This window comes from Capra hircus, chromosome 18, assembly GCF_001704415.2.
Source record: "Capra hircus breed San Clemente chromosome 18, ASM170441v1, whole genome shotgun sequence".
Classification (NCBI taxonomy): domain Eukaryota; kingdom Metazoa; phylum Chordata; class Mammalia; order Artiodactyla; family Bovidae; genus Capra; species Capra hircus.
Window position 1 is genome coordinate 18,104,062 of NC_030825.1, and position 144,179 is coordinate 18,248,240.

Below are 144,179 nucleotides of genomic sequence, written 5' to 3' on the forward strand. Positions count from 1 at the left end.
TGATCAGAGCCCTACACACTTAAGCGTCTCAAGTGTAGCCACACTATAAGCAGAGCATTTGTGGTCTTACAGCGAATCTTAGGCATCCTGGTGATCACATCCTGAGAAAAATGGCGGAACAATAGCATTTCCAGGTAGAAGGAAAACATTCAGGCTTTTGAAAAATTGCACACGTGGATGGAACCCTCACATGACTCACAACCTGTGTGTAACTGTTCAGAGCCAGGGAACAGAAGAGGAAATAAAGCAGGAGAAGTCACTGGGCTGAGGAGAGATTTGTGCGTGCAGCAGGCCTAGACATCCTTAGATGTGAGTGTGGGGGTGGGGCTTGGAAAGTGGCAGAGCCCCTGAGTGTCAGAGGACAGCAGAGACTATGTTGAGGAATGGAGAAGGAGGCCAGAGAAAGGCAACCAGGGAGGGGGCGACCCCGGGTCTGGAATCTTTCCAACACAGCCCTGGGCTTTCTGTGAAGTGACCCCGCTGGGGAACAGCAGGTCCAGGTTGTAGGGCTGCACCTGAGTGAGGGAGTGTGGACCGGTCTTATCCCACCTGGCAAGCAGAGCTGGGGAGACGGTGGGTGCGAGCTGGGGAGATGGGACTTGCAGCAGCATGCCGCGAGTTGGTCCAGGCCTTTGGGTCTGTGCCCACAAAACCCACACGACAAACTGAGTGAAGGAAGGAGCCGCAATTTTGCAAGCGATTCCCCATCTCGCTCACACAAAAAGCAGTTTATGCAAGACGTCACCTAAATGCAAACCCTTTCTGGAATTTGCCTCCACAGAGGCAGGATATAGGGTGGCGTTTCTCAAACACACACAAAGCGAGTGCAAGACTCATTTAGTGGGGCGGAGGGGGAGGTGTGCAGAGTTCGATGCCAGGGCTGCCTGCTGAGACGTGATCCTGTAGTTCCGTGCGGGCCCTCTGCACTTGCATTCTTAAGGCCCCGGATGACTCCGATGCAGCGGTCCGCAAACCACTCTTGGGAAACACCGATGAGAGTGTGGTTGATTTTCATGCTGAGACCCTGACAACTTCCACTGTCGCAAAGTTAGTTCAGTAGCTGTGCAGCTCACCCTGAGAGTCTTTCCTCTGCACTCCGGACCCCCAGAGAAGAATGTTTCTAACACAGAGACGGAGAAGGCAACGGCACCCTACTCCATACTCCAGTACTCTTGCGGAGGAAATCCCATGCGCAGAGGAGCCTGGTAGGCTGCGGTCCGTGGGGTCGCTAAGAGTCGGACACGACCGAGCGACTTCCCTTTCACTTTTCACTTTCATGCATTGGAGAAGGAAATGGCAACCCACTCCAGTGTTCTTGCCTAGAGAATTCCAGGGACGGGGGAGCCTGGTGGGCTGCCATCTATGGGGTCACACAGAGTCGGATACAACTGAAGCGACGCAGCAGCAGCAGCAGCAGCAACAACAACAACAAAAAGAGAAACACATACCAATCTAGGGGCTTGACATCAGGACCCTATGATTTACTTACTTTCTTCCCATTAAGCTAGGGATTGATTGGTAGGCTATTTCTTGGCAGGTCCCCTAGAGAAGCGCTCACACCAGACCTTACGTCGTTCCCCCAGCAGATGGCACTAACTCATTTTAAATACCGTTTGTAAAAGGAGACTGAACGCTCAACACAGATGGAGAGGCAGAGTAAAGGAAAGACCGAGACAGAGGACAGTCACAAGAAGAAACATCACAGAGAGCTTAGACCTTCCTGGGTGTAATTTGTAGCCTTGACTAACTGACACATTTGTTTAAACAAACAAACAAAAAAATCACCTGCTGCTTCCCAAACCTGGGAGCTGGCTGCGGGGTTCAGTTCAGTTCAGTCGCTCAGTCGTGTCCGACTCTTTGCGACCCCATGAATTGCAGCACGCCAGGCCTCGCTGTCCATCACCAACTCCCGGAGTTCACCCAAACTCTTGTTAGCTGGGAGTTAGGACCTAGGACGGTCACATAACCTACTATGACCACAAGATGGCGGTGCTGCGCCAGGAGGACCAGAGGCATAGGAACAGTTAAATCTTAAAAGGCAGTAAAGAGACTGGAGAATATGTCGTGAAAATAAGATCGTGGAGGGCAAAGAGAGGAAGAGACATGTTGGTTAGATTGCAGCTTGTCTCTCAAGTTCTCTATTATGATAATCATCACTACAGCTGCTGCTACCAGCGGCTGCCGTTTACTGAGGGGTTACCGCGTACCAGGCTGTGATAGGCAGTCTGAATGTATACAGTTTCGAGTTCATCAAGCCTTATGAGGGAAGTTTCACGATGTCTCCACTTCTGAGAGGAAGCATTATGTAGGGAACCAGAAGCCGAGACCTCTTGTATTTTCTCAAAAGAGACGAAGACACTGATCTGATTCTGGCCACATCAACAATAGTGAATGGCATGGCTTCTATACATGAAAAGCTGTAGAAAGTTCCTTCTTTCATTGAGCAAATAGCTGAGTACCTACTCGTGCCATGCCCTGTTCAAGGTGCTAAGGAAAGAGAACTGAAGGAACTGAAGGAAAAACCCTGCTTCTAGTGCAAAAACAGACCTTGATAAACCACTAGGTCCCGGGAGAGGTGCCTCAGGGGCAAAAAGTGCCTGCAGGGGCATTTTAGAGGATGTTGGTGCTGAGCTGGACCTGGGTCCCACCGCCCCACAGAACCAGTCCTTCAATTTTCAGGAATTCCATGAGTCAATCCTTTTTTTTTTTAATTTATTTTTTAATTGAAGGATAGTTGATTTACAGAATTTTATTTCCTGTCAAACATCAACATGAATCAGCCATAGGGATATAAATATCCCCTCTCTCTTGAACTTCCCTCCCATTTCCCTCCCCATACCACCTCTCTAGGTTGATACAGAGCCCCTGTTTGAGTTCCCTGAGTCATACAGCAAATTCCCATTGGCTATGTGTTTTACATATGGTATTGTAAGTTTCCATGTTACTCTCCGCATACATGTCACCCTCTCCTAAAACACCCATTATTAGTGTTAAATTATATAAACTTACAATTAAGTTATATTTTAAAGTTACCATTAAGTCCTATTTAAAACTCATTCCTTCCTAATTATTTTACATGTAACAGTTATCTATTGATAAACACACTTCTTCCCTAAAGGACCAGATAGTAAATATTTCAGACTCTACGAGGCATACAGGGCCTATCATAACTACTGAACTCTGCCACTGGAGCATGAACACAAGCCATTAAGTATGTCATATGAAGGGGCATGACTGTCTTGAAATAAAATGTTATCAGACACAGGCGATGGAAACTTCCCTGGTAGCTCAGTGGTGAGAGTCTGCCTGCCAATGCAGGAGACACGGGTCCGATCCTTCATCCAGGAAGATCCCACCTGCAGCTAACCACCTGAGCCACAACTATTGAGCCTGTTCTCCAGAGCCCGGAAGCCACTACTGAGTCCACATGCTGCAACTGCTGACTTCCAAGTACCCTAGAGACCCTGCTCCGCAACAAGAGAAGCCACAGCACTGAGAAGCCAGCACACCGCAGCTAGGGAGCAGCCTCCACTTGCAGCAACTAGAGAACAGCCTGAGCAGCCACAGAGACCTAGCACAGCCAGGAAAAAGTACAGGCAAGGAGCTGGGTTTTGTCGCCCCCGCCATACTCAGCGGTATGAACTGAGGTCTGTGCTCAGCTATTTCTGTCTGCACGGTGGAAGCGCTATGTACTTGTGTGCTAATCCCAGCTGCATCTCTTCTAAGCACCACCTTCAGGGATGTCACTGGCAGCTTGCAGTCAGCCACACTGAGAGTATTTACACCTCAAAATTGGCAAACACTACAGATCCAGGCTTTCTTTCTCCCTAGAGAGCTGGCTGTTAAACACTTACCAGCACACCAGAGGCCAATCTGGTCTGAGAAGGCCTCTCTGGGGACATGACCTCTTGCACAGGAACCTGAAACGGGACTTAAGTCTTTCCTGCGGCTGCCTATCCCACCCCCCAGGGGTAACATACAGGGCGTAACTTGGAAGTAGATCTCAGCAAAACAGTCTACATTTCGCAGAGGCCAGAAAGAATAAAACACACACTTGTTTAAAATACAGAGATTCCATTACTCAACTATAAAAAAGAACACATTTGAATCAGTTCTGGTGGATGAACCTAGAGCCTATTATACAGACTGAAGTAAGTCAGAAAGAAAATGCAAATACTGTATATTAATACATATACATGGAATCTAGAAAGAAAGTACTGATAATTCTATTTGCGGGGCAGCAAGGAGGCACAGACATAAAGAACAGGTGAGGGAGGGAGAGGGTGGGATAGCCTGAGGGAGTAGTACTGAGCGTATACATTACCATATGTAAGATAGATGGCCAGTGGGAATTTGCGGTTTGATGCAGGGAACCCAGAGGTGTTCTCTGTGACAACCTAGAGGGATGGGATGGGGAGGGAGGTGGGAAGGAGGTTTAAAGGGGAAATGACATATATACCTATGGCTGCTACATGTTAGTGTATGGCAGAAACTCCCACACATTGTAAAGTTCAGTTCAGTTCAGCTGCTCAGTCATGTCTGACTCTTTGCCACCCTATGGACTGCAGCACACCAGGCCTCCCTGTCCATCACCAACTCCTGGAGTTTACTCAAACTCATGTCCATTGAGTTGGTGATGTCATCGAACCATCTCATCCTCTGTTGTCCCCTTCTCCTCCCACCTTCTATCCCTCCCAGCATCAGGGTCTTTTCAAATGAGTCAGTTCTTTGCATCAGGTGACCAAAATACTGGAGTTCCAGATTAAGCATCAGTGCTTCCAATGAACACCCAGGGCTGATCTCCTTTAGGATGGACTGGTTGGATCTCCTTGCAGTCCAAGGGACTCTCAAGAGTCTTCTCCAACACCACAGTTCAAAACCATCAATTCTTTAGCGCTCAGCTTTCTTTATAGTCCACCTCTCACATCCATACATGACTACTGGAAAAACCATAGCCTTGACTAGATGGACCTTTGCTGACAAAGTAACATCTCTGCTTTTGAATATGCTATCTAGGTTGGTCACAACTTTCCTTCCAAGGAGTAAGCATCTTTTAATTTCATGGCTGTAATCACCATCTGCAGTGATTTTGGAGCCCCCAAAAAGAAAGTCTGCCAGTTTCCACTGTTTCCCCATCTATTTGCCATGAAGTGATGGGACTGGATGCCATGATCTTCATTTTCTGAATGTTGAGCTTTAAGCCAACTTTTTCACTTTCATCAAGAGGCTCTCTAGTTCCTCTTCACTTTCTGCCATAAGGGTGGTGTCATCTGCATATCTGAGATTATTGATATTGATTTCTCCCAGAAATCTTGATTCTAGCTTGTGCTTCCTCCAGCCCAGTGTTTCTCATGATGTACTCTGCATATAAGTTAAATAAGCAGGGTGACAATATATAGCATTGACGTACTCCTTTTCCTATTTGGAACTAGTCTATTGTTCCATGTCCAGTTCTACCTGTTGCTTCTTGACCTACACACAGATTTTTCAGGAGGCAGGTCAGCTGGTCTGGTATTCCATTTCTTTAAGAATTTTCCACAGTTTGTTGTGATCTACACAGAAAAAGGCTTTGGCGTAGTCAATCATGCAGAAGTAGATGTTTTTCTGGAACTCTCTTGCTTTTGCGAAGATCCAGCAGATGTTGGCAATTTGATATCTGGTTCCTCTGCCTTTTCTAAATCCAGCTTGAACATTTGGAAGTTCACAGTTCACGTACTGTTGAAGTGTGGCTTGGAGAATTTTGAGCATCACTTTGCTAGCACGTGCTGCTGCTGCCGCTGCTGCTGCTAAGTCACTTCAATCGTGTCTGACTCTGTGCGACCCCATAGACGGCAGCCCACCAGGCTCTCCCATTCCTGGGATTCTTCAGGCAAGAACACCGGAGTGGGTTGCCATTTCCTTCTCCAATGCATGAAAGGGAAAAGTGAAAGTGAAGTCGCTCAGTCATGTCTGACTCTTAGCGACCCCATAAACTGCAGCCTACCAGGTTCCTCCATCCATGGGATTTTCCAGGCAAGAGTACTGGAGTGGGGTGCCATTGCTTTCTCCGTGCTAGCATGTGAGATGAGTGCAATTGTGTGGTAGTTTAAGCATTCTTTGGCATTGCCTTTCTTTGGGATTGTAAAGTTATTATCCTCCAATTAAAAATTATATTTAAACAAATGAAATATAGAGATTCCAATATCAATAACCCCATCAAGGCACACTCTATGGAGCAGCCTCGCCTGTCTGTCTTCAAGTGTGTAGGACACACAGCCAAGAAGCCATACATCATGGCCCAAGGCCTGGCCTCATTTATTCCACAGGCTGGGGAGACTGTGCCTGCCTCAAATGGGACCTGCAAGGTTTGACCTCGGAGGTCACATTCAGTGTCTCACAAGTAGGGTGGATGGCAGAGAGGAACTCGGGAGTCCTCCCTGGGGAAGTCAGTTTCCATCCAACTCTTAAAACCTGAGTTCAACCTCAAATTGCTTTGGAAAATGCAGTATTTGAAACAAACCTGAGACCTATTTCTAAGGGAGTAGTTTGATGCATAGAATTGAGGGTTTTCATAAACTCCTAGGCAAGGGGTAAAGCAGTTGGACCCACCCTGCAAATTTCAGTGGCGCTTTTGAGATGGAGGTCACTGCTGGGTGAATTACTCCATGTTTATGATGTCCAGTTCAATATTCACACACTGAATTACTTCAGTTAGATCTCAGACTACTCCCCCTTCCAATAAAATCCATCCCTTCAAAAGTGGCAACTCACACAGACCTGACTGTCCACAGTGTGAAGGCAGTACCCACCCCAGTTCAGTTCAGTTACTCAGTCGTGTCCGACTCTTGCGACCCCGTGAATCGCAGCACACCAGGCCTCCCTGTCCATCACCAACTCCCGGAGTTCACTCAGACTCACTTCCATCGAGTCAGTGATGCCATCCAGCCATCTCATCCTCTGTCGTCCCCTTCTCCTCCTGCCCCAATCCCTCCCAGCTTCAGAGTCTTTTCCAATGAGTCAACTCTTCACATGAGGTGGCCAAAGTACTGAAGTTTCAGCTTTAGCATCATTTCTTCCAAAGATATCCCAGGGCTGATCTCCTTCAGAATGGACTGGTTGGATCTCCTTGCAGTCCAAGGGACTCTCAAGAGTCTTCTCCAACACCACAGTTCAAATGCATCAATTCTTTGGCGCTCAGCCTTCTTCACAGTACAACTCTCACATCCATACATGACTACTGGAAAATAGAACCCACCCCCCCCAAAAAAAAACTGAATCCCTTTCTAAGAACTCAGCCTCCTACCTAATCAGACTGGTGGGTTTTCTTTTTTATGACATTTACACTTATAGACACCTTGGAATACTTCCTGAGCAGAACGGCATCTTCCTTATGCCTCTTGAAGGATATCTTCGTTCAAGCCCTCTTCGGGTATAGTGAGGTTCACCCTGTTTCCGAATCCTTTCTCTGGCCTCCAGAATATGTCCCACGTAGAGTCCCAAGGCTCTTCCTCAACAGTCTAGGTCAGGAGCTTTGGAACAGATTTCCTCCTTCCTCTTTGGAGCTTTTCCACGTCCATAATCCCCTTTATCAGAGCAGAGGTTTCACTGGAGAATGACAAGTGGGTTATGTTTCCTCAGAAACCTCCACTGGCCCTGACAAGTGGCTGCAGGTCCCAGCGGCATGTTGGACTAACATAAGGAGCTATGAAAAAGACCATGTGCCTGGTGGTGGTGTCACTGACTAGGACCATGTGGAAACTTCCTGGGACAGCCCCCTCCCCATTTCCTCTGCTTTAGCTCCTCTATGAAGTACTCAGATAACAGTATCTGATGCAGACTTTGAGTTTTTCAGATGCTAAAACCACTGCCAAGTGAAAAAAATTCACTGCTTGATGCTCATGAGCACATAGCCCCCAGACCTTCTGGTGCCTAAGGACTGATGATGTAATCTTCCCTATCACCCAATCAGAGAATTGTACATGAACTGATCGCACACCCTGTGACCTGCCCCTACCTTACATGGCTTTTTAAATTGCTTTGCTGAAACACTTCCAGGAGTTTGGGGTTTTGTGGGAGCACAAGCCACCCATTCTCCTTGCATGGCCCTGCAATGAACTTTTTTCCGCTCCAAACTCCTGTATTTTGGTTTGTTTGGCCTCACTGTGCATCAGGCACAGGAACTTGGGTTCGGGAGCACCATCTGCAGATCCTAGTGGCTTGGGTGAGCACATGCTTGAGGCATCTGAAAAGCCTCGATCCATGAATGAATTCAGTGTGCAGCCAGAACCGAGAAATGCTGCTGTAGGCCACGCATCCCTTCCTCAGAAAGACGAGGGACAATTGGCCTCAGCAAGTCAGGAAAGGAGCAGGGACCAGGCCCCAGGAGAAGAGGCCTAGAGAGGCAATGGTCCTCTGCCAGCCTGTCAGCCCGCCTCCAACAAGGTCTGGTCTTGATTGCCCACACCCACAGGTGGGCACAAGTATATGAACGATCACTGTGGCACTAACACACCCACAGAGAATTAGAAAGGATGGGATCTATGAAAAAGCATGCCAACCCTTGAGTATGAACAAAGGAAAATCAGAATGATGTTCAAATGGCCAAGTTTCATTATCACCAATACGTCATTTGGCTGTAGGTTTCTAAGTAGGAAAGTTCTTGAATGTATTGTATTAATACAAATATTGCCAGCTCGGACCATTCTAGCTTTCCTACCTTGGCATAACAAGCGACTGAAACTCTACAAGCAGTAATTCCTGAAGAAAACTTATTATATCAGTTACCTAATATAGCATCATGTAATCATCTCTCTGGATTATACAGAAAAGTAGTGTTTTTAATTGTCTCCTTGGCAGCTGTGAGGGATCAAGACACACTATTCTATAGTCAACAGCTTTGGCCCAGTTTAAGAGATGAACAACTCTTGGTTGGATTAGAGACTGGCAGAACTGAGCTTTAATTAGGATCAGAGCTTGATGGTGCCAAGTTATTTCAAGAAACTACACAAAATCATGATGCCAGGAGGGAACCCAGAGACCACTGGCACATCTCCCAAGAAAAGTCTGTTTTCTAAAACAAGCACAATGATGACAGAGATTTGATGAAGACACAGGTGTGCCTGGTACTGCATTTTCCTAAAGCAATGTTCCTCTATTCCAGTCTTCCCATAACCCAAAACCCTTCCCCAAAGAAATCAAGGAAAAACAACCATAAAAATTTAATTTTAATGATACAGAAATAGTATATAGTACATTTCTTTCCACAGCAGCACTTCAATCATCTCTAAAAAATTTAACAAAATTAAGGCTAAATCAGAGCAATCTGATAATAAAGGGATATTTTATGTGGTTTTACTTTTAAAGAATGTCTTCATAAATATAGAATGTTCATCAGGCAAAAAAAAAAAAAATGAACAAGATACCAAATATGGGAAATGCAATATAAAATGTGCTCCTTTATACCAACTTCCTAACAACGATGACTCCCCCGGGAAGTTCCAAACAGGATTTTTTTTCTTTTAATGAATGTTTATGACAGGATACTAATACTTTCTGGAGTACTACAGGCCATTTTAAAAAATGAAACCAAGAACAGTTGAGTCTCCCACACAATCTCTTGAAAAAATAAAAAGTGGAAGTGGACAGGGTTTTAAAGTGCAAGAGAATTACATCTGAGTCTGTGGAGCTCCAAAGGAGGATGCCTCTGGACCTGGCCTTTCCCCACAACCTGTGTTATAAGAAGACTTTCAAATACAGTAAACAAAAATGGCATCACTGATAAGACAGTCAGGAAAGCAAATGACCTGCTCCAAATACTGACATTTATTGTGAGCAGGAAGAAGGAATGTCTTTCTTTTCCCTCTTTTCATTATCCTTGGCCATATGTGCTGGTTAGCTTTTTACCACCACTTTCAAACTCAAGAGAGACCCTTCGGCTGTTTCAGGATTTAGACTAAGATGAAGAGTCTTTTGTTTCCCCTCTTTTTTCTCCAATAAAGCTTCTGAAAGGAAACTAGACAATGCAACGCTGACTTGCTGCAAGAAGCCTGGCTCTATGAAGTCCCAGTCTCCGAGCAGTGACACAGCCTGGGAGGCAGAGGAGAACCCACCTTTACAGCCCCCAGCGGGTACCACACCTGCTCTCAGGATGGCCTTCCATCCTCCACCCTCTCTCTCTTGCATCTTAGTATTCATATGAATATTTCCATCTTAATATGCTCTCCTCCTTCTCCACCCTCACTTGCCTTGGGGAATTCAAGTATTATTTTCATTGAAGAATTGTGGGTGTGTTAACATCACCATCCCCCTAGAAAAGGCAGTCTTATTCTTCACTATGAACCTACAGTCCCCCTACTTGAATAAGGACATTTTACTTAATGACAAAAAAATCTTCCCATATTAGGGTTAAAATTTTCATCATAAAGTAGCAGCTAGTTAAGTCTACTTTTTTTTCTTTAACTTTGCATAACAATTAAATTTTTCCATTTCTTTGGTTTCCAGAGCCTCAATTTCCCCTACAGAAATTAAATGAAGGGTAAATGTCCAGGTAAGTAACATCCTCTTCAGTCTCAAGAGGGTTCCTAAGATGGCTAAAACCTCTAGAAAACAGTGGGCTGAGGCATTGATACTAAAATGCATTTCTTATATGAATTCACATGTAAAAACAGAGAAACAATATGACAAATATACAATTACCCACATGTATGTGGAGTAATTAATACAACAACATTCTATGACCACACAACCACATAAAGAAAAGGTATTTTCGAGATCTTTCAGTTCAGTGTTTTCCAAATCTGGCTGATGATCACTCTCAGGGTCACCTGTGGTGGGGCGGGTGGGGGTGGATGGACATTTTGGGTCTAGGAAATAGGGTCTACCGTTTGTGAAGTCAGATCCAGCAGGCATGGCCGAGGACCCAGAAATTTGTCTTTCTTTTCTGTAAGATTCAATAGTTCCACCCCCTTGCCATACAGAGGAAGACACTGAGGCCCAGAGAAGTCAAGACGTTGCCCAAGACTAATAAAGCAAGAAACAGAGAAAGGGCTGGACCAGTTCTTGTCCCCTCGTCCACCACTTCTGTCACATCTCACTGCCTCCCAGAGCCCCCCAGCCCGGCGCCCTTACACTTAGGCTAAGAAGCCTTTAGGAGACATTCTGTTGTTGGAAGTAGGTGGTTATCTGCTTGAGGACAGGTGCCATGTCTCATGTTCCTTTTGACACAATCTTAGGTAACAAGCGTCTAAGAAATACTTGTTGGCAGGCAGTCCCTCAGCTAAGGCCTAATTCTGTCTTCTCTCACACCTCTGTCTATAATCATCGACACATCTAGGTCGATGTGTCGACCTAGCTGGACCTAGCAAGGTCATCTAGCTGGATATCGAGATCCATCAGAAGACAACAGTAACATCTCTGAATTTATGAAGGTGCCATGTTCACACAACAGGAATTTGAATGACAATGCATAAGATAATTTCATCTTTCCCTGTTCCTGAATTATGTGAATTAGGTGAAAAGAAAAAAAAAAGTGAATCCATGGGATAGAAAGAAGCTATTTACCTACAACTTTTGGCAAATATGAATTACAAAAATCCTAAACTATTCTAAGGAAATTATCCTTAGCAATTGTAACAATTTTACGTTATTGAGTTTTGTTTCTGTCTCTCTTGGTTTGCAATGTGTATTTCCAGTTTTACAAAACATTCTTTTGTGGTTGGAGTCAAACTCCTTCATAAAGCTGATAGCAATGCGCTGAACACATTATGAAATGGGTGCCCTCCCTCCCCTCCTCCCATATATATAAATTCTCACACACAAACACACACGTGTGTATTCAATGGAGGTGGGGGAACATGACTTGTTTTATAAACAAGATGATTTTACTATATTGCCATCTTGATTGTACATAGGATATGGAAGAAAGGATAACAGAAACATTTAAAAGACCAATAGAAAAATATGAAAGAAAATTTAAGGCTAAAAATTAAGTCGACAGGCACGAGTCACTGGTGCCACACAGCCCAGCCCTGCCTGTGCCCGCCTGACACACAGGGCTCTGCAGGAGCAGCAACAAGAAAGGACTGCTGATGGGGTGTGGGGGGCGGTGCTGGAGAGGGGACACCAGGGCCTGGAAGGACCCTTACCTCTAGAGGAACCATCATAGTGGGCCCTGCATCCCTTTACTGGGTGCTCCCTCCCCAGCTAATATTAAAAGAACAGGAAGCTCTGCTTGAAGAAACTGTCCTAGAAATGGTTTATGGAAGAGGTCCCTACCACTAGAAAGTGCCTCCACACTCTACCCACGGGAAATAAGCGTACAACCCCACAAGTCCTCTTCAAGTCTTCAGCCACAAGGAGCTGAGCAGGACTAACCTTCAACTTGTGTTTTAATTTTTACAGGAAAGGAACTGTCTTCTCTTAATTTTAACTGTTAAATCCAGTCTTACCTAGATATAGAGTCCTAATCATTTCTCTAGAGAGCCTTTTAAAATCACACTGATAAGCTCCTACATCCATGTATTCATCCAGCACGTACTGATTAAGGGGTACTTGTGGACTTGTGGAAAGTCAGGGCTAGAGGGAACCTTAGGCATCTTGCCCCCCAGGCTCCTCATTAACCCCAGGGTGATGGGGTGGGGCTGGTCCCAATCTCTCTGGACCTAGTATCCAGATCACCAGTCACCCAGGTACTGAGCAAAACTTCATGCAAAAGTTATGTACTTTTTTCATAATGAAAAAAGTATGACAAAATTTTCTGTACATTATGATTCATAACAATGAATCCTAGCTAATAAATACTCGGAAAATGGAATGACAAAACCAAAGGGTAAATGCGACTTTAAAAAGAAATAATTGCAGGGTTTGCAAAGATTCTTTCCCTTCTTTGGGACATTCAGTGTTTTATGGAGTCATATGCTAGACACACATGACAACCTCTGCCTTTCCATGCAATTAGGAAGTCATTCCACAGAGACACCATCGCCACACAACACGTCCCACAGCACTGACACGGACAACCTATGCTGCTAGTGTACAACAGATACACACTACAGGTATTAGCTACGAAAACATCCATTTTCTACTTATTGAATCAGGAGGAAGGCAAAGCTGCTGCTAACATTTCAATAAAATATCTGGTTCGTAACTGTCATTATCTCAAGGGATATCAGACTGAACTTAATGCAGGGACTGATCTAAGTTCTAGACGGTCTTATCTAAGATAGTAGAGGTTGAGACAGCCAATACATCTCTTCAGAGAAATTTCAATGAGTGATTCTATATGACCAATTCATTTTCCTATTAACCTTATATTTGTATAGGAATATATTTATCACCCGAACTCTTTAATAAAATTTACTGTACCCCACTCATAATAGAGTCTTTAAAAAAGAAAAGAAAGCTGTTAGCTGACAGTTCCTACTATGAATGGAGAGCTTCAATTGCTGTATATGTGAATACCCCAGGAAAACTACATCAAAAATGGACATTTCATGACAAAAATCACTCATTTATCTCAAAACCAGAACAAATAGAAAACACCATTGAGGAAATTTAAATACTTTTGTGACCACTACCACAGAAACACAGAAACTCAGATTGTAGACATGCAGGAATCGGCACTAGAAAGGGAAGAATTAACAAATCAAACTCAAAACAACTTTAATCACTGGATTGAAAGTAGACTCAATAAAACCAAAGTATATCCTCCTCAAGGCAACAATTAGCTACAAAGGAAAAATGATTTCATAATCTTGGTCCATAAAGAAGACACATTTATTTACATTCTCAATGGACTAAAAGAGGTTTTAAACTGTCACAATTAAAATTTTATGCTTCCAAAAATATCTTATGATCAATGCACTTAACTTAAAGCTTCAGGTATTAATAACTTCATTTAGACTTCTTAAAAAACCAACACAAACATACTTTCTAGAGTGCAAAATGCTTATTAAATACTTTAGTAACACAAAAGCAATTTATTTTTAAACGCAGGAATCCTGCGTTGAAGGATCATCACCACAAAGACATCCATTGCCGGCAATGGACGCTGAACAGAACTGCCAGCTCAAGTGAGACGCAACATGGAGACTGTGTGTCTGATTTCTGCGCCCATCCAGATGACCCTGTTTATTTGTACAGACTCATGGTTGGACTCTGGTACATGCACATGTATGCATCACAGAGAAGTCTTCGTGCACAGCCTTGGATTCTTCTGGAGTCCAAGGAATGCAGATCATCGAGAGACATTTTCAAGTACTCTCCTACTTCTGGGCATGGGGTAACTTGAGGAATGTTGAAGCCATTCTGACCACCTATAGAGAAAAGGAAGAGCCACATTGAGGGCAGTGAAGTTACAAACACTTTCGCTGCCCTGCCCCACCAAAGTAACTTTAAAATTCTGTAATTTAGTTAACGCTAATTTCCAGGATCAGAAAAACCTCATTTTACTTCTTATTTCTAGAAGTCCTCTGTTTAATTCTTGACAGTCTCACTTCTTGGTTTCTGAAAGGATTCTGGGACCAACAGTGAATATAATTGGTCAAAAGATATATATCCTGAGCAAAGTCCAAAATCTACTTCCCAGGTTTCTCGGTGCATTCAGTCAAGGAATAATGTCACCTACACATGTGCACACACATTCAACTCTTCACATTCCCAAACCCCTTCCTGGACACAAGCACCCCTGTTTGCTTTACCATAAGCCTGGCCAGTTTAGAGCAGATCTAGTAGCTTAAAGTAGATCTAGTAAAATGAATACTATTTTATTCCCCTAAGTTTAAAAAACATATTTGTGTAACTCTATCAAGGTTCTGTTTCACGTTTCACTAGACAGCATGAGGATATAAGGCATGGTTTTAGGGACCCCAGGAAAGGTTCTTCTGCTTTAGCCTCCCAATGGCTTTTCTAAAAATATCTGGAACCCCTGTGCTTTTGAATTTCATGCTTAAATGCAAATTTTAACTGGGCTAGGGACATATTTACAGATGGAGCTGTGCTATATCAAATGTCTGAATGCTGAGAAAATGTTGACAACCCATGAGGCAGAGCTTGGGCATCTGATCAAGAGGCGGCCACAAGGGGATGTCCTAGGTCACTAGGGGACCACACCAAAAGACTTGGGTCCTGGAGTGTGAGAGTGGCTAAAGGAAAAACGGGGTATGGAAGAACTGGAGGGATATGGAAGTCATATTCCCACAACTTTGCCTAGGGCTGATCCTAATCTGTAAACTCCATACAGGCAGGAGTACAGCTGTTTTGACAACTGCTTCATTTTTGAAACCTACTAGAGCCCTGGGCACTTCACATGCACTCATTAGGTATTTGTTAAATAATGACTAAACATCCTAGAAAGCAGCCTAGAAGGTGCAGTATATTCCCCAGTTCAGGAAGAAAGACATTAGACATAGAATAAGCTTATTTTTCCAAAGAAGACATTTACTTCTATTCTTAGCTTTGTCATTTAGAAGACACATGGTTTAGTATATAAAAGAACATAAGCACTGAATTTAGAAAGACTGAATTACATACATGCTCTGAGACCTTAGGCACCTTAAATCTCAGCTTTAGTAAGACAAAAACAGGAACCACTCCCATTTTGCAAGGATTTAGGTAAATGATCTAAAGTCCCTTCCAGAGAGCTTGGCACAGAAGTACTTAAGAAATGATGACTACAGTACAGAAAATGAGAGGAGCTCAAAAGTCAAGGACAACAAAGTAGAAATAAAAACTCTCAGCCTTAAAGGAAAAAAATCTGATTCTTTTTTTTTTTTTTAAAGACTCTATGCATGTCAAACTATCACAACAATACTATTCCTTAGTTTCGTAGCAAGGCTGCTAATGCATCACCAAGATAATCCTGAACGCTGTTTTGTTACTCAGAACAGGCTAGCCCACTACAACTATCCCACTACAAATTCAAATATAGCCACATGTGGAAGGAAGGTCTGTAAAGTACCATCCCGATCAGCCATGCTGTCGAAGAATAGCCAGGCAGAGTCGTCTTTCCCGTACTTCACAAAAGCGACATAGTGGCTTGTTTCTATGCAGAGGACAGCGAATAACTCCATCTTCTGGCAGGGGATGCAGCCGTGTCTCCAGTCCCAGTCAGGCAGATCTTTGGGAAGTGACACTGGGTTGTATTTATGATTCAGCCTCTTGGGATGAAGGTGGACCTATAGCAGAACATGAAAAGAAAGCCATTAAGGAGCCAGACTCAATGTTTGAAGGGAATGGACTTCACTTACTCTAAGGGAATATGTCCCTATAAATGGCACCTGAGTACCCCATGGAAATCCATCAAATAAACAGAAGAAGCATACCCCTTAATTATGAATTTTTTTAAGTTAATTATGATTTTGAAAACTTTTCAAAACCTGAAATCTGGTTCAACTACAAATGATTTATTATTTATTAAGAGAATATCCATTAAGTGAAGTCAAACTTACTTGAGCATTGCAGGTTTTACAAAACTGTTTGATTTTGCCAGCTGAGATGTCAGGGTCATCATAGCATTCTCTACACTCATACATCGCAAGCCCTCCACATATCCGGCACTGCCTGGGGGCTGAAAAGGGTGGGGTGTGGGTGAGTTAAGGGGTCTTTTACAATGCATTCTTTTATTTTAAAAGATTAAAAAGAAAAATTAAGTTTTAAAAAGGATAATGCTCATGGACTCAATAAATTCTATCCCTCCCCATAAAGTATAAATTGGATTTCCTAGGATTCAGAATATTTTTAAAGACATTTTCTCTGACCAAATGACATAAAAAAAAAAAACACTCTAGAGTGTTCCCCTGACTATAAAACTTCTACTGATGAATGTGCTAAGACACAAGAGAACATACAGCAGAAAACTGAAAGCATCTACAATTTCAGTTAGCAAGAGATAACCACTCTTGTAATTTCTCTTATAACTTTATATCTGCATACTTAACATAACTCAGTGTGTGTGTGCGTGTGTGTGTGTGTGTGTAGCTCCTCTTGTAGACAATATCAACATACTTTTTCACTTAACATTACATCATGACCACTTTCATATAAAACTGGTCTTCAAAAACATGAATTTGAATAGCAGTACTTATGCTGTACAGATACACTGTAATTCACTTAACTACTCTCCTTTAGTTAACATATAGAGTGCTTCTAATTTCTTATTCATAAATATATTTGCATATGAAATCTTGATTTACATGTCTGATTTTTTTCAGAACAAATTTCTAGTGTAATATTTCCAAGCTCTTCAGACAGCAAACTGTCTTTAAGAAAACTTGTATCCTGTTAGACTCATTCCGGAGAAGACAATGGCACCCCACTCCAGTACTCTTGCCTGGAAAATCCCATGGATGGAGGAGCCTGATAGGCTGCAGTCCAAGGAGTCACTAAGAGTCAGACACAGCTAAGCGACTTCACTTTCACTTTTCACCTTCATGCATTGGAAAAGGAAATGGAAACCCACTCCAGTGTTCTTGCCTGGAAAATCCCAGGGACAGGAGAGCCTGGTGAGCTGCCGTCTATAGGGTCGCACAGAGTCGGACACGACTGAAGCAACTTAGCAGCAGTTAGCGGACTCATATTCACAATTAATGTGAATGACCTGATAGACTATTGTTGAAAAACAAACTAAAAAATCTTATACTTACTGTCTTCAAGTAAATCTGTTATATTTAGTTCCAGAGAAGGAAAAATTTTTTTAAATAGTTTAAAGTCTTTTCCAAATCGAGGCATCTGAATAATCAGACATGATGGTGCCTTAAAAAAAAAAGGATATATATAATTTTAGAATCAAAACACTGATAAATTTCCCTGAAATTCCCCCAAAATAGTCATGGTTGTCAAACCAAGAAGTGGTTCCACCATAACATGGATGGCCTGTAAAATGGGATCTGCATGTGAACACAGAGTATGAAGGCAGAGCACCAAAGAGCCACAAGCCTCAAGTAGTCCAAGATGTATGGACACGTGGACACACAGGTCCGGCAGTTCAACCACCTGGGGCCTCAAAGAATATGATGACTGTGCAGAGTAACATTCTACTTTGGGTTTATATTTTTCAAAAGGTTTCAGAAAAATTGTTTTTGCAAGTATAATTAAGAAATTCATCACTGAAGGACACTATTCCTTATATTTCAACAAATAAATAATGGTAGCTATTAAGGTTTTATCAGAACAACCCTTTAAAAATGGATACAATGAAAATGAGCCACAGTGTGTGCTACTAAGATCATGAAGATAGTCAGTAAAAGAAAAGTAAATTATATTACTTATTCATTTACAATAAGTGAGTTTTGTCTTTCATTGACAGAGGAAAAGTAAACCTTCCTTTGGATGATATGCTTGAGCAAACTACTAAATTGGATAAAATGTGAAATTGGGTGAAATGACAACAGAAACCCTCACAATCTTTTTTGCTCTAAGCTACTTAAATGTTTTCAAGTTACAACTCAGACTGATATTTTCTTTGGCACCAAAAATCTAAAAAGTTCAATCTTAGTATTGTCTACTAAGTTCAATTTAAAGTATTTTCTACAAGGACAAAGTTGAAGCATGGCATAATTTTTAAATTTGTGTTAACAGTTTGTGTTTATAACTGTTCTCAGTGTGTTAAAAGTAATAGTTATTGAAGTAATGGTTTTCTTAAGAAGCCTAAGGACTTGAATATAAAATATAGTAAGTAATTATCACATACCTCAGCAAATTTCAGGTTACTGTTGATAAAAGACCATTCTAATAACTGCTGAATTGTAGGAACTCCAACTTTCTCATTTTTTTCCATAAAAATTTGATAGAAGTAACAATCTTGTACTTTTTGACCTGCTGATCTAAAAATATCCAGGAAAAAGCCAGATAATTTTCTTATGAAATGCATCAGAAAGTGAAGTGGTTCTAGGGGCATTTGAGAACACAAAAACTATTGAGAACGGAAATCTGCAACTCTGGCAGTCAGAACAACAGGGATAAAGACAATCATTTAGATAAAATAATTAAATGTACTTGTGCATAAGAACTTACAAATTATTTATTTTAGTTTTCATACTGAAAGTTTCCTTAGTGATTAGGAGAAAAATAATGTAATAACATCTGCAATCAAAAAGCGCTTGTGAATAATGATAACCAGAAGCTAATATCATTGGTTCAACTTTACTGTTCAAAGCTAGAAAACAGTAAATTGCATTTAATGCCTTTAACAGGAAAGTCAGTTCATACATGGCTGAATGGGACAAACCCTTAGAGACCTTCCAGATGGTCTAAAGACCTTCTAGACCTTTAGAAATTTTTAATTTCTAAAATGAAGGCCCTGAGATCAGGTGAAGGATCATCCTTCCCAGCAAGTCAAAAGCAGAGCCAGGTGTAAAACCCAGGTAAAACAACTGCTCACTATTCTCTGCACTATTAGATGGTCACTCATTTATTCAACAAGCACCAAGTTAGGACCCACTGTATGCAAATCTCAGTGTTACCCTTACATATTTTCCCTTCTAAATATTTTTACTAGAATGCATGAAAATTCAAGACTAACTGTACCAAAAGAATCAATAATCTTTAAATTTACTACTTACCCTTTTTAGCAGAATTTCTGGGCATAGAATCAGGCAGTTTATAATCAGATTTATAAGTAGATTTCAAGATTTTTAGGGAAAAATATTAACATACACACTAATCTCAGAAACCCTGTTTCCCAAAGCAAATTATACCCTGAAATAAAGACAACTTATTTGGTAACAAAGTAGAAATTCTTGAGAATCCACGACAAAAAAAAAAAAGATAACCAAAAAATCTGAAGGTTATGCTGTACCAATATTTTAATCTATTATTGATGACAATAAAATGCCAGCATTTTTCTGTGAGAGTCAAAAAGCATTAAAAAGAATCAACAGGTAACAGAAAAAATAAGACTGGAAACAAAGAAAGCAGAAGCAGTAGAGGTGAGCAGTTACAAAACTCAGAAATATTAATAGTAGTAAATGAGAGGGATGGTGGTTGGAGGGAGCACAGAGAGGCAAACATGAGATGGGAATCAAAAATGAGGATGTAATACCAACAGCTTTGTGATATTTGGACAGAAAACAAGAGGGGGAGGGGAGCGGCAACCACTCACACCTCATAACTGAAGTTCTAGAAGATTAATAATATCCTAGGGTGATTAGCTCATCACTGAGAAACACATATATAAGAATTAGAACAAAATTGATGGTATTGTACAAAACCACACACCTTACATTTCTGTTTATCACCACCCCCCAAAAAAATACTAAGAGCAGAAGGATACAAATGTTGTATTAACTTTAAAAGAAAACAGATGTCTAGGGAGGAGATAAAAGTATTCACAGGTTTGTAGGTCTATCTTTGTAACACAGACCATAGTGGGTAGTTGACTCAAATTTTTTACAGATTCTGGATTATCTAGTAATATGGAATATAACATATTCATGTAATAAGAATTCCCAGTTCGGAAGTTGCTGTATAATACAGGGAGCTCAACCTGATGTTCTGTGATGACCAAGAGGGGTGGGTGGTGGTGGAGGGAGTGGGAGGGAGGCTCAAGAAGAAGAGGATATATGTATACATATAGCTGATTATATAGGACGTCCCCCTGGAGGAGGACATGGCAACCCACTCCTGTATTCTTGCGTGGAGAATCCCATGGACAGAGGAGCCTGGTGGGCTACAGTCCATAGGATCACAAAGAGTCAGACATGACTGAGCAACTTAGGGCACACATGCAGTTGACTCATGCTGTATGGCAGAAACCAACACAACACTATAAAGCAATTATACTTCAATCAAACATTTAAAAAATAAAAGAAGAATCCCCAGTTCTATGGTTCTATAGTAAGAGGTACTCAATAGTACAACCTGAAGACTCCCTTATATCTGCTTCCTGATGCTGATTTTTTCCTTTATTTTTCCTGGAGGGCTTCACCTCTATCCACTAGATTCTCCCCTTGGTGGCTATAACTTCAGTTTCACTCTAGCACCCCCCACACAATTAGTTATTGCTACTGTTTTTAAGTATGAAAGCTTGATATACCTACATTTACCAATTTCTTGCTTGACTTCCTTGTTTCTTGCATAACATTCCCTTTTTCTAAATTTGGTTTTATGTTACTAAAGTACACCTTGTAATAAATCTCTGACTGGTAATTTAGTCCTGTTTCTTTCTGCTCAGGAATTTTGTGCATCTTTTTTCTTAGAATTTAAGTGTGTCAAAAGTTCTGTAAAATCTTCAGTTATTATCTCTCAAACTGTTGCTGCTTCCCTAATCTCTAGTGATTCCTCTGAGAACTACAATTGGAATTTGTCTTTCATGTCTCTTTTCTTTGTTTTTATCCTTTACTTTTTATAACTCTGTCCCTTTGGGCTACATTCTAGGTAAGTTCTTCAGATCTATCTTCTAAATGAGCAGTTCTCTCTTTAGTTGTGCATACTGCCTTCAGCGAGGTATCCTCTCCCAGCCATATCTATATGGCTATACTGTTATTGTATTTAGTTCTTTCTATTCAGTTTCTAATTGTGTACCGGTATCACACTGCTTTAATGTCTGTTGTGCTATCTTTATAGCTTATAATAGAATTGTTTTTAAAAAACACTACAATGTTTTCACATCTTATAGAGATTTCTAAAATTGTTTTACAGCATTCCATGGGGGGGAAAAGTTAAGATCTTGATTATGTACAAATTATTTTAGAAAAATTAACATGTTAAACTTATTTAATCTTTCTACTTAAATATAATCTTTCTCATTAATTAATCAAATCACTTTTTAGCTATGGACAACTTTTTAAAAAATCTATCTCAATAAAATTGATTTCTTAGAATTTTATACTTTCATGAAGCATGGAATTATCCCTTCTTCATATTTGCTAGTGATAAACAAATACAATTGATTTCTCCATGATTTTATTCTACATGGCCAAATTACAAATTTTTGTATTAATACTACAATTTCTTCAATTCTCTAGGATTTTCTAGGTATACATATGTGCATGCTAAGTCACTTCAGTCATGTCCTACTCCTGTGACCTTATGGACTCTAGTCTGCCAGGCTCCTCTGTCCATGAGATTCTCCAGGCAAGAATACTGGAGTGGGTTGCCATGTCCCCCTCCAGGGAATCTTCCCAACCCAGGGATCAAATCTGCATCTCTTATATCTTCTGCATTGGCAGGCAAGTTCTTTACCACTAGTACCACCTGGGAAGCCCAGGTATACATATAGTTATCACCATATTTGAAGAGATGATAAATATATTCTGTCTTATTTCATTAGCCAGAACTTCCAAAACATTATCAAATTATAACTGCAATATTATCCATCAACCCTTCCTTCCTTTCTTTTTACTCATTAATTCAACATTGGCATCAAAGAAAATCACTTGAGACACTGAGATGAGTAAGAATCCTTGTCTGTGTTAGCTTTTAAGGAAGTGCAACCTCAAAAATGACAGAATGATCTCAGCTGTTTCCAAGGCAAACTATTTAACATCATCATTTTAATCCAAGTCTATGCCCTAAGCAGTAATGCCAAAGAAGCTGAAGTCAAACAGTTCTATGAAGACCTACAAGACCTTCTAGAACTAACGCCAAAAAAAGATGTCCTTTTCATCATAGGCAATTGGAATGCAAAAGGAGAAAGTCAAGAGATAGCTTAGAGTTAACAGGCGAGTTTGGCATTAGGGTACAAGATGAAGCAGGGCAAAGAGTTTTGCCCTAACAGAGTTTTGTCAAGAGAACACACTAGTTATAGCAAACACCCTTTGCCAACAACACAAGAGACGACTCTACACATGGACATCACCAGATGGTCAATACTGAAATCAGACTGATTAAATTCTTTGCAGCCGAAGATGGAGAAGCTCTATGCTGTCAGCAAAAACAAGACCTGGAGCTGACTATGGCTCCGATCACCAGCTCCTTATTGCAAAATTCAGGCTTAAACTGAAGAAAAGTAGGGAAAACCACTAGGCCATTCAAGTATGACCTAAGTCAAATCCATTATGACTATATAGTGGAGGTGATGATTCAAGGGATTAGATCTGGTAAACAGAGTGCCTGAAGACCTGTGGACAGAAGTTCGTAACACTGTACAAGAAGCGGTGACCAAAACCATCCTAAAGAACTATACAGAAAGGTCTTAATGACCTGGACAACCAAGATGGTGTGATGACTCACCTATAGCCAGACATCTGGAGTGTGGAATCATGTGGGTCTTAGGTAGTGTTTGTACAATCAAAGCTAATAGAGGTGATGGATTCCAGCTGAGCTATTTCAAATCCCAAAGGATGATGCTGTTAAAGCGCTGCACTCAATATGCCAGCAAATCTGGAAAATTCAGCAGTGGCCACAGGACTGGAAAAGGTCAGTTTTCATTCCGGTCCCTGCCAGGAGCCAGCATGGGAGATCCCACCCATGACAAGGTCATGCGGAAAGGCCTGATGGGCAAGGGGAGTCAGGCTTCAGGGGTTCCCCTGGGTTTTCCTGAGCATCTACCCTGAAACCAAAATCTGTCTATTAACTGTCTGCTATACTATACTCTTCTGAAAAGAGTTAATTTTCTGGAAAGAAAATTCTTTTTCTGGAAAAGAGTTAATTCAGAGCTCCAGTTAACAGTCTCCTGCATATAAAAAGAATGTCTCGGCTTAAAACCCCTTTGATGGCTTTCTAATCTATCTGACCTGTCTGCTTTAAACTTGTGGATTGTTTACAGCCCCCAACCATGAGAGGCATGAAGCTTAAAACACCTTAAAGATATAGAGCCTTTTGGAGCTAAGAATTAGTTTTGTGAAGAGTTTGTTGAGTTAATGTTTGCCACCAGGCCTCCATATCCTTTATCTTTTAGGCACCTGGGAGGATATTAATCAATGTAAATGGATGCAGAAATAGGAATATAGTAGTTTTGATGTTAGCAATACTAGACTTTTGAGTTAATTAATTTTCTCTTTGTTATAAATCACTGTACTCCTTTTACTTGTTATAAATTGTTGTATTCTTGCTATGTAATAATGTAACTTTATTTAGTGCTTTCTGAGAGTGGCACCAGACTTTGGGAAGAACAACAAAAATAAGTCTTCTGGTTGACAAACCCTTATCAGAAAAGGGCCGTAAAATGTTAATTGGCCTTTTGGCCAGAAGATGATGTAAATCACCTAAAACTTGTGTATACAACTAGGTATGCAGAGAGAAAGCCTGGTCTCAATAAGAGTGAGGGCTGTTGATGCTGCATAATTTTATATTATCCATTGATCTCTATGTACAAAAAAAGGTATAAAACGCCTTTCCAAACAGTAGAGGTGGGGCCAGTCATTGGAAAGACTGGTTTACCCCATGTCTTCTTTTCTTACTCTATTTTCTGGCTGAATTCCCATCTGGGGCGTGGAGGCTAGCCATGTCTACTTACTTGCCCCAGCTTCTAAGATCTGTGAGAGAGGGAGCCCAAGGCGGGGCACCCTCCGATATTCAAACGGGCGCCAGTGGCCTAACGTAGATGGTGCAAATCTCTTGTCCTGAGATTTTATTGGTTCTCCATGTAAACCAAATTATTCAGTCTCGTTTCTCCACTAAATTTTCCTACTACACTATTTCTTCCTAATCTCTCTTTATATTTCTAATTAAATAAGTAAGTTTTCCTCACCTACGCCATCTCCTCTTTGAATTCCCTGGATGCACCAGGGCAGGACCCCAGCAAGTCCCAAAGAAAGGCAATGCCAAAAAACATTCAAACTACTGTACAATTGCACTCATTTCACATCTGGTAAGGTTATACTCAAAATCCTTCAAGCAGTTTCAACAGTATGTGAACCAAGAACTTCAACATGTACAAGCTGGATTTAGAAAAGGCAGAAGAATCAGAGATCAAAATGCCAACATTTGTCGGCTCATAGAGAAAGCAAGGGAATTCCAGAAAAACATTTGTGTTTGCTTCATTGACCATGCCAAAGCTTGTGACTATGTGGATCACAACAAACTGAAAAATTCTCAAACAGATGGATATTCCAGACCACTTCACCCATCTCCTGAGAAACTTGTATGCAGGTCAAGAAGCAATAGTTAGAACTGAATATGGAACAACTGACTGGTTCAAAATAGAGAAAGGAGTACGACAAGGCTGTATATTGTCCCCTACTTATTTAACTTATATGCAGAGTACATTATATGAAATACTGAGCTGGATGAATCACAAGTTGGAATCAAGATTATCAGGAGAAGTATCAACAACCTCAGTTCAGTTCAGTCGCTCAGTAGTGTCCGATTCTGCAACCCCAGGGACTGGAGCATGCCAGGCCTCCCTGTCCATCACCAGCTCCTGGAGCTTACTCAAATTCATGTCCATTGAGTAGGTGATGCCATCCAACCATCTCATCCTCTGTTGCCCCCTTTTCCTCCTGCCTCCAATCTTTCCCAGCATCAAGGTATTCTTAAATGAATCAGTTCTCTTCATCAGGTGGCCAAAGTATTGGAGTTTCAGCTTCAGCATCAATCCTTCCAAAGAACAGTCAAGACTGATTTCCTTTAGGATGGACTGGTTGGATCTCCTTGCAGTCCAAGGGACTCTCAAGAGACTTCTCCAACACCACAGTTCAAAAGCATCAATCAACAACCTCAGATATGCAGGTAATACCAATCTATTGACAGAAAGTAATGAGTAACTAAAGACTCTTTTGATGAAGGTAAAACAGGAGAGTGAAAAGGCTGGCTTAAAACTCAATATTCAAAAAACTAAGATCATGGCATCTAATCCCATCACTTCATAGCAAACCGAGGGGAAAATGTGGAAGCTGTTACAGATTTTCTTTTCTTGGGCTCTAAAACCACTGAAGATGGTGACTGCAACCATGAAATTAAAAGATACTTGTTCCCTGAAGGAAAGCTATGACAAACCTAGACAGTGTAATGAAAAGCAGAGACATCACTTTGCTGACAGTGGTCCAAACAAAGTTATGGTTTTTCCAATAGTCATGTACAGATGTGAAATCTGGACCACAAAGAAAGCTGAGTGCTGAGGAATTGATGCTTTTGAGATGATTTTGAACTGTGGTGCTGAGAAGACTGCTAAAGAGTCCCCTGACAGCAAAGAGATCAAAACAGTCAATTCTAAAGGAAATCAACCCTGAATATTCACTGGAAGGACTGATGCTGAAGCTGAAACTCCAATATTTTGACCACCTGATGAGAAGAGCCGAGTCACTGGAAAAGACCCTGAGGCTGGGAAAGACTGAGGCAAAAGGAGAAGGGGGCAGCAGAGAGACGGTTAGACAGCACCACCAACTCAAAGGACGTGAATTTGAACATACTCCAGGAGATAGTGGGGGACAGGGAAGCCTAGTGTGCTGCAGTTATGGGGTTGCAGAGTCAGACATGACTTAGCAACTGAACAAGAACAACAAAATAGCATATTAGCAAGATTCTTCAACAAAATAACCCACACTAAAATGTAAAAAGGTCCAGCATTCAACCTGGAAAATTCATCCACTTAGAATATCTCATGAAGAACTTCACTGCATGAAATTCAACACTTTCATTCAAGATGACAGGGAAAAGACCAAGCTATAAAACTGGAAATAAAAGAGCTAATTTAAAGCTAAATTAATTGAGTGGTGTAGCCAGAAACAGTGCTCCCATCATGTCTGACTGAATTCAAATAAGATTCTCTTTAAAGGATTCATCAATTTAAATTACAAATATATTTATATACAGTATTATAAGAAAATGACTTACAATAGTATTTATTACTGGGGTTAAAATTAAAAGCATAAATTTATATTGGATTTGATCTTTCAGTTAAGTATGATACTATGGAGAAGACTGATTTAAATTAATTTGCAGTATAGCAACCTAAATATTAGGATCATTAAACAAACACAATATTAAGTAATCACTAAGAAAATCAATTCTACTGAATAATGGCAGTGGAAATGAGGATTGTCTTTTTTTCCAATGATTATGTAACAACTTAAAATTACCTGATTTTTAACAATGGTTCTACTCTTAAAATATGATGAAACAGGATATTCAGGAATTCTTCAGGATCTAGGAGAAGATAAAAAATCAAATAAATCACAGACAAAACTTTAAACCATTCTATTTTTATTTAAAACAGTCATATTCCTATATAGAATTCAATTTCATACTCAAATATTATTTCAATGAAAAGAATAGTTCTCAAGTTTTCCTAACAAAAAAAAATACAAAGGATATTTAAATGTTATGAGAAAGTATTATGTGCCAAGTTTGTTATAACTTTATTGCATTTTAAATAATAATTCATATATAGGGAAATAATTTTAATTTGGGGGGGAAGAACTTAACCTTAAGTATGACCTTATTTTTTCTGTTATTTAAATAATTATCAAGACTGTAAATATTAAAGTTGGTTACAATATACTGTTAACACATTCAAAGTCAGGAGTTGAACCTCTGAGGAAATTCATTAGCTAATGAAGAGAATAATCATTGTCTCTGACCATAATCTTAAATCCTAATCAGTCATTTGTAACTCACCTAATAACAAGGAAAGCAAAGTGGGAATTGTGGGAAATTCAGCGCAACTCTTCACCACAGTAAAGAAAACACCTCCGAGTATCATTGCTGGATGGGAATTCTCCTTATGTATTCATAATATACTAAAACCAGTCAGCTTGTTAAAGGGGTTCATTATTTCACATATCACTCATTTTAAAAGAGAGAAAGTATTTATAAAAAGGGAAGAAAATTGTACATCACAAAGGAAAAATTATATTTTAAAATAAAACCCCCCAAACTACACAGATATAACATTTCAGCCAATAATTTAGCATTTATGCCTTCAAGTTATTTTTAAAGCAAATCCTATAAATCAAAAGTCACCTTTTTCTTCAGAGGTAAATCCTGATGCAGCCTCAACTTTTTCAAGTATCTTCCTCAGTTTCATAATCTTTGTTGCACATACATATCCATATCTGTTAGTAAAAAACTATTAATTCTAGCATACATATTAAATTAATATAATATTTTACTGAAGTATATAGTTGGTTTACAATGAGCATAACACATTTTAATAATCATGTTATTTCTTACATAAATCTAGTGTCATAAATCAATATGCTTATAAGTATTTTTTAAAATACAATTATAAGCTTCTTCTTGAGGTTTAAAAATTTTGAAATAACTATTATACAGTAATAAAAGAAAAAAATAATTTTAATTTATGATGACTGTTTTCTCTATGTCCTTAAGGAATTAAAACATTTACTTTACAAAATAGAATATACAATTTTGAGAGAAAGTCCTTTTAATACTAAAGGATGAAATAGCTACCAAGGGAAATGGAAAAGGGCAGTCATAAGAAAGTGAAATTCTAAAATCTGCAGTCAAACCAATTATCATAATTACATTTTCTCTCATCTTTGTCTGAATACAGGAAACTCAATCTTTGACAAAATTTTAATTCTAAAAATGGCTTCAGAAGACACCTTAGAGGCCACTATGGGCTTAATAAAGGCAAGTCACTACCAGATAATCTTATAACCATTTTTCCTATCTACTATTTACTCACTCATTAGCTCTTTGCAGCCAACATATATTGAACACCTACCACTTACACAGTAATCTAACCTTTTGGTCACCAGGAATACAAAAATGAGTAAGGTAAAAAAAACAGGGTATCTGCCTGTGAGAAGCTTGAAATGGAGAAGGCACAGATTCAGTCTCATGTAAAACTAGTCAGCTATAACCTAGATATGACTGCTGTAGACAAAAAGAATCTTGATCAAAACAGGGCATTTGACAAGTTTCTTGCTGTGGACAGGGTGACAAAGTCTGATTAACCATGATTCTTAACAGGGTGGACAACAATATTCGAAGAATGTTTATTAATGGATTTATGGTGTTTTAGTGAGCGACTGAATTGAACTGAACTGAGAAGGAAATAAGGAAGTGGTCACATGCCTTAGTTTTGGATTTAATTTGTCTTGTTCTAGTATCAATCACTGGGGGGAGGAATAGATAGTATTTTAAAAATTTGTATTTATACAAATATAATATAAAATAATTGATGTAAAAATCAAGACTCATAATTATCTTAAGTGAAAACTATAGTTTTTTCATCACTAATAGAATTTAAGGTAAAGAAAAGATACAAGTGGAAAAATTATTCACCTATAAATATACTTTCCTAGTCATGTTATATAATAGGTCTTTCTGAATGCTCATTATATTTCAGTGTTCTGCATTTTGCAATCTTATATCAAGATATTTATTAATTTCCATCGTTAAGAAAAATATGTCACAAAATTTAAGTTTAGTTTAATATGGACTTTACATAGCTTTCTCTCTGTGTTCCTGAAAGAACGGATTTATTTTGTGATCTACAGCCCTGACTCTTCATAGTTTAAATTTTATAATGTGACATCATCCCACATTCCTCCTACCACTTTCAAAAGCTCTTACCAGATGTCTTGTACTTCTACCACTACAAATTGCTCTCTGTGGCCAAAGAAAGACATATTTTAAATTCTTAAACTAGGAAATGACCAAAATCATCACCTTTTTAAGGGAGGTGGAGGGAGACCCAAATATCTTCCTTTAACCAAGAAATATGTCAGTAAAATATATCTCATCTATTTCTAATACAAAACTATTAAATATTCACTACTACATAAATAAAAAATTTCCCTTGCTGCTATTCATTCAGATAAAATTAAGTTTAAGAAGCCAGATCATACCAAGTAGGCTAATAAGCATGATTGTGCTCAGTCATTCAGTTGTGTCTGACTCTGTGCAATCCCATGGACTATAGCCCACCAGGCTCCTCTATCAGTGGAGATTCTCCAGACAAGAATACTAGAGTGGGTTGCCATGCCCTCCTTCAGGGGACCTTCCCAACCCAGAGATCAAACCCATGTCTCCTGCATTGCAGTTGGATTCTTTACCGTCTGAGCCACCAGGAAAGCCCAGGAATGCTGGAGTGGGAAGCCTATCCCTTCAGGGGATTTTCCCAACCCAGGAATTGAACCAGGGTCTCCTACATTGCAGATGGATTCTTCACCAGCTGAGCTATCAGGGAACATTTCAGGAATTGTGTTGGAGAAGGTAGAAGTCCCAAGTACCTTATATCAGCTTTTCTGAGTGTATGCTACCAAATCGTTTCAACATTTCATGGCATGCCCTATGTGCCACACTTTGGTCAAATGCTAAAGTAGTACAAGGGCCAAAAGTTTTTTTAAAAGTTAATACTTCACCAAGAGAAGTAATTCTCTCCCATTTCTCATTAAATGAAAGCAGAGAATAAGTTAATTACTGTACCAAGAAGCAGCCAATAAGACACCATCTAAAGGGAAAAATAACTACATATCTTCTACTTACATTCTCAGAGGATTAACGATTTCTGTCCTCAGGAGTTCTTGAGTTTCACTATAGTATTCTACGTCATTCTTTTCTTTAGGTCTAAGTAACACAGTATCCAGAACGGAACTAAAAGCAAATAAGCTGAAAAATAAAAAAGAATACTTTCCCTCATGCTGGAAGTACACTCGTTTTTGAGAAACACATACTAAAAAGAATATGAAGAGAAAAATCACGAGAGAGAACACACAACATACAAATCAGTGTTTTTTCATTAATACAGGCAACCAAAACCCCTGTCAGGTTTCCTATGGCTCACTCATTAGGGCCTAGAAATCCTCCCATGTAAGGAGAATACTAATATCAAGAAGGTAAACTACAGTGCTTCCCTGGTGGTCCAGTAGTTCAGAATCCACCTTGCGGTGCAGGGGATGCCAGTCTGACCCGTGGTCTAGGAGGATCCCATATGCGGTGGAATAACTAAGCCACTCTGCCACAACTCTTGAGCCTGTACTCTAGAGCCCTCAAGTCAATGCTACTGAGCACACACACTGCAACTACAGAAGCCTGTGCATCTAGAGTCTGCACTCCACAACAAGAGAAGCCACCACAATGAGAAACCCGTGCACTGCAATGAGCCCCTGCTTGTCCCTAGAGAAAGCCTGCATGCAGCAACAAAGACCCACTACAGCCAAAATATAAAATAAATAAGTAAATCTTTAATAAAGAAATACTGCTGCTTAGTTTATTTTAAAAAAAGAGAGAGAGAAGAAGAAGGTAAACTGTTGATTGACAGTGTTAAAGGATAAAAATATACCTATTGGGAAAAAGTTCTTTGCAAAAACTGAAAGCAAGCCTACAGATCTGAGTTAACAAATAGACAACAGAGAAGAAAGTCTGGAAACTAACCTCCCAAGGTAAAAACATTGCCAATACGCAACCCATTCTAGATATTATACTTCTTTCTCATCACACCCTCTTGCAGAGACCTAAATTACTTTAAATGTCATAATCAATTGGGACTAACAGCAGTTACATGCTAACATCAAAGAAAAAAGAAAATTTGGCTAACACAGTTTTATCAGAAAATCTGAAGAATATTACATCAATTCTTGCTTTTGCCAACACTTCAGAGAGACTGAAAATATTCTGCCCCCAAAATGACCCTCCACTTATTCTTCTTCCTGCCTTTGAAATTTTAACATCTTATTAACTTCCTACTTCTTACAACATGGCTGTACCAAGCTGGCAGGTTATGCTCAATTTAACTAACACTATACTTGGTTCAATCTTCAGAGCATAAAAATTTTTGCCATGTTAAAATGTTCAACTTTGGAATAAACTATATATACAAGGGCAACTGCTTCTACTGAAAATAATTCTTTAAAGCAGATTTATGATTGCCTCTACCTAGTAAAACAAACACCCAAATCAGTCAGTGACTTATGGCAAGTCCTATCATTTGATTTGTGCACAAAGATCCTGTACTTATTCTCTTCAGTCCTTTGTTTTCCCACATATACTCAGAATATCTGTTCCACCTGTAACACCACCATTTCCTCTTATCCATCATTCAGTGCATGACTTCTTGTACTCATTTTTTGGATACAGGCACAGAAGACAATACTCAGTAGTTTCCCAGGAGCATATCAGTTCAGTTCAGTTCAGTTCCGTTCAGTCGCTCAGTCATGTCCGACTCTTTGCGACCCCATGAATCGCAGCACGCCAGGCCTCCCTGTCCATCACCATCTCCCGGAGTTCACTCAAACTCACGTCCATCGAGTCGGTGATGCCATCCAGCCATCTCATCCTCTGTCGTCCCCTTTTCCTCCTGCCCCCAATCCCTCCCAGCATCAGGGTCTTGTCCAATGACTCAACTCTTCGCATGAGGTGGCCAAAGTACTGGAGTTTCGGCTTTAGCATCATTCCTTCCAAAGAACACACAGGGCTGATCTCCTTCTCCCTTTCTTTCCTGAACCCAAGCCCCCAGTTTCTCATTCAGAGCCAGTTGGCAGTTCCTCCATCTCTCTCCCTCCTTCTACCTCCCTCTCTCAAACACACACATACCTGCCCCCATGGCATTATATTCCTAGCGCATTAATTTTAAACTTACCAGAATAAGGTGGAGTCTAAGTAACAAGAATTGTAATGACCCTGGATACCTTTCTTCTTTCCAATCATTATCTCTAAACCTTCTTTTTCCATTTTTGGTGGAGTATTTTCTTCTACTACCTCACTTAAGTACCCTCCAAATGCTGCAAAGATAAAAATGAAAACAACTCTTTTAAGCTAATCTAGTATATATTCCCATACATATTTCCTCACTTAAAAATATCTTTTTGTATTTTGACACACAATTTATTACCCAATTTAAAACTAAGTTAAAGGTAGGTTTTAGTTAATTGTTATTCAGCCTGGCTTATAAAAAATGCTAACATTCATTTTCAACCTTACTTCTTCCACAATTTAAAAAACACTTTAGAGTATCGAGCAATGTAAAAAAGCATCTTTGCCAAGCAAACTATTTTGTTTCCCAAATATTTTGTCTGAAGATGTTTCATTTTTCAAGTTGGAAAAGAAAACAAAAAGTTTTAAAGCACTATTTCTACTGTAAGAAAACATGTTTTTCATAAAAATAATTTTCCTATTTTTACCTGTTTAACCCTCAAGATGCTTCACCATGACGATACAAAACTGGAAAGGGTCAGTATCAGGAAACTGCCACCTACTATTAAGTGATGAGAGGATCAGCTCTTCATCAAGCAATTAAAACTACTTCTTCTAATAATGCTGACTTCTTGATAAGATATGATTATTGAGGTACTTAGACAATACACTGAGAAGAAAGTCATTCTTGATAAGATATGCTGACTAATGTACTTGAACAATACAAAGAGATGAAAATCAGTGCCATACAAAAAAGGCCACATTTCCATCTCTACCCTCCTGAGTTGTTGAAAATTAAATGTTGTTGGAAATTAAATGTCTGTAAGAAACAGAAAGGGAAAAATAAATCCCACTATTTCTCAATTTTTAAGGTCTCAAGCACAGTTTCCTGGCTATTACTTTTTCTTAAATGGCCCCTCTTAGAATAAATGTAACTTTCTTATGGACCAAATAATCATTTTTTCCCCTGATTTAAAAGCCTGATGAACACTGGCAAGAAAGAAAGAAACACTGTTACTACTATCTACTGCAAAATGACATGAGATTAGAACTAGAGTCATTTCAGATTGGTAAATAAATGAAAGGCAGGCAAATACCTAAAGAATTACAGCGTTCGATCTGATTGGAAACTGGCTGCAGGGACGCAAACCTCGAGTCGGGTCTGCAGCTCTTCAGTTTAACAAACAGCGCCTTCTTAAGGGCACAGGTGAAATAGCGAGTGCCCCTGAATGTTCCATCTGTACAACCCGCACATTCATCTTCCTGAAAAAAAAAGAAGCTTAGACATGCATTATTCTGCATCTTGCAAAGACATATACAAAGAACTAAGACCTGTTTACCTTAGGGTTAACTAAGTTAACCTTTTCTTAGAACTCCCTTGTCACACCTGTCCTGAGAACTTCATCAGAAAAAGGGGGTTGACTAATTAGTGTTTCAGCCCACGACTAACAATTTGAGAAATTAATGCCTTATTCCAGCATAAAATCCTCAATGTATTTCCTTTTTGAATACATGCTTAAACCTTCCCTGGTTCACTGACTTTTCTGCACCATTTCCAAAAGCATTAAAACTAGTAGGGAGAGAAGGGCAAACAAAGCTATTTATTTTAACCACTCAAAAAGAAAAATTAGCATTCCCTAGACTGCAAACCAACAAATTAAAAAATAAGAAACATTTAAAATAAAACCTAAGTGTACTCAAATTCTCTTTCCTGATTATGAAATGTCAAGCAATATTCTAATTTCCAAAATCTTTCCCACAATGAAAGATTTCAAAATGTCACTTAAAATGGTGATTAATCTTAAAGTCAATGATATAAACATTGGAACTGATTGTAGAAGGAAGGTTAAGAAAAAAAAGAAAAAGAAAAACTGATAAAAATTTGCTTTCCTTACCGTATTCTGTTTAATATAATGAGCCTAAACACATCAGCCTAAACATCTATTTTCATTCCTTGAACATACATCAAACTAACATCATGAACAAGAGGATCATATGCTTAACTGGTGGCAAAGGAAGTCAGGCAATTCGTAATAAAATTTTTCTCTAGTGATGGCTTTTTGACAAATAAAATATTTCACCAAAAAAATATAATAAGGAAAATTCTGTACAAAACCCCAGATGGAAAAGAAATATAATTTTTAGGTCAAATTAATTACCAGTTCCAGTCCAGCTAGTACTTCATTGAGGCCTGGTGGCTGACCAATCCAGCGGATTACCCCATAGAAAGGAGGATTCTCCTTGACCTCAGCCAGCGAGCCCACTTCCAGGCCATGCGAGTTACCAGAAGATACGGCCAAGGGTGGACTCTCCTGCACAGGGGCATTGTTCAGCTCACCCATCACAGATTGAACTGACAGAGAGAGTGGACTGTGGCTAATACTTCCATTGGTGTTAGGCATCTTTGTCAGACTAAATGGTAAAGAATGAAATCTGTTCTCGCTGGAGAGTGAGTTCATGGAAGGAGGTTGCAGTGGTGGTGAAGCGTGTCCAAAGTCTGGAGGAATCTCTGTAAGCGATTTTGCAGGGTCTTCAGCAACTATAAAAAATTATTCTTAATTAGATAAATGTATTCAAGAATAATGTACATACATAAGTCCAACTGCCCACCAGACCTCTTCTAGTATGATTCTCATAAGCACTGCAAACTTACTGTCTCCAAGTCAGCACTCTTGATTCTCCTTCCCCACTTCCAAATTTTTCTGCCTCAGTGAATGGCTCCCAATTACTCAAACCAAAAGAATATAGCATTGATTGGAACTGTATAAGTTACATTCTTTGTCCAAAATACAATCAAGTTACAAAAACTAATATAAAAAAGACAGCAAAAAATTTAAGAATGACACTTCTAATGTATCAAAGAATAAATAATAAAGTAAGTTTTTAAAATAAAGGAAAAAAAGGAAGAGAAAAAATGAACACTGGTGGAATACAACTAAAGTAATACTTATAAATGAAATGTATAAACTTGGTAGTTTATTTCAGCAAAAAGGTAAGGTAATTTTAATAAACTCAGCATAGAACTTAAGAAGTTAGAAAAACAACAGAATAACCTCCCAAAAAGTAGTCAAGGAGAAAGAATAAACACAAAAACAGGAATCGGTGAATTAAAAGACCAAATTCAAAAGCTGCTTCATTAAAACAACTAACATAATTGCCAAGCAGGCACTGCCAATCAGTGTTGAAAGAACAAACGTCTTAATAAACAGTGCTGAGATAATCAATTATCTATATTTTTTTTAATTAAATTGAAACTCCTCTGTCATACTCTACAAAAAAACCATTTCCAAATGGCTTAAAGACATCAAATGCAAAACTACAAATTTTGGAAGAGAATAAAGAATGGTCTTTGTGACTTTAGGGTAGAGAAAAATATCTTAAACGTGAGTATACAAAATCATAAAGGAAAAGTCTGACAAGTATGACCACAATAATATTGAGAGCTACTTGTTCACTAAAAAGCATTGTAGCAAGAATAAAAATAAGAGCCACAAATAAGGAGAAAATATTTGTAATCCTTATTTCTGACAAAGGATTAGTATTTGAAAAGGGTCTATAAATCAAGTTTTTAAGAAAGACCAGAAAAAAATTTCTCTTTCCAAAAGAGACTCATAAAGGCAACTCATAGAAAAAGAAACATAAATCACCAACAAATCAATGAAAAGATTTTTGTCCTCATTAGGAAAGACAATAAAAGAAAGTCAAAACCAACATGAGATATCACTTCAAAAGGCAAAGATCTTAGAATATTAACTGTTGGTGAGAATGACAAGTAAATGATACCCTTACACAAAGCTGATGTGAGTGTGAACTGGCATAACTACGCTGGGAAACACTTTGGCACTATTTAGTAAAGGAGAGATGTGCATATTCCATGCACATATAGTAGGAACATGTTCCTACTCCGATGTTCCACTCCTAGGAACATACTCTAGACATGGATAAGAATGTTAACAGCAGAGTTGTCAATAATAGCAAGAAAATAAAATCAATCCAAAAGTCCATCAATGGCTGAATAGACAATTACATTGTGGTATATTTAAATATTTCACAGCAATGAAATGGAATGGAATGATATACAACAATGAAAATTAATAAATCATAATCATATACTATAATTTGGATGACTCTTAAGAACATAATGTTGAGGAAGACAATAACATGATATCCATGCAGTCTGATTCCTTGCATATAAAACTCAAAACCATGCAAAACTAACAGTATGCTATTTAGATAGACAAACTCATAAAGAGATCATGAAAACCAAGAGAATGATAAATACTAAATTAAAGATGATGGTAGCTCAGAGGAGAGTGCAGGGGGTGACACTAGGAAGAGATGCCAAGGGGACTTCAAAGGGAATGATAATGTGTTCTTTTTCTTAAAGTGAGTAGTGACTACAAGGGTATTTACTATACTTAACACTTTAACTCATTTAAGATTCTTTACTCATGATAGTTGATCTATTTTAAAGTTATTCTTTTCTTTTCCAAACTCTCAACCCTCCAAGCCCAACACTCAGTTCCATAAAGCAAAGTCTTGTTTCTGTCTCCAAAATATATCCCCAATGTGTCCAACACTCTTACCCTCTACCATCATCTCCATAATCGAGGCCACCATCATCCCTCACACTGCAGCCAGTGACACCTGGTCTCTCTGCCCTCTACTTGCCAATCTAATTACCACACAACAACTAGTGAGATCTTTTTAAAATTTAAAGATCTTACGTGATCTTGTGTCATTCCCCTGTTTAAAACCTTCAATGGCTTTCCAGTATTCTTTCAATAAATAGCTTCTCACCAGTACTTATTAGGTTCTAGATGATCTGGCTCCTACCTGCCTCTCCAGATTCGTTTCATACACCTCTTCTTGCTTACGCTGCTGCAGTCACTCTGGCCTGCCCCTACTTCCTGTTCCGCAGATATAAAAATTTCTCACTTCAGGTTCTTTGCTATTTCCTCTGCCTAGAATGCTCTTCTCAAGCTCTTTCTCTGGTAGGTTCATTCATACCATCCAGATCTCACATAAGTATCATTTCCTCAAAGAACCTTTTCCAAACCACCCTCTGGGAGCCGGCTTCCTACCAGCTGCTATCACCTTGTGTGTCTCCTTCATGGCACATGTCACAGTTGATTATTATCTTATGTGTCTATACATTTATTGTCTATCATACCAACTAGAATATAAGCTGCCTATAGCCGGGAACTTTGTTAGTCTTTTCCATGGCTGGATTCACAGCCACTAAGAAAATACTCAGTATTTGCTTTTTTTTTTTTTTTTTAATAAATGAATCAAATGTTGCAGAGAATAGCTTTTAAACTATATAAAGAAAACAATGATAGAAACAATGTTCTTTTACAACTAAATTATTTCTATTTTCTAATTTAAGGATGCATCATATGCTTTTATTATGCTCATCAAGATTGAAATTCTACATCTGTTTCTGGAACACAGAAAGCACTCAAATAAATATTTGTTGAACAGATGCACAACAACAACAACAACAACAAAAGAATAAACCAGAAGAAAGTGATGTCCTGGAACCAAGGGAAAGTAGGGTTTTTTAAAAGCAATGTTTAAGGATATCAAGAGAGCAAGAAGTCTTTAAACAATTCAATTGATTCTAGAGATCTTCTACCTTAAACAGATGAATGAAGTGAAAAAAACAAGCTGCTGATACATTTTCTAAATATTGCAATAACCTTTATAGCAGTGTCATTCAAACTGTCTACAATATTTTAATTCAGCACTATCAATAAAGAAAGTTTTATGGTCTACTCATTTTGTTCCCAAAAACTACATATATTGATGAAAAGCTATTTTTTTCTCTGGTAAGTTAAAAGGACAGAATCATTATAAAAAAAAAACACTAAAATTACAGATTACCTTCATCAATGTACCATGAATTTTTTGATTTGGATTGTGGTTGTGAGTCAACAGAAGACCCATTTAAGGTATAAAATAATTCAGATCTGTTTCTAGTTCCAGGGTCTGAGGTAGATCCTATGGAACAAGAAAAATTTCTTTTAAAAATAAAGCCAATATGATGTGAAAGTTTTTCCATAAAAGAAATTAATATGCATATGGTATCACAATTATAGAACCAACAGATGTATGCAAACATAATATATTTTATTTGCGTCTTCAGCTTTGAAAAATTTGGTAACCATTTTTGCAACATCAAAAAGATTGTTCAGTGCAAGAGACAATATAAGAGTAGACAATATAAAAGAAAAGCCTACCTTTAAAAAAAAACTATTTAAAAAAAAATCACCTCATGTACTATGGCTTTTTTCCAAATGTCAAAAATCATCATTCCCCAGTTTCATCTGACAAATTTCTTCGTTCACAAATTTAACCTCTTACTCTAAAACACCTGCCCTCAAAAGTTCTTCAAATGTATATAAATCAATTTTACTTATTAAGTTTAAAAGATTTAAAGTTTAACTATTTTGGAATTGTTAGTCAACAAATTCCTTGCTGGGTTTCTTCATGTCTCTGGAAAAGTGAAGCAGTATTATTTCTTATGCACTAGACTTATTAAATGTAAGAAAACATTAGCGTAGCTATATTACAGATAGAGCAAGACATTCCCCTGTCCTAGTACTAAGAGGACATGCTATAGTTGAGAGCAGTGGTGTCTTTAGAACCCATATACATCTGATTTCTTTTTCAATTTAAAGCAGATAACTCTATACTTCATTCCTGTAACTAAAATCTGCTGCAACAAAAGTAGCACATGTGTCTTAAAATCTTTAGGCTATTTATATTTAAGTGAGAGCAGCAAGTTGAACTACCTATCTAGATTCATAGGTTAACATAAAAAATACTACAGCCTATGTATTTTATTTAATTCAAAGTCTCTCAGGGTCCAATGCCACATAAAATATTTCTTAGAGTACAATTTCTTTTTAATGAACTGAAACCAAGGGAAAAATAATCTTTTCCTAATCTATATCTGGGTTTAGAACAGTTCTTGCCACCTTTTAAATGAGCTGTTTGGCTTATATAACTATCACCTAATAAGTCTATGACCTATGTGGAAGCGAAACAAAAAACCACTAAGAACTCTACATGTACTGTGAGGGAGTTTCTGGGAGAAAGACAAAAATTTTGCTTAGCAGTTTGGAATTTAACTTGTGCCACTTCTATTAGCAAAGTTCACATAATCTCTAGTATACTTTATCCTATGTAACATTACCCATGAAAGATTATTTTGTACAGTGCAACTATAAACTATATATAGGGGCTTCCCTGGTGGCTCAAACAGTAAAGAATCCACCTGCAATGCAGGAGACCGGGGTTTGATCCCTGGGTCAGAAAGATCCCCTGGAGAAGGGAATGTACTCTTGCCTGAAGAATTCCATGCACAGAGAAGCCTGGAGGGCTACAGTCCATAAGGGTTGCAAAGAGTCAGACACGACTAAGTGACTGAGTCACACATAAGCTGTATATACAAATGTTGCAAGTAGGGGATTCCAAAAATCAGCTTATATGGACCAGAAAAAGACACAGGTCCTCACAGGAAAATTTTCATTAATTAAAAAAGGTTGGGAAGTCTTGGCTTAAGCAACATCATCTATAAACTTGTTTAGTAAACTACTAAAAATATCTGAAAGAAGAAAATATACATATACATTAAGGAGTAATACTTTTCAACATTTTTTAATCTATGGCAAATCAAAAATCATATAAATAAGAAATGTATTTTATTAACCCGTACCTGTAGCCTTTGGTTTATTATGACTGAATGAACCTTTGTCCCCAACACCTCTTGACATAAATGCAAGTTTGGGAGGCCTCCTTTCCTGTGTTACACTCTCTGAAACAGTAAACATATTTTTTTAAAAAGATAAAAGGAAATTCTTATAAAAGAGAAACAATCAAGCAAATAATGACAGTAATAACAACAATCCCTTTCCAACAAAAAAGTAGCATTTTCATAGTAGTCTTACAAATTCATTAAGGCTATAGAAAGTAGAAAGCCTCTTGATGAAAGTGAAAGAGAAGAATGAAAAGCTGGCTTAAAGCTTAACATTCAAAAAACTAAGATCATGGCATCCGGTCTCATCACTTCATAACAAACAGATGGGGAAACAATGGATACAGTGACAGACTTTATTTCCTTGGGCTCCAAAATCACTGCATATGGTGACTGAAGCCATGAAATTAAAAGATACTTGCTCCTTGGAAGAAAAGCTATGACAAACCTAGACAGTGTAGTAAAAAGCAGAGACATCACTTTGCCAACAAAGGTCCATATGGTCAAAGCTATAGGTTCTTCTAGTTGTCATGTACGGATGTGAGAGTTTGACCATAAAGAAGGCTGCTGCTGCTGCTGCTAAGTCACTTCAGTCGTGTCTGACTCTGTGCGACCCCATAGACGGCAGCCCATCAAGCTCCCCCATCCCTGGGATTTTCCAGGCAAGAATACTGGAATGGGTTGCCATTTCCTTCTCCAAAAGAAGGCTGAGTGCTGAAGAATTGATGCCTTCGAACTGTGGTGTTGGAGAGGACTCTTGAGAGTCTCTTGGACAGCAAGGAGATCCAACCAGTCCATCCTAAAGGAAATCAACTCTGAATATTCACTGGAAGGTTTGATGCTGAAGCTCCAATACTTTGGCCACCTGATGTGAGGAGCTGACTCACTGAAAAAGACTCTGATGCTGGAAGAGTGAACACCAGAGGAGAAGGGGGCAACAAGAGGATGAGATGGTTGGATGGCATCACCCACTCAGTGGACGTGAGTCTGAGCAAACTCTGAAGGATAGTGAAGCACAAGGAAGCCTGGCATGGTGCAGTCCACGAGGTCACAAAGAGTCGGACACAACTGAGCAAATGAACAAACAACGAATTCTGATTTGTCACATTTATATTAATGATCCAAAATAAAAGCCATTTACTTTATATAAATTTTAAGAGATTATCATCTCAGGAAAAGGTAAGTATGAAAAGGTAAAGTGAGGAATAAATTTGGCAGACAATTTTGAGAGATTAATATAATCTTGATTAAAAGATATTAGAAGAGATAAAACAATATGTTCACCAAATGGCATGTATAAAATGTTCATAGGAGCCTTATTCATAATGACCTAAAACTGGAACAATGCATTCTGTAGAAGAATAGATAAACTAGTCTGTTCACACAGTGGGATGTTACACAGCAATAAAAAAGAATACACAACAACATGGACATTGCGTTGAGAAAAGAAATGAAGCCAAAAGTACCCATTTTATATATGTATGTATGTGTGCGTGTGTGTGTGTGTGTGTGTGTGTGTGTATACATGCATGTATACACACATACACACAGCAGGACTGCATTCAGAATGATAAAATTAGTAGCCTGCCTATCACTCTTGTTGATTTATCAGAAAAAGAAAAACTCCCTTGGGGGAAACTTGGGTTGAAAATCATAACAAATAACTAGTGAACAATAACAACCAAAGCACAAGAAATGTCTGCAAATTTGAATGACCCACTAAATTGAGAAAAACTGCTTAACTGATGTACTGCTTAACATCAGCAGCCACAAGAGCATAATTTAAACCCAAATGAGAATTTAATATAGACAGAAAAGTCTACTGAAGAAAATTTAAGTTTACTTGGGTAGAATGAAGAACTATAAAACCCAATTACCAAACATATTAACAAATACCATACACAGCAACTATACAAAAATTTTCTTAAGGTAAGATTACTTATCAAAATATTTTCCTTATACTTTAAATAATTTTTTACAAAAAATGTTCTTGAAATCCTGGAAGGTCCATAAAATAACATCAGAGTTGCATGCTATGATCTAGTGCTTCAAAATAACCTTGCGGGCTCTATTTGTCTCATATGAGAAGAGTCCTGCCTGTGCAGACAATATTCAGGATGATTCAGACTGACAATTTCTACAGAAGGCCACTTAGCAATAACTATCAAATGTAAAGTACATATACCCTCAGATCCAGGCAAGTTTACTTCCAGGAAGTTCTCTTTTTTGAAGATTTTATGAATATTTTTATGTAAATCTAAATATAACATATCCCATTTAAATACTCAGATAAGCATATTGGCAGCACACAAGCACTACAGATGACATGATACTGAGAGACAAAACACGAAAGAACAGAATTAGTATCCGCAACAATCTGAAAATGTTGGAAGACTGGATAGCTGGATAGCTCTAATAAGATGAAGTCAAACAGGGACAAATGTAAAGACCTGTCATCTATCCCCCAAAGTAAACAAACAAGTATAGAATCAGAAGCAGAAGTAAATGTGAAAAAAACTGGGGATTTAAGCTAAGCATAAGTTCAGGAGTCATTAACTCATTAGTTTATAAGACATTCATTCAGTTAAGAAATACTACCAACTCCAGGCAAGGAAGGCACTATGGTTACGTCTGAAAATATAATTCAAACTATGACAGGGCTGTCCCCGAATCTTTCTGCATAAGTCCTGTTCTACTGCAACGATTAGTCCACATACAGATGATGATATTTTGTTCACCTCTAGCTGTCCAAGTGTGACAGAGGGTATCTTCAATTTAGGCTGGAGAACAGAAGATGTAGGTGTCAAAGACATTCATCTTTGAATATCTGAGGGTTGTTATAAGGAAAGAGAGCTGGATTTGTCCTAACTTCATCCCCAGTTAGAACTAGAATTCACCAGGGAAATTGTAGGAAGACAGATGTAGCATGTATCATACAAGGAGTGACTTTTTCACACTGAGACCTGTCTAAAATGAAAAACTCTAATTCCCTCCAGGACAAAGTGACTCTTCTATCAAATGAACACATAGCTTCCTAAGATGATATGGATGATGAGTTGTCTTATAGCTATAGTGGATACATGAAATCTGATACATATATGTGATATACATATGATATTATTCACTGAAGCACTATTTATACAAGCAAAAGACTGAAAACAGCATTAATGCCCATCAGGAGGGGACTGGTTAAAAAATTATGATACATTTATAAAATGAAATACAATGCAATAATTTAAGCAAAATATTAAGCATGCAATTGATACACTAATATGAACTCATCCCTAAATTCTACTGTTAGCTCTTTTTTTTTAAGGTGCAATTTGATCTTCTGGAAAGATAAGTAGATGGACTTTTTTCTATTTCTCCTGATAAGTACAACTAAAAACTCTGGATGTAACATATAAAACAAAACTGAGAAGACTCTGAAAGGCGAGGAAGAGAAGGCAGATCAGCTAAGCAGCACAGGACCTAAGAAATGAAACGAGATTTCCTTGGGTTTTCTTATTGTCTCATACATCTCAGACTTAGAGCTGAAGAAGCCAGCAACCTGGAAATGCCAACAGGCACAGACCAAAAAAAAAAAACAAAAAACCAACAAAGATGTACTCCCATTAGTCAAAGAATAAGAAAAGACAAATCCTAGTAAGACAGAAACTTATAGACAGTAATCACTGCACTGCAGCCAAATACAGTGGCCCCACCCACTCCAACAAAGGCCAAGTGAGGAATCTGGACTTCTGCCTCTACCTGACTATAAGAAGACATGTGTAACCTGAAACAGCAAAAACAAAGATTATAATATGATCTGCTACTGCTACTGCTGCTAAGTCACTTCAGTCGTGTCCGACTCTGTGTGACCCCAGAGACGGCAGCCCACCAGGCTCCTCCGTCCCTGGGATTCTCCAGACAAGAACACTGGAGTGGGATGCCATTTCCTTCTCCAATGCATGAAAGTGAAAAGTGAAAGTAAAGTCGCTCAGTCATGCCCAACTCTTAGCGACCCCATGGGCTGCAGCCTACCAGGCTCCTCCATCCATGGGATTTTCCAGGCAAGAGTACTGGAGTGGGGTGCCACTGCCTTCTCCAAAATATGATCTAGGCACTCAGAATATAATACCCAACTGTCCAAGTTTCGACTAAAAATCATTCAACATATCAAGAAACAGGAAGATGCCAAGAAGAATTTGAAAAGAGTGTCGATAAAACCCAACACTGAGATGACAGATGATCATCTGACAAAGATCTGTAAAGCAATCATGATATAAATGCTTCAATAAGAAATTACAAACACACTTGGGGAAAAAAATGAAAAACAGAAACCTTTTTATATAAAGACAAAGAGAAAGGAATATTACCATACCACTAAGCAAAGTCATCAAACCACAAAGGAAGAGAGCAAGAGAAGAAGAAGGGAACAGGGAAGAAATTAAAATAACAGCCAGAAACATCAGACCTCACAGAAATCAAAATCTTTTGCTTTGTGAAAGACTCTACTAAGAGGATGAAGAGATAAGCTACAGACTGGGGAAAAATATAGTTGCAAACCACATATCCAACAAAGAACTAGTATCTAGAATATATAAAGTAGTCTCAAAATTCAACAGTGAAAAACCAAAAATCCAATGAAAACATGGACAAGAGATGAAAACACAATTCACTAAAGATACATAGATGGCAACTGATACAGGAAAGTAGATAATCAACAATCATAAGCCATTCAATTAAAACCACAGTGAGATATGATTATACACATCTCAGAATAGCTAAAATAAAAAACAGTGACAACACCAAACACTCATGAAAAACTGGATACCTCACAGATTGTTGGATGTGAAATGGTACAGGCACGCTGGGAAAAAAAAAACATGCAAATACCACACGACCAGTAGTTGCATACCTGGACACCATACAAGAGAAATGAAGACTTTATGTTTATTGTGTTCCCTCTACACAAGTATTTATAAGCATTATTTATAACTGCTAATAACTGGAAACAAATCAGATGTTCTTCAATAGGAAAACTATTAAACAAACAGTGGCATAGCCATAACATGGAATATAATTCAGCAATAAAAAGGAGTAAGTCAGTGATACCCACAACATGGCTGAATCTCTAGAAAATTATGCTGAGTGAAAAAAGCCAATCTCAAAAGGTTAATACTGTACAACTCTATTTATGTAATATTCTTGGAATTGACAGAACTGTAGAAATGAAGAACAAATTAGCAGATGCCAGAATTAAGGAGAGGATGGAGACAAGAGAGACAGAGTGACAATAAAAAAGCGGCATAAAGGATCCTTGTGGTAATGAGAATGCTCTGTATCTCGACTACATCAGTGTCAACACCCTGGTTGTGATCTCTAATTCTATAAAATGTTACCTTTGGGGAAAACTGTGTAAGGGGTACACAAGATCCTTCCGTATTATGTCTTAAAACTGCATGTAAATCTATAATAATCTGAAATGAAAATCTATAATAATCTGAAATATTTTCAAATCATATATCTGACAAAGGGCTTATATTCTGATGTATAAGAATTCTCAAAACCCCAAAATTAAATAAATAAGAAATTGGTCAAAGATTTGCACAGGTATTCTACCAAGGAAGATAAACAAATGACAAACAAGTACATGAAAAGAAGTTCAACATCACTTGTCATCAGGAAAATGCAAATTAAAGCTACAATTAGTGCCACTACACAACTATTAGAATAGCTAAAATTTATAAAACTGGCCATACCAAGTGCTGGCAAGGACATACCAAAGCTGGAATTCTCATACACTGCTGCTAGGCATATAAAATAGTACGACCACTTCGGAAAGAAGGTTTGGCAGGTTGCTGTTGTTTCGTTTTATTTTAAAAGTTAAACAATCACCTAGTATAGTATCAGCCATTCCACATCTGGATATTTACCCAAGAAAAATGTATGCCTATGTCCATACAAAGACTTACGTGTGAATTTTCATAGCAGCATTATTTTCAATAGCCACAAACTATAAACAAGCCAAATATCCATCAACAAGTGAATGAAGAAACAAATTGGTATATCCTTATGCTATTAGGGAAAACATATCATCTTTCCTTTTGCTCTCACTCTCACAACAATTTTGACACTTTTTGCCACCAAATGTATGAGGAGTTTCTCCACACTAAGGTGTGACACCAGCTGGGTGTTCTACAATTCAATTTGGTTCTGACACGATCCACCTGCTGCTTACTCAGTTGTGTCCAACTCTTTGCGACCCTATGAACTGTAGCCAGCCAGGTTCCTCTGTCCATAGGGATCCTTCAGGCAAGAATACTGGAGTGGGCTGCCATGCCCTCCTCCAGTGTATCTTCCCAGGTCTCCCACATTGCAGGCAGATTCTTTACGTTAGTAGCAAATCCCACAAGTTAAGGACTCAATCCCAGAAGACTGCCCCCAATTCAGACACATTGCAAGTAACACACTGTCCCCAGGAATACTGACCCACCAGCTATAAATCAGGGTTCCCATAACCCCTTCCCTAAGTTCAACAATTTACTAGAATGGGTCACAGAACTCAGGAAAATACATTCACCAGTTTATTAAAAAGAATCTAATGAATGATATGGCTTCCCAGGTAGCTCAGCTGGTAAAGAATCCACCTGCAATGCAGGAGACCCCAGTTCAATTCCTGAGTCAGGAAGATCCCCTGGAGAAGCGATAGGTTATCCACTCCAGTAATCTTGGGCTTCCCTGGTGGCTCAGTCCACCAGGAAAGAATCCACCTACAATGTAGGAGACCTGGGTTCGATCCCTAGGTTGGGAAACACATTCATCAGTTTATTATAAAGGGTATAATAAATGATATAGGTAAACAGCCACATGAAGATACACACAGACAAAAAACAGGGAAGAGGTAGAAAGCTGCCATGCCCTCTTTAGGCATGCCACCCTCCCAGACCTCTATGGGTTCAGTAACCGACAAGCTCTCAAAACCTCATAGTATGGGGATGCTTGCAGAGACTTCATCAGATAGGCATGCCTGATTGTTTACTCAGTTTCCAGCTCATCTCCCCTCTCCAGAGGATGGGGTTCCGGCTGAAAGTTCTAAACACAGCTTCATCTCTGCAGTGACCAGTCCCCCTTCTAGAAGCCCACCAAAAATCACTTCATAAGAACAAAAGACACTTCTATCACCCAGGAAATTCCAAAGGATTTTAGAAGCTCTGTGTCAGACACTCCTACCACTCAGGAAATTACAGGAGTTTTAGGAGCTCTATGTAAGGAACCTGGGTCAAAGACCAAACATTAGCAAGAATCAGGGGCCCAGAAAAATATATACATACTATTTTACATCATAGAATGGAATACTTCTCAGCAACAAGAAAGACACATGGATGAGTCAATAAATAATTGCACTGAATGAAATAAGTCAGACCAAAAAAAAAAAAGAGAGAGAGAGAGAGAACATCCTGAATTCTCCATCATATAAAATTCTAGGAAATGTGACAAATGCATACCAACAGAAAACAGATCCTATGATTGCATGAATTTTGGAGGAGGGAACAGGCAAAGGAGGGAGGAAGCAAAGGGGTACCTTGGGGTGATGGACATGCTCACTATCTTGATTGTGGTAAAGGTCTCACAGGTCCAGACATAGAAAAAACATATCAAACTATATACTTAAAGTATGTGCACTTTATGTCAATTAAAACTCATTAAATTTGTTAAGATAATAAAAACAAGGTACCCAAAATGCATAAAATATGCAAATACTGAACAACAAAGAAACAAATTAACCAAGAAGGATACAGAAGAAAAATAGGTAGTTGGGGGGCAATGTTAAGAGGAAAAAGGTTCATACACCCTTTGAAAATTCTATGCAAATGTGAATGTACTACATAATCTAAAAAATAAAATTAGCCTTACATTCCCAACCCCCAAAAAAGAAGACAACACAAACTGGACTAAAAAAAGCAGAAATTTAGGGGAAGCTCTAATTGATATTGATTAGCACTAACTGACTGATACACTTAGAACCCAACATAGAAAAACAGACTGGTTCCAAATTGGGAAAAGAGTACATCAAGGCTGTATACTGTCACCCTGCTTATTTAACTTATATGCAGAGTGCATCATGCGAAATGCCAGACTGGATAAGCACAAGCTGGAATCAAGACTGTCAAGGGAAATATTAATAACCTCAGATACGCAGATGACACCACTGTTATGGCAGAAAGCAAAGAAGAACTAAAGAGTCTCTTGATGAAAGTAAAAGAGGAGAGTGAAAAAGCTGGCTTAAAACTCAACATTTAAAAAACTAAGATCATGGCATCTGATCCCATCACTTCATGGCGAACGATGGGGAAACAATGGAAACAGTGACAGACTTCATTTTGGGGGCTCCAAAATCACTGCAGATGGTGACTTCAGCCATGAAATTAAAAGACACTTGCTTGTTGGAAAAAAATACTATGACCAACCTAGACAGCATATTAAAAAGCAGTCATTACCTTGCCAACAAAGGTCAATCTAGTCAAAACTACTGATTTTCCCAGTAGTCATGTATGGATGTGAGAGTTGGACTATAAAGAAAGCTATAAAGAAAGACTATAAAGAGTGCCAAAGAAATTGATGCTTTTGAACTGCGGTGTTGGAGAAGACTCTTGAGAGTCCCTTGGACTGCAAGGAGATCCAACCAGTCCATCCTAAATGAAATCAGTCCTGAATATTCACTGGAAGGACTGATGTTGAAGCTGAAACTCCAATACTTTGGCCACCTGATGTGAAGAACTCACTCACTGGAAAAGACCCTGATGCTGGGAAAGACTGAAGGCAAGAGGAGAAAGGGGATAACAGAGGATGAGATGGTTGGATGGCAGCACCAACTCTATGGACATGAGTTTGAGCAAGCTCTCTCTGGGAGTTGGTGATGGACAGGGAAGCCTGGCATGCTGCAGTCCATGGAGTCGAAAAGAGTCGGACATGACTGAGCAGCCAGACTGAACTGAACTAATTGATATGCTTTATCACAACAGATTTAAGAACCTGAATATAAAGTCAAATTAGATATGTTAGAGGTTTTTAACATTTAAAACAATAACAGAGAGAGGAAAAGCTCTACAAGTTGAAGATGCCTGCATTTTTAGTCAAAGATATTTTTTCAGAAGCCTGCTGTAACAAGCAATTGAATAGGATGAATTCTTTCCCAGTCTCATAAACTGTAAAACTGCTTCCAAAAACTTTTTTTAAGGCTGAAAATAACTTTGTCCTACAACTGAAGGTAATTGGACAAGAAAAAAATAAGGAACTAAATGAGACATTATAACTATTTTTTTCTCTCTAAAGAAATGGGTGTTAATGATGACATGAAATACAGATGAAGACTTATTTAAATAAATGAAACTAATTCTCATTTAGCCAACTTTGCTGTTTAAAGTCTATTCGCAGGCTTTATTTTGTTGGCAAAAAAGTATAATTGGTGTATTATGTAATAAAAGCTGGTATCATTCTTAATTATCTTCTATTCAGGGTTCATGAAAACCAAGCTTTAAAAGGGGAAAAAAGCATTATTTGCCTTGCTTGTCACTGCTCTGAGAGCCAGTAACAATGACAATGATAGCCACTGATCTGTAAGATTAGAGTTTGCCTGACAAGTGATTTCCAAGAGATTTATATAAGCAATTTTGATTATTTTAATCCAACATCACTAATTAAATAAAATATAATTGTAAACGCTTTTGAAGATAAATACTACTAAAGATTAATTCTTTGTCAGCTTATACACAATTCCATCACATGAAAAATAGAAATGGTAGCTTTTTCTTTTCTTTTCTTCTTAAGTGTTACTATAGAACCCAAGTTCATTTACATTTCAAACCAAATTGAGATATGGAAAAAGTATACAGAAAGAATGCTTTAGAGTTTAAAAAAAGGGGGTGGGGGCATTTCTAATCTTTATTCTACAGCAAACAGAAAAACACAATCAATTATACATAAGGTAATGTCATATTTCAGGTACTTTTTCTTCCTTAAATTATAATACTAAACTAATGATTTCCCCAGCCTCCCAACTTACTTGATTTACTGGATTATATTTAGTTGTAAAACGTAAAATTCAAAGAAATTCAATAAAGTAGGTAAAAAGGATGGTTATACTAATATGACTTTGAGCTCTCAAATGTAATCTTTGGAAATTAAAAGAAAAAAAGGAAGAAAGAAAGAAAAAGAAAACCTATGGAGAAATTTGATTTGGTAAGACAAGTTTAAATTACATTTATCCATGTGGTTCTGGAACAACAATATTAGCAGAGAATTGGTTATCCCTGTACGAATAAACAATGAAAGAAAATTGATTTTACAAGGGATTCCCCTTAGCTATTCAGAAAGCTAACATTATAAAATTAGCATCACTCAATGAATTTCTTTAGGACAGGGTTTCTCATCCTGAGCAAAGCTGACTTTTTGGACCAGACCTTTCTGTGAGGATCAGAGGTGCTGCTCTCTGCATCGTGGGATGTTTGGCAGCGTCTCTGTCCCTGCCCTCTAGATTCAAGCAGCATTCCTACTTCAAATGTGACGACCACACATGCCTCCAGACAGAGCAAAATGTCTTCTGGAGGTGAAGGCTCTGTACTAACGCTAAAAGTAAAACAGAAATCTTTAAAAATTACTTAATATACTGGGGGGGGGGGCGGCGGAAGGAACCCATGACAGTCTCAAAAGAAAAAAACTGCAATGGATACTAATCCATAGATGATTCTGATGTTGGAACTGGCAGAAAAGAATAAAGAGGCTATTAAAACCATGAAAAATATGCTTACAGTGAAGGAGAAGACAGGACTATCTCATCAGAGAACTAAAACAAGGAACTGGATGGAAAAGCCTTAAAATACTTTTAAAAACTTAAAAATACAAGTGTCTCAATAAATAATGTATTGAATATGCTGGAAAACAATGGGGATAAAAGAAAGGGAACTGAATAAAACTGAAGGTAGAACAGGTGGGATGATTTGGGAGAATGACATTCTAACATGTATACTATCATGTAAGAATTGAATCGCCAGTCTATGTCTGATGCAGGATACAGCATGCTTGGAGCTGGTGCATGGGGATGACCCAGAGAGATGTTATGGGGAGGGAGGTGAGGGGGGGGTTCATGTTTGGGAACGCATGTAAGAATTAAAGATTTTAAAATTTAAAAAAAATAAAAAATAAATAAATAAATAAATAATAAAATAAAATTTGAAAAAAAAATTAACAGAAACTCAAGCATAAGGGTCAGTATCAAAAATTATGACATATATCTAACTGAAGGTACAGAAAGGAAGAGGCGTGAAAGGAACAGAAAAAAACATTTGAAGGAAAAATGGCTAGATGTTTTCTACTTTGTTAAAAAATATAAATTTACAAATCTAAGAAGTTTAGCAAATGCCAACCAGAATAACGATGAATAAAACCATGCTAGGCACATCACAGTTAAATACTGTAAACCAAATATAAAGTCTTCAGAATACCCAGAGAAAAATAAAATACTATATTACATACAGGGGCACAATGATTCAAGCTATTGATGATTTTCATCAGAAACTGTGGAGGCTAGAAAATCAAATTTAAACCAGAATTCTATATATACCCAAAATATCCTTCAATATGAAGGCAAGATAAACACATTCTCAGACAAAAGAAAATTAAGAAAAATTCATTTCTAGAAAACTTAACTTCAACAAACACCACAAAGAAGTTCCTCAGGATGAATGAAAATGACAAACAGATACACATCTTTAACTCTTTAAAATATAAGTGATTATTTCAACAAAAACTGTTTCCTGAGCATTTTTTAAGTACATAGATATAATGTACATGATGATTAGTAACACAAAGAATAAGAAGTAACTAGATTTACATTGTTACAAGGTTTCTACATCTTATATAAGTATATATAAGTGACACAATATTACCTGTAACTAGACTTAAACATTAAGAATATATATTATAATCCTTGGAGAAACCACTAAAAGCAATATGACAATGAAGTATAGCTTATAGGCCAATAGATTAAATATCATATAATTCTTAAAATTTTTCAAATAATCTACTAAAAAGGTAGAAAATTACTATAAGAAGAATGAAAAATAGGGGGACAAATAGAAAACAGATAATAAAATATTACTGGGTTTTGAAACCCATAACAACAATAGTTACTTTAAGTGTTAATAGATTAACCACAACAATGAAAAGACAGAGATCATCAGACTGGATTTTTTAAAAAATGACAGGCATAAAAACCAACCAAGTGGGATAGAGTGGGAAAATGAAGTAAAGTAGGTGGAGAGGGGGAAACATCTTGATCCAAAAAAAACATGTTAGGGATAGGGCAGATAAAGTAGGACCAACACAAAACACACAAGACCGTAGAAATAAATCCAATTGTCATGATGATAAATATTAATAGATTAAAATCTTCAGTTAAAATATAAAAACGGTCAAACTATATTAAGGAATCAACTATATGTGGTAATAAGAGACATACCAAAAAAAGGAACATATCTGGAAAATACTCACCAAAAGAAAACCTATCTATATCACACAAAACAGAATTTAAATTAAAAAAAAAAACTTACTAGAGACGGAAATAGTCACCACATAATGAGAAATAGCTCAAATTACCTGGAATGTATAAAAATTCTAAATTCTAGGTACCTACAAATCCTCAACTTGTATGCAGCTAATAACAATTTCAAAACTAAAGCAAACACTCAGAATTAAGAGGAAATTAACAAATCCATCATCATATTTTAGACGTTTTAACGTGCCTCGTTCTGTAACTGTTAGACTTCACAATTAAAAACTCAGTAATGAAACATAAAATTTGAATGGCATAATAAATTAGCTTGACCTAAGGGACACATAAAATATGCATGAAATACATTCAACTACAATTGAAGAAAACATTCTTTTCAAGTACACAGAGAACATTTCTGAAGCTTGGGATCATGTACCAGTCCATAAAGTCAGCCTCAACAAATGCCAAAGTATTGGTATCATATTCTCTTACCATATGCAATCAAATTGAAAATGAATAACAATGAAAATAAAAAGCAAGACATCTGAAAATTTTTAAAGTACATTTTAAAAGAGTTCATGAATTACATTAAAAAATCATGAAGGAAATTACAAAATACTTCAATTTTAATGGTAACAAGATAACTACATATCAAATTTTATGGAATCTATCGCCTTAGATGCTTTATACTAAAAATTAATAAGCTAAGCATATGAATTAATGGTTTAAAAAAATTGAATAAATCCACAAAAAGTCAAAGAAAAATAATTTTTAAACTACTAAAATGGAAAATTAATATATCTAGAAAGGACTGAAAGTCAAAGTGTCAGTCGCTCAGTCATGTCCAGCTCTTTGTGACACCATGTACTGTGTAGCCCACCAGGCTCCTCTGCCCATGGAATTCTTTAGGCAAGAATACTGGAGTGGGTTGCCATTCTCTTCTCCAGAGGATCTTCTCAACCCAGGGATTGAACCCAGGTCTCCTGCATTGCTGGCAGAATATTTACCATGTGAGCCACCAGGGAAGCCCCAAGGAGCCGTGCTTGGCCCAGTGCAGGGTGGGTACACTCCCTGCTGCCAAAGAGAGGGAGAGGGGGTTCTGCCCACGTGCTGTGGCAGTTGCCACAGTGGCCACTTGGGAGTGGCAGCAGCTGGGGGGTCTGGCAAAACATGGCTTTTTGAGTAAATGCTAGTGAGAATCCTCCATTAAGACTTTTTTCTCTGACTTAATTCACTTAGCATAATGCCCTCAACAGTCCATTCGCATTGTCCTAAATGGCAGGATTTCCTTCCCTCTTCTGACCAAATAATATTCCACAACATCTTCTTCATCCATTTATCTGCTGATGAACATTTAGGTTGTTTCCAAATCTTGTCTACTGTGAATAATATTGTAATGAATACAGAAGTGTAATTATTGTTTTGAGATTCTGTTTCATTTCCTTCAGCTATACCTCTAGAAGTGGGCTTGCTGGATTGTATGGTAATTCTATTTTTAACTTTTTGAAGAGGATTTCATTTATATATGGAATCTGAAAAGGACAAACTAAGGAAAACAGAGAGTAGAGCGGTAGTTACCACAGAGTGGGAGGGTGGAGTGACCAATCATTAAAAGACAAATGCTGTATGATTCCACTTAAATGAGGGGTACTTAAGAGAAGTCCAAATCATAGAGACAGAAAGAAGAAAAGCAGCTGCCAGAGACTAAGGGTAGGGGAGAGATGGGGGTCTATTGTTTAATGGGCGTAGAGTTTTACAAGATGAAAAAGGTTACGGAGACAGATGGTGATAACTGTTACACAAAATTATGAATGCATTTAATACCACTGAACTATACAGGTAAAAATGGTTAAGATGGTAATTTTATGTTAAACATGTGCATTTTTAATTTTTTTTAAATTTTACCTCAACACTTTCCAAGGAACAGGTCCTTCTTGGCACAGGCCTATTCCATGGCACTATGTAAAAAAAGTTTTAAACATGCAATGCAAATATTTTAAAGCATATAAAAATTAGCAAACTGGAAATTAGCTGATTAAAAGAAAAGAAACATAGGACTATCTCAATAGATAAAGAAAAAAGTTTGATAAAATTCAGTATCCCCTCATCTTAAAACTCTTGGGGAATCATGGGTAACTTCTATAACCTGATAAATGACAGTAACAACAATAAAATCCTGTGATAAGCATCATACTTCATAGTGAAATGCTGGAAGCATTCACTTTAAGATCAAGAGCAAGGTGAAGATGCCATTCAATACTGTATTGATAGGGATACTAGAATAACAAACCACATTTTAAAAATGAAAGATATAAGGATTAAAAGGAAGAGGTAAAACAGTATTTGCAGATGACTTACTACTAAAAAATTAATTTACAGATAAATTGTGAAAAAAAGATCTTGATAAGATTGTTTATAACAAAACTCTGCAAACAAAAGTCATCTGAGATACTACTTCACAACCAATGGGATGGCTAGAATCAAAAGGTCAAATAATAACAAAGACATGAAGAAATCAGAATCCTCCTGTGTGCTGTGCTTAGTTGCTCAATTGTGTCCGATTCTTTGTGACCCCATGGACTGCAGCCCAGCAGGCTCCTCTGTCCATGGGGATTCTCCAGGCAAGAATACTGGAGAGAGTTGCATGCCCTCCACAAGGGGATCTTCCCAACACAGGGATCAAACCCAGGTCTCCCACACTGCAGGCAAATTCTTTAATGACTGAGCCACCAGGGAAGCCATCATGCAGATCTTCATACAACACTGTAAATTGTATAATGGTGTGGCCACTTGGGAAAACAGTCTGGCATGTACATACATGATTAAACATGAGCTACGCACGACCCAGCAATTCCATTCCTAGATATATACCTAGGAGAAATAAAAGCATACATCCACACAAAAACCTGTACAGGAATGTGTGTGGCAACATTATACCAATACATTATAGCCAAAATATGGAGGGAACCCAAATGTCCATTGACAGATAAATGGATAAACTGTGATATATTAATACAATGGAATATTACTCGGGCATTAAGAAGAATGAAATACTGATATATGCTATAACATGGATGAACCCTGAAAATATTATGCTAAGTGAACAAAGTCACATCTTATGTTAACATAAGAGCACATCTTAAGTTATTCTGTTTATATGAAATGTCTACAATAGGCAAACATACAAAGACAGAAAGCAGACTGGCAGTTGCTTACGACAGGGGAGGATGGAGAGATAAGGGAATTATAGCTAAAATGTACAAGGTTTCTTTGTAAGCTGATGAAAATGTTCCCTTATTGATTGCTATGATAACTGCACACATCTGTAAATACACTAAAATATGCTGAGTTGTATGGTTTAAACTAGTGAATTATATCTCAATACAACTGTTTTTATAACTAATTTCTACGTATCAACAAAAAACTATTAGAAAATATGTTTTACTTGATAATGTATCAGCATACATGCAAGAAATGGAGAAAATTTTTACCAGAAAGATTAAATAAATGAAAGGCTATACAATGTTCATGTATCAAGTTTCAATATAACAGAAATGTCAATTTTCCTTAAATTGTTCCACAGTTTAAGTGCAACTCCAATCAAAATCCCAATAGAACTCTTTTATAATATTTGAGAAGCTGATTGTTAAATTTACACTGAAGACTCAAGGACTAAAAAAACGAAGACACTCATTAAGAAAAGAAACAAAAAGAGAAATGTACTCTTACAGCTATTAGATTTCTTCTAAAGCTATGACACAGAAAGATCCATATATATACATGATAAACTTCATTTATACTCAGCAAGCATGGTAGAGAAAATTAGGAATACAAACTTCTACACAAGATCTACACAAGATCATATCTAGGTATATTATCAACTGAAATGTGAAACGAAAATTTATTAAACTTTTAGAAGACAATCTAGAAAACTCAAAAGAGTAATGAAAATATAAAGAATCATTAAAACAATGTGGTGCTGAAGCATTAACAGACAGAACAGAAAGTACAGCTCAGTGGTTAGACCAAGAAAAAGCCTCAAAGCACTTTGCAAAGCCAAACTGCACCAAAGAAAAAGTCAAGGTCAATGCTTGGTGGTCTGCTATGGGTCTGATCCACTACAGCTTTCTGAATCCCAGCAAAACCATTATATCTGAGAAGTATGCTCAGTAAATCAATGAGATGCACCAAAAAATACAATGTCTGCAGCCAGCACTGGTCAACAGAAAGGGCCCAGTTCTTCTCCACGACAACACCTGACCGCATGTCACACAACCATTGCTTCAAAAGTTGAACCAATTGGGCTACGAAGTTTTGCCTCATCTGCCATATTCTCTTCTCGCCAACTGACTACCACTTTTTCAATCATCTCGACAACTTTTTGCAGACAGAATGCTTCCACAACCAGCAAGAGATAGAAAATGCTTTCCAAGAGTTTCTCAAATCCTGAAGCTCAGATTTTTATGCTACAGGAATAAAAAAACTTACTTTTTGTTGGCAAAAATGTGTTTATCGTAAAGGTTCCTACTTTGACTAATAGAGATGTGTTTGAGGCTAGTTATAATGACTTGAAATTCACAGTATGAAACCTCAATTACTTTTGTATCAACCTAACAAATCAGAAAGAAAAAGACACCTATGATATGGTATCACTGATACACAGAATCTAAAATATGACACAAATGAATTTACTTGCAAAACAGAAACAGACCCACAGACATAGAAAACAAACTTATGGTTCCCAAAGGGGAAAGGTGGTGAGAAAGGGATAAATTAGGAGTTTGGGACATACTACTACATAAAACAGATAAACAACGAGGTCCTACTGTAGAGCACAGGGAACTATGTTTATTATCCTATAATAATACATAATGAAAAGAATATGAGTGTGTACATACACACACACACACAAACACATGCAAAACTGAATCATTTGCTGCACTCCAGAAACACAACACTGTAAATCAACTATTCAGTAAAAAATAAATAAATAAAAAGCAAAATAAAAAATAAATCACCCTTACACTCTGCTGGCAGAAATACAAATTGTTACATCGACTACCAAAAGCAATTTAGCAGTATCTAGAACAAAACAGACTGAGCGCCGAAGAATTGATGCTTTTGAAGTGTGGTGTTGGAGAAGACTCTTGAGAGTCCCTTGGACTGCAAGGAGATCCAACCAGTCCATTATGAAGGAGATCAGCCCTGGGATTTCTTTGGAAGGAATGATGTTAAAGCTGAAACTCCAGTACTTTGGCCACCTCACACGAAGAGTTGACTCATTGGAAAAGACTGATGCTGGGAGGGATTGGGAGCAGGAGGAGAAGGGGACGACAGAGAATGAGATGGCTGGATGGCATCACTGACTCGATGGATGTGAGTCTGAGTGAACTCCGGGAGTTGGTGATGGACAGGGAGGCCTGGCGTGCTGTGATTCATGGGGTCGCAAAGAGTCGGATACGACTAAGCGACTGAACTAAACTGAGAACAAAACAAATGCATGCAGCTTTTCACCAAACAAACCCACTTCTGGGAATTTATCCTACAGGTAAGCTAGCACATGTAGAAAATATATATGTATGAGGTTAGTGCAGCATTGTGCATAGTAAAAATTTAGAAACAATACAAATATCTATTAATAAGAATCAATAAATTAGGGAACCACAATACCAATGGAAAACATGTACTATAAATAATGAGAACCTCAGATATACAAAGACTTCCAAGATAAAAAGAGAATAAAGCACATGCAGAATAAATATTATCCTTCACGCCTAAAAAGGGAAAAGAGAATATGTACTTATACGGTATGAAGAAACTCTAAAAAGATATACAAGAAACTAATAACTAACTAACTCAAGAAACTAATAACTCACCCACTGGTGGGTGGCAAGGAGTGGAGTGAGGGGACAACTAGAGCAGAGGAGATAGAATGGAAACAAGACATCCTACTATACTATTTCATTATTTTGATTTGAGATATGCAAATACATTTCTTATTAAAAACTATTTTAGTAACATGATAGTTACTAAACTCAAGGGTTTTTGCATTGGTCAAAATTCCAACAATACAACGTATATTTTATTACCATATGGTCTTTCATCTCAAAAGGAAGAAAACCTTAAATACTTATCTCTAGTTAATTATATGCATACTGATGTATTTAGGATGAAGTGTACTGAGGTCTGTAACTTATTTTGCAATGCATTACCAAAAAAAAGATGGAGACGTGCATGGATAGAGGGATGGATAAATATGATAAAGCAAGTATTATACAAAAATGTTAATTATAGAAACTAGGTGGTAGGAATAGGGATGTTCATTATAAAGTTCTTCCAACTTTTCTATGTTTGAAATTGCATAATAAAATGTTGAAAAATATTTTATTAAAATTTTAAAATAAAGAATTCACAAATCAATAAATAGACAAACCAACAAAAAACTGAGGAAAGACATAACCAGGTATTTATTAGAGGACATAAATTTTCCATAAACATATGAAAATTATTCAACCCTACTTGTGATGAGGGAACTACGATTAAAACCACCCTGAAATACCATTTCTCAAAGGTATCAGATTGGCAAAAATTTTAATGGGTACCAAGTGTTGACGAGGATATGGAAATACTCAAAACCTGAACAACCACTGACATTAGAATGAGTTATTAAATCATGAAGTATTCACACAATGAAATATACTATGAAGCAATAAGGTAAACAGCCTACTAATACCATTATTCACCATAAAGAATCTCAAAATATACTTTAAGTAAATAATGCAATCATTAGAGAATACAATCAATAGGATTTTATTTATTATAAGTTTTAAAACAGGCTAAACTAAACAAGCTATTACACACCAATCCAATCCAAGCCACCATCTTCTGTCTCTCATATGGATAATTGCAACAGTCCCCCTCCTGATTTCCTTGTCTCTGCCTTCTAACTTGCAGCCAGGGCCATCATTTTTAAATGGAAGTTACATACGTTGTCCTTTGTGCAAAATCCACGTTAGCTCCCCAGCTCCCTAGAGTAAAGCCAAGAATCCATACACCAGCCCATTTGGCCCTCCATGGTCTAGCTTCACTACCTCTCCTATCACTGTCCCTCACTCAAGCTACAATGTACCCCTTGCTATTCCTCAAGCTGGCCAAGCCCTCAAATCACCTTCATGTGAAGAGCTCAAATGTCAACATATTAGAGAAGCTCACTGGGACTTCCCTCAGTTCCGTTCAGTTCAGTTTCTCACTCATGTCCGACTCTGCGACTCATGGACTAAAACACACCAGCCCTCTCTGTCCATCACCAACTCCCAGAGTTTACCCAAACTCATGTCCATTGTGTCAGTGATGCCATCCAACCATCTCATCCTCTGTCACCCCCTTCTCCTCCTGCTCCCAATCCCTCCCAGCATCAGGGTCTTTTCCAATGAGTCAGCTCTCTGCATCAGGTGGCCAAAGTATTGGAGTTTCAGCTTCAACATCAGTCCCTCCAATGAACACCCAGGACTGATCTCCTTTAGGATGTTCTGGTTGGATCTCTTGCAGTCCAAGGGACTCTCAAGAGTCTTCTCCAACACCACAGTTCAGAAGCATCAATTCTTCAGTGCTCAGCTTTCTTTACAGTCCAACTTTCACATCCATACATGACTACTGGAAAAACCACAGCCTTGACTAGATGGACCTTTGTTGGCAAAGTAATGTCTCTGCTTCTTAATGTGCTGTCTAGGTTGGTCATAACTTTCCTTCCAAGGAGCAAGGGTCTTTTAATTTCATGGCTGCAGTCACCATCTGCAGTGATTTTGGAGCCCAGAAAAATAAAGTCAGCCACTGTTTCCATTGTTTCCCCATCTATTTGCCATGAAGTGATGGGACCAGATGCCATGATCTTAGTTTTCTGAATGTTGATCTTTAAGCCAGCTTTTTCACTCTCCTCTTTCACTTTCATCAAGAGGCTCTTTAGTTCCTCTTCACTTTCTGCCATAAGGGTGGTGTCATCTGCATATCTGAGGTTATTGATATTTCTCCCGGCAATCTTGATTCCAGCTTGTGCTTCATCCAGTCCAGCATTTCTCATGATGTACTCTGCATATAAGTTAAATAAGCAGGGTGACAGTATACAGCCTTGACATACTCCTTCTCCTATTTGTAACCAGTCTGTTTTTCCATGTCCAGTTCTAACTGTTGCTTCCTGACCTGCATAAAGATTTCTCAAGAGGCAGGTGAGGCGGTCTGGTATTCCCATCTCTTTCAGAATTTTCCACAGTTTATTGTGATCCACACAGTCAAAAGCTTTGGCATAGTTTTTCTGGAACTCTCTTGCTTTTTCCATGATCCAGCGGATGTTGGCACTTTGATCTCTGGTTCCTCTGCCTCTTCTAAAACCAGCTCAAACATCTGGAAGTTCACAGTTCATATACTGCTGAAGCCTGGCGTGGAGAATTTTGAGCATTACTTTACAAGTGTGTGAGATGAGTGCAATTGTGTGATAGTTTGAGCACTCTTTGGCATTGCCTTTCTTTGAGATTGGAATGAAAACTGACTTTTTCCAGTCCTGTGGCTACTGCTGAGTTTTCCAAATTTGCTAGCATGTTGAGTGTGGCACTTTCATAGCATCATCTTTTAGGATTTGAAATAGCTCAACTGGAATTCTACCACCTCCACTAGCTTTGTTTGTAGTGATGCTTCCTAAAGCCCACTTGACTTCACATTCCAGGATGTCTGGCTCTAGGTGAGTGATCACACCATTGTGATTATCTGAATCATGAATATCTTTTTCATACAGTTCTTCTGTGTATTTTTGCCACCTCTTCTTAATATCTTCTGCTTCTGCTAGGTCCATACCATTTCTGTCCTTTATTGAGCCCATCTTTGCATGAAATGTTCCTCTGGTATCTCTAATTTTCCTGAAGAGATCTCCAGTCTTTCCCATTCTATTATTTCCCTCTATTTCTTTGCACTGATCACTGAGGAAGGCTTTCTTATCTCTCCTTGCTTTTCTTTGGCCCAAGGTCAGGAGCGAAGGCCATGAGGAGATATCCCACGTCCAAGGTAAGGAGCAGCGGCTGCCCTTTGCTGGAGCAGCCGTAAAGAGATACCCCACGTCCAAGGGACTACTCTACATAAAGTAAAAACAAAATCCCACCCTTCACATCCTAGCAGATCCTTTCCCCTTATGTTGCTTACCATTCTCCACTCAATCAGCATCTAATTGATCACTGCGGTTATTTAGTCGCTAAGTCATGTCTGAAACTTTGTGACCCCGTCAACTGTAGCCCACCAGGCTCCTCTGTCCATGGTATTTCCCAGGCAAGGATACTTGAGTGGGTTGCCATTTCCTTCTCCAGGGGATCTTCCTGACCCAGCCATGGAATCCACGTCTCCAGCATTTCCTGCATTTGCAGGTGGACTCTTTACCATTGAGCCATCTGGAAAGCTCCTAATTGACCATATATCTCATTCATTATCTGTCTTCACTCTCTAGAATAAAAGCTCCATTTCTGAACTTTTATCTGTTTTGTTTCCTACTATATCCTCAACACTCCACCCCCTCCAAAAAAAAACCCTAAGTAAGGGTTTAATAACATTTGATGAAGGAACAAGCCTTTGGAAAACTGCTTTTTAGACAATAAACATTTATTGTAACATCAAAAGGTATTTCAATTTATAATATCACAAACTATGTTTTTCCACAAGCAGGCATGAAAAAGTAAGTTAAATATTACTAGATAAAATATCAAGCACATGTATGCTCCCCCTTGAATATAAAGCATTCATTTCCAAAGGGAAGCAAACAAATAGCTAAGAACCCAATATGTAAGAAATTAAAACCTGATTTTAAAGAAATCGAGGAAAATAAAGTATGTCAGACTTTTACAAAGCAAAACTGAAACAAATTTATCATTTGAATCTCATTTCTCCAACTAATTAATGTATTCTTGCTGCAAGGCTAAAAGCTAATATAGAAAGCATTTCCTAACTCAGCAATACAAGCATTTATTACTTGCCAAGTCAACAAGGAATTAGGAATGGCAAAGAATATAGGCTAGAAAGAATCTCAAGAATCATCTAGTATTAATTAACCCTTTCATTTTTACAAAAAAAAAAACTGAGGACCTGAAATGACCTGTGGGGTACTCAAAAGTGTCCTATGTCAAAATCATCAATAACACTGATAGCAAAAAAAAAAAAACCCAAACCATTTTGTTCAGTTCTGATTCTTGATATAGCAAAAGTCAGCTTTTAAAGACTCAGAGACAAAATACATCTCCATAGAAACAATATTCGCAAGTATACATGTGAAGCTGACAAGTATGTTCTTCTATACAGGTCTTCATATCCCAAGTAAACACACAGGACTTGGGGTGAGGAGGTACTGAAAAGGGCAGAGCTTTATAATCAGACAAGCCTGGATTTGAATTCTGGCTCTACCAAAATCAAGTAGGATCTTAGTTGATCCTAGCAAATCTTATCCCTATCTAAGCCCCAGTTGTTTTTTTTTTTTTCATCAGCAAAATGGGGATAATTAAGACCTACCTTAGGGCTGGCTGGAGGAAGCACAAGCTGGAATCAAGATTGCTGGGAAAAATATCAATAACCTCAGATATGCAGATGATACCACCCTTATGGCAGAAAGAGAAGAGGAACTAAAGAGCCTCTTGATGAAGGTAAAAGAGGAGAGTGAAAAAGTTGGCTTAAAGATCAACATTCAGAAAACTAAGATCATGGCATCTGGTCCCATCACTTCATGGCAAATAGATGGGGAAACAATGGAAACAGTGGTTGACTTTATTTTTCTGGGCTCCAAAATCACTGCAGATGGTGATTGCAGCCATGAAATTAAAAGACCCTTGCTCCTTGGAAGGAAAGTTATGACCAACCTAGACAGCATATTAAGAAGCAGAGACATTACTTTGCCAACAAAGGTCCACCTAGTCAAGGCTGTGGTTTTTCCAGTAGTCATGTATGGATGTGAGTTGGACTATAAAGAAAGCTGAGCGCCAAAGAATTGATGCTTCTGAACTGTGACACTGAAGATGACTCTTGAGAGTCCCTTGGACTGCAAGAGATCCAACCAGAACATCCTAAAGGAGATCAGTCCTGGGTGTTCACTGGAGGGACTGATGTTGAAGCTGAAACTCCAATACTTTGGCCACCTGATGCAGAGAGCTGACTCACTGGAAAAGACCCTGATGCTGGGAAAGATTGAGGGCAGGAGGAGAAGGGGACGACAGAGGATGAGATGGTTGGTGAAATCACTGACACAATGGACATGAGTTTGGGTGGACTCCGGGAGTCGCCAAGAGTTGGACACAACTGAGCGACAGAACTAAACTGAAGACCTACCTTAATAACTCTGTCAAGAATGTAGAAGTCATCTAAGAAATTCATAATTCGTGGCTATTGAATGCAGGCTTTTGACAATTCATAGCTGCATAATGTTCAATGAGAATCGCCAACTTTGATTGCCTCTGTATGTTTCATGATTAACATACTACTAGTAGACTAGCTTCTAACTAGAATTCCACTAAGAGCAGGGAGAAGGTGATGCTGATGCTGCTAACTATAAGAATTTACTAATTAGTTGACATCAGCCATTAGGTGCTACTTCTTTGAGGTAACTTTATTTTGGGGGGCTCCAAAATCACTGCAGATGGTGACTACAGCCATGAAATTAAAAGACACTTACTCCTTGGAAGAAAAGTTATGACCAACCTAGATAGCATATTCAAAAGCAGAGACATTACTTTGCCAACAAAGGACAGTCTAGTCAAGGCTATGGTTTTTCCAGTGGTCATGTCTGGATGTCAAAGTTGGACTATGAAGAAAGCTGAGCGCCGAAGAATTGATGCTTTTGAACTGTGGTGTTGGAGAAGACTGTTGAGAGTTCCTTGGACTGCAAGGAGATCCAACCAGTCCATTCTGAAGGAGATCAGCCCTGGGATTTCTTTGGAAGGAATGATGCTAAAGCTGAAACTCCAGTACTTGGCCACCTCATGTGAAGAGTTGACTCATTGGAAAAGACTCTGATGCTGGGAGGGATTGGGGGCAGGAGGAGAAGGGGACGACAGAGAATGAGATGGCTGGATGGCATCACCGACTCGATGAGTTTGAGTGAACTCCAGGAGTTGGTGATGGACAGGGAGGTCTGGCATGCTGCGGTTCATGGGGCTGCAAAGAGCTGGACACAAATGAGTGACTGAACTGAACTGAACTGAAGATTATTTTTAAGATGTAAAAGCTGAGTGATCTATTTCTGATTACAGAGTCACGAAGTCAGATCAATAATACCACCTTGAAACTGGAAGAGATCTCATGAGGTATCCAGCAAGAATCCTCTCCACAATATATCAGATTATACTAAAATGACCAACTTCTACTAAAAGGCTTCTAGTTGAAACCAGGCTCTCACTCAAACAGGTAGCAGTTTATTATATTTTCTGACTCTTGCAATTATCAGAAAGGGTTAAAATAGACAAGCAATGAAAAAGTGAATGATAACAAATAAAAGGTACCCCATATTGACATACTTTCAGAAATGAAAATATTTAAGTATTTTTATCTGGGGGTAAGGAAAGATATCCTATGTAATAACAATTCCATAATATAAAGGTCAAGTTCCAAAAATGCATCTTGAAGCTTATATTTATATCCTCATAACTGAATATGTCTTAGAAGCTCTGCCTTAACAATATATAAAACACAAAGAAAACATACCTGGGATGATGTCATTGATATGCAAGAGAATTGTACTTTCAACACTTGCAAAACTACAAAGCTGCACTCCATCAAATCTTCCATCCCAGTTGCCAATAGGATTATCCTAGAAATTAACAGAATAAACTTTAAAATCCTCCTCAATAAAACAAATATGAAAGCATATTTTCCACAAAAGGATCCTCTAAAAAATGAGATCCAAGAATAATCAAGCCACAGAAACCCACCTGGTGAGCAAAGGATCGAAAGTGTTCATCATACTTGACTAGACAATAGTCTATATGACATACATCTACACTGGTAGATGCAGTAATCATACACCGTTTCACCCAGAAAGCTGCCCCTAATTAACCCTAGCTTGCTCTAATCACTCCTTCACATTCCCTGCGCACTTACATAAATGTTCAATTTGATTTCCTATATAGATAGGAATTTTTTTCTATAGACACAAAGTCTATTTTTTCAATTGTTCTTTGTCATTTTATGAGTTTGCAAGAATTCCCTTCCAAATGGAGATCTTTATATTAATTACTTTATATTCCAGTGTAGCACCAACTTGTCCAGCGCTGTTCATGGAGCTAGATTAGGAAGACAGGCCAGTCAGACAACTGCCCTGAGCACCAATGTGGACAGCATTCTAAATAGCACTGGAAATAGAAGGAGATGAACACTATTGCATTAGCCAGAACTTTCCTTTCAAGGACTGCACTAGGGGGGTTTGGAACGAATGTTTGCACAAGCCAACTGGAAGACAGATAGAGGCAGGGGGAGAAGCTGGTGGTGCAACGGCTCAGCAGATGCCCCAAGAAAACAAGATGCTACCTACACTGCCATCTAAGGAGAGAAAGGCCTAAATGGCTTTTGCCAAGTTTGAGGCCTAAATGACCTAAAGCAAAAGGAAACTAACTCCAATGACCTATGGCCCTCTTTCTCCAACCTTCCCCCTACTCAGCCCACACTCTCTTTTCTAAACAAGTTCTGAATATTTAAAGATTAATGGTTTAAAATGTGTTATATTTCTAGCTATTCCGAGGGACCTATGTATTTAACTCTGGCTCTAACTTTTCACATAGTAAATGTTCAGTAAGTGTTTATCTAAACAACAGAGTAAGGTTTAACTAATGGTTATCAAATAGAATTTCCTTGGATTTCCAAGCAAAGTATAAGAGAAACTTACACTAGAGCATTCATATCCTACCCAAAGTATAACTGAATAGATAAAAATAATCACTAAAAGCACCATGAGTACAAAAGTCTATTACTCACAACCTCTCCCAATTCTTGCTGGTGTTTAATAATTCCATATGAATTTTCTTCATTATACCTAACAAATTCTTGTCCATATTTTCAATCTATGATAAAAAATGTTCTCAAGCCTTTTTCTTCTCCTTCTCTTAATCCCACATGTACTGTCCAATTTGCCACATTGAGATGTATTCATTATTAACAATTATGACTGTAAGGTAACATTAACAATGAGTGACACAAATGAAAAGACAAATACTGTATGATTCCACTTACATGAGGCAAAGAGAATAAGCAAATACACAAAGACAGAAAGAATTCTAGTTGTCAGAAGAGCACTGGCTGAGAGGAGTGAGTAATAGGGTGTTATTGTTTAATAGGTACAGAGTTTCATTTTGGGTGGAAGAAAATGTTCTGGAGATGAATAGCAGTGATGGTTGCACAACAATGTGAATGTACTTAATGTCACTTTAAAATGGCTAAATTGGTAAATTTTATGTTTCATAAATTTTACAATTAAAACAAAAAACTTTTTTGAGTGAAATACACCCTATGAAGGCACTGAATGGGTTTTCCTCTAAAGCAATGTGCTGTTCCTCTATTCAGGCATTTTCCATAAGTGACTTTTACACTAAATCATTAAAATCAGATCAGTCAGTAAAATTCAGCAAAATATTATAAAAAGAGAAACACAGATTACAAAAAAAAAAAAAAACCCTTTTCAAAATAAAGAAAACTAAGACATAATGCAATATATTCTGGTGGGGTTTTTTTCTGTTTGTTACACAGCAAATTTAAAGACTGAAAACATTATTTCCATTTATTCAAACTGGAAAAATGAGTAACTATAATTCTACAACTAGACTCCTATCCCATATCAACATTCCTTTACTAAAGATAAATGAGAACATGCTCTTTAAATTACTACAAATTAGTCTATTTCAAGTATTCAAAGTGTTTAAGCTGTACCTAAATTGGTTATAAAACTAACAGATGTATACAACAAAGACAATATAATTCAAAATTTCTTACCATGTCCACACCAACAAAATATCCTAAGCTTTCTTTGCCTGGCAAAACATCACAGAATATAACCGTTCCAGATTCTATAGTTTCTCCAAGCTTCAAAGAAACTCTGGAGTTTATTTCCAGGGGGGGTAGTTCAACTTGCATTGTATCCACTGGACCTGCATAATCACTTTCCAATCCAGTGTCATCATCTTCTATGAGTTCTAGCTTGTCCAACGCAACAAATACTCCACAATCTTCATCACACTGAAAAAGCTGCTTCCCTTGATATACCCCATCAGTGAAACCTTGGCCACGACCTTCTTCCTAGTTTTTAAATGAGAGAGAGAAAAAAAAATGAGTGACTGATAGAGAAAGATGATCCCTAAGAAAAAAGATGCACTCTGTGGACTTCAGAGAAATCACTGAACAAATTCTAAGTGACACATATAAGAAATACAATTATTAGCAGTTGCCATTGAATATAGGGTGTTCAAAAAATAAGGAAGAAACTGTATCGGATGCTGAAATAAAATTACATGATAATTTTAAATAATAACTCTACTGTGAGAGAGCTTGGGCTGGATTTTACATTGTGGTTTTAACAAAAATTTTGTCATAAAAAGAAAAACGTATTTTAACAGTAGTATTATCTCCATTTATTGAGCACGTACTATGTGCCAGTCACCATGTTAATCCTGAATCAATATATCACAAAAACACTGCAAGTTGTGTATTAATATCACTATTTCACAAATGAGGATGCAGATTTAGAGAGCAGTTTGGTTAAATAACCCGGTAACTCAGCTAGTAAATGGCATAGCTGGGATTCAATTCTCCAATTGTTTTACAATCTCTGCTTAAAAAACTTAAAAAGCAAACAAGGCATGAAATTGTATTTGCAAGAATGTCAAAATGTAACTAACACTTAAATTCTTGAGAATATTAATTTTGGAAACATTATCACAGAGTTCTTGGTTTTCTTTTCAGTGCAAACAAATGTCAACATGATTTTCACATATATTATCAGGGACAAATATAAGCCAGTTGCAATTGCTACAACTTATATATCCAAATTTTGTTACTTAATAGTATACTTTAAGAAAAGCTAAGAAACCTACAGATAATGTCACAGGATAATTAACAATTTTAAGTAATTTGTTTACAACTGCTAAGAGTTCATTTTCAACATTCAAAGATATGAAAGTCTTCAATAACTACATGATCTATTTGTATATTTCCTACTATACGTAGCTTTTCAAAGTTTTCAAAGCATCATCTTTGTATCATCTTACTCTACCATTAGAAAGTAAATCCTCAGGATTACAAACATTAAAAAATATAGAATTCTGGGAAAACTTATTTTGTATTCAAAAAAGGAAAAAGAAACATGTATGTGCACACAGACACAGACACACATAAATGCATAGCCCACTAAGATGACTTATCAAACTTACCAGTAATTCTACTCCAAAGAATATTCCCGATACTGTCCTCTCTGCTAATAAAGGTCCTCTGAAGCGCACAACTCCAGGAAATTTTTCTTCCCCAGATCTCAGCTGGACTTTCACAGGGCAGCCCACATCTATTTGGAGGCCTTTACTTAGTCTGTTTCTGTTTTTAAACAAGCTGAACCTCTCTTCACAATTGGTAATTGCCAAAAGTAACTCTGTGAATTTCTCATTTATTTCTACAACATCCTTTTCATCAACAAACAGAACTGCATGTGGTTGCTCTAGAATTTTTAATCCAATCTGATTTTTCTTGCCTTTGGCAGAAGGAATCCTTGAGAGCCCCACAGAACGGTCTTGGATATACTGTCCTATGCTTCCCTTTGGTACTTTAAGGAGTTTTTGTGTTTGTTTGTCTGTAACACTGCATTCTTGAAGAAGCAAATAAAAAATCCGCTCTTCCCAGTAGGGTGAAGTAACTTTTTCTTGGCTCCATAAGCCCGAACTCATTGTGATATTAACTCCAAAATATTAACTCAAAAAAAAGGGAATTACTAAGTGTGTAGTAAAACCACAAAAGATAAATTCATTGGCAGTCCCAAAGCATGTTTTTAGCAATTTGGTGTCCATGCTGTAAAAAGACAGCAAATCAAAATGCCTGGAGGACAAGCAAAGAGAAACTTTACACTTCACTCTACATGAGCTAAAATTAAGGTCAAAGACTTTTAAAATTCTTCATTCAGCTACTAAAAACACACACACATACACATTATGATATATTTTCAAAAATATCTTGAGAGGTTAAAAGACATACTATATTACTTGTATCTACCGTAATCTTGCATATTTAATAAAGGAGATTCAACTGTAAATTATCTCCAAAGACAAGACAATAATATTTGTTTCCAAGGCACTGAAATTTATGAACTCAGATTCTAGTAAAATATAATCTTATATAAATATTCTGACATTTTTAAACTTTAAAAAGTAAAATTAATAGCCTCTGCCTAACTTAAATGAATAAGCTGCTGTATTTGGACAAAACACACAAATCAAAAAGACTATTATTTCTATACAAGTAGTTTAAGTAAAAAGTTACCCATCACAATTATGTTGAACATTTTTATCAATAAAAATATCATCAAATCACATTCTAAAACTTCAACCACAATTCATTTATCTGTGTGCCATATTTTGATAATGGAACATTCTATCTAATTCAGCTTCATTTTCTTATCTTACACATTTTGTCCTTAATAAGCAAATGTTAATCATATTAATCATAGCTATCATTTAATCTCTCTCAATCATAAAGATCAGATATTATAAATCTGCTTATATGAACAATGTCTTAAAAAACCAATTTTGTAGCCATCAAAACTTGGACTACTACATAAGGAAGAAATATAACTGCAGTATAGTATCAAGCATAAGATGTTTTTATATTACAAGTCTAACTATGTAGACAAGGAAGAAAAGATTGTTTTTTTCTCACTTTCAAATTTTCATTTGAAATTTTTACAAGGATACTCATCTTTCACAATTAAAATAGCCTTCTCAACCCTACTTGAATCACAGGTTTAAAACTATACAATTTCATCAATTCAAGTAAAGACTTTAATTCATTATGTTAATTCATTATCTTACTGAGAACGATGGTCCTTAGGTATTCTCTGTCACATGCATGTGGCTATTTGGTTTCTAAATACAGTATTTATTCCATCCTCCTGTGAGGAGGTGATATTCATTTCCATTATTCAAGATAAGAGCAGCAGGTGACAGCAATATCATATTCATCTATTTTATTCTTGGAGTTAAAAAATAAATATTCCTAAAACTAAAGAACCAAATTTTAAGTTTAGCCATTTAACTTAATGATTAAATACAAAACCTGGCAAATCTACACACAGAATAGTATTTCTTTTACAACACATTGGTAGTTAATGAGGTTTTTCTATAATGTAAAGTTTTTATTAACAAAAAGGCCCTCTACAAGCTAGAATGAGGCATGAAGACTGCCCGAGCCAGGGTAAAGGGCTTAGCTGTTCTTCAAATCAACATCACTGAAGTATATGCACAACATTTAGTGAGGGCAGGTAGCGTAAAGTGGTTTTCTCTTTTTCTATAACGTGTTTGTCTTAATTCCACTTGAGGGCACTACTTCAGCAGAAACAGGATCAATTTACATTTGCTACTTATATAAGACACCTGTGGAAACCCTTATCTTGGCACCATATAAACAAAACTCCTGCGGTGAGCTACCCAAACAGTGACCCAAACCTTAATTTGGCTCTATTCCTTATAAGTTTCCAAATACAGTCTTTGTCACTGCAGACTAAAATTCTTCTTAAATGTCAGCATTTTTCAACAAGGAAATAGTCTCAATTTTATCTTGAGCACTGAGTTACTGACATAAATGTAAATCACTGTATGTGGCTGTCACTATGAAAAGATGTTTGTCTTTTAAGAGGTTTTATATTATGGTTTTTCTGAGTTCTTGCATCTTCCTTCTCTAGATTTACACTCTACCATTTTCCCTTGCCATCAGCCATTTTCTGTGGTTTCCTGCAACATGCACTTGACTTCTTTTACAGCTTTCCAGCTTACTATTTCCAATCAGTTCTGAGAAGCCAGGTAATGAAATATGGTTCTGTGTTTTAAAAGATAAAACAATAACAAAAAGAGGAATACATAAATTCTGAACAGGTCTTTAGGAGTAAAGCGCATAGGCTTTATTTCACAGGCATTATTTCTGTTGCTCCAGGTAGGATGAGATGGTCTAAAAGCAACTCCTAAAAAAGTGAAGTTGCATTGTTCTTTTTCAAATGTATTTAAATATTTTTGGTCAAAATTATTTTTAAAGTATGGCAATTCTGTTTTGAAAAGATTTTTTTTAGTTCCAACAAATTATGCCTTCAAATATTAAAATTAAAAAATTCTTTGAATCTTAATAATTAGTATATGCCAATAATTCTTGCTGGATTGATTCTCCAGCTTCATAATCCATGTCACAATTTAAAACAAAAACTACCAGTGCTCCTGGAATATTCCAAGACAAAACTAAACTACTATGTGGAAGGCATTAGGACACCCTATTTCAAATCAATTTGATTACAAAAGGTTTTTTGCAAATCATTTCAGAGCCAGTACACAGTTAAACCAACTACTTTGGTTTATAAGAAGGTTGCGGGCAATTTAACAACAGTTATTATGAACCATATTTTAAAGTGAACTACACAAGGAGCAGTAATTTTTTTCTGACTTGTATTAGCATAAGTAAGAGTGAACAAACTCATTAATAGTAGTTGTCATGTTAGGCAACAAGACCAGCCAAAGTGAAAGTTACAAAATATTTAAAAAGCATTATCCAAAAATAAAAACCACATTTTGTATAACCACATTACCCAAAAATGTGGTTTTTCCTCTTTTAAAGAATACATGAAAAAAGAATAGGTTTGGAACTATCATATTAAAAACTGATTCTCCTGATTTTAACTGATAAAGTTAAACAGGAAATTTTATGGTTCTACTAGAGATATATAAGACAAATTTAATGATCATTAATATCTCAGTAAACTGGCATTACTGAAAAAGGAAATGGCAACCCACTCCAGAATTCTTTCCTGGGAAATCCCATGGACAGAGGAGTCTGGCAGACTGCGGTCTATGGGATATCACAAAGAGTCAGACACAACTGAGCAGGAGCATGATACTGGCATTACAGCAGAATATGCTAATAGAGACTGTTCTCCCACTGAAGAAATGAATATGATGCCAACATTCTTCTTTCACTGGGACAAGCACAACACTTAAGTCTTAAGAACCCCAAGCAGTAAAAACTGACTCAAGACCACATAAGATTTAAATCACATTGTCAGTGAGTTCTTTATCAATCAAGGTTTGTTAGCTTAGTATTTTTATGCACTCAGCACAGCGGTCGAAACTGAAAAATACAGAAGATATAAGATATGTCAGCTGCCCTCATTTTTGTTCTCTTATTACTTTTCAGGCCTAATTGTTTAAAAATTACCTCTAACAGTATACTGTACTTTACTTTGAAACAATTCATCTTAATACCATTGTACTTATTTCAGGCTGGAAAACTGAGTAATACTATAAGTGCTGCATGAACATTCTCAAAGAGTTGTACTACAGTAATATTTTTAACCCTGAAGCCATGCTGAATAGGACTTTCTTTTGACATTTCAGAAGAGGTTCAGGTCACACAGATTTGAAAATATATGTGGTTACCTAAGCTTGTTGATGGGCCAGGATCCTGAGTAGAGGAGAATTTAATTGTATTACAATAAAGTCATTAAACCAAGATGATGGTGGAAAGGCACAAATATCAGTTTCCTATCAAAGGCAATGAAAAGAAGATGATCAAGAAATATGTTTTACATGAAAATACTAAAGGTCCAAATTAGTTCTAAAAGATAATATACAGCACAGATGAACAACATTAACTACATAAAACTGACAACAGCTAATTTATCTAGAAGAAACAATATCATTTTGAGTCTCAAGTTATCAGGTTACTGTTCAAAGAACTCCACTAAAGAAAACAAAAACATACAATTCAATAACATTCTGCATCTCCTGAGATATCTGGTCTTGTTTTAAAAACAAGGGGCTATATACATCAGAATAAAAATTATAATACCAAAAGCTGCCCATAATTATAAATAGCAAAGAAGTATGGAGGTTAGTGTGAATACCCTCCAAAAAAGAAGATATACAGGACTTTTTCTAAATTCTTCTAGATAACTAGAATAATTATCATTTTAAAAGAGAATATTTCTCACTGAAAGAACAAGTTTGTACATTCCCAAACAGCAGAGATTCCAGAAAAGCGACCAGGCCAGAAAAGAGTCAGTTTTCCTCGTAATAACTTGTGACCCAAGAACACACATATTCAGTCCCTAAAACAAGTGGGATTTATGAGGTTTAAAACAAAGTCTGGCTCCTACATCTACATATTCATGTCAAAAGAACCAGGAACACTCTGGTCTTACCAGAGTTAAACCTGGCCACTGCACTTCGAAACTGTGAATTCCCTAAGTCCTTCATCTTTATATTTCCACTGCCCAAACAAGGGCCTGACAGTATGTTAGACATTCAGTACAGGAGAAATGAATGAATGATTGGTTAACTCAGGTGATAATAGTGAAAGTCAAATTTTCTATTTCCTCATCCTAATCATTTAAGTGATTAAAAGCTTCTTTTAAAAGAAGCCTCAGGAGTTGAGTATTTAACAGTTTTTACCTAATCTCCTAGATAAATAATAATTCTAATTCTCTGACTCAACGAATGAATGGTCAGTCTTTATGCCACTTCATTGTTATACACTTAAGTGGAAATAAATAAGGAAAATTTCACAAATAGAACTTGTTTTGAGGTTCATTTGAAATTGGGTTCCTAGATCCTCACACCATATCTGGATGTCTACGTGTGGTTGTACAATTCTATAAAACCAAATACCCTGACAAATTTAAGATCACCTAGTGAAAACAAGGAACAAAACACTGAAAGTTTGATGAATAGAATAATTACTGTTGTCTTCTTATGCAGACTTCCTTAAACAAAATCACAGCTCAAGCAGTCCAGATCACAAGAAATCATTCCTGTAGCATGTCTGCTGTTTTATATAACAAGCGCCCTGATCTTACCAGCTCTTCACAAAAGTTACCCTCCAAAGAAAGGCTTCTTCCAAAGAGTACTGTAAAATTTTGTAGCCGAACATTGAAGAATGTTCTGGGTATTATCAACATTCACAGTATATGAATTTCCACAAAAATTTCCAGCAAATCATTTTCACCTAATATTGTGCTAGTTCAAATCCACCCACTACCCAGTAGGGAACTAGCGAGCTAAATTCTTAAACCATTCAGTCTCCTCGGGGCGTGAGGGGGTGTGCAAAAAACCAACGCTTGAATGAACACCCTCTCTCAAGGCCTGGATTTTTCTCCAGGAGCCAATGACTGCAAAAGGGACAATCTTATTAAGATCCCTATTAGCTCTAAATCAAAAGCAAGGCAGGCAATGCTCCTTAGTTAAGCTAACCATGTAACTTTCCAGGGAGCATGGGGAGAGGATGGGGGCAGGCGTGATGGGGGCTGAGAGACTGAAAGGCTTGGTGGCTGGAAGACGACAATCATCCTAAAACATGCAAATGCCACGGGGCGGAATAGAAAAGATGCCAAGTACATGAATAAGTGGGCAGCTGACCCGGCTGAGAACCAAACCTAGGAACACCATCTTCCGTCAGGACTTCACGATTTCCCCAGAGATCGTTTAAATGACAATAAAGGGGGGTGGGGCGGTGGGCGTCTGGGGAGGAGGAGGAAAAGAATGAATACCTTGCTTCAACAGAGCGCACCTTTCAACTAAAGAACTCCAGGTTGCTGTGTAAAAGCATTCTCACCCTGGAAAGGGGGAAACTGAAAGAAAAAGCATAACACGCCATTAACGAGGCCAGAACCCCTAATGCTCTTCCTGGACGGGAGCCACAAACACTCCAAAACCGATCGACCGATACACCCCCAAGGCACCGATGGTAAGATTACAACCCCGCGCTCTCGATGCCAACCCGGGCCGTCGGATGCCTCAGTTTCCCGATCTGTAAATGAGGGGCTCAAAAGGAGAGACAGATTCCTGCGTTGCTCCCACACGAAGTCCTCGCTTCTCGAGAGGTCCCGGCGGCGGTGACCACGCTCCCACGACTCAGAGCCCTTTCAGGAAGGCCTGGGGAGGTGGGGAAGCCCCGGGGGTGGGGAAGCCCAGGCTGACGTCAGCTGGCTCAGCACCCCGCGGGCCTGGCCGGCTAAGGGCCGGGGCAGGTAACGGGCCGGCGACCAGGGCCCGACGGCCGCGGTGGCAGCTCGAGGCGCCCAGAGGCCGGCGAGGGACGCCCGAGGGGCCGGGTCACCCGTCGCTCGCCCGCTCGGCTATTCGCTCATTCGCTCACTCACTCACCTCGCGGGGCCGGGCGTCGCCCCCTCCCCAGTCTCTCTAGCCCGCTTCCCCGGCTGGCCCTGCCGTCCCACACCCACCGCCCTAGTATTTACCTCAGACGCGAGAGCCCCCGCGCAGCCAAACCTGCTACCTGGGCCCGCCCCCACTTGCCCCGCCTCTGAACCGCCCAGGGAGGGAGAGAGTGAGCGGGGGCGGAGGGGCAACAGCCGCTCCAACCAATCGCAGCCCGAACTGCATTCCTGCGCACGCTCTGATTGGGCCGCCCTATGATAGACCTTCCTCCAATGGCTGCCGGCCCGGAGCGGACTGAAGGGACTTTCCGCTCCGTCAAGCTCGGTCGAGCCAAAGGGAAAGTGGAGGGGCGGGGAAGAGAAGAGAGGGGGATGGGGGCGGGGACCTCTGACTGATTGGACGAAAGGCTGCGGGGGCTGCAGCACCATTGGCTGACACTGGAGCCGGGCGGGGCGCTGGGCATCTCCCGGCTCCACCTCCCAGGTATGGGTCTGGTCTTTGGCTTAGCTGTCAAAACTCCTATAGGTTGAGAGTTTGTAGCTGGAGTGGGAAGTCGCTTTCAAGATTCCATGAAAAAGCAAAGCTGTATTTCGAGACCTAAGTTTGAATCCTTTGCGCTTCCAGTTAGTAGCCGCTTGATTTGGGGAACTCACAACCACTCTGAGCCTCAATTTCCCCATCTGTAAAATGGAGATAATCGGATTGCCTGTCTTACAGGATGGTTGTGAAAAATCGTATGTAAAGTTCCTGACACAGCAGTAACTCAGTAATGTTAAACCTTTTCCTCTCAGATTCTGCCTGCGGCCCCTGCTGTTTCTGAACCTCCGTTGCCACCTATCCTAGTATGGAGGGAAGTCTCCCTGAGGTGGAGAAAGAATTTCCACACGCGGCCTCCTGTGGCTCTGCACCCCTGGCCACCAGCCAGGACTTGGGGTGTAGTTAAAGATCCTTCAATTAGAAGGGAGGTTTCTGAATCCCAAAAGTGCTCAAAATATTTAAGGAAGTGCTTTTTATAATCAGTCCCAGAGCTTTGCAGCATGCCTTGCTGTACAGGATACTCCTGTTAATTAATTTCTTCTCCTTTGACATTTTAAGTACCAATTATAGGAGAAGGTGATTAATACTGAGGAAGGAAGACATGTGGGGTGTGTATTTGTGTGTGTGTGTGTTTAATGATGAGAGGGAAAATTTCCTCAATGGAAAGTGACATTTCTGAAGGTCTGGGGAATTTAAACCAGTTAGTCCCTAAAAGAAGTCACATGAGTGATTACTAACAGTACTGGCAAACAGGCCACCCATCTCTCTTGCCATAAACACCCAGAATGAAATGGACATCTTTTGAAAACTTCAATCCACTCTTGTCCCTCCTTGGTCCATCCTTATATGTCCACATGATCACACTGAAGGAGAAAGCAATCAAATGGAAATCAAGAGGTTTAACTCTTAAGTGTGGCTTAAGGCAACACTGTTCCCTAGATCGAGATTCTCAAAAAAAAAAAAGAAAAGAAAAAGTCAATAGGACTCAGAAATCACAGTCTGGCTGTCTGGAAGAAAAGAACAGCCTGAGGGCTGTTTTTGCTTTATCCATACAGTGAGAAGGAGGCAGTGGAGTGGGGGAGAAAGACTGAATCCTTCTAGACAGGACGAGCACTCACACTTTCTCCAGTTTGCCACACTCCTCACCACTCCCTATTTGATCCTGCTGGCACTTACATTGTCTGCCAGCTCCTAAAGGCATTTGGATTTGCTGCTCCTGGCCTAGAACATTTTTGTGTCCTTTTTTTTTTTAATTGTATTTATTTTTGGCTGTGCAAATTCTACATTGCTGTGTGGGCTTTCCTCTAGTTGCAGAGAGCAGGGGCTACTCTCTAGTTGCGGTACACAAGTTTCTCACTGTGGTGGCCTCTTTTGTTGTGGAGCATGGGCTCTACGGCATGCCAGTCTCAGCAGCTGCAGCTCCTGGACTTTAGAACACAGGCTCAATAGTTGTGGCACAAGGGTTTAGTTGTTCTTTGACAAGTGGGTATGCCCTACCAGGGATCAAACTCATGTCTCCTGAATTGGCAGGTGAATTTTTTAACCACTGAGCCATCAGGGAAGCCCTTCACATCCTGATGATGGCAGCTGATGCTGCTGAGCCCTAGGAGGCTTCAGGAAGGCTTTCTTCCCTACCAGCAGTGGTCAGCGCTCCGATCACAGATTCCCTGAATCAGACACTGGCAGAGCTCAAATTCATCCAAGAGACAGTCTTCTAAGCCAGACCAGATAAATAGGGCTTATCCCAGTTACCATTTCCCATCAATTGGTAATGACCCCTAGAATATTGTGTTGAAAATAATTCTTAAGCTGTATTCAGGCTCACAGGGAAGAGAAAGGCCGCCAGGGGATGAAGTGGAGAATAGTGTCATGGTGCTATTATTTGCAGTCCTTGGTAAGCCAGCCTCTCATTTTGCAAATGGGAGAAAACAACATGTCAACAGTCACCCATGAGATGAACTGGGACACTGATCCTCCTAATTGCAAGCCAGGGCTCTTTCTATCTCTATTTAAATGGATTCTCCAGCTTACATGCCCATCCTCTCTGCCTTCCAAACCCTCCTTCATTTAAGGCTTAGTCAGAATCCACCTGCTTCCCAGAGTCTTTGCCAATGGCTCCAGGCCCCACTGATCCCCTCTGTCATCTACCCACCACCCACAGCCTCTTCCACTCAGCCTGGCCCTGACTTCAGGCAACTGGTGGTTGAGTTACTGAGCCGGTAGCAGGAGACACAGTAGTGTAAGAGAGAGATGCCAGCCTCACTCGCCCCTTGGCAAGGAAGACAGACCTTAAAGGGATAATTACACAATCACTTAATTAGGGAGACTAGAGGAAACCTCAGAAGGAGAACTGCTCTAAGCACACGTCAAAGGTGACTGGGCACTCAGGGAAGACCTGTTTGAGGAAGTCATCTTTAAGATGAGGTGGGGGACTTTCCTGGTGGCGCAGTGGGTAAGATTCCGCCTGCCAATGCAGCGGACACGGATTCTTCTTCCAGAAAGAGTCCACAGACAGCAGGGCAACTAAACCCGTGTGCCACACTGCTGAGCCCACATTCTAGAGCCCGAAAGCTGCAACTACTGAAGCCCCCGGGCCTACAGCCTGTGCTCTGCAACAAGAGAAGCCCCCACATCGCAACAAAGACCAGTGCAGCCAAAAATAAATAAACAATTTAAAAAAGATAAAGTAGGAATGGTGACTGGTAGTCAAGGTGAGGGGAGCACCCCAAGCAAAGGGACCATGGTACATGACATATTAGAGGAACTGGGGAAGGGGAGGCCGAGCACCGAAAGTGTGGACAAGAAAGAGCCAGTCAGGCAGGACCTAGTGAGCCACGACCAAGGGGAAGCTAGTCTTTAACTCAAGGGCATTGGGAGCCCTCTGAAGGGTGTTAATCAGGGTGGTAACTGTAACTGGAAAAGACCCTGATGCTGCGAAAGACTGAAGGCAGAAAAAGGGGACGGCAAAGAATAAGATAGTTGGATGGCATCACCGATTCAATGGACATGAGTTTGAACAAGCTCCGAGAGATAGTGAAGGACAGCAAAGCCTGGCATGCTGCAATGTATGGGGTCACAAAGAGTCGGACATGACTTAGCAATTGAACAACAACTGTAATTCTACACTATCTTGCACACTTCTCTATTGCACACAGCAGGACCCAACAAAAAGCCATTGAATTGAATGGAGCTCTCTCCCCCAGGAGCTGGGACCCTCCTGGTCACCAGGTAGGGACCTGTGACTAACAGTAACATCCAGTCAGGACTCAACAAAACCTTCTCACGGCACTGGTCATGGTGATCATGAGACCTGCCCCAAATTGCTGCCCACAGGCTACCCTCTACTTCCAGCCTCACCAAGTTCAGTGTAAACTTTACAGCCTATTTGTACAACCCAAGGTGAATTCTTGATATTCTGCACTGCCACAGTAATCCTTCCATCTCCCCCATCTCAGTAAATGGAAACTGCCAGTTTTTTGTCCAGCCTCCCATGGGTCCACACTACTCCTGTGAACATGTGCAAGAGACATCACTTTGCCAACAAAGGTCCATATAGTCAAAGCTATGGTTTTTCCAGTAGTCATGTATGGATGTAAGAGTTGGACCATAAAGAAAGCTGAACACTGAAGAACTGATGCTTTTGAACTGTGGTGTTGGAAGACTCTTGAGAGTCCCTTGGACTGCAAGGAGATCAAAGCAGTCAATCCTAAAGGAAATCAACCCTGAGTATTCATTGGAAGGACTGATGCTGAAACTGACACTCCAATACTTTGGCCACCTGATGCAAAGAGCCGACTCATTGGAATAAATCCTGATGCTGGGAAAGGTTGAGGGCAAGAGAAGAAGTGGACAACAGAGGATGAGATGGTTGGATGGCATTCCCAACTCAATGGACATGAGTTTGAGCAAACCTCAGGAGATACTGAAGGACAGAAGAGCCTGGAGTGCTGCAGTCCATGGGGTCACAAAGAGTCAGACATGACTAAGTGACGGAACAGCAACAGCCACAAACTGTGAGGCTAAGTGGGACGAGGTGTCCGCACAGGCAAAGACACCCTACCAGTGCTTTTTCCATGATAAACCGGCATGGTGTTGCAATCATGGCTGAGTCGAGAGCCCTCCATCTCAGGGATGTGCTTCTGTCTTAGTGAGGGCAGACTCTAGACATAACTGAGTAGGGGCCCCCAACCCCAGTACAGGCCTGTGGCCTGTTAGGAACTGGGCCCCACAGCAGGAGATGAGCAGTGGGAGAGCAAGCAAAGCTTCATCTGGACGTAAGCAACACACTTAGGGTGTCACTGTCTCCCATCACCCCCAGGTGGGACCGTCTAGTTGCAGGAAAACCAAGCCCAGGGTTCCCACTGATTCTTCAGTATGGTGAGGTGTGTCATTATTTCATTATATACCACAATGTAGTAATAATAATAGAAATAAAGTACACAATAAATGTAATGCCCTGGAATCATCCTGAAACCAGCCCCCACCACTCCAGTCTGTGGAAATATCATCTCCCACAAAACTAGTCCCTGGTGCCAAAAAAGGTTGGGGACCGCTGCAACTGAACATTCTGTCTGGGGGCTTTTACTCCCATTACCTTAAAGCTCTCTCATAAAATAAAAGAGATTAAAATGCTTTAATCATCTTTAAGTGAATCCAACCGAACTATAAATCCATGCTTCCCATCAGAGTTATTTGCTGTTATTGATAACAAATGAGTTCTGTGTGATTTAGAAAGTACACAGAGAGTGAAAGAGTTTCATGCTCCCCACTGAGATCTTTGTGCTGTAACTGGAATCTCATTTTGAGCAGCAGACACATCAGGAATAATCCCAGGTCCCAGGCAGCCTTCCTCCCTCAGGATGGAGATAGAAGTGTCGAGGGGAAAAGTGACTCATTATTATGATCTGCCTTCTATTTCTGCTTCTTTCCAACAAATGAATTCTCCCCTCATTCAACAAGTATTTGAGGACCTCCCCGGTGGCTGAGTGGTAAAGAATCACCTGCCAATGCAGGAAACATGGGTTCCATCCCTGGGCCAGGAAGATCCCCACATGCCACAGAACAGCTAAGCCCATATGCTACAACTGTTGAGCCCATGCCCGAGAGCCCGAGAGTCGCAACTACAGCCCACATGCCACAGCTGCTGAAGCCTGAGTGCCCTAGAGCCCGTGCTCCACGACAGGAGAAGCCACCGCAGTGAGAAACCCTCGCGCTGCAACTAGAGAAAGCCCCAACACAGCAACGAAGACCCAGCACAGCCAGAAATAAACGAAATATCTGAGCACCTGCAATGTGCTAGCCATCATTCTGGATTCTGAGGACGCTGCAGTGAGCATGGCCTGAGTTCTCACGGAGCTGACATCCTAGAGGAAGGAAGAAACCACGGCGATGAGCTGGTCGTGCTGAGAAGACAGTGTTAAGCAGAACAGGGGAGAAGAGGAGGTCGGGGACTGCTATTTTCGGTGAATTGTTCAGGGAACAGCTCCCTTGATAAGGTGGCATGCGAACAAAGGCAAGAAGTAAATGAAGCCAGCCATGTTGCTGTCTAGGGAAGAATGTTCCCATGGTGGGGAAAAGGCAAGCATGAAGGTCTGGGACCCACAGTGCACTTGGCATTGTCAGGAAACAGCTGACAGGCCATTGTGGCTGGAGTGCAGAGAACAGGGGTGTGAGGAACAGGGGTGAGGCCAGAGAAAGCTCAGGGGTGGTCCAGGCCATCAGAAGACCTTGACTTTCACCCAGCACCCAGTGGGAAGCCCCGAGGAGTTTAGATGAGAGCCCTGGCTCTTCTGACTTATGTTTTAATGGGCTCACTCCAAGGGACAAAGGTCAAGCAGAGAGACCAGTGAGTGATCAGGCAAAGATGGGCCCCGAAGAAGCCCCTTGCTTCCTAGGGGTGGGGAAGAGCAGGTGGGGAGGAGGAAGATGAGGAACTAAAGGTGTCAAGAAAGAAGATCCAGATAAAGAAGAAGCAAAGTGAAGTCACTCAGTCGTGTCCGACTCTTCACGACCCCATGTACTGTAGCCTATCAGGCTCCTCAGTCCATGGGATTTTCCAGACAAGAGTACTGGAGTGAGGTGCCATTTCCTTCTCCAGGGATCTTCCCCACCCAGGGATCAAAACCGGGTCTCCCGCATTGTAGGCAGATGCTTTTACCGTCTGAGCCTCCAAAGAAGAGATGCAGGGAATTCCCTTCCAGTCCAGCGGTCAGGACTCTGCACTTCTACAGCCAGGGGACGGATTGCAACCGTCCAGAGAGGAACGATTTTCAGATGATTGACAGGGGGACTGGCAGCACTTAGGGGTTGGATTTGTGGATTGTTCTGGACGTGATGATAAGTAGGATTAAATTTAGAGAGAAACAGAGGGAAATGTTGGGGAATCCAAAGAGCTTGGATTGCCAGCGTGCCCAACTACAGTCTCCTGCCATGTAATTTTTAGAGGGCAACTGCTCAGGTCAGTCCCTGGTCTTGTTAATGACCTTGCTGCTCGCTGGTAACCTGCCACCCAGTGCCCGAGGCCCCGAGTCCTCTCTGGTGCAGGCTGTACCCAGGTATGTGCCCGACTGCCATGTGCCTCACACACTGGGCTGCACCAACCTCCCAAGCAGAAAGGGAGGCGTGAAGATGTTGGTGCAATAATGATGCTGAATGTAATCTCAACTCAGCCCTCTTGGAATGGGATTCCGCCTCCCACATTTCTGTGGGGTGTATTCATTTCAGCATCTGGTTTTGGCACTATAGGTTTTGGGGGAAAGAAAATACTCAGATTGACATTTTTTTTTCTTCTAAGTTGATAGTGAATCTAATTAAAGTCTCAAGCTCTTTAAAAAATTCTGTTGCCCTGGTACCTTTTTTTTTTTTTTTCTGCATGGAAGAATTATATATTCTGAGCTATAAATCTGGAATCTGTCTGCTCAAGGAAAAGCCACTGGCCACAAGCACACATCTTTCAGGTAACCTCCCTGTTGGAGAATTTTAAGTCCTAATTTGCAAGTTGTCTGGGCTAGAATGCTTTGGATGGATCTACTGGCCTTTTGCAAGTTAGGAAACATCAACTCTGAGCTTTGATAGTAGTCACACGCCAAGATTTCAGTACCACCCTTACCTGGCTTTCTTGATCTCTTCTCTTCCCATAATCCTTCCCTGGGTTATGTCATCCGAGCCCAATGAGCCGTGTTCATCTTTTGATGTTGAGGCCCCCCATGCTGTTATATCTGGTGATGATCACTCCCACAGGCTCCAGACCCATGCTCTAACTTGGCGTCTCCATTTGACTTCTCCACTTAGATTCCTCACACTGGAAAATCCAAAACATAAGTCTCTCTTGCTTCCAAACCTACCTGTCTTCCCCAGGTCCCTAGTTACTCAAGTCAGAACTCTAGGAGTCTTGACAGAGTGGCACTGACATATATACACTACCGTGTGTAACACAGGTAGCTAGTGGCAACCTACTGTAAAGAACAGGAAGCTCAGCGCGGAGCTCTGTGGTGGCCTAGAGGGGTGGGGTGGGAGAAGGGAGGGAGGCTTACGAGGGCGGGGATATATGCGTATATATAGCTGATTCATATTATTGTACAGCAGAAGTTAACACAGCATTGTAAAGCAATTATACTCCAATAAAAAAATCATTGGGATGCTGGGAAAGACTGAGGGCAGGAGGAGAAGGGGACAACAGAGGATGAAACGGTTGGATGGTATCATCAACTCAATGGACATGAGTTCGAGCAAACTCCGGGCGACGGTGAAGGACTGGGAAGCCTGGCGTGCTGCAGTCCACAGAGTCACAAAAAGCCAGACCCGGCTGAGCAACTGAACAACGCCCAACAACAAAGGCATCTAGGCATCATCCTTCAGTCCTCCCTTTCCCTCAGCCCTCTCCTCCAATCCATCTGCAAACCTTTCAGAATCGACCTCTACAACGTCTTGGAACCCATCATTGTCTCTCCACCTCCACTGATGCCCCTGGTGGCTGCCCAGTGGCCCCTCCCCTGCCATAGCTCCCGGATGGTCTCTCTACTTCCCCTTCCCCTCACCCCTACCCCTGTGCATTCCACTCCCTTCTCCACCCAGAAAGAAGAAAGACATTCTTTACACGGGTCACTTAGAACTCCTTAGAACTCTCCAATAGCCCACCGTAATTCTTGCCCACGGTCAACTAGGCCCTCATGAATTGGCCCTGCCTATCTCTGCAGACCCATGTGGTGGACTCTCCCCTTAGCTTGCCTCAAACACACTGTATTAGTGTCCTGTGGCTGCTGTAACAAATGGTCCCAAACTTGGTGGCTTCAAAGTGACAAAAACTGGACTTTCCTCAGTCCAGAGGGCTTCTCTGGTGGCTCAGACAGTAAAGAATCTGACTGTAATACAGGAGATTGGAGTTTGATCCTTGGGTTGGGAAGATCCCCTGGAGAAGGGAATGGCAACCCACTCCAGCATTCTTGCCTGGAGAACTCCATGGACAGAGGAGCCTGGCGAACTACAGTCCATAGGGCTGCAAAGAGTCAGACACGACTGAGTGACTAACACACACGTGGTCCAGTGGTTTAGAATTTGCTTTCCAATGCAGGGACACAAGTTCAAACCCTGGTGGAGAATCCCACATGCCACAGGGCAACTAAACCTGCATACCACAAGTACTGAGCCCATGCTCCCTAGAGCCCATGCTCTACAAGAGAGACCACCACAATGACAAGCCCACACACTACAACAAAGAGTAACCCCTGCTCGCCACAACTAGAGAAAGCCCATGTTCGACAATGAAGACCCAGTACAGGCAAAAAAAAAAAATCAATCTTTAAAAAGATGACACAAATTAACTCTGTTTAATCCTGGAGGTCACATAGCTCAGTTGGTAAATCATCTGCCTGCAATGCAGGAGACCAGGGTTCGATTCCTGGGTCAGGAAGATGCCCTGGAGAAGGAAATGGCAACCCACTCCAGTATTCTTGCCTGGAGGATCCCATGGAAGGAGGAGACTGACAGGCTACAGTCCACAAGATCACAAGAGGCGAACCAGACTTAGCGACTAAACCACCACCGCCAATCCTGGAGGTCAGAAGTTCAAAATTGGGCTAGAACCAAGGTAGCTGCAGGACCACACTCCCTTCAGAGGTGCTGGGGCAAATGTGTGTCCTTGTCTTTTCCTAGGAGCTTCCCTGGTGGCTCAGATGGTAAAGAATCTGCCTGCAAAGCAGGAAACCAGGGTTCGATCCCTGGGTCAGGAAGATCCCCTGGAGAAGGGAATGGCTACCCACTTCAGTATTCTTGCCTGGGGAATTCCATGGACAGAGGAGCCTGGCAGGCTACCGTCCATGGGGTCCCAAAGAGTTGGACATGACTGAATGACTAACACTTTCACTCACTCACTCTTGTCTTTTCCAGCTTCTTGAGCTGCAATCCTTGGCCCATGAGGCCCTTTCCTCCATCTTCAAAGCCAACAGTATAGCATCTTCCTTCAGTGGTTACCTTGCCTTCTTCTGGGTCAAGTCTGCCTTTGCGTCTCATATGAAGACCCTTGCAGTTGCATTCAGGGTCTAGCCGGATAATCCAGGACAATCACCCTATCTCAATATCTGTAACTTAATGACATTTTTAAAGTCCCTTTGCCACCTAAAGCAACATTTTCAGGTTCCAGGGATTAGGACCTGGCTACTGGGGGGAGGGGCATTATTCAGCCTGCCGCACTACAAGCCCTCTCTCATGACAGGGTCTTTGTATGGCTTGTCCCCTGTGACTGGAACGCTCCCCCTGACCCCTTCCCTCTTTGCATAGTCAGTTTCTTATTTGGGGGCCTGTCACCTTACCTGTCACCTCACAGGACCTGTCTCTGACCAACCCCCAGTCTGAAGGGTTCCCTCTATCCTGAACCTCTTTCCCAGCACTTGCCACAGTAGACCTTATTTTATATATTTTCCAGCTTATTTGTTTTCTGCCTACTTCTCCCTTTCCCCTCCCCATCAGTACCTAGAGGATAGGCATGGTGTCTTTCTGTTCAGATGAATTTGTAATCCAAGATGGTGACATGCAAACAGGCTGCTCTGTCTAATCCTCTGAGAAAGCGGACCCCCTCCATCTTCCTCCTGACCTTCTCTATTCAAAAGAATGGTCTGGGCAAAACCTGATGCCGCCATCAAAGAGAACCCACCTCTATGTTCACAGCAGCACTGTTAACAAAAGCCAAGACGAGGGAACAATCTCAGTGTCCACTGACGGATGGATAAAGGAAACGTGATATATATACACAGTGGAATATTGGCCATAAAAAAGAATGAAATAATGCCATTTGCAGCAACATGGATGGACCTAGAAATTATCATAGTAAGTCAGAAAGAGAAAGACAAATACCACACGATATCACTTATTAATGGAATCTAGAATATAACACAAATGAACATATCTACAAAACATAAACAGACAAAGGACGCAGAGACCAGACTTGTGGTTGCCAAGGAGGCAGAGGGTGGGGCAGGGATGGAGTAAGAGATTGACGTTAGCAAATGTATTATGAGGTTAGCAAATGTATTACATATTGAATGGATAAATAACAAAGTCCTAAATGTATAGCACAAGGAACTATGAATAGCTAATTCTGTGACAAACCACAATGGAAAAAGAATATGTACATATATGTATAACGGAATCATTCAGCTGTATAGAAATTAACACAACGCTGTTAATCAACCATACCTCAATAAAATAAACTCAAACAAATGAAGAGAACCCACACACATGCCCTGACTGGGGAGGGGCCCGGGGAGATGTCACAGTATTTAACCAACCAGACACACAGGAAACCATTCAAGGAATCTGATTCCACCTGGATGAGCAGCCACCTGAGTCCTTGCTAATTAAATTCAGCTAAGAATTATTTCACCAAGGCCTACCCACGAGGCTGCTTGCAGAGGAGAACTGTTCCCCAGCCTTCTCCATCCTTCTCCCCTGGAGACACTTGGAGAGAATGGAGGGAGGCCCAGGGGCCGCTTGCATCTCTCTCATTTGTGTTTCTGCCGGGACTCTGTGAGGTTCCTCTATAACTTAAAATTCCACGCTGGGCTAGACTTCTCTAAACTGAAGCCAGATGTGTTTTTGATTGCAAGGCTATTTCTAAACACTGCCTGTGCCTTAAGCAATCAATTATCTGGTTGAAACATCATGTCTCCTCCGTTCAAGGAGAATATTGTGCTTTAATATGTGATAATGTTCAGAGTATTTTTAAATACTTCATTGTGTTTGGTCACAATGAAGATAGCTTTGGTGACTCAATAGTTTTATCTTCTGTGATTATTTACAGCATAACACTCACGGTCTTTTTTTTTTTTTTTTATAAAATCATGAACTAGGGAGAATAAAACAAAGTGGTTTATAAACATTAACCAGTTTTCCACAAATAACAGTGTTGAAAATAATAACACTTGCTCAGCACCTGACAGTTTACAGAAGCTTCTGAAAAATTCAGAGAAAAACATTTGTTTTATAAGGAAGGGCCTTTGATTTTGTCCTGTAAACTTTTGATCTATAACTTTATATCCTCAAGCAGCCTACCAAAAACAAAACCAAACCATCTCTTATGAATATATTTTGGAAGTCTGCTGCCAGAGTTCAGTTCATAGGCATCAGAGACCTGGTGGTGTTCAAAATTCTGGCCTAGGTTAATTTTAAAAGTTGCATTTGGATAAGGAGTTGTTCCCAAAGGTTTAACTGAAGAGTAATTGATTTCACTGGAAATAAAAGTCCAGTTGCTGGGCAGTCATATTTTTCTTGAAACTCTGGAATGTCTTGAGGAACACATGTATGTCACCTGTCCCCTTTCAATACTGTCTTAAGTACCAGAAGGAGAGCAGGGTGAGTTGCAGCCCCTCCCACCCTGGATGGAGGGAGGGTTGAGGTGGATGGGAAGGTGGGAGCAGGGCCAGGGTACAAGGGAAAGATCAAAGGTGAGAATGCCTACATTCCGGATCTCAACCACAGAGGAAGTGCCATGTGAAGGGTCCAGGAGGAGTGGACAGACCTGATGTAGAGAACAACCTGATGGATGACCACGAGCTAAGACAAAGCAAACAGTTACTTCCCAAGCATCCCTCCTCGTGGGGAGCTCCTACACCCATAAATACTCAGTGGCATCCGTGGGCCTCCCTGACGCAGGTCACCTTGACTTGAGATCAGCCCCATCCTATACAGGCAGGCTGCCCCTCTTCAACATCCCAGGATTGAATCTTGGCAAGAAGTTGATGGCAAAGTTGAGACTCGGGGAAGTCTACTCCACAGGGCACTGATGTGCTTTCCTGTGCTAGAACAAAGGTGACCTATTGGGTTGGCCCTGGGCAGATCCGGGTTCCACCTGAGTGGGCTGTTCTCAGATGTCGTCCCATCCTGGGATCCAAACCCATGGCCTCTTCCCAAACTGAGCTGAACGCTGGCCTGGAGACATCAGAGCAAGAGTCTGGTATCCTGGTGGCTGAGTTTCTCGGTTTCCTCTGGAGAGAAAGTGTTTCCTCGGAGCCTGAAGGGGATAAAGCATAGAGAGGTTTGAGTGAGGACTGGACCAGAGCTGTGCTTTCGATCAGGAAGCTGCTGCTTTGTAAGCCTGTACACCTGTGCCTGGATGGCCTGCCCCTCCCCACCCCTCACCCCTGCCACTGCCCAGCTGCAGCTCTCCTGGGAGAGCTGTCTGTGCAGGTTTTACCCTCTGTTAGCCAGGGCAGCTCATGAATCACTGTGCATGATTTAACAAGCCTCCGTGACTCTGCAGAGTCCACACTGGGCCCAGCCAGCCCTGACTCTTCAAGGCCGGCCATTCTTTTTAAGGCAACAGCAGAAGCTGTCAAGAATGCAATGAGCAAGTCCCAATGTCCTCCCAAGCTCTGCCAGTAACATCAGAACTCTTAAAATATCAACCTGATGTCGGTTTGCTCCCCCTGGACACAGAATGTGACATATCTCAGTATTGTGCAATGGTTTAAAAAAAAAAACCCACTCTCTACCCAAGATCGAGGCCCTCACAGCCTAGAGGGATTACACAATCGCACAGAAAAGAAAATCTTCCTATCGCAGGACAGATTTTTAGAAGCCTTTATTTTTAACTTCATCATTTGATAGCTACAGTTGCTACTGCCTTGATCTGCTTGTTGAGAGAAGGACAAATCTGCATATTTAAAGCAGGGTTCAGGAGCTTTCAGGGACGAGGCATGTAATATACAGCAGCCAAAGGGGACTGGTCCAAGACAGCTCAACGGGGTTGGGGTGAGCCTGAGAAGGTCAACCTGGCTGAATGGGGTCAGTTGGTCTCTACTCTGCTTAATTATTGCCATTCTAAATTGGGGTCCAGAGTTGCCAGCTTTTTTGAGAAACTTCTGAAAGATAGAAAAATTGTAGGGAAATGTCCTCATTTTAAAATATTGATTTCTAGCTCAGTGCCTGAAACATATATAGCAACATTCACTCATAAAATGTTAAATCAGGGGAAATCTTTCTATTATCTGAGCAATAAATAGATCCCTGGGAAGAAGAAGGAGAAATCTTTGAAGTTGTGACGCAGTACTTTTTTCAAATACATGAAGGAACATGGCTTTTTGTTACAAATAAAGGCTTGGAAACACTGTAACATCCACCTAAAACTGTAGAGGGTCTCATATAGCTGCCCAGACCCAAGAAGTCAGATGTAATGGCCAGTGGTGGGGCAGGAACGGAGTTCCTTTCTCTGTTTCCTTTTTCAACCACACCCCAAATCCCACACGATTGCCGAGAACAGAGACGTTTCTGAACAAACACAATTTAAAAACGAGACAGTTGGTCCCTGCTTAGAAACAACAAGATATCTTTCCCAGGGAACCAGATTCATCCCATGCAGAACAGGACTGAAGGTCTGAGTCATAAGGGATCTTAGAAATTCTAAAGTTCCTCTCTCCCTTCACCTCAATTTATATGTTGGAAAACCGAGGCTCAGAGAGGTTAAAGAGGCCTGCCAGGGGTCTTACCAGACTTCCAGAATGGTGTCATTCTTTTCAAGGGCCCACAGGAGGGCCTCTGCCCCAAGGGAGGTGATGTGGTTGTTAGACAGCCTAGAGAGGAAGACAGAATGGGGAACTTTGAGGATGCTTGCTGTTTGGCTAGTCTATTCAATTAAAAGAGGCTTTGGGGGCTGGACTCCTGAAGCCCACCTGCCCTTTCAGCATGTACGTCCCTTTCCTGTCTGAGCTTCCCAATGAATTCATCCACAAAGTGAAATGTACCCCTCTCTCCTCCATTCACCAGATGAGTATTAAGTAGCTGCTCCCTTAGGAAGGAGCTAACACAGTAATAAAAACACATGCATTTTAGTGCCAGGGCTCAAATCCACCTTACACTATTTCTTTTTTTCATTTCAAGCAGATGAGTCCCAATTTCCTCATCTGTAGAAGGAGCCTAAAAGAGTACCCACCTCGTGAAGTATAAGAATTAAAGAGACAGCTAAGTGGGAAGCTTCTGTAGAGCACAGGGAACTCAGCTCAGGGCTCTGTGATGACCTAGAGGAGCAGGATGGGGCGTGGAGGGAGGCTCAAGGGGAGGGGGACTATATGTATGCATATGCTGTGCTCTGGAGCCCCTGGTGGCTCAGATGGTAAAAAGCCTGCCTGCAGCTCCGAAGACCCGGTTCGATCCCTGTGTTGGAAAGATTTCCCTGGAGTAGGAAATGGCAACCCACTCCGGTATTCTCGCCTGGAGAATCCCATGGACAGAGGAGCCTGGTGGGCTGCAGTCCATGGGGTCACAAAGAGTTGGACACGACTGAGCAGCTTCACACGCTGTGCTGTGCTTAGTCATTCCGTCACGTCTGACTCTTTGTGACCCCATGGACTGCAGCCCACCAGGCTCCTCTGTCCATGGGATTCTCCAGGCAAGAATACAGGAGTGGGTTGCCATGCCCTCCTCCAGGGGATCTTCCCAACCCAGGGATCGAACCCAGGTCTCCTGCATTGCAGGTGGATTCTTTACCTGCTGAGCTACCAGGGAAGCCCTGTGTATGCATACAGCTGATTCACACTGTTGTACAAAGGAAACTTACACAACATTGTTAAGGCAACTATGGAGTACAAGAACTAGACAGACAGCTAGTGGGATGCTGCTGTATCGCACAGAGAGCTCAAGGGTCCCTGCCCCGTCTTCTTGCTCACTGCTGTCCTTCCAGGTAATCTGTACTACCTGGCTTCCCCCTCAACAATGTCAGGAACTTCTGAGATGCTGACCTAAGGCAGGGCTAATAATAACATCAGCCAATTTCTGTTGAGCTCTTACTATGCACCGCTCATACCCTCCATCACCTCTGCGCATGCTCGGAACCCTGTGAGGAGGGTTCAATTATTAACCCTATCTACACTTGAGGCCACTGAGTTACCAGTCCAAGTAGGAACAGTTGGTAATGGTGAAGCTGGGGCCAAACCCCAGACATTAGGTTCCAGAACCTGTGCTCTTAATCAACGCTTGGCAGAGATTATGCCCAGAAGAAGAATGTAGGCTTTAATTTTCTTTTTTAAGATCGGTGAGAAACTCAATTTTTATGGAGAAACAGTGGAGGAGGATACAGTTCAGCGTTGCTGAATTGTAAGACTCCCACCGAGCCAGCGTGGGGCCTGGCGGCTGCCATTGCCTAACACCTGTGGGGGTCAAGCGGGGTAAGCCTGTGACAGTGACGGAGGACAAGCATGCCTCATCCGCACCTGGTCAGTCATCAACCAGGTATCGCCAAGGGCCCCTCACCGTGTGCAAAGCCTGGCATCCCAGCTCAGATAAACCCAGGCTTCACCCAGGCCCCTCGAGCCCCAGCATCACCCACGTGATGAGTGGAAGTGTTTTCCCCAAACATTTGGCAACTTCCTAGCCCCTGTGGAACAACACAAACAAGAGCTGCCAGAGTGGATGGCGGGCTGGCAGCGAAGCAGCCGCCCTCCCAGAGGCAGCTGTCTGCCTGTCTCGGGAGGCAAGTGTTTCCCCGGGCCATGTCTGCCAGGGCAGGGGCCACTCTCCTCTAGAGAAAGGAGCCATCTGTTGGTGCCCTGATGTCCCTGGGAAATGAGACCTTTGGGAGCATGGCTGGTGTGGTGTTCCACGAGCCTGTGGTGACCACTGGCCGGGCTCCTGCTCACATCTGCCATCTGTCTCCCTGTGGCACGCGTCCCTGCCCACCGAGTCCGCCACCAGTGGTCCTGCCATCACTTCCCTGGTCCCTCAAGGGAGCTTCCCAAGCTCCTGTGCCCGGCATCCCTCCCTCACCCTGGCCCAGGCTCCATCTCTGGCCTGGAAGACTGCAGGGGTCTCCTGGCTGGTCTCCCTGCCTCCATCTTACCTTCCCTCCACCTGTTCTGCACAAAGCAACAAGCATGATCTTTGGATGATATGAGTCAGATTACATGACTGCCCTCATTAAAACCAAAGGCTCCTCAACACCCTCAGAATAAACTCTGAGCTCTTTCCCAGGGCTCTAAGGCAGCTATGGCCAGCTCCTCCCACCTCTGCCTCACTCCACCACCCACTACAGTTCAACCTCACAGGTCCTCCTTCTGTTCTCAAAACCACCAAGCCTGTTTCTGCCACAGGGCCTTTGCACTTGCTGTTCTGCCCACCTGGAATGCATACCCCTAAGATCTCAGCATGGCAGGACCCTTCTTATTATTCAGGTTTCAAGTCCTAAGTCACCTTCTTAGAGGCCCTGCCCAGCAGCAGCTACCTTGCCCTCTCCTGTCATCTCTCTCTTGAATTCTCTTGAGAGCACATATTACTAACAGAAATTATCTCATGAATTTGTTGACCTGCTCATTATCTGTGTCTCCTATTCAAATTTAAGAGCTGTGTGAGCAGGGCCTTTTTATCCCTCTATCCTCAGTGCCTCAAACAGAGCTTGGCACAGAGTGGGTGTTCCAGAAACATTTCTTGGATCAATATATAAATGGATGCATGCACATATGAGTAAAAGCAAAAATGCCTGTCTATTTATCAATCACACACCAAGAGGAACCACTGGAGATGACCATCAGAAATCTCCTGTCTAAGTAAGGGAAGACTCCTGGAGAGGCAAAAGGGTATGTCCTATAAGCCACAGAGCAGATGCTGTGGGCACCCCACCCATATTCCCTCAGCTCTCACCTCTAACTCTGAGGGCTGCTTGCTGGGGAGACCACCACCCTCTGTAGGAGATCTTTTTGCGGACCCCAGGAGCATGATTAACCATGGTCAGGGCAAGCCAGAAGCACCGGAAAACAAATATCCCCACAAGTACGCCTCAATACATGAAGGAGAGACAGTTGGTGGATAAATACCTCCGCTGCCTCGTGCCCACAGGATTGCACCCCAGTGGTCCCCAGTGATCACCAACTTGATGACACCCTTTTCTGGTTACTCTTCCTCCCCAGCTTCACTTCACTACCCCCTGCCTGTATTCGGGAGGACCCCGAAAGACTGTTTTCTAGGGGGCCACCTCGTGTGAATTAGCCAGGCTGGGAAGCTACCCAGATTTCTTATTCAGAAACACCCCCTCACAAGGCCAATCATTACTGTCTAGCTCCTGCTTACAGATTCCTTACTTCAGGACTTTCAAACTTGAGTTTCTTGCAAGTCCTTTGGCGAGGAAACATACACCTTCATCCTGGACGTGGTTCTCCTCCAGGCTGGCAAGAATAAAGGCGAAAACCCAGTTAACTGGAGACGTTTATTATATAAGATGATGCCAATAAAAATGAACCCATGTGCCCCACCCCTGTCAATTAAGAATATCCAACATCTGAAAACCAATAAAGTAAAAACAGGTCAAGCAAAGTGTAAGGGTCCTCAATTTCTAGGACATCTCTGGGAGAGAATTTGCCCCAGGGCTCCTTCACAGAAGTTCCCTTATGTCATGGTGACTCAAGATCCATTTTCTGCTTCTTTCTTCTTAATGGAAGCTTAATTTCATTTGGAGCAGCCATGTGCTTGGTGAAAGAATTACATTTCCCACTCTCCACTGCAGCCAGAGTTGGCTAAGGGACATCCACATGGCCATCAACACATAAGGAGAAGTTGACAGACGGGGACTCTGTGAATGCTCTTTGAAACGTAGAGAGCCAGGCTTTTGCTCTTCCTAGATACAGAGGCTGAAACTGAAATACAGGAGTGCTGCAGGTGCTGCAGCAGCCACCTTGTAACCACGAGGCAACTAACCATGAGAACAAAGCCACATGCTGAGGATGTAACAGATCAAAATGAGAGAGAGTTCAGATTCCTGCTGGGCATATGTAGCTGCCATAGCAGCCGTATGCTGCCTACCTCCAAACTGCATGTACATTTTTTTTTTAAGTCAATTCTTTACTGATTTTAGTTACTTTAGATGGAGGTTTTCCATCTCATACAGCCTAATGTAGTCATAACCAATACATTCACAGTGGGGCAATTCTCTAACAAGGATTTCCAAGTTGTGGAGCCTAATCAGGATATACTCAACGGTACATTGGCTGAGCTAGTGAACCCTACTGACAGTCAAGAACCATCAGCAATATCCATTTTGTGGCAATGCTCAATAGGTTTCAGTATCTTTATGCTTCCTGGAAAAAAAATCAAACATTCAGCATTTTATCTCCTTGATACAATTTGGAACTGCCCAGAGTATGTCATAAGAAGGCTAGACTAGTGGCATCTAAAGGGTGGAAAGCTTGGAATCAGGATAAATATGATTCATGGTTCATCTTTTAACCTCCCCCAAACTATTCCACCTTGCCCATGACCCTGACTCTCATATCGGGGGTTCTTAGGCACTCACATTCGCCTTGAAACAGCAAAACACTAGGAGCAGTAGCAACAGCAATCATTGTAGTAGTAGCAGCAAGAGTCGTAGAAATATTTGCTGTTGTTCAGTTGCTAAGTCGGGTCTGACTCTCTACGACCCCATGGACTACAGCATGTCAGGCTTCCCTGTCCTTCACTATCTCCTGGGGTTTGCTCAAGTTCATGTCCATTGAGACACTATCCTATTACAATTTCACATTTATGGAGCGCTTACACATATGCCAGACACTATAGAAAGCTACTTACAGGTGTTATCTCATTAAATTCTCACAAAAGTATGTAATAGCTGAAAGCATCCATACTCTTATTTTACAGGTAAGAAACCTGAGATTCAGATACTGTTACTTAGCTTGCTTAAGATCACAGCAGGACTTGAAGCTCAACCTGCTGGACTCCAGAGTCTGTGCTCTGAACTATTATATGCCATGGAGGAAGCTCACAAACCAACAGACCAATCATACTGGCTTAAAAAATTCAATGAAAAGAATTAGCCAGGCTCTATAAACTTCATGTCACTTAGGAAAGACAAACACAATCACCCAATCACTCAGTCATCCATCTTTGTCTTATACACACATCAGCTTCCACAGATGAGGCCAGAGAATGAAAAAAGGTTGGTGTCTGCTTCCCTAGTGAAATGAATCCCCTAAACTCACCAGAGTTCTTCCAGGGCCATATTCTTTTCCAACATCAATGCTAAGGCTTGAGCACCCATGCTGCCAATGTTGTTCCCCACCAGGCTGGATGTAGTCAAAAAACAAAAATATGTCAGAGCAGTGAGGGACCTCAAAGATAACTCAAGGAGGGCAAAATGCACGGCACACATTGCCACAAGTCCTGGTCTGCTCCATTTCAGACTAATCCTTTGCAGTGCTCTTTTTCATTAAGTCCAGAAGCAGTTTTTTAGAATCCTTCCCAACATGGTTTGCTGAGCAGCTCCCACTAACAGACTGGAATTGACTCTTGAGATAAAGTGTAGCTGATCCAGGGCTTCCCTGGTGGCTGAGTGGTAAAGACTCCACCGGCCAGTGCAGGAGACACGGGTCCAATGCCTGGTCTAGGAAGATCCCATATGCCCTTATGACACTATTGAGGCTGTGCTCTAGAGCCCACGTGCAGCAACCACTGAGCCCGCGTGCCCTAGAGCCCGTGCTCCAGGACAAGAGAAGCCCCCGCACTGCAACCAGAGAGCAGCCACCCCCCACCCCCCCGCCGGCTCTTTACAACTAGAGAAAAGCAACAAAGACGCAGGACAGCCTAAAGGAAACAATGATTTTTAAAAAGTGTATCTGGTTCAGAGCTTCCCCAGTGGCTCAGTGGATAAAGAATCCACCTGCAATGCAGGAGACACAGAAGATGTGGAAGACCCAGGTTCAGTCCCTGGGTTGGGAAGATCCCCTGGAGGAGGAAATGGCAACCCATTCCAGTGTTCTTGCCTGGAGAACCCCATGGTCAGAGGAGCCTGGCAGGCTACAGTCTATGGGATCTCAAAGAGTTGGAGACGACTGAGCGACTAAACTATCTGATCCAGCCCAAGATCTTCTGAGTACCGACAGGGAATCAAGACTCCTGAGAGGAAAAGGGATCCAACGTCACCCAGCAAGACTCCGGTGTCCTGACTTCAACTCCAGTGCTCTTTCCTTCTCATCCCATTGTCTAGCACAGCAGGGTGAAAATAAAGTTCACAGACCTTCAAAACTGGCCCAAGCTCCTCCCTCCTCACACTGGCTTCCCCCACCAGCTTCGGGACGAACTCTGAGGCTTACCTGAGCCACCTCAAGCTCTGGTGATCACCCAAAGCTGCAGCCAAGGCCTGGGCCCCCTCGTCACCCACCTGGTTGCCCCAGAACCTGAAAGGTTCAACAGAATAAACAGTGTCAGTGAGAACCTGCTTTGTGTTCAAGACACGTGCCCCTCCTCTCTGCAGCCCCAGGCAGAAGGGCAGGACTCCTCAGTCCCAGAAAGACCTCAGGGGGACTCAGGTCCCAGCAAAGTGAGCCTGCCTCCATCTTTTTGGAGGGATGGAAAAACTTCAATTAGACTTTTTAGTTTCTTTAAATCAGACTTTCAAAATAGTTAGAGGCCCACCCAGTGCATATTCTCAGGGATGGGGAACTCATTCTCAATGCCAAGTCACAGTTGTGACATTTTCCCTGACATTGGGTTAGACCTGCTTCTGCTCACTGCCACCCAGGAGTCCCTCGCTATCTCTAGGACCACCCAGAACAAGGCAAACTCTTCTTCCATACACTAGTTCTTCATCTCTTGCTCCTCTGTTACATCCCCAGTTCCTTCAGAGCCTCCAGTTCCTTTGGAGCCTCAAGCTCCTTCACCTTCTGCTTCTCCTCCTCAGACCCACCCTAATTGGGAAACACCCCCTTCAAAGATGGAGCCCAGCTCATACTTTGGCACCTGGCCATTTCCCATGTGGGAAGTGAGGATGGACCCGGAGATGCCCACATGGGCAGAGAGGGCTGGGATGCTCACTGCACTTTCACTCATAAGGTGAACATTTACTGAGCTCTGGCCCCATGCCAGCACCGCTCTACACTCCAGGGTGTGACACTGTAATAGCAAAAACCTGCCCACAACCTAAAGTGTGCTTGACACTAACTAAACACATCACGACATCAAACCCCTGGAATACTGAGCAGCTATTCTTTTTAAAAGTGAGGTCATGGGATATGAACAAAATAATACAGTGTTATAATACAGTATAATAATACAGTGTTAAGAAAAAAAACAAGTTACATAACAGTTTGTATCACGTGATAGTGCTTGAGGGTTTTAGCACAAGACCAAGCCCAGACAGGTACCTTCATAAACAGGTGTTGAAAGCTAAACACCCCAGATGTGATCTCAAGAAGGAAGGAGCTCAGTGGGGGCCGAGGCCACCCTCTCCTATACTCTGTGATGCTACTAATGCGTTTTGGACAAGGTCTTTTCTCTCCAGCAACACAGTCCCACTCGGGGCTCAAACAGAGCCCATGGGCAACTTGCCTGTCTGTAAAATGAGTTGGAACACCTAGGCTCTAAAGTCATTCTTCCTACAGTCTTGGGTTCTAAAATCCCCATTTTTTTTTTTTGTTTGTTTTGTTTTGTTTTCAAATAGACCCTAGTTTACACCAGGGCAAGACAGAACAGGAAAGAAGCTCCAGGGGACTGGACAGGTACAAGCCTGTCTGCCCAGCAAACAGAGAAAGCCCCACTTGGGGCCCTGAGGTCTGTGGACTGCCCTTCCCGCTTGTGTCCGACCCCTCTCCCCTGCCTGGCATGACCCCACAGGAAGCCAGGGCTCTGTAGGACCTGGTGCAGCCTCCTCCCATCCAAGGTCCAGGGTCCAAACTTCCCCACTTCCTTCTCTCCTTGGCTCTCACCCCAGGCTGCACATCATCTGGTAAGCTTTTTTACATTACTGATTCCAGACCTTGCATGTAGATAATTCATTTAATTAGCCTGGGGCAGATAGTGGCCTTCTTCAGGAGCTCCCCAGTGGTTCCCACATATAGACCAAGGTAAGAAACACAGCTCCAGCGCTCTGGAGGACCAGAGGGCTTCCTGCCACTGCTCTGGGCTCTGCCCTCCCCCAACCCTGACATCCTGAGCTTCCTGTTTATTGAGCAAAAAGCAAGGCAGAGGCAACAAGGGCCGCCCACGCTCTCCCTCCCCATTGCAGGCCTGGGCAGGGGGTGGAGGCGGGAGGGGGGGTGGAGGCGGAAGGGGGGGTGAGGGGGTGGGGGTTGTCTCGGAGATCTTGGGGCTGAAGAGTTGGTTTCACAGGCTCCTAAATCCTCACAAGCCCTCAACCCCTGCGTGCTGCCCCTCTACCCCAGAATCCCACCTACCCCAAAAACTGCAAGGAGTTGTTAGTTCTGAGACCCTGGGCGAGCACCTCGGCTCCCGCGGCCGTGATGTGGTTGTTTCCTAGCCTGGAAGGGAAGACAGAAGAGAGACTGAGACAGAGAGCAGGGCAGGAGGACCCTTACTGGGCCCCAAGACCCGGGCCTGGGGAGGGGGGTGCACAGGGAGTGTGGCCCAGGCAGAGAAACAGGGACCAGTCCTCCAGCTCCAGCTGGAGACGCGGCGTGTGCTGCTGCAGCTCGGGGGCTCACTGAATGCTCCTGCGACTTCATTTTCCACCAGCAAGGGGAGAGGCATGCAAGGGCCTGTTCTGCAAAGCGCTGTGACAGGTAGGAGCAGGAACCACGACAGTCCAGGGAGGTGGCTTCCCCAGGGAGGGAGAGTGACTCACTCCTCCACCCTCTCCTCTGACTGCGGGCGGGCGCTGGACCCTGCTTTCCTCCCGCAGCCTGCCCCATCCACGGTGGCTGCAGGTGGCATCTACCTGTTTTGAAAGTGCCTGGGGGGTGGCGCTCTGGTGGCTGAAAGAAAGAAAGGGATCCTGCTAAGCCTTCAGGCAAGGGTGGAGGAGAGGGTTTCGGCAAAATTCGGGCACCTCAGAGAGTTTCAGGGAGGTCCCCCGGAACTCACCCACAGCTCCAGGCTTCCTGGAATAATATTGCCGGTTTCATCTTTCAAAGAAATTTCATTCACTTTAAGCTGACAGACCTCTGACCTTCCTGGGTGACCAAGGGCCCCAGCTGCTGTGCTGGCAAGTCCAGTGCTCCCTCTGCCCCAAGGCCTGCTTCCCACGGGCTGCTCCCAGCCCAGGACTGGGAGACCTGAGCCTCCTCTGTCGGGCACACTGGCTGGAGGACTCCCCAGCAGCCTCTGTCTTCTCTCCAAACTGCACTGGGGTCCAAGATGCTTCCTCCTGACAACGCTTCCTTCCCTCTCTCTCCCCCTCAGGGTCAGACCTGCGGCTCTCCCAGCCTCCCCCTCCGGCTCCCTTTCCCAATTTCCCCCCATAGGGATTTCCCTCAGCAAATCCTCCCGTGGAGGACTGGACAAACAGGATCAACACGCTGAGGACTTCTGTGATTTATCCACCATCTCTAGGGCACTAAGTCCACTATGGAAAGAACCTGGGATACTATGCCAGCTTTCTATGTGTATTAACTTGTTTAATCGTCAGAGGGCTTCCGTGGCAGCTCAGCTGGTAAAGAATCTGCCTACAATGCAGGAGACTCTGGTTCAATTCCTGGGTCAGGAAGATCCCCTGGAGAAGGGATAGGCTACCCACTCCAGTATTCTTGGGATTCCCTGGTAGCTCAGCTGGTAAAGAATTCGCCTGAAATGCAGGAGACCCTGGTTCGATCCCTGGGTTGGGAAGATCATCTAGAGAAAGGAAAGGCTACCCACTCCAGTATTCTGGCCTGGAGGATTTCATGAACTACAGTCCATGGCATCAGAAAGAGCTGGACATGACTGAGCAACTTTTACTTTCTAATCATCACAACTACCTATGAGCTATGAGCTGTAATTACTTTCTCCATTTTATAGAAGGGAAAACAGAGACACAGAAAACAGAAGTCACTGTGAGGATTCAAGTCTCAGGGATGCTGGATCCAAACCTTGGTCAGTCTGGCTCCAGGGCCCTGCTCTCAACTGAGATGCTATATTAACCCAAAACACAGACCTCTCAAGTTCTGGGAGCAGCACCTTTTGTTACCCTACAGCCCTCCCTGGAGGTTGCACCAGCCCAGCTCTGGCCACTGCTGCTCTTGGCTTCCTGAGCTGAGGGTGGCAGGTGGTGGAGGCAGAAGAGAGTCCTCAGTACAGAATGGTGCCTCTGGTGTTGGCCTCAATGGCCCTGCCAGAGACGGAGTCAACAATTTTAAAATGGCAGCTCACCCCCAAATGCATGGAAGCAATTCTTCACTTTGAAGCTGAAACTCCAATACTTTGGCCACATGATGTGAAGAGCTCATTGGAAAAGACCCTGATGCTGGGGAAAATTGAGGGCGGGAGGAGAAGGGGGTGACAGAGGATGAGATGGTTGGATGGCATCACAGACTCAATGGACATGAGTTTGAGAAAACTCCAAGAGATGGTGAAGGTCAGGCAAGCCTGGCGTGCTGCAGGCCATGGGGTCACAAAGAGTTGGACACAGCTTAGCGAATGAACAACAACCACCCTGCCTCATAAACCCAGGAGGCAAGAACATCTCAAAGAGAAAAAGAAGCTGGGCCAACCCATAGACCAGCTTGGGGGATGATGCAATGGTGTCAGATGGGAAAGAGATTCCCCTTGAGGCTGAGAGGGTGGAGAGCAGCAGAAACTCAGCCTTTCCAGACTAGAAAGTGAAGTGTTAGTTGCTCAGTCCTGTCCAACTCTTTGTGATCCCATAGACTGTAGCAGACTCCTCTGTCCACGGAATTTTCCAGGCAAGAATTCTGGAGTAGATAGCAATTTCCTACTCCAGGAAATATTCCCAACACAGGGACTGGAGCCATGTCTCCTGCATTGCAGGCATGTTCTTTACTGTGTCAGCCACCAGGGACGCTCAGCATTGGACCCACCTTTTTTGGCAACTAGCTGCCTCTGTGGTGGCAAGTGACTGCTGCATTCTTACCCCGACCCAATGCATGCTGAGTGTACCATCAAGGAATGGATCACCCCAGAGAGCCAGTGACACTCTGAGACACAAGGAAGAAAAAAGGTCCTGGAAACCCTCTTCAGTCCTGGGGGCTAAAGGTCAAACGGCAGGAAGCCTCAGCAGCGATGGTCCAGAGTTTGCTGGGGAGGTCATAGCATCAGTGAAGCCCTGTTCAGAACGAGACACTGTCCTTGTTTTCAGCGAGGTAAGGTCATATGCCCATTACGGGGCGAGACCAGACCAAACTGACTCAGCTGTGGGGACGAAAGTCTCCAGGAGTAGGGAAGCCCCAGGCTCACCTCAAAGCCAAGAAGTTCTGCTTGCACGCAAGGAGCCTGGCCATGGAGTGTGTACAGCATCGTCAACTTGTTGTTGAACAGACTGGAAAGTTCCGAGAGAGAAGAGACATGGAGATAAAGCATAGTGGACAGTGACCACCCCAACCCCGGTCACTGGCTCCCTCAGGAGTCCCCTGTGCCCCCTGGCCATGCAAACATCCCAGCCCATCACTCGCTCACAGTTGCTGCCCAGGCGGCATGGCTTGGGCTGAGTCTGGGGACACGGGGCCCAATGTCCACAGCCTGACTTACGCTAACTTCTGCAGCTGCTCAGAGTGAAGAGCATGTTCAACCAGCTTGCAGATGCCTCGGTCTGAGATGTTGTTATCTCGCAAGCTAAACAAAAACAAAGAAATCTGAACACAGAGCCAATGAGAGAGGGGAAAAAAATGGACAAAACCCCCTAAGAGACTTTTACTTAACCCCGAAGTGCCAGCCTCTGAGCTTCTGGGAAATGCCACAAGGACAGAGCACCCCAGAAAAGTGGACACTCCCCCATGCCCAGCCAGGGTGCTAATGTCATGCACTTGGTGGGGTGGAGGGCTTTGGAAGTGGGGATCGAGAGTCTCTACTAAAGAACACTGGAATCCTTAAGAAGGCCCTACCTAATTGCAGGCACTGTTTTCAGCTCTGTAAAAGAGAAAGCAGCATTGCGAAAGTTTCGCGGTGAGAAGGAGCATGGGGAAGGCACAGGGAACTAGACAGGCCACCACTGGGGGTCATGGTGGTTACCACCATCCAGGCGACCAGATGGAAAATCAGACAGAAGTGGCTAAGACTTTGGAAATGAGCACGCACCCTATGTCAATACTCCTGCAAGCCAGCCTCTGCCTGGCAGGTCCCTTCCAACATTTCTCTTTGGGAATGGTGTTCCCCAAAGCTCACCTGATCACAAGATCAGTCATATAGTGCTCCTAAAATAGACTCTCTGGCCCCCTCCCCAGAGCTGGTGAGTCTGCAAGTGTGGGGCGGGGCTCAGGGATCTGTGTATTTTATTCACTGTGCCCGTGATTCTGCATCTTTTGGTCAGCTTGGGGCCTGACTTAAAGGTTAACACCTCAGGCTCTCCGGAGTCCCTCAAAGAAAGTTCTGATCCTGGACAGTCACTTGACTAGCTATTTGCTGGTCCCTTCACCGGTGAAAAAGGAAGGAAGGTAAAGCGAGCCTCACTGGGCTCTGCTGGGGATTTAAAGAGACAGTGCACATAGAGGCCTGGGAGCACTTGGCACAGAGTGAAAGCTACCTGTAATCTGATCGCTCAGATGTATGGAGTACTGCCCAATAATACTGATGGTCAATGCTCTCTAATCTGATGAAGTAGGTACTATTATGATGCTCATGAGAGCCTATGTGTTCCAGCTCCGCGTGTGTGTGTGTTGTGTGTGTGTGGTGTTCAGTCGCTCTGGCTCCACAGTTTCCTGTAAACCACAACGTCAGGCGGCCTCTCCCTTACAGCCTGCTCGGGGCTCTTAGGTCAGATTCATGCGTGGGTGGGTCATGAAATCAACTCTGAAGGTCTGGAGCAGCCTTCTTAAACTGGAAACAGAGCAGGAAGGAAAAAGAGAGCAAAGTGTGCCAGGGTTAGTAAGAGAAAGTCATTTTGTGAAATTTCGGTTTGACCTGTCTGGGTGCTCGCTTACACTCTCCCTCACCGTGGGGTCATGGTCCGAAAACTTTGAAAGCCATGGCCCTAGAGTCAGAACCAGGGTCTCAAGAAATCTGCACGCACGGGGCACCTTGTGTAGGGGCTTCTTGGAGCCTGAGGGTTTCGGTTGGCATGGAAACAACTTAGAGTGGGAGAGACACAGTGTGGTGCCGTGGGAGAGAAACCTCCCTCTCTTGCCCTTTCTCTCTTCCCCACTTCCTTCCCTCCTGTCTCTGTCTCCTTTTCCCTCTCTGCCCACCTCCCTCACTCCTTCTCTCTCTGTCTGTCCCTCTACACACAGGAAATGCCCACTCAGCAGGCTCACGGTTGCTACCCGCCTCTCCCCCATAGTGATGGCGGTTTCAGTACTTAAGTGTGTGCAGGGCAAAGTGTGGTGGAACTTGGTCAGGAACTTTCACTGCTAATGGAAATTCAAGCTGGTTCCCACAGACCTGCAGTCTTCACGGTGTGGCCTCTGTCGCAGAATCACTTTGTTAAAAACTTAAATTCCAGGGCCCCCACCTCAGACCTACAGAATAGGAATTCTGGGAACAGGCCCAAGAACCTGCATTGCCACAAGCCCCCTTTGCACACTCTGGTCTGAACACTATAACCAGCCCATTCTCACATTTCTCTGAAAATAGAGGCAGGCTCCCAGTCTCGACCCAACCCTTTCAGGCCATGTGGGAGTCACGTTTCCCAGCCAAGGAGAAGGGGTCCACTCATTCTAGGGATCCATCTACTGAGGATCATCCAGACCAGAGGCTCTTGACCTCCTGGGGTCCAAGGACCCCTTCGAGAACTATGGGTCCACTATCCAAATGCTCGTTCATATTTCTATCAGGAAAACAGCTCCCACAGACAGGTCTCGAAATTCCTGAGTGAAAAAAATATGATGATTCCTCCTTCCTGGGGAGCTAGAGAATTGTGCTGTCATGATCCATATACCCAGCCAGACCCACTCTCCCCTTCTCCACCTGGCTGTCAGTCCTGGGGGGCTGATTCCTATAGACACCCTGGTTGGGGGTTCCCTGTGGGTTAAAGCAAGAGTGAGGAGGAGAGGAAGGGCCAGGGTTTACCTCCAGCCCTTGCCCTTCCAGGCTGCTGCGGCCTCCATCCTTCCAAGCAGCCCTCTCCACACCCACCTCTCAGCCAATAACCAGTAGCCCACCCCTACCCCTTCAGGCCTTGTTGCTGGTGTTCAATCACTTAGTCCTGTCCGACTCTTTGCAACCCCATGGACTGAAGCACACCAGGCTTCCCTGTCCATCACCAACTCTCAGAACTTGCTCAAATTCATGTCCATCGAATCGGTTATGCCATCCAACCATCTCATCCTCTGTTGTCCCCTTCTCCTCCTGCCCTCAATCTTTCCCAGCATCAGGGTCTTCTCCAATGAGTCGGCTCTTTTCATTCAGGCCTAAGGAGGCTAACAGCCCTATCCCTACTCCACCCTCATCCCCAGGAGCCTGCATCATCCCTCTCTGCTCTTCCTAACTCCTGCCCAAGCTTTTGTAAGCTTCCCTTTATTAGTTCAGTTCAGTTCAGTCGCTGTCGTGTCCGACTCTTTGTGACCCCATGAATCGCAGCACGCCAGGCCTCCCTGTCCATCACCAGCTCCCAGAGTTCACTCAGACTCGCGTCCATCGAGTCAGTGATGCTATCCAGCCATCTCATCTCTGTCGTCCCTTTCTCCTCCTGCCCCCAATCCCTCCCAGCATCAGAATCTTTTTCAATGAGTCAACTCTTCGCATGAGGCGGCCAAAGTACTGGAGTTTCAGCTTTAGCATCATTCCTTCCAAAGAAATCCCAGAGAAATCCCTTTATTAAACTCTCCTCAAATCTCCCAACAGCTTCCTCCCTATATATTCATATTTACCACATACGTTAACTGTATCACATACATATTAGGGGCTTCCCAGGTGGTGCTAGTGATTAAAAAAAAAAAAAAAAACCTGCTTGCCCAATGAAGGAGACTTAAGAGACGTGGCTTCAATCCCTGGGTTGGGAAGATCCCCTGGAGGAGGGCATGACAAGCCATTTCAGTATTCTTGCCTGGAGAATCTCATGGACAGAGGAGCCTGGTGGGCTACAAAGAGCCAAAAAGAGTCAGACACGGCTGAACCGATTGAGGACCGCACAGCACATACACATATCAACTCTCTGTGATATGTTACATGCAACATTATTATTATATTATGTTTAGAAATATGTCCTGATAACCAAAGCCACCACACAGTTTCTAATAGATATCCAGGTACTTGCTCCACAGAGAAAAAAGTCTCCCTGCTTTAGTCCAGGGGTATGCCACCCTAATATAGTCAAGGAGAGGTTTGTTCCTTGCTCAGGGTAAATATAAGGTCCCCCAGAGTAGACATAAAGCCCTGGAGAGGCTGCGAGTCGATTTTAAGTTACAACTTCTGCTTTCTCAGAGATTTAACACAGGGAGCAGAAATCCCCTTTCAAGGCTGGAAGGCAACTTGGGAGCCTGCAGCATGCTGGCCACCTGACCTGGGCACCTCTCTGCCCTCGTCTGGCCCGTGGATGGAGAGAGGCCCACGGGGGCGGGGCACAGACGTTCCTAAGCAGGAAAGCTCACAACTTCAGATGGGGGCTGAGAGCAGTAAGACCAGGTTAAAATCTCTGCACTACATAAAGAAGTAAAAAGCAGGTGGAACTCTGTGGCCACAGTCTATCTCTTGGGTCTCCAAACTTCCATCTCATTGGAATTTGGAAGACTCTCAAGGGAGTATGGGATTAACAGTGGGCCGCGCTGCGTGCTGTGCTTAGCCGCTCAGTTGTGCCCAATTCTTTGCCACCTCCATGGACCATAGCCCGCCAGGCTCTTCTGTCCATGGGATTCTCCAGGCACGAAAACTAGAGTGGGTTGCCATGCCCTCCTCCAGGGGATCTTCTCAGCCCAGGGATCGAACCTGGGTTTCCTGCATTCTAGGCAGATTCTTTACCATCTGAGCCACCAGGGAAGTACCCTACCAAATATAAAATAAACAATAAGGACTTACTGTATACCACAGAGAACTATATTCAATATCTTGTAACAAACTAGAACGGAAAAGAATAGGAAAATATATAGACATATATATGTGTGTATATAACTAATTACTTTGTTGTATACCTAAAACAAATACAATATTGTAAATCAACTATACTTCAATTAAGAATAAATTAATAAATAAATTTTTAAAAATCAAAATGAATCTCTCATGGGGTGTAGTCACCTCTGATTTGAGGGTAGTTCCTAATACAGACACATATTACACCAAACTTTGCCTGTGACTTCAAGGCTGCCATGGTGCCTCTGAAGCCCATCCATAACACAGGTTGCTTGTGGGGAGCAGAGACTGGTAACGAGAAAGCTATCAGTTGCGAATCTCAGTTCTGCCATTTCCTGTGTGATCCTGGACAAGTTACCTTGCTTCTCAGAGCCTCAAATCAAGGATGCTGGGGATAATAAGGGCTTCCCAGGTGGCATCAGTGCCAATGCAGGAGACATAGACGTGGGTTCAACCCCTGAGTCGGGAAGAACCCCCTGGAGGAGGGCATGGCAACCCGCTCCAGTATTCTTGCCTGGAGAATCCCATGGACAGAGGAGTCTGGCCCGCTACAGTTCACGGGGTCACAGAATCAAACACAACTGAACCAACTAAGGACGCATAGCACGGGGATAATAACATCCTTTCCTACAGCCCAGTGTGGTTGCTGCAATTAAAAGATAATTCTGGAACTTCCCTGGTGGTCCCATGGTTAAGACCCCATGCTTTTTATGAAGGGGATATGGGTTCAATCCCTCATCAGGGAACTAAGATCCCACCTGTCTCACAGAGCAAAAAATATTTAAAAATAAATTAAAGCAGGCAATTCTGGGGAAAGTGTAATACAGTGCCTGGCACATGGGCCATTCCATAAATTTCGACTATCCTTATCATAAGTTGAATCTAAGGTGCAGACTGGGGAGGGATCTCTGCTAGGTCTTTGCACAAAAGAGACTGGGCCTGGACTCCTGGCTCCCAGCATAAAGGGGGCTCCCCTACCTGCACCAGGATGGCAGCATTCCCACAGTGCCCAGCCAGCATCACCCAACATCACTCACTAAAGAGCTTTGCAGACGCCCAGGCAAGGCAGCAGCTGCTCCACGCCGATGTCGCCCACAGAGTTGTGGTCCAGCTGCAGGGCCACAGGCTGCCGGAGGTGGCGCAGCACGAAGGCCAGGGCGGCACACTCGGCCGGGCCCACACTGCAGAAGGTCAGCTTGAGGTGCCCGACGTTCAGCCTGCGCACAGCCTCCCGCGCCAGCCGCTCCTCCTGCATCTCGTACAGGCTCCGGATGAGCCAGAGGAAGCCGGGCAGGGCGTGCATGCTCTTGGCCTCACCCGGCACGGCGGGTGGGATGGAGCGGAAGTGCTTGCAGAGGCTGCGGGTCAGACACCGCCGGACACAGTCCCAGCGCCGGAGCAGGGCCGTCTCAGAGCCCTGGCACTCGGCCAGCATGCTCCGGTGCTCCTGGGACAACAGCCCTGCCAGGAAGGCCCCTGTGATCTGGAGGTTGTGTGGCTCGGCCCCCTGCAGCAAAGCAGCCACACTGCCCTCTTTGCATCGGGAGCCCCGCAGGAACCATTTGGGCAGCACCCTGGCCAGCGGCGAGCTTCCAGGCCTGTGACCTTGGAAGAGATGTCTGAGCGAGGATGGCAGGGTGTCGGCACTAAGGGCGAGGTAGAATGCAGCAAAAAAGCACTGGAAAGTGATATGCAGAAATTCCAGGGGGGCTGTACTCCCGGGTACAACCCTCTTGGCATGCACCAGGAAGCCAAGAGAAAGGTCCTCACTATCGACGTGTGCCGCCTGCAGCTGTTTGGCTGAGAACACGTAGCAGCACGTGCCCAGGCCCCAGAGAGCCAGGTGGCCAAGGTGCAGGAGTGTGGGGAGCCTGCGCTGAATCAGGCTGGGTCCTGGGCCATGGGTGGCTAAGGGTGGGGGGGAAGCGTGCAGCAGAAAGTGCCGCAAGATCAGCAGGTACATATCCGTGGTGGTCTTTGGGGTCCCCCGGCCCTGTAGCAACAGCTCCTCGTGGCATTTGGACACCATCCAGGAGAAGACTGGCAGGTGGCACAGACCGTGCAGGGCTGAGGTGGCTCTGAGCAGGCAGAGGAGGCGGTCAGCCACCCCAGGCTCGCGATGCCGCTTCCTCAGGTACAGTTCGATGCCCTCTTCCGAGAAGCCCTTGAGACTGAGTTCCGTGCGCACGTGCTTTCGGAGGCTCGCTGATACCGCGCCTGGACGGCTGGTCAACACCTTGCAAGCGTTCTTTAGCAGGTTGCCCTGCAGAAGGTTGAAGAGCAGACTCTGGACTGACGTGGGGGCAGTCGGACAGCAGTGACGCTCCCGATCCGTGAACCTGAACCTGAACTCATCAAAGCCGTCGAAGGTTAAGAGGATGCGTTCAGGGTGGTCAAGGAGGACCTGGAAGATATCCTGGGGGCCAAGGTCGGGCCAACAGCAGTGTTCGAAGAGCAGCGTCTGCACGGACAGTGGTTTCACCAGGCACTGCAGCTGCCGGCAGCTGAACGGGAAGACGAAGAGAAATTCCTGGAAGGCCCGCCCTGAAGCCCAGAGCAGGTGCAGCTGCTGCAAGAGTGTGCTCTTGCCGCTGCCTGCCTCGCCCACCACCAGCACAGTGTCTGCCTCTTTGTTAAAATGGTCACGGGTGCTGAAGAGCTCCTCCAGGCCTAGGGTGGTAGGGCTCTGCTGCGAAGGTCCAGCCATGCCCACCTCCATCTGGATTTCCAGAACATTCTCTGTATACACTTCTTCCAGGCAAAGATTCTCTGCTCCATCATAGGTGCTCAGGAAACGAGACTGAGCTGATATAACGGTCCTCAGTTTGGACATGTACTTCTTACAGGCAGCATCTGGAAGACAGAAGAAGAAACAGAGGAGCTGGGACCATGGTGAAAATGGGACCTGATGAGGGGTGGGCTGCCTCAAGGAAATGAGACGTGACGCATGGGCAGTGCCCGTCCTGGCTCTCCACTCACAAGCCATGGACTTTGAGGTTGGTCATGTAACCTTCCTGAGACTCAGTTTTCTCCTCTGTGGGACGGAAAAAGTGGTGGTCCCTATGTTTTGCAGGTAGGGACCCATGTAAAAACTCGTGGATCAATGAAGATAATGTTCTTTGTTCAATGTCCAACACGAAGTGCTCAAAAGACATTGCCTAGCACCATTATCGTTACTGACATTGCAAAGAGCTGTAGAGAAGATCAGGAGCACCGGGCTGGGATCAGAAGACCTGCATTTTGATGTCTGTCCCGCCATGTTGGTTCAGTAGACTTAGACAAGTCCCCTCACCACTCAGCCTCAGCTGTTCTTTCTAAAGGGAAACAGAAGGCTTAAGGACGCAGGAGCTCAGTTTCTGAAGTCAGATATACCTGAGTTTGAAATCTGGGTCTACCATCAACTTGAGCAAGCGTCTCATCCTTTCTGGCTTTAGCATTCTTATCTTTAAAACTGGGAACAAAGCACACCTTGAACGATTGTTTTAGGAAGAAATGAGAAAAAAAAAAAAACAGAGTTTAGAAGAACGGTAACTCTCACAGAATGGTGTTTATTACCATTATGATTACTGGAAGCAGCAGGCACATCAGTGGCCCCTCTAAGGCACCCACGTTCTAATTCACAGCATGTGTGACTATGTTAACTTACTTGCAAAAGGGATTAGACAGATGTGATTAAACTAAAGACCTTGAGACAGGAAGCTTATCCTAGTTTATGTGAGTGGAGCCAGCAGTGAATGGTATCGGGGCCACTGGGGCGCCCAGATCAAGGACCTGGACAATATTCCCTAATCAAGATCTACTTCCCCATCCTCTTCATACAACTGTCTGCAATACAAGTTCTCATGTCTAGGATGTGTCCGCAGGGGTGCTGTTTTTCCTTTTGTTGTTGTTGTTCAGCTGCTAAGTTATACCTGTCTTTTGGGGACCCCATGCACTGCAACACGCCAGGCTTCCCTGTCCTTCACTAGCTCCCAGAGTTTGTTTATGGTCATGTCCACTGAGTTGGTGATGCATTTCATCTTTTGCTGGCCTCTTCACCTTTTGCCTTCATCATCCTCATATTATACCAACATGAGCAAACCACTCCCAGGGTCAGGGGTTAGTTCTTTTTATAGGAAATTGAGAAGTGATGGTCCAGAGCCCCAGGCGGTAGGACCACAGAGTATCACAGCCTCACTGCCCCCAACCAGGTACTGACCCATTTGTTCTCAACTCAAAGGCTAAAAGGTAATTCTCACAGAGCGATGAGCACACTGAAGCTGTATTTATGGCCATTCAAAGGACAGGCCCTGTGACTGTTGTTTCCTCTCTGTTCCCAAAGCTGATGACTGTCTTTGCCCTTAATGCCACCTGGATAAACTAGGAGCATTGAATAGAGACTGCAAAATATATATTTTTTCCTAATACTCTGATTTTGCATGCAGGATTTCCAGCTGCCAACAATCATATCAAAATTCTCCAGGGGAAGAAATTTTCTCATTTTAAAAACAAACACATATCAATTGTCACCTTTGGAACTGTCACCTTTAGGAATCTTGCGCCATGGCACAATGTTAACCATGCATGAACAGCCAGCTGAGGTTGATGATACCAATAGCAAATATTAACCAAGGGCTAAGCAGGGTACCATGCTCGGAGCTGTGCATCCCCTATCGTGTACTGATGTCTGCGTTCTGTTCTCAGGTGAGAGGGTGAAGACCCAGATGCCAAGCACACGCTTCCAGGCATCCTTCCTTCAGGGGGCAGAGCCCAGGGTGATAAATCCATCTCTCAGCACCATGCACAAGTCAAGGGGCCTTGATGGTAATGAGCTTTCCTGACAGTGATACGAGAATAAGACACACGAGGCCTGCATCCTCTCATTAAAACCACTGAGCTCTTCTCCCAAGAAAAGAGGAAGCATGGGTGCAGATGGTCTAAAACCAGATCCATCCTCCCCTACCTTGTCACTCAACCTCCCTGCCCCAGTTTCCATATCTGCAAAGTGGAGGAAATAATACCTGCTTCTCAGGGTTGTTGCCAAGGACAGACATCATACATAAAGCACTTGGCAGGATGCCTGGGATGTTCGAGCTGTGCTGTCTGAGCCTCTCCCATTCCTGAGTTGGGTCGGTGACCATGTGAGATGAGAGATATCACATTATCTAAATCCATTTGGCTCCTAAGTTTCTGATGATGAGTAGCTAAACTGCAGAGATCAAGAGATATCAGCCATCAAAAAGTGTTTCAAGTAACGAGAGAAGCGCCAGTAAGAAAGGCCAGTATTAGCTCTCAAGATAAGACTGCTCAAGTGATCACTCTGCAGGGTAAAAGGAAATAAAAGCAAACCCTAATAGTACACACATTAATCCTCCCAACATCCCATTGAGACAGTGTTGGTGTTGTTATTGTTGTTTAGTCACTAAGTCATGTCTAACTCTTTTGCAACCCCATAGACTGTAGCCTGCCAGGCTCCTCTGTCCATGGGATCGCCCAGGCAAGAATACTAGAGTAGGTAGCCATTTCTTTGAGGAGATCTTCCCATCCCAGGGATCAAATCTCCATCTCCTGCATTGGCAGGTGGATTCTTTACCACTGGGCCACCAAGGAAGCCCCAGACAGTGGTGATGTTACCCTTAAAATGAGACACTGAGTTTTAGGAAGGTTTGCACAGCCAGTAAGTGGGATTTTAGCTGACAAGTCTTATGCTGATGTTTTTGCTCTTCACCATGAATCTGAAAGTCTTCCTTTCCTTTTCTGATAACTGAAAAGAACACATATATACCTTCAAAAGGCAGGGCCAATGGGACCGGTAATTCCTGAATACACTGTAGAAGAAAGGCAGCCAACCCATTCGCCTTCACTGTGGCGAGATCAAGGAGCCTTCTTGCCTGTGAGGAAAGTGAAAGTCGTTATTTATCCAGAAAGGCAATGGAGAGGTGTGAGAAGGTCTCTACCAACTATGGCAATGCCATGAGCCGCTCTCTTCCACCACAGTGAAAGGCCAGAAAAACATCTGTACTGTAAGATGCATTTAAATAAGCCAATGCAGTATCAGGTGGTGAAGTGAACATTTGAACACACATCCAATGTGGTTTCCTCTTAAGGAAAAGAGTGAACAACTTAAAAAAAAGAGAAAAAGACATAAATCTATAAACCTACAAGAATGGGAAAAATAATTCTTGGAAGATGGAAATCACTTGAATGAGTAGCGATTTCTTCCAGTCTCTGTAATCGCCACAGGGACTAGAGCACAAGGTACAAAGGTATGTTTCAGGTGCGCTCGTGATAGAGCTGCCCTAAGACACCTGAACATAAATACTATGAACACTTTAAAGCAGCCTTGAGCAGGCTTACTCCATGAGTCTCAATCAGCTTTACCTAAACTCACTTGAACACCTAACACATACTTCAAAAACAGACAAAAATCAAAACTAGAAAGTCCTCTTGACATTTTGAGACCATACACATTCCTTTACTTAGAGCAGTCTTATGGCTCCTCAAAACATTGCTCAAACATCATCAGTGATTTTGCTCTTCAAAGATGCTATCAATAAATCACACACAAGAGCTTCCCAAAAGAAGCGAAAATTGATGTGAACTAATTTTTCAAGCAAATGTTTAAAATTCAAATGAGAAAGCAGACAACACTGTAAATGAACTATACTCCAATAAATCTTTTAAAATAACATTATTACGAAATAAAAAATTAAGTAAACCCACTCCATCCTAACACTGCAATGTATTCCAGTTCATTCATTCATTTAATAATTCATTATTTCACCAACAAATATTTCTTGAGTGCCTACTATGTACAAGGTTCTCAGCACAATAAGCTTTAAGACACAAACTGGTACATAGTAGGCATCAAAATAGATTCATATGATTTTAATTAATTAATTAATTCTAATTAATGAATTCAATTAATTAGTCAAAACCCTGAGTTTAGCACTGGCCCTCTCATTAACTACTGTGAGCTTTTTCTCACTTTTCTGAGACTTAATTTCCCAATCCATAAAGTGGGCTGTTAGTGACTATTCCATCTGCACTACAGGAGACCTGAGGGTCACTCTTTGGGAGAAAACAAAACCAAGAGCTTCAGAAATACCCCAAAGACATTTTTCTGTTCTTGTGGAATGGCATCTTCAGAGGCAGTTATCATAACCCTGAATGTTTATGAGCTAATGCAATTTCATATAGAAGTCCTATGTGGGCATTTAAACTACGTAAGTACATAGTGTTTTGAATTAATTATTAAACACAGATTTAACTTAATAAATGTTTGTGATCTGTTGAGCTGTTAATTTGAAGCAGACGGCACTGAAAGTGAACAAGTACAGAGCATCACCAGTTACAGAACTGACAGTAGTAGACAGTGAGCAGATGAGCGCTGGGTGGTGGCTTAGTGCTCAGTCGTGTCCGACTCTGTGACCCCATGGCCTGTAGCCCACCAGGCTGCTCTGTCCATGGGATTTCCCAGGCAAGAATACTGGAGTGGGTTGCCATTTCCTTCTCCACAATGTGTGCTTACTATGTGCTAGGTACTGTTCTAAGGGTTATGTAGCTCACCTCATCAAATTCTCCCAAGACCTTACTGATGTTTCCCAGATGAGGAATCTGAGACAGGAGAGATTAAGGAATGAGAGCTTCCACAGAGAAATCTGAAGTCACAGGCCTTGAGCCTGCATCAGCCTGACGTCAGAATCCAAGATGCTCACGACCACATAACAGCATCTCGCATCAGAAGTGGCATGATACCAAAAGGCCACAGCAACTTTCACCTTCCCAGCTACCTTATTTATTTTTATTGATTAATTTTTGCCACACCATGCAACATGTGGGATCTTGGTTCTCTGACCAGGGATCAAATTTGTGCACCCTGCAGTGGAAACGTGGAGTCTTAACCACTGGACGGCCAGGAAAGACCGCTGGCTCCCAGGTGACACAGAGGTAAAGAATCCCCATGTTAGTGCAGAGACAAAGGAGACTTGGGTTCGATTCTTGGGTTGGGAAGATCCCCTGGAGAAGGAAATGGCAACCTGCTCCAGTATTCCCACCTGAAAAATCCCACAGACAGAAGAGCCTGGTGGGCTATAGTCCATAGTGTCACAAAGAGTCTGACAAGACTGAGCACGCACACACACACGCACCTTTAAATGAGGAGGACTATGACCCACAAGTCCCCACAGGCCTGATTTCACGAACTAGTCTCAATAGCTAAGCACGCTTTTCCTCCAAAATCTGACGAGCCAAGAGGGAAGTGCTTACCCGCTGGGATGATGTGAAGATGGGCCGCCTGATTTCATCAGTTTCATACTGGCTGATGAAACCCCGCTGCTGTGTCAGGTCCAGCACACCCTCCACGTGGCCGTAGAGTCTCCTGACGATGGCTGGCCGATGACTCTGCAGGTCACGGGCTGGGTGGGGTGAGTGGGGGTCCCAGGAGCTGGGAAGCTCGGGGGGCTGGCTGTCGGCCTGGGCCTCCCACACAGCTGCAGTCAGTTGTTCACAGCCCCAAGCACCCTTATTCCAGATGGTGTCCAGGAGGCGCCTGGCCAAGTGGGAGATGGGCTGGCCCACGAGGCTAAGCCCCTCATAGTCCTCCCAGGAGAGGACTTCCCGGGAAAGCAGCCGGTCCACAATACTCTCAAAGCCCTCCAGGGACCCCGAGACCAGCAACTCCACCAGCTGGCTTCTCTGTGTCTGAAAAGCATCTTGCGCGCACATTTCACAATCTGGGAGGAGAAAGAGGTCAGCGCAGGGCTTCTCAGAAAGCAGGCGGAGGGTAGTGGAGAGGGCAAGTCTGCCCCACCCTGAGGCCAAGGCAGCCACAGCTGTACCCTCAGACACTACCAAGGCAAGCTCCCCATCGTACAGATGTACAAACTGAGGCTCAGAGAAGGCAAACTGGCTTGTGGTCTCACAGAGGATCTGAAGCAGCCAGGAGTTAAATTAAGGCCCCTAGCTGCGACATCTACGCATCATCCCTGGTTTAACAAGTTTATGACTTCCCTGGTGGCTGAGCGGTGAAGAATCCGCCTGCCAATGCAAGGGACACGGTTCGAACCCTGGTGCGGGAAGATTCCAAATGCTGCAGGGCAACTAAGCCTGACACAGTTACTGAGCCCGCACCAAAGAGCCTGCAGGCCGCAACTGCTGAAGACCGTATGCCCTAAATAAAGAAGCCACTGCACCGGGAAGGCCACAGGCCGCCACTACTGCGGCCCCCACTCACTACAACCAGAGAAACCCCACGGGCAGTAGTGAAGAACTTTTGGTGCTCTGCCAAAAATAAATACAATTTTTTTAAAAATTTAAAAAGGATTACGTTAATATTAGGAGCAATGTATCCCGAGGAATCCGGGAATCATTTCTCAACGAGCGGTCCCTTCTATGCTGGTTGGATTCACGCTACCATAGCTCTCTCTTCAATAATGGCTAATGTTTATTAATTAACCACATAAACCGTGTCAGGCACCATCCTAAGTGCTTTCTATTAACCCCGCCAACCACTCTGAATTTGGTACTAGGATCAGCCCTACTTTACATATGAAGAAACTGAGTCACAGAGAAGCTTGGTGACCCACGCAAGGGTTGAGGTAGAGCCAGGATCTGAACCCCAGCAGAGCAACTCCAGAAGGCATGCCTTTCATTCCCTTGTATTTGGGTTCCCTACAGAGGCCCGAGCCCAGACCTTTGTACATAACCCACGGCGACCCCCCCAGGACAGACCCAGAACACTGCTGTAAAGATGCCAACCCAGGTGAAGTGAAACTCGTGGTGCATTTCAAAGCCTATGGATGCACTGACTCCCGTCTACTGCTCCCCTCCCCAAATGCCCAGGCCTTCCCCTGCCCCCACCACACACCGTGCGCTGTCACCTCTGCCAATGGCTTACTCTGGGCTCAGCCCTCAGACTCTGGGTCCTGGGAGTCCGTGGGAAGCGATCTCACAGAGCTCCAAGCCCTGTCAGGGTCCCCACGCAGCAGAGAAAATCTCACAGCAGGTTCCCTTCTGTGATGGTCACGCAGTCCAGGGATGTGGGCTGGTGCAGTGCCCACAGAGAGTGAAAGTGAAAGGACGTAGGCATGGGAACCGAAGAGGAACTCCAGCGTCTGTCTACAAAACAGGGACATTCCAGGAGACTCAAGGGAGCAGACGCCAAGGGGCTTGGAAAGTCTGCCTTTTCCCTATTGGTTCTTTATGTGCCTAACTCCCTTCTTGGCCCAAGTGAAAGCCTGGGTTTTACTCATCCTGGCATCTCTAAGCCTGGCATGGAGCTGGGCCATGGGGAAGTACAGTGGGAATGTTCATGAATCAAAAATCCACTAAAAAGGGGTGGGGCTGGAACATTCTGTACCCGTCCTCACATGCCAGCCAAAGGAAGGGAAAGGAGAGATCGCAGCTCAGAATCCTGCCAACATGTAGGCTGGAATTCCTGTGCTGGCTAGATGAGGAAACTGAGGCAGCCAGGTGGCCCACGTGTCTGGCAGCTTCGGGGGCTGTGAATCCCCAATGCGGAGGCCACTGTAAACCAGAAAGGAACACAGTTCTCTCTGGCCAAGCAGGCCTCCTCACTGTGCCCAGTGCCAAGCAGAGGAGTCCAGAGGATAGAAGTGGGGAGAGGGGAGAGGAGAGAACAAGATGGGGTAGGACAGGCTCTGGGCTTGACGCTGGAGTGGTTCTCGGCTATGAAAACACCAGCTCCATCACCTGCCCAGGTCCTCCAGAAACAGCCCAGAAATGGGGTCTGCACTTCACTTCGAACACAATGCCTAGAAGACACATGTGCAGCCAGGAATTAAAGAAGCTGAAGAGTTCAGATGAGATAGGACATTGCCTACCCCTCTCAACCAGAGGAGGCCTAAGGACAAACAGCGGCTCTCTCCTCTACATTGGGAGAATCTGGATCACTCAACCCCCGACCCCCAAAGATCATTAGGTTCAGAGTGCATGCTCAGTTGCTTCAGTCGTGTCCCACTCTTTGTGACCCTACAGACTGTAGCCCTCCAGGCTCCTCAGTCCACGGCTTAGAGTAGGCATGGCCAAGCCATCTGCAGGCGGGCCTTACGTGGCATAGGACTGGCAGGTCTCGATTTGCCCACAGACTCTATGTGTTTCCTGGGGAAATCCCCTACAAGATGGGCAGAGGCCAGAGTTGGCAAAGCATATGTGAAGAATTACGTAATTCTCAGCAGTTCTGGCACAAAGCTTTCGGCCTCCACCATGACCTACACAGAGAGACCCACCAAGCCTAATGATCTTTGACACACCTACAAATACGCTCACCCACAAGGGGACGAGCTACAGCTAAGCCGGGGCCCTCCACAAGCCCGCCAAGTCTGGGTCAGCCGACAGATGCCTGAGGCACGCCTGTTAGACTTGTGATGTCAGGGTACCCGGAGAAGGAGGCAGGCCCTAGCCAGAAGGTTGGCAGTCTATCCTCCCACCAAGAGCTGGAAAGTCCCATCTCTGTCCTAGCCTTCTTCCAAAAACCTCAGAGCTGGGAGAACCTCCAAGGATCAATCTTGCCAGCACTCTGTGTCTAAGAAGGCATTGTCCTTTCTCATCCTAAACATCCAGGGCAAAAGACCTGGCCTGTTGCTGTCCTCACTAACCAGTACAGGAAGTTCCTCATCATGTCTAACAAAAGTTTTTCCTGCTTCAGTTTAAATTGCAAACAATAGAAAACAGATGTCCACTCAACATCTATTTCATAAAAACTGTCCTAAAATCCTACCTCTTGCCCCTTTATTCCCTGCCCAGACTGCCCCTCTTCAGACTAAATCAATCAGCCTCTCTCCATTACCTTTCCTTCTTCACTTCAATTACTGCAACTTTGAGGTCATTATAGTCTTTTCTCGAGAAGGGTACAGTCTATGCAAAGAAAGGGGCACTTCATTGCTGAAACAGAGGGTCAAGTGGAAGGGGCAATCCACACAGGGCCCCCGCTTATCCCCAAGCCTAGGGCAAGCCCTGACCCCGCCTTCCTTCGTGAGACACAGCCGGTCTGGTTTTTCTGGAGCCCTGAGCCATTTGATTTGCCTAAGTGCTGAAATCTCAGCCTGCTGGACAGCTGCAGACAGGAAAGAGAGGGAGGCCCCAGAAGTTCGCCTTCTGAGCTGTCCGGCTCTCATCAGGGGCCACGCCTCCCCTGGGGCACTGGACCTATCGCCCCCTCACTTACTGCAGCATGCCCCATTCTTGCCCCCCTTCACCAAGCTTCTCACCGGAAGAGCTGTTCTCAGCAGCACACACACAATGTGATTTCTCCACCTAACCCTGTTTCTCGGCCCCCTTCACAGCAGGACTCCTGGGCTGTCGTCTGTACTGCTCTCCTCAAGCTCTCCCCTCCTGTCCCCTTTGGCCTCCAGCTCCTTTTGTCATGGCCCCCGGTGACCTCCAGGTTGCTGGATTCTCAACCCTCACTTGCTGGCTCTGCCAAAGGCATTCGTCATCATCACTCCCTCTCTTCTCCCTGAAGCATCTTCTGTGTCCCCTCCAGAATACCCCCAACTCTCTGATTTCTCCTCCCATCTCACTGGCTGTTCTTTTGTCTCCTTGGCTAATTCCTAATGCTGCGAGCTACAGAACTCCCTGGTGGGACCTCTTTTCTCTGAATGACTCTCTCCCTACGTGAGCTTGTGGCTTTAAATACCAGCTATCTGGTGATGATGCTCTAAATTTTATTTCCAGCTCCAATGTCCCCACTAGGCTTTTCCAACTGCCTAATGGGATGCCCAACCTAGAGAGCATATTCAAAAGCAGAGACATTACTTTGACAACAAAAGTCCGTCTAGTCAAGGCTATGGTTTTTCCTGTGGTCATGTATGCATGTGAAAGTTGGACTGTGAAGAAAGCTGAACACCGAAGAATTGATGCTTTTGAACTGTGGTGTTGGAGAAGACTCTTAAGAGTCCCTTGGACTGCAAGGCGATCCAACCAGTCCATTCTAAAGGAGATCAGCCCTAGGTGTTCTTTGGAAGGAATGATGCTAAAGCTGAAACTCCAATACTTTGGCCACCTCATGCGAAGAGTTGACTCATTGGAAAAGACTGATGCTGGGAGGGATTGGGGGCAGGAGGAGAAGGGGACGACAAAGGATGAGATGGCTGGATGGCATCACCGACTCTATGGACGTGAGTTTGAGTGAACTCCGGGAGTCGGTGATGGACAGGGAAGACTGGTACGCTGCGATTCATGGGGTCGCAAAGAGTCAGACACAACTGAACTGAACTGAACTGAATGGGATGCCCAATGGGCATCTCAAACTTCACAAGCACAAAACCAAACTCCAGATCTTCCCCCTAAACAGATCCCATTTCAGTCTATGAGAAAGAAAAGAAAGTGTTAGTCACTCAGTCATGTCTGACTGACTCTGCGATCCCATGGACTATAGCCTGCCAGACTCTTCTGTCCATGGAATTTTCCAGGCAAGGATACTGGAGTGGGTAGCCATTCCCTTATCCAGGGGATTTTCCCGACACAGGGATTGAACCTGGGTCTCCCGCATTGTGTTTCCAGGGAAACCCTATTTCAGTCTATGCTCAGCCCCCAAATCTCCCAGCCACCTTAGACTCCCCCTTTCTCTCAAATCCCCAATTCTATCACCCCCTACCTTCAAATATATCCCATATCTGAAAATCTGATATTTTTCATCATTTTTCTGCCATGGGTACAAGCCCCTCATGGTCTCTCCCCAGAATGACAACTGTGGTCTCCTCAGTGGTCTCCCTACCCTTCTGACTTCACCTCCCTACAGCCTCTCTCCTGCCCACAGCCAGGTGAACCTGCTAATCCCTAAGTCAGAGCAGGTGATGCTCTGCACAAAGATCTCCAGAGTTCCAGTGCACTCAGAGTGAAAACCAAAGCCCTCAAGGTGGCCTTCAAGACCCCACCCTATGTAAGGTCCCCACCTCCCCACCCCTTACATCTCTGCATTCATTTCCTACTCATACTTCACTGGCTCCTCACCTACCCTGCTCCAGCCACACTGACCTTTTTCCCAGAACAAGCCAGACCTGTTTCCACCTGTCATACTTCTGCCCCAGGACCTTTGCATATGCTCTTCCCTCTGTGGGCACACTGTCCTTTCCTCCAGTTATTCACATAGCTTCCCCCTCACCTCCTGTAAGGCTTTGCTCAGTTGTCACTCTCTCAGAGAGACCCTCCCTGACTAAGCTGTATAAAACCACAATGCATGTGTGCTAAGTCGTCTCCAACTCTTTGCAACCCTGTGAGCTGTAGCCTGCCAGCTCCTCTGTCCATGGGATTCTCCAGACAAGAATACTGGAGTGGGTTGCCGTGCCCTCCTCCAGGGGATCTTCCCGGAGACCCAGGTCTTCTGCATTGGCAGGCGAGTTCTTTACCACTAGCGCCACCTGGCCCCATACTTCATCCCTCTTGCCTGCTTTCTTTCTCTCTACAGCACTTATTACTACTACCTGAGATGTCATGTATTTACTTATTGACGGCTGTCCAACTCCTTTCCAGAAAACGAACCCCACGAGGGCAGAGAATTTTATCTGATGTTTTCTTTGCTGTACCCTCAGTGTCTCATCCAGCGAACTGATCAAGACTGTATGAACGAATAAAAAAATGGATTTCCTCTGCATGGTTCTAGGAGCCAGAAGTGGAGCCAAGGGGTGGAATCTGCTAGCCACAGATTTTTGACTAAATGAAGCCAGAGCTGCAGGACGCTGAACAGTGTTTCTTGTGATGAGCTCCCCAACACTGAACATATGTAGTTGAGGGATCGTGCACTGGGTGGGAGGTTAGCAGGCTAGATGGGGTCCCTTCCAGGCTCAGATCTCAGAAGGCTGATTGGTGAAGGGGATCTGAGTGACCAGTCAATTTCGGAGCAGAGTGATTAGGAGAGTGAAGCAACAGGAATGTCTTCACCAATGGGGTCCTCTCCCCTCTATGGAACAAGGACCCTGTGCCCAGAGAACAGCCTGTGGCGAGATGGAGCCCACCACTGGGAGAAGCCCAAGAGCTCGAAAAAGGAGAGAAGCAAGAACAGACTGGGAGCCAAGGGTTCAGCTGGGGGCGCACTCCTGGAGGAGATGGAGGAGGCGTTTGAGTTTGTTGCAAAGCAAGGAGGACCAGATGGCTGTTCCTCAACAGCAGGAGAAAAGGAGAGGATGAACAGCCCAAAGATGCGGCACTGGCAGGCCCTGGTGTGTGTGGGTCTGGGCAGAGATGGGACTGGGGGTGGGCAGGGATCCCCACACCCACCAGTGAGGAGATGGAGGCAGGAGACTCCCACGACAGTTACCAGGCCACAGGCAGGGTTAGAGAGCATCGGGGCACTCTCATTTATACCCATCCACTCACAAGCCAGGTGAAACTGGGGAAACTGAGGCAGGGAGGAGGAGGTTGGACAGAAATTAGCTCCCGCTCAGAAATCTGAAGCCTGGCCCGCCGGCGCCTCACAACTGCACCGTGGACTTTCTCCCTACACACAACGTCGACCCCCAAATCACACCTCTCTACAGAACTCAGAGGCTCCAGGGACGGAAGTTCCGCCCACGCCGCCCCCTCTCTAGCCTCCTCACAGTCCGCCAGAAGGCTCCCCAGCCTCCAGACGGCCGCTTTCCTTCTAGACTCCAGGACTCCCGAAGGGGAAACCGAGGCAGCTTCATCGCGAGCCTGGCGGCCTGGACGGCAGTCAGGTGTCCCAATCCCAGGAGCGGGACCCTCGGCGCCCACCGTCCCTTGCGCTGGGCTCAGGAGCACTCACCCCTGGCAACCGGGTTCCGCGGTGCAGCTTGGTCTCCACTCGCCGGCTCCGCACCGGCGAGACTAGGCTGCGCTGGCGTTCGGCCCCGCCCCCATCCCGGCTCCGCCCCGCCCCCACCCCGAACACGCCCCTTCCCGACCATGCGCCCGACTTGCCCCGCCCCCTCTGCCCCGCAGCCCCGTCGCTCCTGGCCCCGCCCCCACCTCCTGGGAGTCGAGGGTCAGAGGGACCCGGGCGGCCTGAGCACACAGGGCAAACACATACACACGCAGAGATATACTTTGAATTGAAAAGCTAGGTAAGCTGTTGGGGTCGGTATTACCTGTCCCCGCTTTGAGGGTCAGTAAGTCAATAGTCTTGTTGTTTTTGTTCAGTCGCTCAGTGGTGTCCGACTCTGCCACCCCGTGGACTGCAGCACGCTAGGCTTCCCTGTCTTTCACCATCTTCCGGATCTTGCTCAGACTCATGTCCATCAAGTCAGTGATGCCATCCAACCGTCTCATCCTCTGTCGTCCCCTTCTCCCTCCTTCAATCTTTCCCAGCATCAGAGTCTTTCCCAGTGAGTCCAGTCTTCTCATCAGGTGGCCAAAGTATTGGAGTTTCAGCTTCAACATCAGTCCTTCCAATGAATATTCAGGACTGATCTCCTTTAGGATGGACTGGTTGGATCTCCTTGCAGTCCAAGGGACTCTCAAGAGTCTTCTCCAACACCACAGTTCAAAAGCATCAATACTTCAGCTCAGCCTTCCTTATGGTCCAATTCTCACATCCATACATGATTACCGGAAAAACCGTAGCTTTGACTACATGGACCTTTGTTGGCAAAGTAATGTCTCTGCTTTTTAATATGCTGTCTAGGTTTTTCATAGCTTTTCTTCCAAGGAGCAAGAGTCTTTTAATTTTATGGCTGCAGTCACTGTCCACAGTGATTTTGGAGCCCAATAAAGTCTGTCACTGTTTCCATTGTTTCCCCATCTATTTGCCATGAAATGATGGGACTGGATGCCATGATCTTAGTTTTCTGAATGTTGAGTTTTAAGCCAGCTTTTTCGCTCTTCTGTTTCACCTTCATCAAGAGGCTCTTTAGTTCCTCTTTGCTTTCTGCTCTAAGGGTGGAGTCATCTGCCTGTCTGAGGTTTAGTCATCTAAAGTCTTCCTATTGTGAAGTCCCAGGACAGAGTTCTCCCGAGTATGATGGTTACATGTTAGGTAACAGTGGACAGGGCATTTAAACTTCCTCTTTTTACATTTTTCTTTCAATTCTTCCAAGTTGAGGCAAACCATCTCAGTTTAGTAATAACAGGGCTTGAACACCTCTCTAACACTGACTAGTCCAGTTGGCTCTGTGACATTACCTAACTAGAATTTACCAGAATTCTTTTTTACATTAAATTTATTTTATTTTATGATTTCCTATTTCTGGGAAGTGATTGCTACATTTTCATTGAACGTATTGCTTCACCCTGGTGGCTCAATGGCAAAGAACTTGCCTGGCAGTGAAGGAGATGTGGGTTCAATCCCTGGGTCAGGAGGATCCCTTAGAGAAGGAAATGGCAACCCACTCCAGTATTCTTGCCAGAGAAATCCCATGGACAGAGTAGCATGGCCGGCTACGGTCCACGGGGTCAGAAAAGAATTTGACATGACTTAGGGACTAAACAGTAACAACAATTAGTATAAACAATCCCTTTAAAACATTTGTACTTGGAAATTTTTAAATGTGAAGTCAGTTTCAAGGGAAAATAAACTGACACTGACGTAGTGCTTTACAGACATTGAGTTAATCCTACCTACAGGATATTTGCTCAGTTCAGTTCAGTCGCTCGTGTCCAACTCTTTGTGACTCCGTGAACTGCAGCATGTCAGGCTTTCCTGTCCATCACCAACTCCCGGAGTTTACTCAAATCCATGTCCATCGAGTCGGTGATGCCATCCAACCATCTCATCCTCTGTCCTCCCCTTTCCTCTTGCCCTCAATCTTTTCCAGCATCAGGGTCTTTTCCAATGAGTCGGGTCTTCGCATCAGGTGGCCAAAGTATTGGAGTTTCAGCTTCAGCATCAGTCTTTCCAATGAATATTCAGGGCTGATTTCTTTTAGGATGGACTGGTTGGATCTCCTTGCAGTCCAAGGGACTCTCAAGAGTCTTCTCCAACACCACAGTTCAAAAGCATCAATTCATCGGTGCTCAGCTTTCTTTAGAGTCCAACTCTCATATCCATACATGACTACTGGAAAAACCATAGCCTTGACTACATGGACCTTTGTTGGCAAAGTAATGTCTCTGCTTTTTAATATGCTGTCTAGGTTTTTCATAGCTTTTCTTCCAAGGAGCAAGTGTCTTTTTAATTTCATGGCTGCAGTCATCATCTGCGGTGATTTTGGAGCCCAAGAAAATAAAGTCTGTCTCTCCATTGTTTCCCCATCTATTTGCCATGAAGCAATGGGACTTGATGCCATGATCTTATTTTTCTGAATGTTGAGTTTTAAGCCAACTTTTTTACTCTCCTCTTTCACATTCATCAAGAGGCTCTTAAGTTTTTCTTCACTTTCTGCCATAAGGGTGGTGTCATCTGCATATCTGAGGTTATTGATATTTCTCCCAGCAATCTTGATTCCAGCTTGTGCTTCATCCAGCCCGGCATTTCACATGATGTAGGATATTGGCTATCATTACTTTGATCTATAGAGGAAGAAACTGAGGCACAGAAGAGTTGATCAATCAATCCAAGTCCTGACAGCAGAGCCCAGATTTGCTCCCAAATGTCTGACATCAAAGTTCATGCTCAAACCACCACCCCACTCTGCCTCCAGGTAAATACCTGCACAGGTGGTGCACAGTTGGCTGAGTTAGAAGGACTGACTCTACCCCCAGGAAAATCCTTCCAGATGGTGTACAGATTCATCTACAAGGATGTTCATGCCTGTGCTCAGTAGCTCAGTTGTGTCTCACTCTGTGCAACCCCTTGGACTGTAGCCCACCAGGGTCCTCTGTCCATGGGATTTTCCAAGCAAGAATACTGGAGTAGGTTGCCATTTCCTCCTCCAGAGGATCTTTCCGACCCATGGATTAAACATAAGTCTCCCGTGTCTCTTGCACTGGCAGGTGGATTCTTTTCCACTGTGCCCCCTGGAAAACCCTACAAGGATGTTCACCACCATCTTATCTGTAACAGTCAAAAACCAGAAGCCTCCTAAATGCCCAGTTATAAAGAAAAGTGACAGAGCAACTGAACCTGGAAAGCTTACCTGATTTATCTTATCTCATATCCCATATCCATCCTGGGATCAAATTTGTCAACTTGACCTTCAAATCATATTCAGAATGCAGCCACTTCTTACTGTATCCACCATGATCGCTGCTAAGTTGCTTCAGTCTTGTCCAACTCTGTGTGACCCCATAGATGGCAGCCCACCAGGCTCCCCTGTCCCTGGGATTCTCTAGGCAAGAACACTGGATCACTTGAGTCCAAATCACTGTCATTCTCACCTGGATTATGGCAAAAGCGCCCAGCCATTCCCCACGATTCCAACTAGTCTCTCTTCCATCCCAGCCTCACACTGAACCCCCGTCTCCATTTCAGTCTACTGTTCCAAGCAGCCCACCCATCTGCCGGTGTCCAAACTTTTCTACAGTCAGGCCCAAATGAGGCACTAATGTCCTTATATTAATAGTTTGGTCCTCACACCTGAGCTTTGCTCACTCTCTGACCATGGGAGGCAACAGGTTGAACAGCATAGACGCTGGACTCAAGGGAACCTGGCTTTGAATCCCAATTCTATGCCCTTTGATCAGTTATTTAACCTTGGCCTCAGTTTCCCTTATAACTAAGTGGTGCCCACACCCCAGTCCCCACCATGCTATGTCTCAGGATAATCATAGCGGTGCCCCCACAGCCCACTCTGTCTGTGGCCTTAATTTTAAAACCCTGAAATATTAAGAACTTTTGAGATTTTGTAAAGGTCAATGCATGTATACCTAGCTATGAAAAAAAAAAAAAAGATTGACATGACCAGGTTTTTCATCACCTATGAGCAAACACCTCACCATTTGGGTTTTCATTGCCAAGCACGTGAAGTTATGCCGGTGATGGGTCAATTCCTATTGAATTTCTCAAAAGCGGTGTTGAGGCAGGAGATAGATGGGCTCCTGGCTGGACATTACAACTAGCCTCCTGTTTACGATTCACGAGGAAGGAGGCATGTGGGCTCGAGGCTAGGTATTTACAAACAATCTCCTATTTGTACTTCGAGATGGAAATAGCAACAGGAACAGGGTAAATGCCTGGACTTTGTCTCCTGCGGACACTTTAAGGTAACAGTTATGGCAGGGAGAAAGAGAGGCTAAACCCTGTTTGATTAAAAGATCAAGGGGTCACATATTTCCCATCCCTGGGGCAAAGGAGACACTGCACATGCGCACAAAGGCTCTTTAGGAGTCAAACAGGAGGGGGCACCAGGCCGTAATCGGTGATGTTGCTGCTAAGTCACTAAATTCTCTCACCCTTTCGCAACTCCATGGATTGTAACTCACCAGGCTCCTCTGTCCATGGAAAGTATTTCCCAGGCAAGCATACTGGAGTGGTTTTACATTTCCTTCTCCAGGGGATCTTCCCAACTCAGGTGCCTCCTGTGTCTCCCGCATAGGCAGGCAGATTCATTACCACTGAGCCACCAGGGAGGCCCTTGTAACTGGTGATGCTGCTGCTGCTGCTAAGTCGCTTCAGTCGTGTCCGACTCTGTGCGACCCCACAGACGGCAGCCCACCAGGCTCCCCCGTCCCTGGGATTCTCCAGGCAGGAACACTGGAGTGGGTTGCCATTTCCTTCTCCAATGCTTGCATGCATGCTAAGTTGTTTCAGTCGTGTCCAACTCTGTGCGACCCCAAGGACAGCAGCCCACCAGGCTCCTCCATCCATGGGATTCTCCAGGCAAGAATACTGGAGTGAGTTGCCAGTTCCTTCTCCATTAATAGGTGATACTCCAACCCTAACCCCCTTAGGCCTCTGGGCTGGAATCCATTTTGGAAAAATGTTGCACGCACATGTTGGAAAGTGTCCTAGGGCAGGGCAGGTGTGGAAAAAGAAACCAGACAATTGGCCAAAGATAAGCCAAGACCTGGAAGAACTGTCTTATATAAATGGTTTAACCGTCTATTCACTGCACTCTTCCTCATTTCGGGGGACGCCCACACCCTTTCTCTCTGGGGGTATGTATTTCTGCCTTGCTTGTATCTTAACAAATTGTTTCTCTGTGTGCTCTCCCACTTGTTGTGCTTGCCACTAATAAACTTTGCACCTGTTTTTACAGTTTTTGCTTCCTTGAAATATTCTTGCTTTCAAATGGAGGCAACAGCCAGGGAAAATTTGCTTCCAGCCTCTAGCACTTGCTGGGCTGGTGGCTAGGACTCCTGGTTCTCATCCAGGCTCAGTTCAGTTCAGTCGCTCAGTCGTGTCCGACTCTTTTCAACTCCATGAACTGCAGCATGCCATGCCTCCCTGTCCATTACCAACTCCCTGAGTCCACCCAAACCCATGTCCATTGAGTCGGTGATGCCATCCAACCATCTCATCCTCTGTTGTCCCCTTCTCCTCCTCCCCTCAATCTTTCCCAGCATCACAGTCTTTTCAAATGAGTCAGCTCTTCACCTCAGGTGGCCAAAGTATTGGAGTTTCAGCTTCAACATCAGTCCTTCCAATGAGCACCCAGGACTGATCTCCTTTATGATGGACTTCTTGGATCTCCTTGCAGTCCAAGGGACTCTCAAGAGTCTTCTCCAACTCCACAGTTCAGAAGCATCAATTCTTCGGTGCTCAGCTTTCTTTATAGTCCAACTCTCACATCCATAAATGACCACTGGAAAAACCATAGCCTTGACTAGATGGACCTTTGTTGACAAAGTAACATCTCTGCTTTTTAATACGCTGTCTAAGTGGGTCATAACTTTCCTTCCAAGGAGTAAGCGTCTTTTAATTTCATGGCTGTAGTCATCATCTGCAGTGATTTTGGAGCCCAGAAAAATAAAGTCAGCCACTGTTTCCCCATCTATTTGCCATGAAGTGATGGGACCAGATGCCATGATCTTCGTTTTCTGAATGCTGAGCTTTAAGCCAGCTTTTTCACTCTCCTCTTTCACTTTCATCAAGAGGCTCTTTAGTTCTTCTTCACTTTCTGCCATAAGGGTGGTGTCATCTGCATATCTGAGGTTATTGATATTTTCCCCAGCAATCTTGATTCCAGCTTGTGCTTCCTCCAGCCCAGTATTTCTCATAATGTACTCTGCATAGAAGTTAAATAAGCAGGGTGACAATATACAGCCTTGACGGACTCCTTTTCCTATTTGGAACCAGTGTGTTGTTCCATGTCCAGTTCTAACTGTTGCTTCCTGACCTGCATACAGGTTTCTTAAGAGGCAGGTGAGGTGGTCTGGTGTTCCCATCTCTTTCAGAATTTTCCACAGTTTATTGTGATCCACACAGTCAAAGGCTTTGGCATAGTCAATAAAGCAGAAATAGATGTTTTTCTGGAACTCTCTTGCCTTTTCCATGATCCAGCGGATGTTGGCAATTTGATCTCTGGTTCCTCTGCCTTTCCTAAAACTAGCTTGAACATCTGAAAATTCATGGTTCACGTACTGCTGAAGCCTGGCTTGGAGAATTTTGAGCATTACTTTACTAGTGTATGAGATGAGTGCAATTGTGTGGTAGTTTGAGCATTCTTTGGCATTGCTGACAGAATGTGGTCCACTGGAGAAGGGAATGGCAAACCACTTCAGTATTCTTGCCTTGAGAACCCCATGAACAGTATGAAAAGGCAAAAAGATAGGATGCTGAAACATGAGCTCCCCAGGTCAGTAGGTGCTCAATATGCTACTGGAGATCAGTGGAGAAATAACTCCAGAAAGAAAGAAGGGATGGAGCCAAAGCAAAAATAACACCCATTTGTGGATGGGACTGGTGACAGAGCAAGGTCTGATGCTGTAAAAACCAATATTGCATAGGAACCTGGAATGTCAAGTCCATGAATCAAGGCAAATTGGAAGTGGTCAAACAGGAGATGGCAAGAGTGAACATCAACATTCTAGGAATCAGCGAACTAAAATGGACTGGAACCGGTGAATTTAACTCAGATGACCATTATATCTACTACTGTGGGCAGGAATCCCTTAGAAGAAATGGAGTAGCCACCATAGTTGACAAAAGAGTCCGAAATGCAGTACTTGGATGCAATCTCAAAAATGACAGAATGATCTCTGTTCGTTTCCCAGGCAAACCATTCAATATCATGGTGATCCAAGTCTATGCCCTGACCAGTAATGCTGAAGAAGCTGAAGTTGAACAGTTCTATGAATACCTACAAGACCTTCTAGAACTAACACCCAAAAAAGATGTCCTTTTCATTATAGGGGACTGGAATGCAAAAGTAGGAAGTCAAGAAACACCTGGAGTAACAGGCAAATTTGGCCTTGCAGTACAGAATGAAGCAGGGGAAAGGCTATTAGAGTTCTGCCAAGAGAACGCACTGGTCATAGCAAACACCCTCTCCCAACAACACAAGAGAAGACTCCACATATGGACATCACCAGATGGTCAACACCAAAATCAGATTGATTATATTCTTTGCAGCCAAAGATGGAGAAGCGCTATACAGTCAGCAAAAACAAGACTGAGAGCTGACTGTGGCTCAGATCATGAACTCCTTACTGCCAAATTCAGACTGAAATTGAAGAAAGTGGGGAAAACCACTAGATCCTTCAAGTATGACCTAAATCAAATCCCTCATCCAGGCTACCCAGGTTCAATTCCTGGTCAAGGAACTAAGCTCTTGCTCAGGCCACAGCTCATTACTGCCCCTCTGAGATCAGTGTTTCGGTATTGGAGTCCCAAGCTTGTCACACACCAGAGCAGCAGTGAGTAGTAGGTTGCAGTGTTCAATTATTTGCCCAATGTGGAATGCTTTGTGCCGAGAGACCGTTAATTTAATCTCAAGTTGTAGTTAGAGCAACTGACATTCAGAGAGGTCGGTGGCCTGCTCAGGTTTCACAATGAGTCAGGAGTCACAGACCAATCTCTGCCCACTCATTCATTCATTCACACAATTACTGAGCACCCATTAAGCGGCAGATGCTGCAGCGGGTCCTGGGGACAGGATGCTAACACAGACCAAGTCCCTGCAATCAAAGCATTCGAGATGGGCAATAAACAAGTAAGCAAAGCAATGATGGGTCCAGACAGAGGAGTCAAGGAGGGCCGCACAAAGGGGAGACAATGGCGCTGCCCCCTGGAGATGAAAAAGAGAAGAGCCCGTCATGGGAGGGACCGAGAGCGGGGCATTGCTGGCTAAAGGAATTGCGAGGACAGAGGCTGTGCTGCACGCTTGAGGAACAGAAAGCAGGCTGGGTAGCCGTGTGGGAAGTGATGCTGGGGGCGGGGCTGTGAATGAGGTCAAGAAGTGAGCAGCCAGCAGCTTACAGAGGGTCCTGGCTTAGGGGGGATGTGGTGTGAGACCAGTGAAAGGTCCAAGCAGTGTGAATTCTGGGAGAGACCCCTAGACTCTGAGATACCAGCACTTCCCTTCCTGAGTCCCCAGGGCCGCTCGGTGTTCCCTCTTCACTGTCTTGTTGCAGAACTGCAGTGGGGGGATGCCCATTCCTGTCACCCCTCCCACCCCCATGACAGTGGGATCTTGTCCGTCTTTGTAGACACACAGAAGTCCTCTACCTTGTAGAGCCCTGTCCTGCAGAGAAAAGCCAACCCCTGGCAGGTGGCCAGGCATGGCCTTTCTTGGTCACTCCGGTCCAGTTAGATCCTTCCTATGCAAGTCAGACACCCCTGCATGGCTGGTGGTTTCCAGAGAGCATCCCCTGCCCCAGAAGAGGAAGCAGTGGCTTCTACACACTCATTCCCCACGATTACTGGTTGCTGGGTGAGAGGCTCACAGTGCTGCAGAGAAGGGCTCAGAGTCTATCCTGGCATCCAGAGATCCCAGGCCTAGGACTGGACTACGATAGGAGAAGAGATGGAGTTCCAGCCTCGTTCTGTACAGAGCCTGCATCGCCATGACACACCAGGCATTCCCTGTGGCAGTGGATGGTGCGGCTGAGGGAGATACGGCCCCCGCACCCATGGGGCTCACCAGCTAGCACGCCAGAGGCATGCTATTCATGACCCAACTCCTGAGACCCTGCAGGTGTGGTTGCTCTCTGTATAACAGCGATGGCGCTGCAGAGCAGTTTATTTCAATAAACAAGGCCAGTAGGTGAACACGAGGGGGAAAGAAAAACACATTGGACCTCCTACCTCACACCACACACACAAAATCTGCTTGCTCTAAGGGTATTCAACAGCGCTAAATGAGAAAGGCGAACCAGAAATGTTTGTAGAATAACAAAAATTGCTCGTGTTTGTATATTACTTGCTAGCTACCAGCATTGTCCTAAGTGCTTTGTGCATCTTACGTCATCTTAAGCTTCACAGCTGTTGCAGAAATAACCATAAAGAACAATAAAGGAGCAATGTCCAAGGTCTGTTCAAATCCGTTGCTTGAACAATATCCAAGGTATGGCATTGAAAGAAAAGATTGATATGGTCGAACGCTTTAAAGTTGGCAACTTCTGTTTCTCAAGGGACCACATTATAGAGGGAACAAATGCAAACCATAGGATGGGAAATGATACTGAGACGCACATGTACCTAATCATCACGTAAAAAATATCAGGGAGGAAAATAATCCAATAAAAAAAATGAGACACGGACTTGAACAGGCCTTTCACCAAAGACAATAGAAGGATGGCAAATTAGCCAATGAAAAGATGCTCACACTCACCAGTCATTAAGGGAAATGCAACTTAAAACCATGATGAGATACCGCTGCAAACCCACTGGAACGGCTGGAAAAAAAAAAAAAAAACTGACCATACTAAATGTACATGAGGATGCGAAACTTCTAGAACATTCCTACACTGCTGGTGTGGCTGCAGAATGACACAACCACTCAGGAAAAGGGTTTGGTATAACTGAGTACAGCTGAAGCCATTTATACTCTGAGACCCAGTAACTTCAATTTAGATATACCTGCACTTGGATGAATGTGCAAGGATATTCCCAGTGGCACTGATCATGATGGCCCAAACCAGCAACCACCCAAATGTGCATCTATAGAAAAAAAAAAAAGGGTAAATACTGCGGTATTCAAATAATGTAGCAATATAGCAGGGAAAATGAAAAAAAACAAAAAAAAACTTTAGCTAAACACATACAGACTGATGAATCTCATCCATAGAAATGCTGAATGAAAGAAACAAGGCCTATAAACAGTATAAACCAAAGCTTATAAACAGTATGTGTGGTTCAGTTTTTAACTCAAAAAATTAGTAAAAGTTGTCTGAGCTTCTCTAGTGGCTTGGTGATAAAGAATCCGCCTGCCAGTGCAGGGGACGCAGGTTTGATCCCTGGCCTAGGAAGATCCCACATGCTGCAGAGCAACAAAGCCCGTGTGCCACAAACACTGAGCCTGTGCTCTGGAGCCTGGAAACCACAGCTACTGAAGCCTGTGCACCCTAGAGCCTGCGCTCTGCAACAGAGAAACCACGGCGATGAGAAGCCCGCGCAGCAGTGAAAACCAAGCACAGCTAATACATAAATAAAGTGAGTAAAATGAAACTTTATTGTCTGGGGATCTGTTAGTAGGTGATAAATTACAAAGAAAAGCAAGGAGCTTACCCCCATCAGAATCAGGACTGGGGAGGGGGAAGAAGAGACACATGCTGGACTTAGAGGGTGGGGGAGGTGCTGGCAAGCCTTTATTTTTTTTGTTTGGCCCCAGCCTCCTGCCCTCTGGCCACAGCACTGTGGCTATAAATCACACCACTGCCCAGAGGTTTGGCCTCCCTGGTACTTTGCATCAGCTGTGTGGGATGCATCTTCTGCTAGAGACAGGCACTCTGAATCTAACCCCCCACGCCCTTCATCTGGCCCTGCTCCGCATCCCACCAGCTCTCTGCTCCAAACCTCAGTTGCCTCATCTGTCCATGAAGCAGGATGGCTCCCACCATGCCTAGCTCATTAGGGTAGGATGTGCTGTGCTAAGTCGCTTCAGTTGTGTCTGACTCTGTGAGGCAACCCCATGGACTGCAGCCCACCAGGTTCTTCTGTCCGTGGGATTGTCCAGGCAAGAATACTGGAGTGGCTTGCCATTTCCTTCTCCACTAGGGTAGGATAATGAACATTAAAGAGCTTTTGTCCAAATGCTAGAGGTTGTCGAGGACCCTGAGGGTCTGCCAAGCTGCTGCAAGGCTGTGGGAACTGAGATGCAGGCCTGCCGCTACCTCCCAGATCCTGCCCAGAGGGGCAGCTCAGTCTATCAGCCGAGTTCATTACCTACCATCTCTCATCAGCCAATCAGCAGGGGCGACAGGGAGCGGGTCACACAGCCTATTTCCTGTTTTCATACGGGGAACTTAGCAGAGCGGCAGCCACTGACCTGCTCAGCCCGAGCTTGGAATGGAGAGCTAAAGGGGGCCGTGTGACACGTCTCCAGGACCCCTGGACACGCACAGGACCAGAGGCCTCAGGTCAGTGTCTGATCCCAAGCTCAGCGGGCCTCTACCCGCTTGTGACCCTGAGCCACTTCCTCCTGTGATCAGCCCTCGGTACCTCTGGGGGGGCAGGGTGGGAGGGAGTAGGGCTGGTGACAGATACACGGGGCTCCCCTCAGATATGAGGGGCTCCCCTTAGCATACTGGAGCAGCTCCTTGACCCTCCATCACCTCAATTCCTTTTGAAGTGCCAGGCGCCTCTGCACCCCTTCTTGAGCCTGGGGAATATGCCGCCACACCTGTGTTTCTCAAAAAGTGGTGTCAGGGAACCCTTGTCTCAGCACAGCCCTCGGATCTGGATCAAAATGCAGAATCCAGGGCGCACCCCAGAACCTATAGATGGGACTCTCTGACTTGGGAACAGGAAGTCTGCTTTTTTTACAAGCGTTTGACACCTCCACCCCCATCCCCACCCCCGAGGAAGTTGCGATTGTGATGGACGCTCACGTTCGTGAGTGTGCTCGTCCAAGGTCCAGGATCTGCTGCTTCCTGGGTCAGACCAGGGTGCTTTGCTCTGTTGGCCTCTCACCCCTGACGGGAAGCCCCCTGCAGGCCCTCAGAGAGGTAGCGTGGGCTCTGAAGGGGGCCCTGTGTGCCCATCAGCATCAGAAGACCGGCCTGGAGGGTGGTCCTTGGAGGGAGAGGAGATGCTCAGGGTACCTGGGAGGGAAGGAACAAGGAGATCGCTCCTGGGAGCTGCATGGCGGAGGGGCTGGGACTCTGCTGTCCGCTGGGCCACGGACAGGCCCCCAAGCCAAGAGTACCAACACTTGTCATATTTTATTGTAAAGTCTAGACATCTTTGCTCTGTGGGGTGGGGAGATGGGAGGGAAGGGCCCACAGAACCCCACATACAGCTGTCCCCCAAAGAGCTTTTGGAGTGACAGGACTGCTTTCCCCACTTCATAGATGAGGAAACTGAGGACTAGAGCCTCCGTGGATGCAGCCCTTGCCACTTTCCAGTCTCAGCCCATCCCATAAAAGGAAACCTCCAAGAGTTAGCTTTGGCTGCTGAATTTGATTTTTATTCTAAGCCTGTGTTTATGCTCAGCTTTCCCAGGTCTTTTGTGGAATGCCCTACCAAGGCCATCATTCCTGGGGTCTCACGGGGTCGCTGGGCAAACAGTGTTTCTGACATGGCACCAGCTGCCTAAACAAGACAGCAGAGCTAGATCAGGGACCACTGAGGCCAGTTCTCCTCGCCATCACCCATTTTACAGATGAGCTAACTGAGGCAGGTGCATAGGAGTGCCCACAGGAATCACTGAACCCCCCAGAGTCCTGGCTACCAAAAGTCCCTTAGATAAGACAGCATGTGGATCATCTGCTATCTTGCCTGGGCACCTACAAGAATATAGAGAACCTGTTCCTCGCCATCTATCATCTTGTCAGCAAGACAGGGTGGGTAGTCACAGCTCGCAGATTGGAAAACTGAGACTTAGAATTAAATAACTTGCCTACGGATCCACAGTTGGTCAAGACTCCTTAAGGGGAAAAAACTATAAGGTACTCAAGCACGTGCAGCCCTGGGTCACCCATGCCCTGCTCTGTGCTCCAGTTTCCTGTCTGTTTAGGGTGAGGCTGGATGGAGGGTTCTAGAGAGCTACCCACTGGACAACAGCACAGACCTCCCTGGAGAACGCCCGAGGGTTAAGGGACATTGAGCGTGTTAAGGGATCCAAGCGTATTAAGAAGGAGATGAGGCCACTTGCACCCTTCTGTTTGGAATTTCTGTGCCTAAGTGGTACCCCAGCTACTCCATCTGAGCCGGTGTTTTAATTGTCCCCTTTTCTAATTTGTCTCAAACATTTTAAATTGTATTCCAATTTACACATTAATTCAGAGTCATTTATTTCTCAAATATTTCCCAGAGCATCTATCACATGTCAGACACTAAGAGAGACCATTATTCGGTGCCTGGGACCTGCACAGCCCTGAGCTAAAGCTTTGCATGGTGTGCCCGACTTAGCCCTCACACCAGCCTCAGGAAGCTTATTATGCCCCTTTCATAGGTAGCTGAGGCCCAGAAATGTTAAATAGCTTCCAGGCACCAGCTCATCTTGCTCACTTACCTGGGTCCCAAACCAGGTAAGCATAGTTATACATAAACTAAACCCCAGGACTCCCGCCGCCCACCCTCCCCTAAGTACCAGGGAGAGGATTCTGACGGCAGGCCCACCTGCGTTGGTGTCCTGCCCATCATTTACCAGCTCTTGATCCTGGCAACTCTTAAGTCTCAGTTCCTTAGTCATAACATGGAGATGAGAAACTCCCACCACGCACAGAATCAGATGAAGTGAGAGAGTGGGTACTGAATGCAGGGTGTGACGCCTGCATGTCACGAGCATGAGGCTTTGCTGGTTGGGCACACTCACTAACTACATGACCTCAGACTAAACCTCAGTTTCCTCATCTGTTACTGAAGTCATGACAAGATTATCTTGTGTTGCGTTAGTCGCTCAGCCGTGTCCGACTCTTGGCGACCCTATAGACTGTAGCCCACTAGGCTCCTCTGTCCATGGGATTCTCCAGGCAAGAATATTGGAGTAGGTAGTCATCTCCTTCTCCCGGAGATCTTCCCAGGGATCGAACCTGGGTCCCCTGCATGACAGGCAGATTCTTTACCGTCAGAGCCACTAGGGAAGCTCTGTGACAGATTATTGTGGGTATTAAATCAAATAGTGGATGTGAAGAACCTGCGTGTGTATGAAGTAGCTATAACAAGTTGTTAGTAAATGTTTGCTTAAAGAGAGAGAGAGAGAGAAGGGAAGGATATATGCCAGTCTCCCTGTTTTGGACACAGATTTCATTTGCACATGTAACATAATATGGAGTACTGGCACATTTTTCTGGACAAGCCAGTGTCTTTCTCTTGATTTGTCATCAAAGCCATTACCTTTGCTTGAAATCACGTCATTTAAAATTCAGAGTAACTTGATAGTATAAGGACCCTAACAATAAGAGAAGGTTCTGCTCAGCCTTGGACTGATCAGTCCAGGAAAGGGCCTGACCTAGGTTTAGCACATGTCAGTTGGTCAAAGGGCTAGGTGGGCAGTGGAGGGCTCAGAAGTGACACCCCAATACCCACAAGGACACTCAACATGAGTGGGTACTCACTGTTTTCTCTTGTTTTCCCGGCAGCCTTGGAGCATGGCAAGTCACAAGCATCCTGGGAACCCTGGGTGGACAGGACCCATATCCCAGGACGTGGCAGGTACCACGCCGAAAGCATCAGCCCCCCGCCCAGACCTCCCATGTCCAGGACCTGAGGACCACTTAGGTGAGCTTGAAGACTGGGGCTTGGTGGAGGGCATAGACATTTGAAGACATTTGAAATACAAATGTGGATACTTCAGTGGAGGCTACAAGAAACAGGGAAGCTCACTTAACTTGGGTTATCACAAAGTACACACTGCGACAAGGATTTGGTGCAAGCGGTTTATCCAGGAGGTTGGCAGGGGAGTGGGGAGGTGAGGAAGGGTTATAGGAAACCAGTACATGGTGCAGATGAAAAGGTGACCACTGTGGTTGACTCCCAACGGGGGTCATCGGGGAGACCGTATGGAGTACACCTCAGAGCTGTCCCACCCGGAGGCAAGGAGGCCAGGCTGCTGTCCACTGGCCCCATCCTTCATCTGCAACGGATGCTCCACAACACACTGCAATGGCCGGAAGAAGCCCTCAGGGGGAAGTCCTAAGTGCTTCCAATAGAAGCCAGTGAGTTCCTGACTAGTGAGTACCAAGGGGGCGTGGCCGGGCACTGACAGTATCTGCTATAGCGCCACCTCCTGGAGGAAACGTCTGCCATATTCATGCAACCCTTCAGGACATGCCCAGTGAACGCCCGCCCTATGCAGGCACGAGGGAAACAGGATCAGTCAAACACCTCGCTGGCCTTCAAGTTTAGTAAGGAAACAGATCTGTAGAAAACAATTTAAGATGCCCAGAAAAAGGCTACACGGACAAGGTGGGAGGCTCTTATTCTAACAGCAAAGGGCCACTGAAGCAATATGTGGGCTGGGTCTTGAAAGACACAGTTTGGAAAAGGGCTCCCGGGACACGTGCCCCCTTGAAATAAAATGCACAGTGACTTGTGCTTTTAAGGGGGAAGAAGGATCCCGGTCTTTCCCAAGAGTCTCAGGATGGCCCAGGACTCAAGACTCACCGTTATTTCCCAGGCAGGGAAAGAGGATGGCATTGGCGGCAGAAGAACTGGCATGTGCAAGGAAAAGCAGGGAGTGTGGGAAATGAGACAAGAGAGGAGGGAGGGGTCAGCTAAGCGGAGCCTGGAGCCAGGCAGCCTCGCAGCTCCCTGTGCCATCTGCTGGGGTGCATTCAGCAGGCTGGCGAGGACCACAGCGTCAGCCAGGGCTGTGGGGAGGATGGAAACCAACCAGCCACATCCCTGCTGGATGTGGAGCATGGGGTCTCATGACGGCTGGAAGTAGACGATAGACCACAAACACACTGCGTTTCCCAACAAGAAGCCACTTGGGAGGATGGGCCATTCCAGGTTGTCCGTGGTAGGATGAATTCAGGCGGATTGGGTGCAGGAGGCTGGCTGATGCCAGACTTGGGATGAGGGAGGGGGATACTCCCGGCGCATCTGGACTCCCTCTGCTCATCCCAGACAGACCCAATCTCCTCCCCCAGTCCTTGCCCCTAACGAGCACCAACCTGTACTAGTCCTTAAGTGCTTGTGCTTCCAGAGGCCCAGGGCAGCCCGAGCTCCAACTCCAGTATGACCACGCGGGAGCTGCAGGAATACTGGCGGGCCCAGAAATGTTGCTGGAAGCACGTCAAACTGCTCTTCGAGATCGCCTCCGCCCGCATCGAGGAGAGGAAAGTCTCCAAGTTTGTGGTAAGCAGAGACCAGAGAACGATGGCTCGCCTTCACGGCCTCCTTCCTGGCATTGGGAAAGGCTGGTGGGGCCTCAGTCTCCCAGACCGTGAAATGGATCGACACACTTTAACTCACAGAGCTCTTCAGGCAAAAACCAGTCCAACAGTGAGATTTCCCACTCAGCACTGTCGAGGTCCCGTATCCTGAGAAGCAAATGGCCCAGTTTAATCCCATGTTACCTGCTATTATCATCTGCGTCCCTTCTTCATTGATTTTGAGATCCTTGTATAATTTTTCTTATTATGTACCTAGTTTTCTTTTCTGTAAAGTGGATCACTTTCTAAAATGAATAAATTTATTTCCAAGGGAGATACCTTACATGGAAAACCAGCATAAGAAAAGGTCAATATTAAAGTAAATAGAAAGAAAGCTCAGGGCTGTCATTAACTTTTAGCTGGTTACCATGGTTAGTGGAAAGCTAGGCTTGAGGCTGATTTCTTTGTTAAAGGGCTTCCTTGGTGGCTCAGATGGTAAAGAATCTGCTTGTAAGGCAGGAGACCTGGGTTTGATCCCTGGGTTGGGAAGATCCCCTGGAGGAGAGCATGGCAACCCACTCCAGTATTCTGGCCTGGAGAGTTCCATGGACAGAGGTGCCTGGTGGACTACACTCATGGGGTCGCAAAGAATCAGACACGACTGAGTGACTAAACAACTTTTCACTTTCTCTGTTAAAATGGAATCTCAGCGTGTGTCAGACAAGAAGTCAGTGACAATGGGAGAGCCACACAAACCTTTCTTTGCCCCCCCCAGTCCCCGCAAGGGGCTGGAGCAATAATAATAGCTGATGCGGTGCTGACTGCACATCATGGCTTCAGCGCATCAACTCATTTAATCCTCGCCCAGTGAGGCAGGCCAGGTGCCCATCCTCATTTCATGGATGGGAAAACTGAGGCTCAGAGAGGTTCAAGCACCCACTTGAAACCACACAGCTAGCCTGTGGTGGGCTGGAATCATTACCCAAGCAGTCTGTGCCTTCATTGGCATCCTCTTGAAAGAGAAAAGAATAGTTTCCTTACTATATAATAGCACTACCTAACGATCACCCATTTCCAGGGTGATCTATATAATATCACTGCCAGTGTATTACCTAAAACCATCTCCGAGGAGTTCCACACTTGGAAAACACCAATGGTATTCATCCAAGCTTCCCAGTTCAGTTTTGACCTTGTAACACCAAGGAGCCTCGCTGCGCCTGGCGAGTTCCTGCGTGGACTTTCTACCCCAGGATGCCTTCCCCCGCCCCCTCTGTCGCTTGTTCCTTTGGTATTCTCGGGTTGACTTCTTGTCATTCATGATTCGCTTTCACTGGCTCAGCCAATTTAAAAGGGAATCGCAGATAAGATCACCCGTTTCCAGGGCCGGCTTTCGGGCCATCGTCTTTCTTTCACTTCCCGGGCTCTCCTCGGCCACTGCAAACCCGCGGTGAGGCTGTTGTCAAAGGCGTGCTCCCTCCCTCTCTCCGCAGGTGTACCAGATCGTGGTCATCCAGACCGGGAGCTTTGACAGCAATAAAGCCGTCCTGGAACGGCGGTACTCCGACTTCGAGACGCTCCAGAAGAAACTCCTCAAGACTTTCCGGGAAGAGATCGAAGACGTGGTCTTCCCTAAGAAGCACCTGATAGGGAACTTCACGGAGGAGATGATCTCCGAACGCAAGCTGGCCCTCAAGGAGTACCTCAGCCTGCTCTACGCCATCCGCTGCGTGCGCCGCTCGCGCGAGTTCATCGATTTCCTCACGCGGCCCGAGCTCAAGGAGGCCTTCGGCTGTCTGCGCGCCGGCCAGTACACCAAGGCCCTGGACATCCTGATGCGCGTGGTGCCGCTGCAGGAGAAGCTCACGGCGCACTGCCCCGCGCTGCTGGTGCCCGTCCTGTGCGCCGTGCTGGTGTGTCACCGCGACCTGGACAGGCCCGCCGAGGCCTTCGCGGTCGGGGAGCGGGCCCTGCAGTGCCTGCAAGCCCGCGAGGGCCACCGCTACTACGCCCCGCTGCTGGACGCCATGGCCCGCCTGGCCTACCTGCTGGGCAAGGACTTCGTATCCCTGCAGAAGAGGCTGGAGGAGAGCCAGCTCCGGAAGCCCGCCCTCCGGGGCTTCACCCTGAAGGAACTGACGGTCCAGGAGTACCTGTCCTGAGCCGCCTGCTGGGGAAGCTGGAGAAGGGGGCTCGCCATTGCTCAGGGGCTCATTGGGGTTGGTTTTGAGCCGGTCGAGCCACTTTGGGCTCTAGCTTGGGGCCATGAGTTTAACAGGCCCCTCTTCTGCTTCTGTGTACCCCCCACCCCCGGTCTGCTGTGTTGAACGAGATGCTCCCTGGTGTCCTTGAAAGCCTCTGCGTGTGTCCTGTGTCCTCTTGATGCCAGGCCCATCTGGCCCATCTGGCCCCATCCAGGCCCATCTCAAAACCAAAAACCCAGCTGCAGAAACACTGGAGAGTCATATCTGCCTTGCTGGGGGGTTTCTCTAGGCCACTCGAGGACAGGTTTAGGCTGCCCATCACAGACAAAGCTTAATCCGTTTCCTCACAGACCTCTCTCTTTAGGTGTCCAGACTATCTGCTCTTTCCTCCTCCCTCCTTGACCTGGCTTGCAAATATTCCCACCTACTATCCCAAGTGTTCTAGCTCTTCTCTCAGGTTTCGGCCCAATTCAACAAAACAAAAGGTCAGCTACTGCTCCTCAAGGCTTTGTCCCCAGGATGGGCTGTATGTCAACAATTGAAAGGCTGGAGGGTCCTGGTCTAGAACCAGCAATCACTACCTTAGAGTGGGTTTTTCATTTGTAAGGCAGCTGTCCTTTGAATGGCCTTTCTGGATTATGTAGAAATAGCCCTGCAGGGAAGTGGGACTCTGGGTAGAAGAGATTGAATGCTCAACACTTCCCCATTTGAGAGACAATGGATTGGGGTCCCCAAATGAAGTGGATTCCAGACCAATAACTGGGTTCAGCACAGGGCCAGGAATTAGTGATACAAGCTGGTTTGGATCTTGTATGTCTATCAGATTAGTAGTCCCTGAAGACTTAAACCATGTAACTGAGCTTATCAGGGTATACTAAAGAGGCTGTAACTTGGGAATCTTAGTGTGGGGCACCACACTGGCCTGAGCCAAGATCTGGCTCAGCCAAGAACCCACATTCACTGAGCTGCACTGAAGGTGTTCAACAGCGACACCATGTGGCGACACCTGGAGTGGCCCAACCAGGCTCCTTCCTGGAGGTTAGATACAGACTGACACAGATAAAGGAAATATCTGTGTATTTTCATAGATTCAAATATCTCAATTTACTCCAGGAGAAAGCTATTTTAAGTGGGAGAGATTGGATGTCTTGGAAATCTTGACATGTGGAAAGTTAAAGTGTAAATGGAAAAATAAAAAGAGCTGCAATTCTTTTGTAATGGTAAAAAAGATTATACAGATTTTACAAGTTCTTCATCAAATATAAAATGCTATCAACTGTCAGACACAACAAATATTCACTAAGAAAGAAAAAAATGTCCAATATGGGGAGTTTATTAGGAGTTTCCAACAAAAAGCTGGGCGAGCAAAGAGTTAGCTCCCAATGAAACGGTCCACGTGGAATAAACCTGCTTCATAGAAAGGAACATTGAAGCGTGAATCAAATATTGCATTGAGAGTCAGTGGGGAATCTAGAATTTGAACAGCAAACTGGTACTCACCCAGGTGCAGAATCTAAATACACACAACGTGGTCCCAAATCCTCAAGCAAGGAAGTCATGGTAAAGAGCTTCAATGCAGGTCTTTCAGGCACCTTGCACCACAGATGTAAAGTCTCTCTGTAGGAAGTCGACGTAGATCCAGGCCAATAGAGAAGATGCCACTGACTTCAGAGGTGCTAAACTGTAACGGGAGGACTGTGCATCTCAAACCACATGTACATGGAGTTCATGTGTGTGATGTGGAGAGAGAGGGAAAAAAACCTTACGCGAGGCAGAAGGGACCTACGAAACGATATGGGAGACTTTCCCATCGGTATCCTGAAAGAAGGGCTGGGTGCCGCGGAGTAAGGAAGAGACTCACTCTGGCTTCTGAAAATGGCCCACCCACATGTTACAGCTTCAGGGCTCCCACGTTGTCTCCTCCTGGTGAAGCTGGAAGCTTCCTGCCCAGTTCTGATGACCTTGGCCTGTGGGTCCACTGATGTTTCTTCTTGCCACACACACTGTGTCTTCATCGACTCCGGGTCTCTAATGGCCTGGGGTGACCCCAAATGGCCATCTTCTCCTGACATCTGTCTTAGCTGCAGAAGTCTGAGACTCACTCATTTCTTGGGTACCTGGATCAAGTCTTTGAATTCCTCAAGCCTCTCTGCAGAGGCCTCTCTTTGTGGCCCACTAAGACCCCACTGGGGTATGCCACACTTCTGTTCACCCTATGGTATGGCTTCATTTTTCTTTCCAGGGGACTCTGGTGGCAGCTGACCCTCGTCTCCTGACTCTTCTCAAAAGTTGAGCCCACAGCACAGTACTGTGGGGGACATCTGCCCCCCAGTACTCAGGTGGGCCCCGGACCAGATGCGTGAGTGTCCCCTGGGCCTTATGAGACAGGCAGATTTTCAGGCTCCAGCCTAGGCCTTCTGAACCAGAATCTGCATGTTAACAAGACTCCCTCGCTCCTTCCCCTTCCTGCCCCTTGAAGGTGATTCCTTTGGATACAAGTTAAAGTTTGAGAAGGCCCATGTTGAACTGACTTGAAGGTGCCTTGATGTAAATCATCCACAGAGCCTGGGCAGTCTGCTGTCTGGGTTCCTGGATGCCCCATCTCCTCCCAGCCCAAGCCCTCATTGGGACATGTGCTCCAGTCCGGGCCCCAGGAGCTCTTGGTGGAAGTAGCATACTAGTCACTCCCATACCCGGAACCTGTTCTGAGCATTTGTCCCCAGAGCCTGTGGGGGACCCAT

General features: G+C 43.5%; 3 protein-coding genes across 8 annotated transcripts; 1 reads left to right on the forward strand and 2 right to left on the reverse strand.

Moving 5' to 3' along the window:
* CYLD (CYLD lysine 63 deubiquitinase) lies at positions 9,186–76,324 on the reverse strand. 6 transcript variants are annotated; one of them, XM_013971026.2, is made up of 18 exons: positions 75,535–76,120; positions 73,427–73,531; positions 69,182–69,833; positions 67,749–68,051; positions 65,472–65,577; positions 40,181–40,279; positions 38,344–38,460; positions 34,617–34,996; positions 33,555–33,720; positions 32,405–32,546; positions 30,313–30,435; positions 27,817–27,908; positions 26,934–27,000; positions 18,665–18,797; positions 17,619–17,727; positions 16,425–16,543; positions 15,935–16,151; positions 13,730–14,291 (listed from the first exon to the last, which is right to left on the reverse strand). In XM_013971026.2, the coding sequence occupies exons 3-18, from the start codon at positions 69,683–69,685 to the stop codon at positions 14,107–14,109; spliced, it is 2,862 nt and encodes a 953-aa protein (XP_013826480.1). In that variant the 5' UTR covers positions 69,686–69,833; positions 73,427–73,531; positions 75,535–76,120; the 3' UTR covers positions 13,730–14,106. The 6 variants fall into 6 exon arrangements, with proteins under 6 accessions (XP_017917423.1, XP_017917426.1, XP_013826480.1 ...); XM_018061934.1 differs by lacking the exons at positions 73,427–73,531; positions 75,535–76,120 and adding an exon at positions 76,243–76,324 and having other exon boundaries at positions 9,186–14,291; XM_018061935.1 differs by lacking the exons at positions 73,427–73,531; positions 75,535–76,120 and adding an exon at positions 76,151–76,234.
* On the reverse strand, positions 89,129–115,750 carry NOD2 (nucleotide binding oligomerization domain containing 2). The gene is given in 13 exon segments (NM_001314291.1): positions 89,129–89,201; positions 90,676–90,759; positions 94,255–94,338; positions 96,145–96,228; positions 97,255–97,338; positions 99,334–99,417; positions 102,287–102,342; positions 102,345–102,347; positions 102,350–102,368; positions 102,578–102,661; positions 108,082–109,897; positions 112,809–112,914; positions 115,292–115,750. Coding segments are annotated over 13 exon segments (3,036 nt in total).
* SNX20 (sorting nexin 20) lies at positions 134,217–142,666 on the forward strand. Its single transcript, XM_005691967.3, has 4 exons — positions 134,217–134,335; positions 137,501–137,639; positions 139,069–139,220; positions 140,728–142,666. Exons 2-4 carry the CDS (start codon positions 137,510–137,512, stop codon positions 141,394–141,396), a joined length of 951 nt encoding a protein of 316 aa, XP_005692024.1. The 5' UTR covers positions 134,217–134,335; positions 137,501–137,509; the 3' UTR covers positions 141,397–142,666.

Excerpts from the sequence above, each read along its gene's own strand:
- CYLD (XM_018061934.1), bottom strand. The coding sequence starts at position 69,685 with ATGAGTTCGGGCTTATGGAGCCAAGAAAAAGTTACTTCACCCTACTGG. Across the intron at positions 32,547-33,554 it reads CGAACGCTGTAATTCTTTAG|CATTTGGAGGGTACTTAAGT; the intron begins GTATTTGCCTGC and ends TTATCTTTGCAG. Across the intron at positions 27,001-27,816 it reads ATTTACCTCTGAAGAAAAAG|ATCCTGAAGAATTCCTGAAT; the intron begins GTGACTTTTGAT and ends ATCTTCTCCTAG.
- SNX20 (XM_005691967.3), top strand. The coding sequence starts at position 137,510 with ATGGCAAGTCACAAGCATCCTGGGAACCCTGGGTGGACAGGACCCATA. Across the intron at positions 137,640-139,068 it reads AGGACCTGAGGACCACTTAG|AGGCCCAGGGCAGCCCGAGC; the intron begins GTGAGCTTGAAG and ends TTGTGCTTCCAG. Across the intron at positions 139,221-140,727 it reads GGAAAGTCTCCAAGTTTGTG|GTGTACCAGATCGTGGTCAT; the intron begins GTAAGCAGAGAC and ends CTCTCTCCGCAG.